Below are 126,340 nucleotides of genomic sequence, written 5' to 3'. Positions count from 1 at the left end.
CATATTCAACGATTGACAATGTTTAATTGTTTATATTTTGCTTGACTGCATCGCACTCCTTTGCTGTATGCCGTTATTTGTATGCTGAGATGCACTAACATCTCTGTACTAATATTTATCTTCACTATAATTGCTTTAAATCTTTAGTTATGTCTTCAGTTATTTCTATTTATGTATGCATTATGTATTTATTCATGTAGCAATTTGATTTCTCTAATAATGGCACATATTTTTATTGTATTCCAACATTTCTTTAGTTTGTCGTTAGTTTTTTGTATGCAACTTACATATACATTTCAAATTTAATTAATAAAAAATAATGCGAGCTTAAATAGAACTAAGTAGTAGATACATACTATATATTATACAAACAAATAAATCTAAATACTCTTCAATGGAATTTATTCGAATTCATCAAGATAAAAGTAGTTATTTCAAATTAGGTTCCTTCGAACCTGGCGCGCTACATACTATACAATCCCACTGCATTACTTCTGACTCTAGGAGAAATGTTATGCTCAAAGCAGTCCGCGGATTTATAGATTAGTCTTACAAATACACAGAAATCAATCTTTTCTCAACTGCCAATCAATATCTACATTTCTGGACAGTGCTTACCGGTTTAGGAATCTGACTAAGGGACAAGGGTAGCTGGATAGAGTAACTTCGGGAATTATGGTATTGGCGGCTATTATGGTACACCTGCTTTTCTCCTAAACTAGGTGCTCTGTGGTAACACCGATTACGACAAAAGCTGTGAAATTTGGAAAGAGTAAAGGAAAGTTGGTGACACTTTCGAAAGTTGTCAAGTTTTCTTTCAATTCCTAAAAACACGGGATTGCTCGTGTTAGTGTTTTATGAGTACACAACATTAAATAATTTTTGTTAGGTTATAACGGATTTTCCTATGAAACTTAGTTATTTAACTGATAAATAACTTATCGCAATTAAATTAAAACAGAAAAGTTTAAAAAAAGTGAGCTTTTGAATAAAAATAACAAAATAAAACAGACAGGACAAAAGCATCTAATATGGTATAGTGGCGGGAGGCCAATTTGGTATAGTGTACTATATTACCAGCCCTATCTTATTTAGGTTAATATTTAAATTTTAGAGTTACATCATACAATAATAATGCCCAAAAAGGATAAAAGAAGGCAATAGAATGTGGAGAATATGATAAAAGCCATAGCAGCGGTGCCAAAAAGTTCATGCACATATAATTTTTTGACTGAGGTATATTGAGTATACTTTTAGTTATCAAGTCAGATTTTCTCTCGATGAACAACTTTATCTCAATATAAGTACATACGCTTACACTCACAAATAGCAAGCGTTGGAATTCAAGATCTATGAAACTGTGTTGGATTCTAACTATAGTTAACCATGGTAGAAGATGATACAAGCCTTTGCATGTGATATTTCTATTTGTCATATCGCGATCTACGGAGGATAAGTAAATTGAATGATACATATATAGGTAACATAGGTTAGGTTGGTCTGGTAGGCCTGCAGGCCACGCATAGACAGACCAGTTGTGGCCCTTAGCGATGAATATTACATAAATAAGAACCAAGTTTATATTTCGAATAATTTCATTTAAATCAGGCCTTTATTTGAACTTGAATTGCAAAATATGTAGAGTGCCGCCTTTAGTGGCCACAGCAAAATTAGTTTCTTTGTGGAGTGTTTTCCATGACATTTTTGAACATCTCTTCGGTGTTTGACAAAAAGTAGTCAGGGAACGTTAAATTTGGAACTCTGTTTGGCTACTCAATTTAATCGGTTTTTCACACGTGATTTTCAGGAAATTTTAGTTACTGAAATTGATATATGAGAGATTTAAAGGAAATACAAGTCGACGTAGTAACTTTTTGGTTATTCAGTAATATTTTCTGAATATAAAATGTGTTTTTCCTGTTCCCCAAATTTGTCTATATCATTTATGAAGTCTGCTGAAGTCGACATGGTTCAACAAAACTACTTGATTCGATAAAAAGTTTTTCAAAATCTAACATACTCAATGGATTACTTAATTTTAAAGTTTCCATATTGTGTATTTTAACACTTCCTGTACAATTGCCGTTATAATTATCGCAATTTGATTATGTTGTTAAAAAATATGAAATTTGAAATGAAATGAAAATATGATTATTGTTTTTAATAAAGGAAATAATATAAAAAAATTTAATGTAATTTGGAAATTATCAAAATTTCTAATTATTTTCTTTTATATCCTTAAATCTACTACATACATACATATTTTATTTCATTTAATACCAATTCTTAATGATTTTTCATATTTTTCAGGTTTCCATTGACATTTGTTGCTGTTATAAACATGTTATTAAACTCTTGTCCAAATTACAATAATTTACATATTTATTTTTGCTTTTATTTTTTCATATAAGTGTTTTAGAATATGTATGCATTCGGTAAAAATTCATCATATTCAACGATTGACAATGTTTAATTGTTTATATTTTGCTTGACTGCATCGCACTCCTTTGCTGTATGCCGTTATTTGTATGCTGAGATGCACTAACATCTCTGTACTAATATTTATCTTCACTATAATTGCTTTAAATCTTTAGTTATGTCTTCAGTTATTTCTATTTATGTATGCATTATGTATTTATTCATGTAGCAATTTGATTTCTCTAATAATGGCACATATTTTTATTGTATTCCAACATTTCTTTAGTTTGTCGTTAGTTTTTTGTATGCAACTTACATATACATTTCAAATTTAATTAATAAAAAATAATGCGAGCTTAAATAGAACTAAGTAGTAGATACATACTATATATTATACAAACAAATAAATCTAAATACTCTTCAATGGAATTTATTCGAATTCATCAAGATAAAAGTAGTTATTTCAAATTAGGTTCCTTCGAACCTGGCGCGCTACATACTATACAATCCCACTGCATTACTTCTGACTCTAGGAGAAATGTTATGCTCAAAGCAGTCCGCGGATTTATAGATTAGTCTTACAAATACACAGAAATCAATCTTTTCTCAACTGCCAATCAATATCTACATTTCTGGACAGTGCTTACCGGTTTAGGAATCTGACTAAGGGACAAGGGTAGCTGGATAGAGTAACTTCGGGAATTATGGTATTGGCGGCTATTATGGTACACCTGCTTTTCTCCTAAACTAGGTGCTCTGTGGTAACACCGATTACGACAAAAGCTGTGAAATTTGGAAAGAGTAAAGGAAAGTTGGTGACACTTTCGAAAGTTGTCAAGTTTTCTTTCAATTCCTAAAAACACGGGATTGCTCGTGTTAGTGTTTTATGAGTACACAACATTAAATAATTTTTGTTAGGTTATAACGGATTTTCCTATGAAACTTAGTTATTTAACTGATAAATAACTTATCGCAATTAAATTAAAACAGAAAAGTTTAAAAAAAGTGAGCTTTTGAATAAAAATAACAAAATAAAACAGACAGGACAAAAGCATCTAATATGGTATAGTGGCGGGAGGCCAATTTGGTATAGTGTACTATATTACCAGCCCTATCTTATTTAGGTTAATATTTAAATTTTAGAGTTACATCATACAATAATAATGCCCAAAAAGGATAAAAGAAGGCAATAGAATGTGGAGAATATGATAAAAGCCATAGCAGCTGTCATAAAAATATACGTAGTTCCACATATCGCAGCGAATGGCTAGAAGCAACGAATCATCAGAGGAGTTGCTTGCAACAACACTTTGTCAGAAATAGAAATAGAGATAGAATTAAAAGGTACCCTTTGAAGAGTCAAATTGACTTAAAAAACAATATTCCTAATAAATTCAAAGTTTTGGCAAAATGTGTGGGTGAAGACTGGTCATACGGATTTTGTAAACAACATCGGGAAATATTGAGCTTGCGTTCACCAACCGGCACTTCTTTCGACCGTGCAAAAGGATTCACTCGTCAAAATGGTTCTTCGTTTTGCAACTTGCTGACAACTCGTATTTGGAACGATGACGAAACAGGGCTGTCAGTAGTGCAGTCCCGGCAACCAAAGTTTATTGCACAAAAAGGAAAAAGACAAATAGGTGCCATGACTTCCGCGGAACGCGCATTGCTTATAACGGTTATAACATATAGGAGTGCTGTCGGATCTTTTGTGCCTCCATATTTGATTTTCCCCAAGAAAAAATTGCAATTCACTCCTTATGAAGGAGGAGTGAAATCGTCGTGCCATCTGTCTAGATGGGTACAAATTCCAATTTTCCCCAATTGGTTTAAACATTTCTTATATTTCACAAAACCATCTAAAGAAGATCCGGTTCTTTTAAACTATAGTCACACGCGAAAATAATTCTAAATCGTTGATATTGTGTTGGAACGATGTATATTATCATTTATTGTACTATACCAACTATACCAGTGATTCATACAATTAATTCAAATTAAGTGAAGCTCTATATCAAACCATGCCGTATCCATATTTGGTTCTGACAATGAACCTGAAAACAATTCAAAGAAATCTGTATGCATAATTCCAACTACAGTAACGAGTTATTGATTCTTGTGGAATAAAAGTGCTAAAAGGGCAAAACAAAACAGCTCTACATATCTCGGCGTTGAATTGAAGTGTATTATCGCAAAATCATTTATAAATATTTAATATTTTGACAATAAGAGGAGAATTATATAGCTTGTAAGGAAACCAATTTAGCATACAATTACCAACTCTCTGTTATCGATGGTGAAATCACGTGATAATAATTACTTCTGTGTAATCGAGTAATCGTATGAAATGTTTTTTTTAAGTAAGATCTTCTTAAAAATTAATAATAAGTCTTGTTAGGTATAAAAAATAATTAATTGTCTAAAATTGTACGTATATCTTTTGCACCACTCCAAATTTATTAGTCAACATTTTTGACTCTATTTTTCAATATATATGTCACTTGCAGCCAACTTAATTACGTAGTAATACTAACTTAAATTAAGAGAAATTCCTACAGTATGTTTAAAATGAAATTAAGAGACCAACTGCACTTATAAAACCCTCCCTGCAACTACATTGATAGTAATACAAAAGACCAAACGAGAATGAAAATTGTTAAATTACAAAAATAAAATGTATAAATTATAGTAGGACAAAGTACTTAAAAGGATAAGAAATAACTTAATGCCGCTCAGTTGAGCTGATCAGCAAATGAAGAGAAAATTAAAATAAGGCGAAGTGTGTAAATTCAAAGCAGTTCTGTAAGGATTAAGTATGTCTTTACAACTACAACAAGTGCAATATAAAAGCGAAATGAATAAGTGCATATCAATTTGAATTAAATGCATTCATACTCCCTTGTCGACTTGAAGACTAAGGTGAAAATGTGTTGACAGCGCATGAAAGTGTGGAGATAGTGAGAAGAGTTGCCATAAGTCGAAAAATGTGAAGTTGACGAATAATAAAAATAATATTATTAATTATTATTTTATCAAGATGTTAATTTTTGTATAGAAAACTTTGTGATTTCTTAAAACATAGATCAGAGGCTACTCTTATCGGAAAAATGTTAAAATTTGGCTATGGTCTCCTTGGGCTTAAAATTAACATTACGTAGACTTAAATAAAATGCAAAATTTGATTCTTAGTAAAGCTGAAAGACACATATTGTACATTTTGTGAAAAAATATGGATTGGTTTAAAATAAGTAAACAAGTTTTATATACTAGATCGAGGATTTGCAGTCTTTTCTCAAAACTAAGATTTTAAGAGAAAGAGTCTTCAATATAGACAAAAGACCAATCGGACTACAATAATTAGTATCGCTCTAATCGGTATATCTCGATTGATAACATGATTTTAATTTCAATGAAATGGCAACCCTACTGCTTACTCCGTTGATTGCTGCATAACTACAACGAACTATTTATTATTGCTTTAATGCTGAAATATGTGTATGCATTTGTAGATCTGTGTACTGCGTTTTGCAATTAAACTTATTATTTGAATACAACATGAAAACGGATACAAGAAATTACGCGACAACAATACTAATGGACGGCCGTTAACGAGAACAGCAACTGCAACAACAACAGCAAGCAATTGGTGAATAGCAGTTTTGTGATTGAAGATAGTTTAAACGATTGCACATTTTGCACACATTTAAATCCAAATACGATCCATTGAATTCTTCTTTGCAAATCCCGGACTGCATAGTGTTGAGCTGAGTTGAAGAAGCAGGATATTTAATTTTGACAGTAGTGTAGCGAGTGAAGCGTGTCTCACTTTATAATTAATTTGTGGCCATTTATGTGGTGATTTAACTTGATTTGATTTACTGTTACATCATTGAATTAGAAACAGTTTAAATAGTAAATTGGATATTTTACATTTCGCAGGTGAGCGACTCAACTCTTCGGCAGAATTGAAATTGCATTATTATTGTCATGACATATGGAAAATGTGACAGAATAATATGTGAATAAAATATAATTGTGGAAATATTGTATATGGAAATCCAAAGATGCAAGAAAATGTCACGAAATTTAATAGACAAATAAATGCCTGTGACATATTGCTAAGGAAAACAGTTGAGCATCTTTAAAAGCCAACTAAAATAATAGATAAAGTTGATGAATGATGTATAATTTAAGTCAAACTTGCAATAATTGGAGATACAATTAAATTCAATTTATTTAAGTTACAGAAATATTATTATTGACTTTATTTATTACTATTATACAGGCGAAGTAAAGTCGAAGTGGGCTAAATTTTTGTAATTTGTTTTAAGAAGTTGTAAGAGATACAGTTGAGGTTATGCGAAAAGCCTGTATATCCAACAACACATATAAAACGTTTTATGGTTAGATCACACTATAAGAAGCACAATGGAGGTGCTAAGCAACTCTGCGATCAACTCAACTTAAGTGAAAAATTGGTTCTGAAGGTAATGGCAATTCGACAATATTTTTTCTATTACTAGTCCTTAACCATAAGACAATTATAAATAGAAAAGAAAGCTTCGTAATTTTGATTTTATGATTTTTCTCGTGTCTACCAAAATTATATCTAATTATAACTCCTCTTGTTATCAAAGCTGACTTTGAACTAAGTACCAGCATTGAAAGAGGCCTCTTAAGATTTCGACAGATCAAAGAAATGGCTTATTCTCAAGCCGAGAGAGGATTTTGGCAGCAGATTAAAGAGAGGATTTCTCGGCAGTGGCAATATTTAATAAATGATTAGAAAATTTCGATGGGAGGTCGTTGCTTCAGGGTAAAGAGAATATTCTTCGGCGTTCATAAGGTCAGAGAACTTACATGGATGTATCAAGTAATAGGATAAAGACAGGATTCGTCGGCATTCACAAGTGAAGCTGTGTGATTCAAAAGGCTATGCAACATGTTTCTTAGATATGATGCTGCACTTTTATTAAAATGTTGAACTAATTATAAAAAATGAGCATTAAACAAATATCTTAGAAGTAAGAAAACTTTAAAAAACAAAAATTCTGTAAATTTAAGTTATCCGACATTTCCGCTTGCCGACTTTTCTCAACACCCAAAAACAACAATTTAAATAACCAATTGAATTCAATTGCCTTGCATAAGTACTGAAGCGCAATTGCCGGCTTGCCTTGTGGCGATAAAGCAAACATGTTGCCACACAACAGCAACACCAACACCAAATTTAAATTGAAACAAGTTTCACCACAGACGTTGGCAAATACTCCGCTTACTTGGAAACATTCGCCACAAACATGCTCAAATACGAGTATCAGCTATTCGCTACAGCCGGGGGACTACTCATACCACGGCTCGAAAAACTTCTTGCGCGCAACATAAAAACCCGACGCATATTTACAGTAACATCAACAGCTGTTGAAAAGTAGGAAGTAGGCTATTCGGCGTCGCAATGAAGAAGTTGAATGTTGCTAAAGAGTGTACTAAGTGGTAGCAGTGTTTCCCAAAGAATATACCTGCGAATGAGGCATGCAACATAATTTCGAAAATAGGCGTTGCGTGGAAAGGCTCAGCAACAACAAATCTGGCTTATTTTTCATTTAATAAATATGTATGCATAATTACTTGCATGCCACTTGTTTAATTTACTTGTTACTCCTTAAGTATGAAACACCGCTCATGCAAATATACATACAGAAAAATAATGGTGTATGTGTGAAATTTACCTCCGGTGGCATGTAATCATACATTTTGTACTTTAAACGGGAAAGTAGCACAAAACAATTACGATGCTAACAACAACCGCAATTATTATGACAACAACAACAACTGCTACAAGTGTAATAACAACAATGCCAATAACAATAACCATAATAATTACAGGATACACAACTGAAATGAGCCGTTAAACGAAACGAATAACGAGTGTCTACTTAAGTGTGTGCACTTACACGTATATACGAGTACACATGAGCATCTGCAGTGTGTTTCAGAAAGTTGCTCATATTTTGGCCTAGGAATTGAGGAGCTTGTACTTATGCTGTGAGGTTCTTCAAGAATATGTATTGTTAACTAATATGTAAAAGAAAAATGTACGATATATGTATATATAGATGTGTATTTTATGATTATGGCATAATCATAAAGATCCGAGGGATGAAAGATTTCCAGACAAAGAGTGTAGTAGGTATAGATGCTACAGAGTTTGCGCAGTTCAGATTTCGATAGTTGATACACTGTATCCTCTATATATCGACAGAGGATTTAAGGATTAGGTTCAGAGGATTTTAAATTTTTTTTTTTAAATATATAAGGTAATGTAAGAAGGAGAGTGCTCTACTTTACAGTTTCCAAAGATTATACGATCGCCAAGCATCGATACAAGCCTTATCACAAATCTTGGCTAGTATCGAACGAATAGTAAGTGAGATCTGAGCGAGGCCACACTTCGGAATTGAGTATCAGAGTTACTTTGATTTTAAAAAATTAAAATATATTATAAACCATTACTGAAATATTTATCATTATAAATAGATTCATTTAAAAATAGAATATTGGAAGTAAAAGATGATGAACAAGTATAGACATACCTTTCAAGATTGTAAATATAAGAATCAGTGCCTGTATTTCATAACTTCCATTGAGGGTTCCAAGTTAGAAATATTCTATTTATAATTGTTTTGACTCGATTTTTTCAAATTAGTTTTAGAAGTAGAGGTAGCAGTCATTAATGAATTGTAGACCGGACGTACAGACGAAGCAATACAGATACTTTCAAAAGAAAGCGCCAATTAAACTTTCAACATTAACTGTGAAAGAAACATTGGTGCCAAGGCTCGGTAAATGAGCTTGATGAGCCTCGCATATTTGAAATCATCCCATCTAGTAGCGAATACTTAATTAGAGTATGAGTATAGTATAGACCAACAGGTATGTATAGTATAGACCCTATGAAACATCATAGGGTCATGTTTTCATGGTGACTAAATCAGCTCTTCAAACATTAGACTAAAACAAATCCCTTTGAGATCACAAAAAAAAAAACACCTTGGAGGCAGAAAAATCAAAATACCCGAGATATCTGAATATCTCAAAACTAAATACATAAATATAATTACCGGATCTAAAAAAAGATATGTCTACTGATATAGTTTTTTTTAAATTATTTACGACACAGGGACCTGTAACTGTAATGTAAATGGCTGATAACAAGTAAAATTACTAAAAAATCAGTTTTTTTCCTCTCGAGAGACGAGTTTTATTAAAATAATATCTACTATCATTCTAAAATTTGCCTTGTCTTTAATTTGAACGCACTATTTTCGGAAACTCCAGCCGAAATTATGCTACCGGAAACTCTCTATTTTTTCCATATTTTTCTAAATTTACTCAAAAAACGAAATAGTTCTTTCACTGGCGCATTACTCTTTGAACAACTCCGGAGTCTTCAAGAAATGGTACTAGAGCAATAAGCAAGGAGGGCTAAAAAAGCGAATAAGAAACACATGCGGCACGTGCTCGCATATCGTGGCAAGGCGTGTTATCGGAGTGATTGTTGGAAATTCGCTTGTTGAAGAGCGTGAGGAATACACTTATAGAAATATGTATATGCACTTGTATGTGTGCGTATGTAAAGTAGCAAAGCATACTTTGCGGCGCATCAATGGCCATGTAGTAATTGAAAACACTTGTGACGTTCTTGTTGTTGTTGTTGTTTTTATGCACTGTGTAATTTTTGTTGTAGTAATTTGTAATTTGTACTTGTTAGCGGTACTAGTTTGAATAAGTAGCCAAATATCCACACACATATAATCACATATGTACGAGTGTATTGGTCTGTATGTATTTTCTGGTAATTTTGTCTATTGTTCAACATATTTCTTCGTTACTTCCTTTTTACACTGCTCCCGTTGAAGTTACATACCCTTCTTCTGCGGCGTACTTCTATTAGTGTTGTATTTTACTGTCAACAGCGTCATTATCAACATTGCCTTTTCATCATCATTATGCGGCAATTTTCGGTTGTTCCTTACATGCCTGGCGTTGTAAGACATTTCTGTGGGCGTGTGTCGTCAATTTGTGCTTTTGGCGAGAAAATGCCACCACATCGTTTATTTGTTTTAAACATATGTATATATACATATGCGTGTACTAGTAGCACGCGTTGTGCAACTATTATAAGTGGAGTTTTTAAAATATTTTTTTATGTTTTTTGCTTGCAGCATATTCATTTTTTTTTCATTTTATTTATATTTCTGCTAGTTGTAAGTTGCAAGGGAAAGTCCGAAATATCTCTCCATAAACAAAAAAAAAAAAATATTTATTCTTCTTTAAGGAATCACAAATTAGATGTTTTTTCGGGTTCTCCAGGTTTCTCCGTAGTAAAAGATTTACTCTTTCACTCAAATGAGGAGGTTAAGTTAAGATGGAGACAAACATCTAGTTTGAAAATATCTAAGCTTCACACGTCTCCGATATGGAAAAGTTGGAGAACCTATACAATAAATGCATTGCTTGTAATATAGATTATTGTCAAATTCTTGGCAAAAATATTAATCATATTATTTCATTTTCTAATCATTGAGCGTTTTCACAATATAAAGACTGAAAACAATACTGACCTGAGATTGGTCGGTTTGAAACTTCACAATGGCTCCTTGTGAAATAGAGCTTAGTACGATATAAAAGTTGAACTAGACAAATTATATGTGATAAGCACCTTTTTGCTCCATTCGTACTAAAAACATCACAAGCTAAAACGGGGATTCTTTGTAAATTATTGCATTTTCGAAAAGCAGCAACGAAGTTGATCAAAAGAATAAAGTTTCGTTTGGGTAGATTCTTCTTCTTCTTAACTGGCGTAGAAACCGCTTACGCGGTTATAGCCGAGTCCACAACAGTGCGCCACGCATCTCTCCTTTGGCGGTTTGGCGCCAATTGGTAATACCAAGTGAAGACAGGTCCTTCTCCACCTGGTCCTTCCACCGGAGTGGAGGTCTCCCTCTTCCTCGGCTTCCACCAGCGGGTACTGCATCGAAAACTTTCAGAGCTGGGGCACTTTCATCCATTCGAACAACATGACCCAGCCAGCGTAGCCGCTATCTTTTTATTCGCTGGACTATGTCTATGTCGTCGAACAACACATACAGCTCATCATTCCATCTTCTGCGGTATTCGCCTGCGGTTTGGGTAGATTAACATGACTTAATTCGTAATTTGAACCGCCAGCATTCCATAGCTAATTCACTTGATGCAAGCTGTAGCTGTTGCTTTGTCATTGTATTAATCATTTAGTTAATAGAATTGGAAAATAATTATCATCATGCTGTGTGACAATATGTATAGACGTTTTAGGGAGAGTTTTAGAATTTTATCTTTGTTATTTTAAATTGAAGAACTCAAATACAATGTTAGTTTCAAACAACCTTTGAGGTTTCTAAGTGGTTTCAACTATAACTAGTTTTTGAAAACCAATACGGAAACGGTTTAGAAAATCTTAGAATGAAATGGGTATTTCTCTCCCTTATAAATGAAAATCTCCGAAGAGACAACTACTAATATTTTACAGCAACAATTAATATTTCTCTAGTATTCCCCTGAACACTTTTTCAACGCGTAAGCTACCGGCTGTGCATCGTTCAGATTGCTTATAAGTGGAGAGCACTGAAGTAAAACTATTAAAAATCACGTTAAGTTTGGAAAAAACATCTTCGATAAAAATTTGTTCATTCTCAAGTTAGAGTTAAGAGGTTAGGGGTAGCAGGATTTTCAAAAAATCATTTTTGTTGCATTTTCCTTAAGTGTAATATCTGAAAAATATACTCTGAAAATTTGAAGTTTATCCGATAATTGCTTTTAGAAAACCGCTAAGTAGATTTTAATGAAATTTCTACAGCTTTTAGAATGCATAATATACTCAAGCCTGAACCAAAGATTTTTTTTTTCAAGAATTTCGATTTTATAAGACCAATCAATCGGATAAAAAAAATAGTTTTATAAATAGATAATCCTGGGCCTTAACCAAACTTTTGTTTTTCAAAAATTAACAAAATGGCGGCCTCAGGAAATTTTTTTCTAGATTTTCGGGAAAAAATTAACTGATTGATTTTAGATGAATCTCCAAGAACTTATGATTGTCTCCGTAAGGACCTTTTTTTGAAACTGGGTCAACACAGACAGCTATAACTTTGGAAATTATAATTTTTTTTTTCAAAATTTCGTAACTTTAAGTCAAAACATTGTATAATAATGCCATATTATTACTTTTGTAAAATAACATGATTTAATAGCAAACAAATTACTGAAAATTCTAATTTTTTCGTGTCTCTGACTACCCCTAACCCCTTAATGAAGCTTGATATTGTTAGATACATTTCTATATATTTAAGCGTGAAATATGACAGATTTCGAAATTTAGAGAACCAAATAACTCTTTACGTATGTATTTAGCATCCTCATAACCTCAAAGATTTAGAAGTAAATAAAAATTCTTCTATCTGGTAATTTTAAAGAAAGTTTCCGACTATTTCATAAAATATATTTTAAGTATTAAAATTAAGATAACCTTCGTCGTTCATTTTCTAAATACCTCCCCATATAATGCTGACCACGGTTGTTCAACTTGTTTATTTGTATTTGTGCTTTTGGCGTTGCCACTGTCGGTGTTGTTGCTGTGTGCCTGTCACTTGCGTAATTCCTTATTGTTGTTGCTGTTGTTGTTTTCGAGCGAATATGATGAAGTGCATCTTTAAGTTTTTAACCTTTTTGCCAGTGCAAGGAGGAAGTTTTATCAGCGCTGCTTGATGTGCCACACGCTTGAGCAAGAACACTCGCAGCGCACAGTCTTATGTAGATCTTACTTACTTAGAGTATTCTTCAACATGTTGTCATGTTGCATGAAAAATGCGCAACTTGAGCGACTGGCAGTCGTGGCATAAGTGATGGGGGGCACATACAAACAATGTTTATGGGTAGAAATGAAATGAAGTTCTGCGGCGGAACAAGTGTGAGTAAGTGTGCATGTAATGCTGCTGTGCATTGAAATGTCAAGTTGAATGACAAGTGTACTCCACATATAAGTAAATATGTATTTATACACGCGAATTAAGCCACATATCAGCAGCCATGTGTTTACATATACATGTGTGTGTTAGCGCACTTGCATGTTATTGTATTAGTGCGCAACATTTAATTTGCATAAATTATAAATTTTTTGACATTTCGTCGTATTTTTGACAGCTGCGCTTACTTACTTTTTGCTGGTGCAAGCGCTGTGGCAACAACTAAGGAGGAGCTTGGCAACAACTGTCGAAAGTAATTTAAATTACTTACTAAAAGTTACTCGCTGTAAATATTTTTTTGTAAAAAAAAACATAAAAAGTTGCTCAATAAAGTTGCAATTGGTGGGCGAAAAATTGACTTTAGTTTTTAATTACAGAAAGGTACACAATAAAAGGATTGCTGGGTGAAAAGAAAACAACCAAAAAAATTTAAATAAATTTCAACGCTGAAAGGTCGATTAAAAGTCATAAAGATAAAAAAAATATAAGAATTATTTGAATTTTTTTTAATTGGCAAAGAATTCAAAACATATTGCCTATCGAATGTTTTTTTCTTTGACGAAGAGAGTGTCAGAGGCACCTCCTGCGAAAAAGGTACAAATTCACCAAACAAATGAAATATTTCTGCTTTCAGGCGTTAATAACAAACGAATGCTCTCATTAACCCATTTCAACGAACACACACACAAAACACCAAAACCGTAGCACGCAAACAAAAACTGATTATTAATCAAAGTTAGCAAAGCAACATTTCATTTCTATTATAGAAAATAAGAAAAAAGCAAAAGTAAAAACAAATTAAAACAACAAAAATTTAGAAACATTTTCCACAGTTGTAAAAAAAGAAATTTCCTGCGTTGTTGTCACCGACTTTCATTAATTTCATTTGAATTAGTTTTGCCCGTCTAACCCCAGCATTCAATAGGAAATGGTGTTCCCTCATCAATTGCCTTTGCAACGTTTGTGTGTTGACACGCCAACAAACGAGTGGGTTTTGTTTTGTTTCGTAACAGTATACCGTTATCCATACAATTTCATATTTTTTATTGTTGAAAAATCAAATTATGTACATAGATATCATAGCAAAGACTTTAGGTCAATAATATAAGGTCGATAAGGCTTTTCATAGGTATGCAGAATAATTAAAAAGCATATTGAAATTATGGATTGGTTATTGGTCCCCATATATGATATACAAGAGTTGTCAGCTAATTAACAACGCTCTCTTTTGATAGGGGATTTTTTTAATAATAATAAATTTCTTAAACCAACCGTTATTTTTTCGATTACATTTTTGGCGGTAGGTTTGTTACTCTATTTACTACTCAGTTTGCCTAATTTTGTAGTTGTGCAGTTAATTAGAAACTTTTTATGAAGATGAATATTTGAGTAATAATATAACCGATATTTAGCAGGTATATACTTTGTATTTACCGCTGAATAAATAATGAATTTTTGTCAGTAGACATTAAACCTACTTCAGAACGGTTGTCAAGATAAAAATCCAATTTTAAAATACTTCAACAGAGCGCTGTCTCATTAAATTTAAGCCAGTTGTGGAATCTTCAACCGAGAAACTACACTTCGGAGAACCAGTAGGCTTCTTTTGAGCTAAAGCTAAAACATTAATTAATAATCCAATCAGTTCCTTAAGTGGATATCTTTTACGATCCTTTGTGCAATATGAAACAAAGGCCTTTGAGTAAGGAACAATAAAAAGTCACAGGATGGCAAAACTTTGCGAATAATGTAGCTGATTAAGACATTTTTTAAATCACTTAGACTCGCACAATTTAACACCCAAACAAATATCAGCAAGCCTTTTCATTTTAATAACACAAATGAGTTATATTCATTTTAATTAAGTTTTCGTATGTTATCGCGTGAAGACAAGACGAAATATTTCAAACAAACAGTGAGCGCACTCGCGTCTTGGCTCCCACATCACTGTTAACAGTCATAACTTTGAAGTCGTAGATACTTTCGTCTACTTGGGAACCAGCGTTAATAACACCAACAATGTTAGCGTTGAAATCCAACGCAAAATCACTCTTGCCAACAGGTGCTACTGTGTAAAGTAAAGTCCTCTCTCGACGAACCAAAATCAAACTCTAAAAGTCGCTCATTATTCCCGTCCGGATGTATGGCGCTGAAGCGTGGACGATGACAACATCCGATGGACGACTCTTGGGGTTTTCGAGAGGAAGGTTTTGCTCAAAATAAACTCTAAACATTGGCAACGGCGAATGCCGCAGACGATGGAACGATGAGCTGTACGACTTATACGACGAAATTGACATAGCACAGCGAATAAAGCGGCTACGCTACCTAGCCGGTCATGTTGTACGGATGGATGAAAACACTCCAGCTCTGAAAGTGTTCGATGCGGTACCCGCTGGAGGAAGACGTAAATTACACTCCCAAGTTCTCAATGACTTAATTATTAAAAAACTAGTTTTATAGTAACCTTCATCTTGTCAACACTTTGCATCTTATAAATGCGATCTAATGACAAAATGTTGTACAAATAGTCAAAGGACCAGCGAGACAATGTTCTGAAAACGAACTTTTTTTTGTAAGATATACAAAGCTAAGCAAAGATATTTTACATTTAAAATTATAGCTACTGCAGCGAGGGCGCAGTACAATTTTTATTAGATATGAGCAACTAATGAAGATTCAGGGCGTTGTTGTCTTTTAGCAGAGAGTTCTATGTACGGGATTACTATCGAGTCAGCGTTTCTTTGATAAAAGCCAAAGTTAGAAGAATGTACATTACGAGGTCATAATAAAATACAATAGGAAAATTATTGAGACTTTATTGGTAAAAGTGTATATATTAAAATTGAAGGAAAAGATTAGAAAATAAATTAACCATGATTTGGTCTTTGTATGAACGACCTACCCAAAAGCCATTGAGTACATTGAATGTATAAATAATTATTACATTTAATTCGTATCTTCCACGTGATATTATATTTTTGTTAAAATAAATAGAACTCAAATTCCGGGGATTAAAGCCAATAGGTCGTATGTATCGTATGCTATAAAAATGCTGGAGAGGCTCGCCAGATCAGCAGGCAAAGAATCGTGTAGGCAAGTGAAGAATCTATTTCTGGGACAACATTATCCCAAATTGAAAATCTCTTCCACTGAAGGTTATTTTATGGACTTTCGGGGAAGCTTTCAAACGTTAATATTATCATAGGAAGGACATGCTGTTATTTCACCAAATTTTACTATTGAAATTAAGAAAATAATAATTAATTGAGTTGTATGACTTTTAATGAGAACTTGTATGCTAAAAGAAAAACTGCTAAGCAAGCACATATTTGGTAATGAATATTATATATATATAAATACTATGCTTATTCTACATTGATACTAATATTTACAAACCAAAAGATTTCCTATATATATTGTTTTCAGAATAGCTTAATCATTAAATGATTGTTGACCTTACATACTGCGCTTAAATATTTAAAGTGAGAGTTATACATATAACTCCAAATATAATCAATGATTATATATATACTTGTATATAAACTACTATGTACAAAATCCTATTTAATAATTATATTATATTTTAATTATATTTTCGCCTTTATAACATTTAACTTTTGCCAACTTCAATTTCTAAATAACTTATTTAACAGCTTAACATTTTGGTGGCTTTTTATATAGCGAATGAAAAATCGGTTATTAACTCTGTCTCTGTTATTTTCTATAAATTTTCATTTTCAATTAGACTAGTATTTTATAGTTTTGTTTTAACTAAACTAATGCGCTTTAGTGGGTTTTTATAAATATATGTATGTATGTATCTCATTATTTGATTTGATTTAATTTTATATTTCTTGTTTTAGATTTTTAGATTTTATATTTTCATACTAACCTGTCTAAATTCAGTTTTAACGCAACACAACGCAACGCAAAATTCAACTGGTAACCGCAACAGGAGACGCCACATCCGACTTCGACATTTTCGACACATTGACAGCATCCGCCGAGCATTGCCGCACTGGTGCGTCGCTTACTATGCGCGCCGCGTTCCCAAACTCGTCTACGCGATTGGCGCTGTTGCGCGATTTGGCTGTTGTTATGGCACGCCGCGCTGGAGCCACGCATTGGCATTTAACGACAACCGCGTATTATAATAAATGCCAGCTGAATGAAGTGATTAAACTGGGAACGAGCAGCATCAGCAGCGCTTGCTGCCAATGGCCACGCCAACGGTAATAGCTGCTGTCCAACTGCTGTTGCCACCACCACCACCACGACCACTGCGCAGCAAGGTGGCCATGTTGTGCGCCCGTCAGCTCCTTATTGTCCAATGCACCGCCAAATGTGTCAGCAACGCCGGTTTGAAATGTAGGCCCACGCGTTACGCCACCAAATAGAGCCACAGCGAAACCACTAGCAATGCTGAGCCCGCCACTGGTGGCGTCCAAGTTACCGAAGTCCAGATTGCCAATGCCACCGACACCGCCACCAATGCCACCACCAACGCCGCCAGCTGTGTTGTGGTGGTGATGGCGTCCATCGGACGCACCACCATTACCACCGTTCGCGGCATGTGCGCCACCATTGCCACCGCCCTGGCCTACGCCATTCATTGCCGGTCTATGTGTCGGCTGTTTCTGGCCATTGGTGTAATAGATGTTCGGCGTTAATGGTGGCAAGGGCAATTCGCTGTCATCGAAATCCTCCGCTGAGCCGTACAGGTCCTCGTCGTCCGGCTGATATGTGACTTTGACCTGTTTCATTTTCAGTACGTCATTGGTGTCTGCGTCGTTGTTGCCGCCACCGCCGTGTTTGCCAGCTGGGTTTTTACGATTCGGACCGGGTATTTCTGTGGTGCACACAAAAACAATAACAAGCGTTAAGCGAATAAAAGTGTAAATAAATGCTGCGACAGCAAATGACGCGCAACAAAACAAAAACAACGCGTTAAAGGAAATGTGAGTAAATCTGCGCGCATGTTAATCAAAGAGTGAGGCCAAGTCCGGCTATAGCGCTTCTTTTTACGGTCATCAGTGTTGGCAGCGTATTGCGCAACGTAATTGAAATAAAGATAAAGACTCAGGCAAAAGAAGTGAAAAGATATGAAAATAAAATAATAAAAAAGAAATAAAGCTACGCTGCATGTTCAGAAACTAACTGTTAATGCTCACAGGCAGCGAGTAAAGAGCAACGAGTAATGACTGAAAATCGCATTTTAAACTTACCATAAAGCCTTATGCTGCTATCCACCTCGCCAAGGGAGTTCTTCGCTATGCAGCGGTAAGAGCCGACGTCGTCTTTTAGGAATTTACGCACAATCATTGTCATCTTCGTTTCGTACATGGATTTAGAGGATTCCTGTACATGATACTTCAGCGAGGACACAATCATTTCACCTGTTGATGAGTAAGGAGCATAAATAATAATTTGTATTCCATATAAAATAACTCTTATAAAATATAAGCCTCCGAATTTAAATACAGTAATTTGCAGGTAATTTGATTATAAAAAGTCTTATGCAAATCTTGGATAAACATTAGCCAGTTGTTCATTAATTTAGAGATTCGGTGATTTGTAAGCCTAATCTGAATATTAATAAGTTGAATTTTATTAGAGCATATTAAGCCTAGAATATTATAGTAAGGCGAATTTATCAATAATTTAATTTATATTAATATGAGAGAAGTATAAGATTTAGTATTTTAATGTTACGATGTAGATTTCAAATCAAGTAGATTTAAACATTTACAATTTGTACGAGAATTGACAAACTTCATTTTCCCTATCCAAAACGTTCAAAACCGAACTTCATACATGGGTAAACCTCTTGGCTACGATTTTCATAGATTAATAAAACATATACGCTTGGGATCAATCAGAGAAGTCACTAATAACCTTAATGTTCTCTTTTTGGGAAATCAAGCACATAACTCTCAGACTATTTCAGTTGTGACATTTTTCACAACAGAAAGCTATTAGAATTGAATTTTGTTTGTTTTGTAGTTACACTTTATCTTTAAAAGACATATCCCTAATTTTAATAGCTCTATGACGTTTGATGTCTAAAATATTGTATGTGTGTGGGACGCAAGTTTTGCTATTATAACTTTTCAATTTCTTGTCTTAAGGGTTACATGGGTTTTGGCGCGTAATTTCTGAAATTTCAAAAAAAAAAAAATTAAAATCTCCATTGCGACGTCATTTCCGGTGACCCCTTGAAAAAAAAGGTGCGTCCGCGTTGTCAGCATAACAGCTGACAGGATCATCCAAAATGAAAAAAAAAAAACAAAAATAAGTGTTTAGGAAAGACATAACACATTTCCCAAAAAAATAAAAATTTCGGTCAAATTTGCTTGACATTTTTGTTCCTTCGTTCAAGCACGAGTAAATTGTATCTCGAACACCTGTGTAAAATTTCATCAAGATCGGTTGAGTAGTTTTCGAAAAAATTTGACAACCGACTTTGAAAACACGGTTCCGAGAAAAACGCGTTTAGAGTTTTGAGTAACAGTAATACCTGACTTAGAACGCACATCTTCCAAAGACTGTATCTCCGAAACTATTATTCGAATCAACTTGAAAATTTAGGAAAATATTCTTGAAATGTTGTAGAAATTAAAAAGTCAAAAAACAAAAAATCAATTTTTAGAATCCACGAAACCCTTGTAACCCCTTAATAAAACACTATTTATTGATGAGAAAATGTTTTTGATAACCGTAAAAATAAGTTCATCGAGGTATCGATAAATCTTTTATCGAAGATTCTCTTCGCTACTGGTTCGCATCGGCAATTTTGTGTCTTCAGAATACAAGAGCATGGTCATTGGAAAAAAGTCCATGAGACTCGGGTCATTTTGGAGCCACAAGACCAATAATACAACAAAAAAGAAAACGCAAAGTTGGAAGGTCTATATGATCAGTATTTCCCCCCTTTGCTGACAACTTCATATATAAGCTATTCAAAGATTATAAATACGGAACGAACTGATTTTTATTTATACTATATATGCGATATATAAGGGTCTTGGATAGAAGCTAATCGTTATACTGGACTGACTTTTACAGAGTGTATTAATTTTTCTGGATTTTCTTTTACTAATTTAAATTCAATGGTAACCCTGTCATGGTTTTACAATTAGGTGATTTTGAGACCCATTGCATGACAGGGACTTTTAATCTAAAATATTCTTTAGCAGAATTTGCAAATATTATTTTTCTTATGACAGCTGACTCTCGCATTTAATGATTTCATTGCAAAGTATTCCTTGAAAGATTCTTAATGGTAGTTAAAAATTTTTAGAATATTCATAATCTATTATCCGATTATCTAACTATGAATATCCTCGTAGACTTAGAACACAACAAATAGAAAATATCGCTCATCAAAATACTAATGAACGATACGAAAAGAAATATTCTTGTTATTATGGTATTAAAAATTGCAAATAACATTTCTTAAGTGCTTACGTTTTGTATAGAACTTAAGCCTGTTCAAAATTTAATTAATTTTCTAACAATAGAACATCACAAATCCTTTTTCAACTCTAGAAATTAGAATATTGTATACTGACTATACATATGTATATTTATATAATAGCTAATGTTTAGCAATACATTGCCAGATAAAATAAATACACACTATTTACCTAAAATAATATGTCACTCTTGTATTATCAACAAAAACAGTTGCAAGTTCTTTGCTTAGAAGACGTCTCAGTGTGTGGAATGAATATATGAATCATTTCATCTGCACTATTTGCTTGTACTCTAACTGTTGCTTTCATTCTATTTAGTTTTCATTTGCAAAGCATTAACATCTACTTATGTATGTGTACATAAGCAATATATTTGCTTAAATACTTATATGTACTCGTGTTATCTGTGAATAAAATGTAAAAAGCTTCTACCGCAATTGCATAACTATTTCGCTCAAGAAATCTATAATCATCGTTAAAATCTTGCGAATAATATTTGATAATCGTGGAAAGGAATTATGCGAAGAGCCGGAGGATTTCGGTATTTAGGAGTAGGCTCAGATAACAATCCAATTATCATTTTGATATGGTAGAGTTAGCCATCCGTGTGACGAAAAATATTCATTTTCCTCATATCGCGTTTCTTTGAATACTTGCGGAAGAGTTACTTCGATATACAACTAATTAGGGTGCGTGGTCTAACCGGAATCGCAAGGAACTGCAAAACTGATCAATTTGCAAGGAAACATATTTAAGAACCACTATGTATTATCAGTCTGCAGTTATGCTGTCTTCTTGAGATTTTCTGCTGGAACGGTCGTCTTAGCAGTCTGCCACTGATGAGAGCTCATAGTCATAGTATCGGACCAATCACAAGAGACAAGGAGCTCTCGCACTCAGCTGATTCCCCTTTTTATTACTAGTTGTAAAGATTCAAACCTGGCTCTGTGAGGGTGTATATTTAACGTCATCATCTTGGTATTTGGTTTTTGGCGTTCTCATTGTATGACTGTCGAATGGACTCTGCAAAGACGGATTCTTCCATTCTCAAATGTCTTCAAATTCTATAACTCACGATCTAATCATTCCAAATATGTTGAATTTATATACTTGTTTGGTAATTCTGTTCAGTAAAATGGGTATCGAACTGAATAACGAACTCAGTATTACATTATAAATACACAACCAAGCATTCTTAACTCCAACCACACTTTAAACTTGCATATATACCTGTAAAGGTAACCCTGGTAGAGTGTTCATACAAATACTATATGCCCAATTGTTCAGCTAACTGCCTATGACCCTTGGGCAGTTCAACTCTCGTTGTGTTGGCTATTTGACCTTAGTTCGGTTCAATAGTTGACTTTATAGCCATTAACTGTTTAATTGGGCCAGTACTAATGTGCGTACATACGCAGACACATTGGCATGCATATGTGGCGGCAGTGTCATTATGTAAGGGCAGCATGTGTACGAAATGTCTATAAAATGCAAAAATAATGACTCACCATTACCCACTGTGTGGCTGCAGCATAGTGGCCATAATACCATACACCACAGCACACTACATCATATCCAGTAGGCCACACTACATACAAACGCACACACTCATACACACATACATTTAGAGTACAGTGTTCTAACAAACTTACCAGTGTCCTTAATCCAGTAGTTAATTGATTTTGGTGAGGCCTCGACGTGACACTCGATCTGCACATCAGTGCCAAGCGGTGCGCCAACTAATTGATTCGGTACTTGAATGACAGGATGAACTGCAAAGACAAAGACCATAAATCAAAAAGAATGCCAACAAAGTGTTAGTCTATGCGGTGGTGGTGGTGGTGATGCTGCGGAACCAGCCGTAGTAAATTACATACAATGTGCATGTAGTTGGTAGATTTTCATGTTGTTGCCGGTGGTGGTGGTGGTGTTGTTAGTGTTGTTGGTACGTGCAACATATGTGGTTTGGTCAATTAAGGGGTACTTGACTGCTGTAATTTGATGGTAATTTTTAAAGTTTGGCGCTCAAGTTTGGCAAATGAATTTATGTGAGCTACTAACATAGAGCTCAGAGTGTGCTCTATCTTTGGGTACAAATTTGTGGGATTAAGAGAAAAAAAGAACGTTGTGAGTAATGACTACCAACGGTCATTTTAAAAGTGTGCCACTTTTGATTACATCGTAAAAATTTATGTGTGTATGTACTCGTATATTTAATATAATTTTTTAAGAAATTTTATTTTTTCTAATACCATGCATTCTTTAATGGAGGCGTAATCTTCCATAATATTGCTACAGTGACACACATTGAGTTAACACGTTCTAGCCGGCTCATTTTTTCTGTTTCTATACATCGTGTGCACAAAAAGATTTCGATGACGATTTTTATGATGATTTCTAGTATGGTGTTTGAATTAAAAGCATAAACATTTGTGGACCACCGGTGGTCCGCGCCGTCAGATAAATTAATTTATCTGTGAACCACCTCTAGTCCACGCTGTCAGTGCCAGTGCGCAGTGCCCGTGGACCAACAGTGGTCCACCCCTACTAATCAAACACCCCTTTCCCTTTGGTCCGACCCCATCGAAGGAAACGAGCTGTTCCTGGTCCTCCCGTTAGATGACTTCGATGACAATTAGGCTAGGCTTGTTGTTTCAAGCATGTCTGGTTAACCGCTTGTTGTTATAATTATTTCAACTCTTTTTAATAATATGATAAACTAGTAAGGAAAGGCTAAGTTCGGGTGCAACCGAACATTTTATACTTTCGCAATTTATTGATATATTTTTATTAATTCGTCATATATTCGTCATAAAGTCCAATAGAATAACGAAAATTATTATACAAGGTTTATGGGGGCTGACGTAATTCCTGAATCAATTTCACTCATTTTCACCACCAACATACATTATATCGAAGATTATATGCTCACTTAATTTGGCTCAGAGATTTCACTTATTAACCGATATTTGCGAAGTAAAGCCCACCGTATTTTTGAAAAACCTATAATTAGGTATATGGGAGCTAGGGGAAGTTATAAACCGATTTTAATAATTTTTGCAATAAAGACAAACTTTTAGAAGAAAAAAAGTCCTCTGAATTACATTAACATATCTGAGGGATTTACCGATATTTTCGGTGAAAAATTCCCTTAGCCAATGAGTTCTTCATGTTCAATATCCGGGGCCTTGAAAAGTTATAGTCCGATTTCGGCAATTTTTTCACCAGTAGTGCCACAGATAATATACAGTATTTGTGCAAAGTTTTCTTAATTGATTCCTTATGCATATATTCTAAAGTGAAGGAATAAGATGGAATTCAAAATTTAGTTAGTAGTCGTGGATGTGAGCCACTCATTTTTGATATGGTGTCAAGAAAATATTATATACCGAATTTCATTGAAATTGGTCGAGTAGTTCCTGAGATATGGTTTTTGGCCCATAAGTGGGCGGAGCCACTCCCACTTAAAATTTTGTATACTAGTTTGGGTGGAGCCCTTCCATCTTTATAATGAAATTTAAGGTTTCTGGTTTTTTCGAAGAATGGCTAGAAACTGGCGTTTAAATGTAAATGAACAAAAGTGCAGGCACGTTACATTTTCCCTAAGACCAAAAATGTGCCCGGCAGTAAAAATGAACAATATTCTAGTGCCTCAAGCGAATGAAGTTACCTATCTTGGTATTCACCTAGATAGAAGGCTTACGTGGAGAAAACATATATCTAGTAAAATAACGTGCATGAAGATAAGAGCTGCAAATTTAAATTGGCTTTTAAATAGAAACTCTAAACTTAGCCTAGACAACAAAGTGCTTTTATACAATGCGGTCATAAAGCCGATTTGGATGTATGACATTCAACTGTGGGGTACGACCTGTGCAACTAATATTGATATAATACAAAGGTTCCAATCGAAAATGCTTAGAACAATCACGTGCTCACCATGGTACATTCGCAATGAAAATATCCATAAAGATCTTGGTATTCTAATGGTAAAGAAAGGAGTAGGGAACAGCAGAAATAAATATTTGTCCAAACTCCGCGATCACCCAAACCCATTGGCTAATGCTTTATTACATTCTTGTAATCAATCACGTCTAAAAAGAAGAGATATGCCAGCACACTGAGGAGCAACGTTTCACCAAAACAACTCAATCACTTGGTTGAGCTTGTCTAGCTTTTAAATAGATTTAAGATTTTGTAACTTGTTGTTAGGCTTAAAAACAAACAGATTCAATAAATAAGGAAATATTGAAAAAAAAGCGTGATCTTATCTTCAAACGGCGTTCCGAATTCATTATTAGATACTACTTGGTTATCATTTTGTACTCGGTGCTTTAGAACCTTTCAAGAAAAAGAAACTGAAGATAATATTTTATTAATCAAATAATATAATAATTTTCCTAATTTCTTCAAAAAAGTGCTGCTCTAAAATTCGTGATTTAACTTTCAAGTGGAATTCACTTTAAGTAGCCCAATCAATCATCTGAAAGTTTCAGTATTTCCAAATTATTTGTACTTTTACTCAGTCAGAAGGTGTAGAAATGAAGCATGCATCGAAGTAAATCAACATTCACATTGGTGAAACATGCAACACCTCTTGATTAGGAAAACTTTACGTGCTTCTAGGCAAATCACGAAGTGACCAGAGACAACATTTAAAGTTCCTAGCTAACTCATATGCAAATAGTCGGTGTAGTGATAGTGCTGCCAGCACTTTTTGTATCCAAATCGATTGCGGCGCTCTGCAACTGCCGCACTACCGAATTGTGTGGTTTTGTTGGACATTTTAGCAATTGCAACAACAACAAAGCTGCGTTGAAAGGGCAAATCAGCAAACGGTCTGATATACTAGTATATTGATATGCTCGTACAAATGGTGAAATCAAGAACAAACAACAACAACAATAAGCAAGAAAAACATTAAAAATCAGTTCATCAATTTGAGCTCGAGTTCGAGTTCAGTTCAAAAGGTATTGAAGTCAATGCAATTTGGAAAATATTTTGTTGTAAAATGTTGAAGTGAAGCAGAAACCACAGAGCAACCGAAGCGAGTGACATTTTGTTATTATTCCAATGAAGAATGGCCATGGCGTGGCATATGTGCCGATGCATTCACCTATGTATATACATCGGAAATGTATATGTGTTTGTACACTGGTTTGTTTCTGGATTTGTTTCCCAGTAATGGGTGGTGAGTAAAGTGGTGTGCTGGTGTGGGCACCTCACTAAGCAATAGCAATCAAATAGCGTTGAGAGTTGCATACGCTTTGCAGCAGAAGAAGCTACAAAGACTATTCAGACAACATAGAAGGCTTATCACTTCAAATATTCATACATGGGCATGTGTAGCTTTTAAGTCTCTCTCCTATTCACATATATCAATTGATGGATTTTGTTGCGTCAAGCACTTTGTAAGACAACTCGCAGTTTTTGCATAAAAGTAATTTCTTAGAAAGTGTCTATATACTTGAGTTTTCTTTGTTGAAATAAAAAATCAGCTTTCAAATTTTTTATGTTGAATAAATGTAAAATACACCAAAATTGTTCCTAAATCAGAACACATTTCTTATTAAAACAAGCCGTGGATGTCAAGGGTCCCACCTAAGAGGTCTCAAAACTTCAAAATTTGAAAAAAAAATATATTAATAAATAGTAAAATATGTTTAAAATATTTTCCAAAAATATCAAATCGACCCGAGTACAATTCTAAGAAATAGACCCTTTAGAAGTTCCGAATCAGTCCACGTCAGTTTGAATATAAAACTTTAAACGCGTTTATCTTAAAACTACATATATTTTTTAAGACACCATATCTCGCGTTTTTGTTCAAACACGTCTTTGGAATGGGAAATAAAATAATTATTTTCTCAACTAACATCGAAAAACTTCGAGAATAATCATTTTATTCCCAATTTCATATATTAATTTTACAAAATGCTAAAAATTTGGTTTCTTCAGAACCTATTGTTAGTAGTCTGTAGAGCGTTTTCTTTAGTATGGTTCCATCAGTGATGGACGATATTGCTATTTTGAAATCACTGTAATTTTATATTGCTATTGCGATCACAACTCGGCGAACCGCTATTGCTGCTGCGATCTAATTAGAATTGCTATTGCTATGGTAATGGAGCTCACAACACCGAACTGGTGTGATCGAACTCAAAGAATCGAACTGCTACGGCGATCGCGATTCATAAAATTAACTGCTATTTACAGAAAAGGATCGCAGTTGCTATATACGATTTTTCAATCACTGTGAAATAATCGCTGGTAGTGAAATATCGCTCATCACTACTATAAGTATACTATATGAAGAACTTTGAGATTTAAGATTACCTAAATATAATAAAAATATTATTATTTGGAAAATTTATATATAATATCATTTAACAGACTAAAAGAGCTATCAATCATGTTTTTTCCAATTCTCAATTTCCTACTTTTGTCACATATAAATTCGACTTTAGGTAAGACTTCAGAATAGAAATGAAATTTGTTTTTATTCCCTCAAAGTACATCCTGTGAATCGCTAAGAACTTTTTTCGAAAACACATATTCGATTCTGGGTCGTATAAACCCTTGTGACGAATTCTTTGACGAATTTCGAAGAGCCAACCAAATTTCAGCAGAGAATTTTTGTGACAGTTCGTCGTACGAGCAGGTGAATGTTGCCCAATCATTCTAAATATCATCATATCATCTACTATAATATTGAAAATAAATATGATCTAACTAAGAACAGCTAGATGAAACTATTATACTTTAGGCAACATGTTGCGTGAGTACAAAACATTTTCAGTTCAAAAAACCAACAAAACAACGAAACAACACCAAGAGCACGAATGAGTAGAGTAGGAGTCGAGATAAAAACTTTGAAAATTGTGGTCAGCCACGTTCACCAGGGCTAAGTCAAAATGACAGTTGATTGCAGACCAACACACATACACACAAATGTGCATATGTTGCTTGCAACATGAGTATACACAATTAATGCAAACCTCTGTGTACTCGTGTGTACAAGTATGCATGTGCACTTCAGCTATTAGTGCTGAGCTTTTGTGTAGATGTCTCAATTTTTGGACAAGCTTTGTTCGTGTATTTGCGTCGGTGTGTGTGTGTGCATTTTCACATTGATTTGCAGATTTTGAGATTTTAATTGATTTTCGCACAAGAATGCGTGCCACTTGCGGCTGAAAAGTGGCAGTTGACGATATTGCAGCTGGCGAAACGTGTCTCCAAAGGTGTACAGATAATACATGCAACAACAACAACATCAAAACATATACATCTTTATGTGTGTGTGTGTATATGCTATTAGGTGATAATCTATTGAAGTCGATTTAATTGAAATTCCAAAGGCAGCAATTCTCAAAAGCTATTTTAAATTTAAAATTGGATTTGCTTCGGTAGTTTTGAGAATATTACAAATAAGTTGACACACACCAATTCATATGAATTTGCATGTGTTTATTGTTGGCAACAAACAAAGCAACAACTATTATTGTCCGATGATTGCAGGCAACATTGTTGCATATTGTGTATGTGTAACTTTCTGCTTAGCAACCTTTGTGTAAAGAAGTCTGCTCTTATTTCAAAAGTGTAAAAATTTTAAATCAAATTAACACATGCATTTAGAAGAAATAGTCGAAATATGCCAAAAGTTTAGTAGGCGTGAAAGCAAAAATATTTGTGGTTAACTTGACACCAAATACAGGGTGAGTCTCACCTGGCAGGCGTCATTTAACAAGTAAAATAAACCAAAAATTAAATACATTTATGATTTTTTAAATGTGCCGAAGGAAGAAGATGCCATACATAGAAATAAAATTCTTCTTTCAAATATGTAACACAACTGCGTGGGCGGCCTATAAATATTTAGTTTATTAAAGAAACACGAGATTTTTGGAAAAAAAGTATCAACATAATTTCCTTTTAACTCGATGACTCGTTGACTCAGTATTGCTCCAACTAATAGGAATTATACGGTTTTCGAGCTTTCACAAAATGGGTCCGCGATTACCTTCTAATTGGTCTCAAATGTCTGTGAAGTCAACATTTTCGACGCAATTGCTCCTAAACCACGTCCAATGCTCTTGCTTCCCGAAGTGAGCAAATGCAACACCATCCTATCCCAATATTTTATGGAGGATACGCATTTTTTGGGGACAAGTAGTAGGTGATTTCACACATCATCAATCGACGGACTGCCAATAGGATATCGTTTCGTTATGGTATTCTCCATGCTTGTCATTACCGGGGCCCTAAAACCGGTTTGCAACAACGTAGAAATGCGTTAAAGTACGAGACCGGCAGATTTACAATATCTAACTTCGATAATGTGCTCCATATGTTGAACATAAATTCCAACTATTTTGTTGACTTTACAATACCTGGTAAACTCTCGGCTTGGCCACTGTTTGGTACGATTCACCGGCCTTCGACCACGACCGTTTTCGCTTGATATTGTCGTATGTGATCCATTTTTCGTCGCCAGTTACCATCCGCTTCAAAAATAGGTCGAGTTCGTTCACTTTCAGGCGTTGATTTGGTCCAGAAGATTTTTTTGCGTCAAATCAAGCGGCACCCAAACATCAAGGTTTTTGTGTATCCAGCCTTCTTCAGATGGTTTAAAATGGTTTGGTGACTAACTCTCATATCCTGGGCGATGTCACGAGTTGCCATATGCCGGTCTAACTCGATGTTTTCCATGATTTGATCAGTATACGTCATCACAGGTCTTCCGTCGGTTGGCTTATCCATGGTGTCGTTTTCATCCACTCTGAATCGTCGAAACCATTCCTCCGCTGTTCGAAGTGATAGAGTACCATCCCCCAAAACACCATTAATCTCACGGAACGTTTCTCTAGCGGATTTGCCTTTAACGAAGGAAAACTTAAAAATATCGCTAATTTCGGCGTTAGTGAACTCCAGGTTTACACGTCTATGACTGTTGAACGCATCCAAACTAATTATGCTTAGCGTCGTTTTGTAGGTTATGTCAAGACTTTTCAAAGATGTATAGTATTGCCAGATACGAGCTCTGTAGCGCTTTATATTATATATTTCATTAGGTTCCAAAAAAATATTTTGGATGCCTAAAGGATGACGTTGATCGAGATAGATAATACTCTAAATATTGGATATATAGTTTATGATAGAAAATTGGGTGACGATAAGAATTCAGTAAAGATTGAAGAACGCAATCGTGGAATTTGGAGTCCCATTCGAGTAAAAAGAAAGCACAGTTGCATAATGCATGAATTGGCCTTCGACTAATTTCCTCAGTACGATGTTTTTCGAATCGGACTTCCTGATTACTTTTAAATCCTCACTTTAAGAGAACGAGAAAAATGGCATGTACTGGTCTTATAATCAGTGAACCGATGAAAACTGTATTGTATAATAAAAAAATTGGAGAATTTTCTAGACAACAATTTAAAGATGATATATAAAACTAGTAGGCTTCTCCATTTGTTGAATAATAACAAGTAGCCAACCAATAATAGCTGGAGTAGCTGGAAGCTCGTCCAAACGACTCAAGGGTTGTAAATTGTTTATCCTTAGAATTGACGAGTCATAAAGGTAAGTTCTTTAAGTGTAATTTTAACCGTTGAGATGTTTCATTATACGATAGAATGTTTTTTAAGAAGATAGGAGATTTTTATATTATTATTAGGTTCGAGAATATAATGAAAATATTGTATGAGTTTGGAAGTGATAATGAAAGGGAATGTGCTAGAGTCTCACAGTTTTATTCCGAATATACTATAACCTCGTATACTATAATTTCAAAACCATAGACCATCAAAATTGTGTGATTGCTGTGTAGTCAATGGATGTAAGAAGCACTTCTCTGTGAATTCTTTTCAAAATATAGTGATAATTTCAAATGTGTCCGCCGGCCAACCGAAAAAGCTTTGCGGTAACACCGTCATTCGTTGTTGAATTCAATGCAAAACTTGGAAATAGAAACATATGCGCCTATGTTAGTGAAAGAACAAGCAAAATTTGGAGAAATTTAAAAGAGCCACAAATTCTATGCCGCAGACTGACACATTTTCATGGTCACTAAAAGTAATGCTGCGAAAATGCGAAATTCAACATTTGCAGTTGACCAACAAGAGCGTATTGAAATATGCCTCGAGGTGAGGTGGGAGCGCTAGGTCAGCCGGTGGCGGTGAGCCCTAACTACAGGGCACACACACAGAAGCATGCACATTAAGGCGATGGTCGTGCCTACCTGCTGGCTAAGTTGATTACAAATAAAAGTCGCGTTAAGTATGTGCATACAAGTATAACCTTGATGACACGCAGAGTGTGAAGAGTGCGAGCGGAGTGGAGTTGGGACGAACGTGAGCGGTGTGCGCAAAAATTAAACTGCAACAAAACCCACAGTCTGCATGTACTCGGATTGGTGTATGTGTGTGAGTGAGTTTGCTGATGGATGCGGGACATTGATGATGCCGCTGCGTCGCTTGTGCCGTTGATGGAGATGATGTGAGGCATGGAAGGCATTTAGATATGTATTAGGCACAGACTGGACCAGTGATTACTGCAATGGCAAACGTTGACAATGTTGAATGCTAGCCAACACAGAGCATTATGTCCAGTCTATAGCGGTATGAGTGCGCGTGTGAATGGCGAAGTGTTTACTGAGTGTAGCTCATTGCAGGTTGGAGTGTTGCAACATTAATCAGGATAGTGAGTGGTATGTAGCTTACACACATACATATGTGTACTTATTCACATGCGTCGGAAAACTTTGTGAGTGCAAAGAAAAATACTTCTTTATATGTATTTGTGAGTGGTTTGGCATATTTCATCGCCACATTTTGCGCGTTGCGTCATTATACTGTTCTATAATTGCTAGATGGACATTGTCCACGAGAATATTTCGTACATTCCGACAGACTTTTCGTCACTAAATAACGCACAGGAAACTCTTCTGAACATTTGACAAATTTTTCAGCCACCAATCTCTCAGAGAGTCAGAATCTATAAGTTTTACGTAACACTGTCTCGAGAATTATTATTATTAGTGGGTCCTAAGTAACAGTGTAAGAAGGACCGTTTATCACGGTTCAACACTGGCAGCCGCTAAGTTAGATATGTGTTTATGAGCTTGGCGATTTTCGTTTTTTGAAAGCTCACAATTCGTTGTTAGTTCGTGAATTCTTGGCTAAAAACAATACTGTAATAACTAGACGCCAGTATCCATATTCGCTAGACATCATTCCGTGTTATTTCCAATAATAAAGAGAACTTTAAAGGGCCGTCGTTTCACAAGCAAACGAGAAATCTCTGAAAGTACCAAGGGCTATATCCGAATAATCGAGTTTGAGAGTTGTTTCGATAATTGTACGAAGCACTGGAATTAGTATATAACATCAAATAGGGACTACTTTAAAGGCTACAATATATTGAATACAATTTTTTCCAAAAATCGAAAATTCCCTTTATTTTTTGAACACATCTCGTTCAGTTAGTGCTAGCATCAGTTTTATGGTGAATATAACTCGTCGACTATTTAACTAGAAATTTTATTTATTTCAAAATCTTAACGAACCCTATCAATCCCCACACTCTAAGCCGAAGAGGTACATTGGAACATTTAAAAATATAAATTTATAACTCCACCAAGAATACCGACTTTTTGATGTTCCAGCACCTTGAGACGTAGTATATCCTAACTCCACTTAGGACTTATATATAAATATATATATTTGGCGTAGGAACCGCTTTAGGTCATTATAGCCCAATCCACCAGAGCGCGCCACTCGTTTCTCCTTTTTGCTTTTTGGCGCCAACTGGAAACACCAAGTGAATCCAGGTCACTTTCCACTTGGTCTTTCCATCGGAGTGGAGGTCGTCCTCTTCCGTGGCTTCCTCCAGCGGGTACTGCATCGAACCTTTCAAAGCTGGAGTGTTTTCATCCATTTATACATGAACAGGACCTAGCTTGCGTAGCCGCTGTTTTTTATTCGCTGAACTATGTCAATGTCGTCGTACAGCTCATCGGACCATAAATCTTGCGCAGAACCTTTCTCTCAAAAACCCCAAGAGTCGTCTAATCTGATGTTGACATCGTCCAAGATTCTGCACCATACAACAGGATGGGAATGATAAGCGACTTGTAGAGTTTGATTTTGGTTCGTGGAGAGAGGAATTTTTTTTCAAATAGCACCTGTTGGCAAGAGTGATTCTGCGTTAGATTTCGAGGCTGACATTGTTGGTGTTGTTAATGCTGGTTCCCAGATAAACGAAATTATCTACAACTTCAAAGTTATGACTGTCAACAGTGACGTGGGATCCAAGACGCGAGTGCGCTGACTGTTTGTTTAATGACAGGAGATATTTCGTCTTGTCCTTATTCACCACCAGACCCATACGCTTCGCTTCCTTATCAAGTCTGGCGTACGCCAGCAGCTGTACACTCTTATAGAAAATTGTACCTTCTCTATTTAGCTCTGCTGCTCGGATTATTTTTTCCAGCAATAGATTGAAGAAGTCGCACGATAGTGAGTCTCCATGTCGGAAGCCTCGTTTGGTATCGCTTAATCTCCCTGTCTGATGCCTCGTTTGGTATCGCTTATGACTTATTAAATAACACATTATACAACACAGCTGATACCATTTTCCACTTCCATTGAATAAAAAATGCGGCTCAAAGTGGCGGTCTGATTATTTCCAACTTGGGATATTTATTTTATTATATTTCTTAATATGGTTAAATTAACGAAACACTATTCTAGAGCAGAAGTTGTAATTCTAAAAATCTTGACGACTATTATTTCATCTAGCGGTGCTTAGAATAAAATTGCTGCTATTCCAGTTTCTAATGCTGTTAGTTCCCAATACAAAGATACGTATGATAACTGTATTTATGATTGTATGTGTGTTTAGGTTTTTGCACATTGAAGTAATGTCAAATAGTAACCGACATAATGAATGTGAAATGTATTTTTACTTCCACTTGCTACGTGATTTTTCATGATTTGCGTGACATTCGCTCACAGTGAGCGTTTACAAATGCACTTACAACTCATATACATCCTTAAGTGTGTGTATGTATAGTGTTGTTGTTATTTACGTTTAGACATCCTGCAAAGCCAATGTCTGTGCTAGTAAATCGGATGTCTAAGCCAAAGCTTTGCGTTGGCATTTATCATTGTAGGGCAGCTTACTTTTAGCACAGCGTGTAGAAGAAGAAGCAGCTTTTCGAAACAAATTTAATGCGACAAATTGCATGTAGCATTGTGGTTTTGCAAGAAAATTCTCTTAATTATTTCCTTCGCAAAATGCCTAGACGGAAATGTGTCTTACACACCTGCGCTCTGGTGGGTTTTTTTCGTAATAAAATAACAATGCCACAAAATGTGGCAACACAGCCTGCCAGCTGGCCGGTTGCAAGTGTGTATATTTAAATTGAGAAAAAAATATTTACATATTTCTTAATTTATATTTCCACTTGTAGGTTGCACACAACTGGTTTACATACGAGTACATGTTATGTTTATATATGTATGTGGGAAGCTCACATGCACTTATGCATTGTACGGGCATACATGGCAGCCGGAAATGCATTACGTTCTTGCATGCGGCAATTAATCAGTCTTATTTGCATGCAAATCTTGGCAGCGTCGTACTGGTGCAAGGGAAAGTCTTTTGCAGCTAGGGCGAAAGCGCAATGAAAAGTGTAACGGTTTCTATAGTATTTTACATTATTTTTATCAGCGCTACTTTGTTGGTGTGTTACTGTTACCGAAAAATTGTGTTAGTAAGTCCAAGAAGTGGAAAAAAGTGAAAATTACTATACTTTTCGAAAACAGAGTGTTAACGTTTTATTTCTACACGTAAACCAAAATTATTAGTATTCGAGAGAACTGTGCTCTGCAAGGACTACCGATGAAGATGGGACCATGCACTGTTGAGCTCAACGGCGACGTGGATATAGTTATGAAATAAAGATCCAACGAATACGCTGGTTGGATCATGTCGTACACCTGGAAGAGGACGCTTAATTTAAAAGCTCTTTCGATTCGAGACTCATGGGTGGACATCGGAATCAAGGGCGCCCACGCATCCAATGGAAGGACCAAGTGCATAGGGACCTATTTGTACTTGGGTGGGAGGTACAACTGGTGTGACTTCGCTACGGAAAAGGCAAATGATTCGTGTTGACCAACGATTGTAGTGTATATTGAATTATATGTAAAAAATAGGAATGAAATAAATAAAATGGATTTTCAAAATGTATGAGTGAAATTAACAGACATGATCTGAAGTCGAAATGATTCGAAGAAAAAAGTTTGATGATGATCGAAAGAAGCCAAATGAATAAAATCAATTCCAAAGCTTCGCGAAAACTATTTTTTAAATATGGTTGCAATTGCGGATACAATCGATGAGATTATGAACCTATGGATTATTGTGTCCCCAACTCTGATGAATTTCAGAATGATACTATGAGTAAGAGAGTCAATGCGCATCTCAATTGGATTTCGAAGTCCCAATATTCTGCTCCTACTCCTGTAAGGTGCTACACATTGCAGTTGTTTGGAAGTTTCAGCCTCCATGTTACTAAAACGGCATGTTTCTGATGAGACTATGCCCATGTATAGATGCTTCCTGAGCGTACAGTGGGCTTGTATAAAGCCCCACTTCCAAGCTTCTTGTAACCTTCTAATGCATTTTGTTTGGCTCTTTAACTCCTTCCGGAACAATTCCCTGAATATTTGGGGCCCACAGCTAAAAAAGCTATTTATTGCCGCTGCCGATGCAGCTAATACGTTTCCTGCTACGCTTTTGTATACCAGAAGACCTTATAACGCTCAGTAACAAAGTGCTCCTCTTAATTCCATTTAAAACAAACATATTTTCAAATAAAACGAGATTTGTATGTATCCATTTAGGAAACATATACGAAATGATCTAGAAGACGCTTTGTTGTTTTCTCAGAAACTATTCATGCTAAACTAGATGAACAATAAGAGTAACTTCCTTAAGTACGCTGCTTCAATCTAAATATAGAGAGGACTCCGATTTAATGGGTATCTTATAAATAGGTACATCGAAAGATCTTTCCCGGAAGGTAAAGTTTAGCAGAATAACTTGCTTAACTTAACTTAATATAAATAATATGAGCACTGAGGAATTGAAGGTCCTCAAAGGGAAATCTTGACATTATCTGCCAGAATTTGATCATTTCAGTTTATGTAAAACACTATTATATTTCTATTATCCAGCCCCCATATAAAGATAAGTTGATTCCTGTGCTAACTTTATAAATATTGGCGGAATCGCTTTACAAATAACACTTATGTATTTCAAATGAAACGTATTACGAAAAATTTTAATATATTCTGAAATCTTTCATGTGTGTTAATTTGTCTATTTCGACAGGTAACTGAGATGCGCAAAACTATGAAAAAAACTAAACTTTATGAATTCGAACAAATGAAGAGCACATATACTCCACACGAAGAAACAAAAAGTGGATCCCCAGTTAAGTGAAGCACGTCGTTTAGTCACATTTGCGCCACATGCCAGCTTTATAGCTGCAGTGATTCGTGTTGTGTCGCAAACTGAGAAATGTTTGTGCAGCCACATAAGATGACGAGGAAATTGTGCTGCCGGTGCATGCCACTTGATTGAGTGAACTGTTGGTGGATGCAGTTGAGCGCACTGAATAGAGCACGTGCTGGCGACATTTTGACAAAAAACTTAAGCCAATGGCCAACAGAAAATGGACTAACAAAAAAGAAATAAGAAAGAATGGAGAAAAGGTGGCCAGGAAGAACGAGGTTACACGAATAACGGGTGAAAGAGTTTGTTGGTTTTATAAAAAGCGCAACCCCTCTATTTGACAATGTGAAGTTTGTAGTGACGTCTAAATACGGGATAATAGGTTTCAAGGAATGCCAAAGAGTCCGAATACATAGAGACAAAATAGTGGTTGCCGAAGTGAAACGAACGAAATTGGCGAGAAAACAGGCTAAAGCCACAGGCGCTTCTCGCGTGCGCCATAATGGAGATTGTGCTGGTCAGTTGGTCGTCGGGCATAGTCTGTTAAGCTGCAGGTAGACCTTTGTATTCACACTTTTGACTGCCACCAAAAGGCAACTTGCCAAAAAGAGCCACTTGTGCTCGGTGGTGATAAGTTGCCGAAGAGCAAAAAAACACAAAACAAAGAGCTCGGCACAATGATGGGTGGTTTGTGCGGTAAACTAGCCCACAGAATACCTTTTTGAAGTCAATGAGCACTGGGAGCCGGTGGTTAAGAAGCTGCTGCAACATGAGACTGCGGTAATTAATGAGCAGCTGCGCTGACAACCGACAATGTGCTCTTTTATTTTAGGCAAACTGTTGTGGCACACACACACCAACAAACACTCACAGGCACCTTTTTATGCAAATTTGCGGTGTATATATGTATGTATGTATGTATAAGCTGTAACACAATTTTTAAATACAACCATGTATGCTGGTCATTATGTACTTACAATGTATGTTGAGCGAGATGCGTTTTGAGACCGACGGCGGCACACCGTTTGATGCAATGCAGAGGTATGAGCCCATTTCGTTGCGTGAGATTTTCGTCAGCTTTAAAACTTCGCCACGAAATGAAGACACTGTGTGGAAGAGAGAGAAGAAATAGGTATAGTTAAGAAGTAGAAACTGTTAGATACTTCTTCATAAAATTTGAGGCAATTGCAGTTAATATTTGCTCACCCATTGTCTTTGTGCCGATATTGTCTTTGAGCACAATTTCGTTGCCGTCTTCTCGTCGCCATGTCACTATAGGTTCAGGATAACCGCGGGCACTGTACGAAAGTAATATTATTTAATTTTTTAGTTAAAAATAAAAGAAAAAAGCTATATCATCTTTATATATAGAATTCCTCTGTACGTGTGCATGTATGTCCTCATAAACGGCGGGACCGATTTTTGAAATGTTTTGTGTGACTTCGGTGGATTCGAGAATGATTTGTTGTCACCATTCGATCCTATTTAAATAGTGCATTTGATTAATATTAAGTTTATAAATTTTTTCGATAATTTATATTTGGAAAAAATTTATGACGCCGTTGTTACTGTATAGAAACCGTCTAAGGGTAAATAAATTTGTTTTTGATTGGGTAATGTTTTATAATTCCAATTATTTTATTATGTGTATTTCATTGTATACTTTGTTTAATATCTTGAATTATCTTGCGGGATACAGTCTGTCGGGTCCGCTAGTTTCTTATATTTTCCTCCTAAATTATTTAGCAAACAAATTTTACAATTCTATAAATTACCGAAGAGACATGGCTTAAAAATTACAAGAAATTGAATGTGATATTCATTACATTTTAAATATTTTTGACTTATTGGCGTTCTAAAGAAAAACTTTAAATTTATTCTAAAATAGTTCTAACGTTCATTCTGAATTCCAGCGCTGTTCAATGTTGTGTAAAAAAATATACAAAGAATTAGTATTGCCTACATCGAGGCGCATAGTTTAATTCATTCATATATAAGACGGGTGAGTACTCCCCACTTTCAGAATTCTTTGAAGTTTACGCTTTATTCTTAGGTTGACTTGACTCGAAGTACATAATTCAATTACCCTGTTTCATACATTGGTAGAACCCTCTCATAAACTGAGGTTTATTTAAGATTGAGTTTCAATTGTTTCCAATTGCGACTCAACATTTGATGAACATTCCTTGCATGTTTATCATCAAAGTATTGATCGCTTAATTATGGAAAAATATTGTTCGAAATCGTTATTTGCGATATATTTTTGGAGTATACATAGTTTTAAGTAGAATAAGTTTATAAAAATCGAATAAGTAAACCTCCTATTGCGAGAGTCGACTGGCAGTAAAATATACTCTAGTCGATTGAGTCGAATATATTTTCATTTGCTATTGTGTAACTTGATCGATAAAATTAAAAAAATGTATACCGACTGAAAAATATCTATCGACAAATGAGCGACCGGTAGTCGATAATAGCTCATTAGTCGATAATCGCTCAGTAGTCGATTATCTACAACCAGTTGACACTCGCAATATGGGGGTAAATCTCAGAGGTCAGGTATAGGTGAGCCAATTTTTATGAAATGTCAACGAAGATATATTTCGAAATTTGAATTTCATATGTCTAATAAAAACAAATGTTTTAGAGCACAAAATTGATGGAATATATTCGTTTATATATTTATTTTTGCTTATTTAATGCCTTAGAAAAAACAATAACATTCCAGACAAAAACACATTTCATTGTCTGAAAGTACTAAGTTTTGACTAGTGTATTTACTATCTCTGGAGTCTCAGTGTGCTTTGCCCAATCCATAAAAAGGGAGATCACACAATCTGCGCAAATTACCATGGGATAAGTGTCCTCAATATCGCATATAAGGTTTTGTCGAGCGTATTGTGTGAAAGACTAAAGTCCACCGTCAACGAACTGGACCTTATCAGTGTGGCTTTAGACCTGGAAAATCGACAATGGACCAGATATTCACCATGCGCCAAATCTTGGAAAAGACCCGAGAGCGAAAAATCGATACTCACCATCTTTTCATCGATTTTAAAGCTGCCTTCGATAGCACGAAAAGGAGCTGCCTTTATGCCACAATGTATGAATTTGGTATCCATGCAAAACTAATACTGCTATGTAAACTAACGTTGAGCAACACCAAAAGCTCCGTCTGGATTGGGAAGGACCTCTCCGAGCCGTTCGATACCAGACGAGGCTTCAGACAACGAAAAGGAGCTGCCTTTATGCCACGATGTATGAATTTGGTATCCCTGCAAAACTAATACGGCTATGTAAACTGACGTTGAGCAACATCAAAAGCTCCGTCTGGATCGGGAAGGACCTCTCCAAGCCGTTCGATACCAGACGAGGCTTCAGACTCGCTATCGTGTGACTTCTTTAACCTGATGCTGGAAAAAATAATACGAGCCGCAGAGCTAAATAGAGAAGGTACAATCTTCTACAAGAGTGTACAGCTGCTCCGATGATATCGATATCATTGGAAATAACATCCGCGCCGTTTGTTCTGATTTGTCCCGCCTGGATAAGGAAGCGAAACGAAAGGGTCTGGTGGTGAATAAGGACAAGACGAAATATCTCCTGTCATCAAACAAACAGTCAGCGCATTCGCGTCTTGGCTCCCACGTCACTGTTGACAGTCATAACTTTGAAGTTGTAGATAATTTCGTCCACCTGGGAACAAAAACCAAACTCTACAAGTCCCTCGTCATTCCCGTCCTACTTTATGGTGCAGAAGCGTGGACGGCGTCAACATCCGATGTGACGGCACTAGGAGTTTTCGAGAGAAAGGTTTTGCGGAAGATTTCTGGACCCTTAAACATTGGCAATGGCGAATACCGTAGAAGATGGAATGATGAGCTGTATGTGTTGTTCTACGACATAGACATAGTCCAGCCAATAAAAAGACAGCGGCTACGCTGGCTGGGTCATGTTGTTCGAATGGACGAAAGTGCCCAGCTCTGAAAGTTTTTGATGCAGTACCCGCTGGTGGAAGCCGAGGAAGAGGGAGACCTCCACTCCGATGAAAGGACCAGGTGGAGAAGGACCTGTCTTCACTTGGTATTACCAATTGGCGCCAAACTGCCAAAAGGAGTTGGAGTTGCATGGCGTGCTGTTGTGGACTCGGCTATAACCGCGTAAGCGGGTTTTACGCCAGTCAAGAAGAAGAAGAAGAGAGTGACTCAAAATACATATGGAGAAAATATCACCGCACATAGTTTAGATCCATTCCTGTGTAGGAAAATTAGTTCAGTTTAAACCAGAGTTCAATACGTACAAGGTCTCAAATTACATGTGGAAGAGAAAAATCTATTTGTATCTAATATTAGAGAATTAGTTTTTCAGTTTAAACCAGAGATGTGCAAGCAATGACAAATTAAAATTTAAAGAATTTTACATTAAATAACATAATGGAACTATCAGCACTATCATTTTTAAATTCCACATACATTTTTATTGTCTCTTATCACACAAAAGCAGATGTCATTGCCAGGGAACTTAAATTTCTTTAGACCCCCAAGCAATAACATACACCAAATGCAATATGTAAATAAAAACTTGTACTCCCAGAAAAATAAGGCAGCAGTATGAGAACGTCTACAACTCTCACCGAGCCACCGAGGCTGTGTACGGCGTGCACCCGTAATGTATGCAACACTTTTGATGATTGCATTACTTGCAGGCAAATGTCTAGCGAACAAAAGCCGGCAGCAGCAGAAGTGTAAACAATAGCGCCGCCTGAACTGCAGCCAACTCGGTTAGGTCCATTTACACAGTGTCAGTGACTGGCTTAGGACTTTCAAAGCATGTTTGCATACTTTTGGGTGTTTAAACATGAGTGTGAACAAGCTGCCGGCTAGTAAGCGAAAACGGAGCAAAACAAAAATAAATAACAAAAAAAAACTGCAGGAGTGTTGAAAACTTTCGACGAAAAGTTCTGCAGTGGCAGCGTCATAAAGTGCAGTGCATTAATTAATTCATTTGTCGGTCGGAAATTATTTAGCATTCCATTTAAGTTCAATGTCTAACAAGACGAGGCGGAGCGTTGCAGAAGGCATATTTTGATAAATTTTTAGATTTCATATCAACAAAGTGCAAATTTAGTAATATACTCAAGTTAAATAGTAAGTGAAATTCGCTGCACTCGCCTCGGAGCTCTCAGCTCCTTTCTTTGATTGTATTTACACATATGTATATATACATATACGAGTATACATATGCGTTTGTGTGTGCCACGGGTCAATAAATCACCAACAAAGTAGTCGTAATATACAAACTGACCAAATACTTAGAACTGCCTCCGCTGCGCTCCTTCGGAAGGAACGCAGGCCCTTTCATATGTCCAGTCTCTTTTGTTGTGTGCTCTCTACTTTGCTTTGCTGCGGCACTCATGCCATTCATTACAGTGGCAAATGTGGTAGAAATTTTGCTACTTTGTGGTACATTTAGTAACTGTATGCTTGCCCCACTGCCACTGATGCTGGCGGACAGGGGCAAGTGTGGCGGCCAGCGAAATGGCAAAGTTCTGTCCACTAAATCAAGAAGAATGAAGTGTCGCTTAATTTGTTGACATTATTACTTAATGGTGGCGGTGGACACATACGCCCTAAATGTTGGGGCAGCAAGATTTTGTTGAGTTATTTGTTGTGGTTTTATTACTGTTGAGTAAAGTAATTTTTTATTGGCCAAAAATTATCACAAATGACTTTGAGCCAGTTTTCGGCGGTGTGTGTGTGCACAGTTTTTGTTGTAACCACTAGTTAGAGGATTTTAGTAGCTTTTAATGAGGGCGGTATGCAAGGACGAACATACAATTACAATCTGCATTTGAATGTGTTTGTATAGGTGTATGTGAGGATGAAGTTTTTAGAGGTATTTAGAGAGTATTTAACACATATTTAAAAATAATTAATTTTCTCAAGGTTTCACAATCCGCTTCTCTTTAAATTTGTGGATGGAACAGTATTCAAGAATATGTAATTCTACCAAGTAATTTTTGGGATATCAACAAATAATAGTTTTTTATTAAAAAACATAAGTTCACCCGAGAAATGTGCCACATATAAAAAATCTGCTAATCTCATGATATTTATAGGACAGTTAGTGAATAGTAACTCCCAAATCAACAAAGCTAAATACTTGTACTTAACATCTACATATATATGGAAGAAGGGTAGACGGATCTATGTGAAAAGCATTTTGTTTTAAATTTTTTAAGATTCGATGCCATTATTATCACACCACGTAACTAAATTGTTAAGTCTATTTGCTACTGGCATTTATCATTAATTGAAGTGAATGACTTAAAAAGTTTTACATCGTCGTCAACTAAGAAAAATTTTGAGTATTTAATTACTGAAGATATATAGTACATATCATTAATGAATAACAAGAACAGAACTACATTGTGGATCGCCTGATATTAATTGAATCTGAAAAAGTACTTTTAAATATCACTTGTTGTATTCTATTGCTAAGGTAAGAATATATCTATTGAAGAAAAGGTTGAACACCAATAGGATCCAGTTTTTTCAAATAAATTGAATGGTCTGTTTTGTAAAATGCTTTACAAAAGCATTTCTCTGTATATACCATCAGTATGCTTATTTTCTCTAAAACTCGCTGATATATGGTTTACAAATTCAAGTAAATTAGTTACAGTCGATTTCCATTCATAAAGTCCATACTGAGAATATGAAATTAATGGCCAAATAGAAAATATTATTTCATCCGTGATAATAAATAATTTCGAAAAGTTTGAGTACTGCGACTATCTTCGAACTGATGAGCTATCATCTCTATCATTAATTTAAATACTTATGATAATAAAATAGAAAACTATCTAATTTTCAGCAGTTTTAAATAAGTGATGTAAATATTCTCCAAATTCTGGTGAAATATCATGACTATTAATATTTATGTATACAGTACTTTTCGCTTAAATCCACATCAAAATTTTCGTTCAATTAACCGGGGAATCAATTAACAGATACTAACTTAATTGAACAGTTTGTTCAATTACAGGAATCACTCTTATTTAGACCACCTGATGAATTAAGGGATTAAGAATTCAAAATTTGAAATTTTTTTGTCTTATTAAATAGTACAATATTAAAATATTATCCAAAATTATGAAATAGATACAATAAAATTTTAAAAGATATAAGGAAAATCCAGTATGAATGTAAAACTTTAAACGGGTTTATCTCAAACTCAAATTTTGAAGTCAGTGGACATAATTTCTTGAAAAGTTATGAAGCGATTATGTTGCAACATTTGCAAACATCTTTATTACAACTATTTTTTTGAGTCAGTACATGGACCACAAAAGTTAGTTTTTTTTGTTCAAAATCAATCAAAAATTCATTTTTTAATATTTTCTTTTTTCCTTCGTTCATTAACAAGAAATATTTTTGGTTTGTTGATTTGGATGAGTCAATAATGATTTATGATGCCCACGGCAAGAACCTTTATTTGGCCACTTTATGAAAGAAGAGGTACCATCGGCTGAGCTTTCGAAATTTGAAAATATAAATTTCACAATATGTATCTTTAATATGCTGATTAAAATATTAGGATGTATCTCCCTGTATAAATATACTCATGTTTCAACATAAGTCTCCAATCTAGTTATAATGGATAATTCCTTTGTTTTCGATATTTTATTTACCAATTTTTATATTTTAAGGCTGAGTTAGGTTGTTAAGAATGCAATAGAATCAAATTACTACTTTTGCTCAAACCAAATCCAAGGATAAAGGCTAAATCGCCGTGTGTAAATACTTTTGACGCAAAAAAATGTGTGTAATGACTACTGCGAGTCTTCAGTTCATTTGCTTATATCTCCGCCATATTTCCAGCAATTCTAGCCAAACTGACTTCATTCGCTCACGAATAGATCAAGGTTTACAACAACATAACATTTTGTTACCCTGCGACAACAACAACAACAAGCGAAAGCTTTTTGTGTGAAACTTGTAAAAAAACGTCCGATGTGTAAATAATTTTGACTACCTCTGAATATTTGTTTTTCAAATTTATTATTAAAAAATTATACAGTGTTGTTTAGAAGATTAGTTTTTTTCAACAATATTATTTGGTGGAATTAACCGGGGAAATTTAAACGAAAAATTATTTTTGATAACATATCTTTTGAACCAACTAAGTGGGAAAGCCAATTAACCGAATCCGAATAGTTGCCGCAGGAGACTTATAGTTTTCGAAATATTTGAATTTTAAGTTGAAAATTTCACAAATTTAATGTGGCGATTTTTCGATTATTAGTTAAGTTTTTATTTCTATAATGCACTTATTAAACACTAACACTTCACTAAATTATTTCCACATATTTATTTTATGCCAATAATGTTAAAATTTGCTTTAAATAAGCTTTTTAATTTTTGAACAATTTTGTTTATATGCACAATAACCAGGTTGACAGATATGAAGTGTTGCCATATATAAATATTGTACAAACGGATAAAAATTAATAAAAAAGGGGATTATACCCTAAATACATGAATCATAATCATTTCATTTCAATTGATAAACAAAGCGCGGCCGAAGGCCGCAATGTAAAAAAGAAGTAATGGGCGAAAGTGCTAAGGTCCACCCTGGTATTGGCTCGGCCAGGGTTATTTTTTTTTGAAGCGCTGCCGAAGGCCCCCAATGCAAAAGGTAGTTCTACGCGGAAAAACTTGTCATTCCACCTCTTTGATAACTCCCGGTGTTGGCTCGGCCAGGGTTATTTTGTTTGAAGCGCGGCCGAAGTCCGCCAATGCAAAAGGTAGTTCTACGCGGAAGAACTTGTCATTCCACCTCTTTGATAATTCCCGGTGTTGGCTCGGCCAGGGTTATTTTTTTTAAGCGCGGCCGAAGGCCGCCAATGCAGAAAGAAATTCTAAAAAAAAAAATGTTATGTTAAAGGGGGTATATTGCTTTCATAAACACCCATTTCTTATAACGGATCTTTTTACAACTAAAATAAGTACCGTTTCGTTTTTTTTCTGTTATGTCATTATATTCTTTTTTGCCAATTCTAATTAAAATATGCAAATGAGCGATTCGGTTAGTGTTCATATTTTGTCATATTTCTTTATTTCAATAAATCGTGGTTAATTATAAAAAATGAGTGCAAATTCTTCAGGTAAGGTATTATAAATTTTAAATTGTTAAAAATATTACTTAGGACTTTTAAATAGATTTCAACGAAGCGTCTACGAGCCGTGGTGTGAAAAGAACTAATGTTCTTAGAGTCTCCGAGTTGAAGAATATGTGGAATTTTTCGAAAATTTTACAAAGTTTCGATACTCGCGAGAAGTGCATAGCATTTGCGGAAGGGGAGGGTCTTATCCCGAAAAGCAAATTATGCCGCATCCATCGGTCCCCAATGGCAGTTAGGATGTCTGAAAACAGCACGGTGGGTGTTTTCCGATGCCGCACACGATCAGCGTATTCAAGATCTAATGGTACGTGGTTCGAAGACGTGAAAATACCATTGCCTTAAGTTTTTTATTTAATGTACGCGTATGCATCCCATTGGTCTCATGCGGAAGTTCGAAAGAACAGTATTATCAGGGAGCCAATTTTATCTAGCGCTACCATATGTGACTGGTATAATTACTGCCGCGAAGCAGTAGTATTATACCAGGTTGACCATCAGGTAGCGGTGGGTAAAATTGGCGGCCCTGGTAAAATTGTTCAAATAGATGAGAGCAAATTTGGGAAGCGTAAATACAACAAAGGTAATAAATAATAAATTTATTATATATATTTATGAATTTAGTTATCATATGTAATTATTTTATATTCATTTACATTAGGGCGGAGAGTGGATGGTCATTGGGTCCTAGGGATGATAGAGGATGGGTGTGATGATCTTCGTCTGGAGGTGTGTCCAGAAAATGTGAGATCTGCTGAGGTGCTCATACCCTTAATACAGCGGCATATATAACAGGGTTCCATAATTTGTACTGACTGTTGGAAGGCATACGACTGCCTATCCAATTACGGGTATGAGCACCGACGCGTGAATCATAGCGACCCGGATAATCCATTTGTCGCAGAGGACGGAACTCACACCCAGCGCATAGAATCACAATGGCGCGTAATTAAACGTTTTTTCATAAAAGACAATTACAATAATAGTGAAGACTTTTCCAATTTGATATAAGAATATATTTGGAGAAAAAATATATCAAATCGGCATTTAGACCCATTTGCAAAATTATTGGAGGCAATAAAACATAGCTATAAGCCTTAAAACACCTTTCTTTTATTAAAATGCTAAATTAATTTCAAAAATTTTCTTTAGAGGTATATTTTCTTTTTTGTTCTCATTCGTTTGGATATGGCAACACTTGATATCTGTCAATCTGTTTATTGTGCATATAAACAAAATTGTGCAAAAATTAAAAAGCTTATTTAAACGAAATTTTAACTTTATTGCCATAAAATAAATATGTGGAAACAATTTAGTGAAGTGTTAGTGTATAATAAGTGCATTATATAAATAAAAACTTAACTAATAATCGAAAAATCGCCACATTAAATTTGTGAAATTTTCAACTTAAAATTCAAATATCTCGAAAACTATAAGTCTCCTGCGGCAACTATTATATATATTCGTAATCTGGAGATCGTCCTCTTTCCAACCATATCCATCTCAACCCTGAAATCGGGGGATACTATACTAAAGTTTCCCCCCGAATCCAATTATCCGAGAAAATTTACGTGTGTCATATGTTATATTTTTTGTCCGATAACACCGTTCAATTATACGGGGAAACCAATTAACTATAGGGTCAATTAAACGAAAAGTACTGTACATTAAAACGACCCACATAGCCCTCGCCCACTTTACAAAAATGTTTAACTTACAAATGCCCACGCCTTTGGAAACCAATTGTAATTTTGCAACTCAATTTATAATAGACTAGCAGACCCGGCCACACGTTTTTGTGGCTAAGGTATACATTAAATTAAGTTGGTCCAATATTGGCTTCGGCGACGATATTGATTACTCGAGGTTGATTTATGTTACGCAGCATGATTACAACTCACACTACTTTTAATTGCAAAGTACAGGCAATTTGAAATAGTTTGCGATAATTGGCTACGTCATCCTGGTTTGTAGCTGTGTCAACTCTCTTGGACCGAAATTCGAAATTGTCGAATTAAGATCATCGATATCTTTTTTTTTCCACCAATATAGGTCATTCAATCAGTCATTTATGGTTATCATATTGAGGTTTCATGTCAGGAAAACTTCTCTTTTGAGTCAATGAAGTGACAGAAATCTTTTGGAAATGCTATTAATCCATCGAGGTGTCAACTGCCAACTACTTCTACAATCGCAATTTGATATTGTTGCAAAAACACTCATATGTTAGTTGTTAATTGGCGATTCTTTATGTGTCGCCACAAATTAAATGATTTTAGGCATGCGATTAGCCCGTCAGTAACAGTTGATCCAGGAATAATTGGAAGAGTCTGGCGTAAATCACTACTAACACAATCCTGGCTCCACCAAAAACTTTCATCGACAATCAAGATCTTTTAAAGTTCGTTATAGTGCTATTTTTGACGAATTTGCCTACTGGTGTTTCGTTCATTTGCAATTGCCGTATGTTTGCCTACTAACAGGTGCCAAGTTGCCCCTATTCCCGTTAACCTTGGTGGTGAAAATGGGTGAAATTGGTTCTGGAATTACATCAGCCCACATATACTATATATGATGATTTTCTATTGGACTTTATGCCGAATATATAGGTCAAATTGTGTGTTATCTTAATAAAATTACATCAATAAATTGCGAGTATGAAATATTCCGTTGGACCCGACCTTAACCTTTCCTTATTAGTTACAAACTGTTTTGGGCTATCGACACAACCTCATACAATTGAACAATAACAAAAATATTTTAACAAAGCACAAATGATAACTGTGGAGGTCTGTACCTGTAAGAGAGAGTGACAATACACTTTCATAATTCAGCAATAATGAATATTATATGTAACGTGCCTGAATTCAGATTAGATGTGTAGTTGACGCCGACCGTGCCGGACGGGGAATTGAATAATTATTAATATTTAATTAACAATTATATTAGTTTAACATTTGTACTGATATATCTGTGAATTATACGAACTATAATAAATTTGGAAATTGAAGGTTATTGTAATACCTTCAAAATATTATTTTTTTGTTTTCTCTTTTTATATTTTTCTTGTCAACTCGAATAAAATTCGCTTATTATTATATTCCTCGCAATTTTTTCATATTTACTCACTTTCTAATCTTTTTCTGGCCTTCCACGAATATTTCAAGACTAAAATTAGCCAGATCGGTTTGGCCGTTCTTGTTTTTTTGCGGCACAAACGAATAGCAATTCATTTTTATATTATATTATTATCAAGCGACAATTTTTTTTAATTCCGCACGGTACCATTCAGTAGGGAATCGACCGCGCGAGTGATCTTAACCGCCCTCCCGTACCTCCGTGCCTGAGTGGCGCCTACAACTCTACAGCGCATAGTTAGCCGCCGAAAAATTTCAAAATTTTTAACTCGTGATATCTTTTGAATGGAATGTCAGAATCTAATAATTCGAAAAGTTATATAAAGGTTTTGAAGCGATCTTAAATAATAAATCATTTATTTCGATAAGGATTAATACTAAGGTATAAATAAAGAGCCTTTTCAAGTAGTGGTATTTTTATTAATTTTTTTATATAAAATCGCTTATTGTGACAAAATTATAATAGTTAGAGGTATGATGTCGCGACGTTTTTTGTAGATAATGATAAGTTCTACAAAATTGTAGTACATCACTTTGTTATATCTTCAACCGTTTTCGATTAAAGAAAGTTTTTTGGTATTTTTTTACATTATCGGATTTTTGGTAAGGAACCCTATTTTTTTTTAAACTAAATATAGCCTATGCCACTCAGGGATAGTATAGCTTTCCAACGGTGAAAGAATTTTTCAAATCGGTTCAGTAGTTTCGGAGCCTATTCGACACAAACAAACAAAAAAACAAACATTTCCTCTTTATAATATTAGTATAGAAGTATAGATATGGCACTTTATAGTTTTTTACTAATAGGCAATTTATACGAGAGACAATTGTACAGTCTTTTCTCAATTATTTCCTATGCTTCTACAACAACAACCTCATTGAAGTATGGACGACTGCGCGAATCAATATTTATAAAACAATAATTTATTCAAGTTAGTGGACGGATGAGCGCACAAGTATTCGTCATTGAAAGATCTCATCATTTGATATATTTAACTAGACCCATTCTATGAGTTACAGACAGCGTTTGGGTACACAAATATACTTTTATGCCAAATGTTGCGAGAAACAATCAAACATTCTTTTATATACATATTTGTATTCCATTTTCCAACTATCACCGTAAATCAATACTATAGTACTATACACTTCTACTTTATAAGTTTACTTTTGATAAAAATGCTGAAGAAACTCACCGACATGTTAATTTGACCGAACTGCCTTCTGGCACAATCACATCAGAAGAGGTATCCTCCGCAACAAAGTCTGGTGGTATTACGACATCCAGAAAGCCAATCTGTTAAGAGAGAAAATAAACAGGATATTTTAATTTTTGTTTTATAAATATGCGAATAGAATCTTAATGTTAGAATGTTACAAAATATGTGATTTCTTGACCGTCGTTTGCCAAGTATCAGTTAGAGCTTCCGTCTTCAGATGCCAATTGAAAGAAAAATCCAAAATTTTTGCGAAATGATCAAATTATTTACCAGAGCTTTCTCTTTCTAAATACATATGTGATAAACGAATATAAAAAACGATAAAACATATGCGGAAAATATAAAATTAAGACTTCAAATTTAACCTAGGTAAAAATCACTGAAATACACTCAACAGTCACAATCTCGCACGGACACTTAAACATCCATTTAGTGTTCCTACATGTGTGTGCTTTAATCTCAATTAACTAGATTGCGCTAAGTGAATTCCGTGCCATTTGTAGTTTTATTATAATCAAAGCTGTCAACAACTCCGCCACATCCGACTTGGTGTGTCTGGACGCTAACTTCCTGTCCGAACTGTCAAAGTACCCAAGCAATGGTTATAAAAAATCTCACACGCCGAACACCTTGATGTGCGCATAAAAATCACCTTTTAATAAACAGCAACGACAGCCAACAACAACAACAACAAGTTATGACCACATAAATAAGCAGCAACAAATGAGCAAAGAGCAGAACACATAAACGGGAATGTAGAACAGGAATTTACGAGCTTACGAGCGACGCAAGGTAAATGGGCAGCAATGTTGACAGCTGGCCAAAAAAGAAAGGGGCCTTCACGCGGTTACTTTATTGCGGCGCACAGTCTCTATATATTGACAGAGATTTTTGTATATTTGCACAGCGCATACAGTTATTTATTTATATATGAAACCATGAGCAACTATTCTTGTGTATTTGTTGTAGCAATATTTTACAATAGTTTGTGGGAATTTTTACTGGCAAGAACGTCAGATACTTTACTAGCAAATATTTGTTTGTTTGTATGCACAAAAGCATTAAAAAATACAAAAAGAAAAAAAAAAAGAAAATACAAACACCTAAAGGAATCCAGTCAGTCGTGCATTTTCGCCTCATGTCCAGCCGCAAAAATGTGAAAATACGAAATTTCATGCCATTACATTTCAAGGCAGCTACGGAGCGAGCGAGCCAGTGAGGTGAAAGCGCAGACGAAGAAGTGAAATAAAAATTAAGGAAGCATGAAATACATTTTATTGGCGCCATAAACTTCACTTGGTTGGACATTGAAGTGTGCGCTGCCCGGTTGGGCAGGCTGTGGTTGGAGTGGGCTGGTGTGGAGTGCGCTTGCGGCTTGTCTTTCCTCGCAAACAATATTCCTACTTAACCCCAAACGAAGAACCACAAGCTCTATAATACTCATTGTTTTAGTATTTGTTTGCTTATGCGTCTTGAGTGTGTATGTGTGTGTGTGTTTACTGCGAGCTCAGTCGTGTGTGCACACACTATAGTGTGTTCGTCTGTTAAGTTGGTCTTTCTTATGCATTTAAAGGTTTTTAGTTCGATGCCACCGCAATATTCAGCTGAATGACAATATTGGTTTAATGTGTTTGTGTTTGTGGTGTGTACACACAGCATTCGACACTTTGCAAATTGCTTTCGCATAAAATCAAACTTTTTCCGTGTTGTTAGAAAACAAAAATGTTTAAAATATGAGTTTCTAAGTGGCGAATGAGCGATATTTTATTGGTTTTATGGGAACAGAATATTACTCATACGCCACGTATAATATTGGGTGTACATTTGAAAATGTATGAATTAAATTAAAAAAATATTGAAACGATATTCAAATAAATGACCAATAAACAAATTAAGCCCAAAACTCAAATCGATATAGTCATTCATCATTAATGCCAAATTTCGTATCAAATTACGTCACTTGACGAGCTGTTGTGAGAACTTTCTAGATTATGAGATTCTGGTTAATTGATTAGGATACAAAAGTACTCACTTTATAATAATTCAAATTAATATGAACCTCTTAGAATGTGGATTTTTATAGCAAAGTACAATCAGGTGGTCCTTTTTGGGAAGATTTATATTGAATAAAGACTTATTGAGTTCATCGAGGCTAATATGGCTAATATAGTAAATAGAAATTTTGTCTTTTAATTTTTTATGTAAATATATATGAAGAATATATTAATTCATCTATGCAGCAAAAATTTTTGTTCTATTAGATTAAAGACAACTAGCTAATAAATTGTCCATTTCTAGTTAAGGTTAATATTAAACTTTAAAATCCCCAACCATTCGAATCGTTTCTAACAAAATTTAATTGCATTTGATTCCATTTCAACTTTAGCACTCTGAAGTACTCACCTGACTTTTCATTGGATCCGTATTCAGCTGACACATATAACCGCCGCGATCCTCTTCCGACACTGCTTTTATATGTAAATTCCATGTATTCTGATCCAAGTGACTAACGCTGACACGTGGATTGTGTGTGATGACATTCTCGTGTATCGCCTGAATGGCTTTTGTATCCGCTTTTAGCCAGCCAACCTGATAGCGGTGTCGCAGCGACAAGTACCGTCAGTTAGCGCCGCCAACAGCGTTCATAGTCGAAATGACAGCGAGAATAGCGGCAAAGTGGGCAATATTAGCAGTCGACAGCAATTGTAGTTGTTTAATAACGGTTGTGATGGCCACAGGTTGATCAAAAGTGATGCAACGGTGGTGAGTAGGTGGTCATGTGGAGAAAAGTAGAGAGAATAAAGGAACATGAAACAATGCACACGTTGATTTGGTATTTAGATTTATGTGGGGGTTATATGGTCGATTATCGAAAGTTCATACTATTAGATTCCTAGTATTACTTAGAATCAAAATAAATTGAAATAAATATTATAGATGAATTACTCACTCTATAACCACCCAAATGCCGCACGTGACATGTGAATGTAGCATCTCGACCCACAGCAACTGACACATTCGATATGCTTTCCACAAATTCCGGTTGAAAAGTGAGAGTTTCTGTAAATGGAAATAAATATGTTTTTTTATTATTAATTGCAAATAAACAGAAAGACGTAAAATGAAATTGCTATTTACATTTTAAATTTTCGATCGTAGCAATAGTATAACAAGTAAGGAAAGGCTAAGTTCGGGTGCAACCGAACATTTTATACTCTCGCAATTTATTGAAGAAATTTTAATAAGATAACACCCAAATTTACCTATAAATTCGGTACAAAGTTTAATAGAATAACGAAAATCGTCCTATATAGTGTATGAGGACTGAGATAATTCCTGAACCGATTTCATTTATTTTCACCAGCTAGGTACACTATATCCAAAACTATACACGCACTTAATTTCGTAAAGATATAGTATCTCACATATTAACCAATACATATATGTAGATTAAAGACCACCGTATTTTTGAAAAACCTATAATTATGTACATGGGAGCGAGGAGATGTTATTATTTTATGATTTTAACCCTTTATAGCATCATGTGACAGATATGTTACAAACCCTTTTAGAGGGCACAAAACATAGGAAAATTAATTTTTCTTTTTTAAGTATGATATACCAGCACTGTCACACTCCGTATTTTTCAATTTTAAAATTCTCTGGTTTTTTATGTATTGGCATCATTTATAAAACGGTACTTTCTTTTTCGCTATGGTAAAGTTAGTGAATGCACGTGCTTGCAATTACCGAAAAGATAAAAATAAGAAAATTTTCAGTGTTTTAATAAAATATTTAGTGGAAAAGTTCAGGTACGTTCACTATTATGTTTAATTTCTATAAGATAATTCGAAAAATGTTCACTAATACAATATATAGTGAAGTTTAGGTTTGTACCATTTCTGTAACATTGAGTAATAAGGTAATAAGCAAGCGATGGCACGTTCGTCTATTTTATCACTTTTTAGACCTTGCAGTGTCTAATGCTTGGCTCTTATACAAAAGAGCTCATAAAGAAAAAAAATTAGAGGGCAGTCAGTTGTCATCTGCTGATTTTCGTTTAGAAGTTGCCACGGTGTTGTGCAAATTGGGTACAAAGTCCCTATGAAACGAAATTCAATTCCTCTTCGTTTCAAGATACAATCTAAAAAGCATAAGGGCCCAGCCCAACATGTTCCAACTATGGCAGTTTGGCAAGATCAAATTGGACACTGGCCGGTATGGGCAGAAAAACGAATTCGTTGCAAGCATCCAGGATGTGTTGGAGTATCACAAACGGTATGTGAAAAATGTGTTGTGACTTTATGCTACAACAAGCAAAACAACTGCTTCAAAGAATTTCACACTTCTTAAAAACATGTAAATATTCACAAAATACAAATATTATTATTGAGCTTAGAGACGTTGTTACATAACGTGACATATCTGTCACATACCCTTTTTTGTTGTTTTTCACCCAAAAAAAAAAAAAAATTGTTTAAACTATAAAACACGTATTTCATTTCTATCCGAAATCTATTAGAAACGATACAGTTTTTCCGTTTTTACTTAGTTGAGTTATAAAGGGTTAATAATTTTTGGAACAGAGACACACTATTAGAAGAAAACAATTTCCTCTGAATTACATTAAATTATCTAAGAGATTTACCAATATTTTCGGTTAAAATTTATCCTTAGGCGTTGAGTTCAACATGTCCGATATATGGGGTCTTGAAAAGTTATAGTTTCGTTTTCGACAATTTTTTCTCAAGTGAAGCCAGAGATGATATGTACTATTTGTGTAAAGTTTTATTCCGCTATCTTCATTGGTTCCTTATGTATAGATTATAAAGTGAAGGAATCAGATGGAATTCAAAATTGAGTTATATGGGAAGTTGTCGTGGTTATGAACTGATTTCATTTCGATACCATTTTTCACATGTGTCATCAGGGTGTCAAGAAAGTATTATATACCGAATTTCATTGAAATCGGTCGAGTAGTTCCCGAGATATGGTTTTTGACCCATAAGTGGGAGATGCCACGCCCATTTTTCATTTTGTAAAAAATCTGAGTGCAGCTTCCTTCTGCTATTTCTTATGTAAAATTTAGTGTTTCTGACGATTCTCGTTAGTAAGTTAACCCACTTTTAGTCATTTTCAACCTAACCTTTGTATGGGAGGTGGGCGTGGTTATTATCCGATTTCTTTCATTTTTGGACTGTATATATATCGTAAATAAATGTTTTCCAACACTATACAAATTCAACTTTGTTTTCAAAACAAATAATTTCACGCAGTGCAATGACGACGGAGTCAACTAGTATATATACATACATATATTAAAAAATACTAAAGCTATCCCAGATAATCTGGTAGAGTATCTCCGCTTTAAAACTATTTTTAGAGATATGTTAAACATATCCTAAATACAATCAGTACATATAAGCAACCAACCTGCCAACCAGCGAATAAAGAGCATTCCATGTTAGTCTTCATTCAGTTAGGTTCAAAGTGGATATATAATATTATACATACATATATTGACCGCGATCACATAAGGAAACTAATTCTTAATTCGCACAAGGCATTAAAACAATATTCTCAATATTAATGCGCTGCATTTGAAAAACCGGGAAAGTATTTTGTAAATTAGTGCTGACTAATTCTAAAGTTTACTATGGAGGTTTGTACATCGATATTCAATCTGTTTTTGTAAAAAAGCTCAGTGATATTCTTGCATGGGAAATTAGTTAATGTTAGAACATTCTAATTTATAATATACCCTTCTATTGCGAGTGTCGAATGGTTTGCTATTGTGTAACTTGTCCGACAAAATTCAAAAGCTTCTAACGATTAAAAAAATATTTTAGACACATGAGCGATTGAAAAGCATTTACAATCGATGATTGTGCGATTAATCGACACTCACAATAGCACCGATGGTCTACAATCGACCAGTAGTCGTTTATCTACAGGCAGTCACAACGCACTATAGGGGTAATAGTTTGCAATACCGAATCTTCTTGATATACTGGACGCGAATGCTCTTCGATCACTTCTACTTTTTGTTTTTCGTATAAGATGTTTGTTTTTAAATGAAGATCATTGTAAGAGATTGTAAGAAAGAGGGTTTATTCCATAAATATTTTCCTATCTAACTAATAGAACACAATGATACATATACAACTGGAACCGATTTTCCAAAAACCCAGTTATGACCTATATGTATTTTAATATGTATGTATGTGATTGGCGTTGCAACCGTTTAGCCGGTTATAACTGAATCGATGATAGTGCGCCACTTCTCTCTGTCCTTCGCAGTTCGGCGCCAGTTGAGGATCCCAAGTGTAACCAGGTCGCTCTCCATTTGGTCCCTCCAACGGAGTTGAGGCCTTTTTATTCGCTGAACTATGTCAATGATGTCGTATAAATCCATCCATCTATGGTATTCACCGTAGCCAATGTTCTGAGGACCATAAATCCTGCGCAAAATCTTCCTCTCGAAAACTCCTAGTGTCGTCTCATCTGATGTTGACATCGTCCAAGTTTCTGCACCATAAAGCAGGACAGGAATGATAAGCAACTTGTAGAGTTTGATTTTGGTACTTCGAGAGAGGACTTTACTTTTCAATTGCCTACTCAATCCAAAGTAGCACTTGTTGGCAAGAGTTATTCTGCGTTGGATTTCGAGGTTGACATTGTTGGTGTTGATGATACTGGTTCCCAGGTATACGAAATTATCTATGACTTCAAAGTTATGACTGTAATCAGTGACGGGGGATGACAGGAGATATTTCGTCTTGTCCTCATTCACTTCCAGATCCATTCGCATCGCTTCCTTATCGAACGGCTCGGAGAGGTCCTTCCCAATCATATCGGAGCTTTTAGTGTTGCTCAACGTCAACTTACACAGCCGTATTAGTTTTGCAGGGATACCAAATTCAGACACCGCGGCGTAAAGGCAACTTCTTTTCTTTTTTCACGGGTCTTCTCCAAGATTTGGCGCATGGTGAATATCTGGTCTGATGTGGATTTTCCAGGTCTAAAGCCACACTGATAAGGTCCAATCAGTTTGTTGACGGTGGGTTTTAGTCTTTCAAACAGTACGCTCGATATTGTATTTTATATACGCGATATTGTATTTTAATATAGAATCAAATTCAAATAATAATTAAATTCATTGTAATAAGGTAGAGTCCATTCCAAAGAATATTTACTTTTAGAGCATTTTCAATGAAATTCTAGGACATTTTTTCAGTCGAAGATAATATCCTTACTTAACTGAATGTATAAATTTAAAGATATTTCTTTTGAACTTTAACTTTAACTTTAAGTTTAAGTATCGAAGAGTTTATTGCGCGTTATAAAGCAAATGTAATCAAACTCAGATTTTTAGTATACAAAAAGCAGTTTCAGATTCTACTTGTGAATAAAATTACAAAGAACTGGGCTTTTAAACATTATTCTAAATCGCGAGCTGCAAATTATTGCACTCCTCGGGCTGGTTGGGTGAAAGGATGGCAATGTTTTGATTTATTATTATTATTATAAAAAGATATGTAAAATAAGATAAAATTAAACTATGAACACAATTTGGACAAAGTAAAATAAGATAGTAACCACAGTAAGAGTAAGCGAATTTTACTTTATCCCTAAATTACCCCGTCCTATCTTCTGCACTTGCCACTCCTTCTTACAGCCGACAACTGCTAAGTAAATAAACAGTAGCTAGCAATAAAATGGCACAAATTGCTCGAGCTCAGCAACGGAGAAAGCAATGCCTGAGCGATGTTGCAACAGCTCGTGTCAGCAGCGACGACCTCACATCATTTACTCAGCTGCAACACAGAGACCGCAAAGCAACGCGCACATTCGCATGCAATTTCTGTACTACTTCTGTATATATGTATGTATGAATGTAGGAATATATGCATTTAAGTTTGTTGCAAGTTATGCTGCGGCAGACGTTGCATGTGGCAATTGCGACTACAACTCCTGGCGAAAATGCCACAAGTGTTGAGCTACGGATTATGGCAAGTGGATAAACAGATTGACAAACAAGTCTTAACCTCAGTTCGGATAAAAAGCATGAGAGGTCAGTTGGCAGGGCGGCGACTGGAGCAGTGCGACAGGCGAGGCAGCCATAACAAGCAAACTAAACAATGGAGTGCAAAATAGCAATAACAAGAAACATACCTCAAGTAATTCAGTAGCGGAAGCGTGTGGCAAAGGAAGTGTGTTTGAATGATGCGAAGCGAACAGGAACAGTGTCGACGAATGACGTCAGCAGGCCAAACAATGCAAACATGGCCACAAACAACAAATATACAAGTGTTGGTGTTAGCACATGCTTTATGCATGCATGTTTACATAGTTCAAATAGAGTTAGATTAATTGCGAAAAAAAATTTAATTTTGCATCTTAAATGATTTTCTCTGCATTTTATTTTCTGCATTTAAAATTGGCCTACAGAGCGTACGAGTTAACTAAACAAAATAATTGCCTCTGGTCTGGAGAGAAAAATTCTACAAATTAATAAGTTCCGAACTACGAACGGGTTTTTTATAGTAGGGGGAAGCATCGAAAGCCGAAGTGCAGAACTTTAATACGCTAAACCTAACCTACACCCAACACAAAACACTCCCACGGAACCACCGGAATAAGTATTACTTCATGGGAGTGTCAAGACAATTTAAGTTTCCTCTATAGCGCGGACTCACTGTCGCCCAGTCTGTTGTAGATGCCTTAGTTCTGTCATTATTATGGCTGCCGCTTTGCTAACAGCTTTCCAATTATAGGAGGACTGACTGACATTTTCAAATTACGGAATTTGTATAGGTAACTTCTAAAGGACCCGTGACCACTTAATATTTGGGTCAGGCGGAAATCAACGTCCCCATGCTTTCTATGTATCCACGAATGGATGTCCGGTATTAGTCTGTGAGTCCACCGTACTTTAGTTCAGGTTTCCCATCGATGCTGCCACTTCTTGATGCTCGTTTTCCTCTCGTCTAACTTTATATTCTCTGAAGGGAGCGATGCTAACCTATGCAGCCGCGCCAATCTCCCTGGATGTCAATAGGCAGAATGCTGGCCAGCACTGCAGCGCCATCGATAAATATGGTTCGGAAAGCACTTATTACTCTTATTGCCGACAGTGTAATATGTATTGCTTTTATTGGTCTGGCAGACGCTTTAATATCTAACGCCTGGTTCCATATTGGCGCTGCATACAAAATTAAAGAGCTCATAGCCTTTGCAATTAAAAATCTTCGGCTGGAGTTCACGCAGCCTTTATTCGCCATCATTCTTAATAAGGCGTTATATTTGCTTTGTTTGTTTGCTTTGTTTGACGAGTACGCCAAGTGCTCCTTGATCTTTAATCTTGAGTCTAATATTACCCCCAGGTACTTCAGCTGTGGCTGTGAATTATTCTCACACTTTCCAATAGTGAGAGTTAATATTTCCTCAAGTTTCTTGTGCTTATCAGTAACACTTCAGTTTTATGCTCTGCTAGTTCCAAACTCATGGAATGCATCAATGGTCTACACCAATGGGCATTCATTGCATCAACGGGCCAGTCGACACTCTACTGTATCCAAACAACTTCTTGCAATGTTAGGTCTACTAACTCCTAGCAACTACTAAAGACATCCGCTATCTTTTGGCAGAACACACTAATACTACTTCCGAAACGCTAAATATCAGTAAACAAAGGAACAATTCCGTCATTCGCCTAATTACAAAAACTCGAGTATAAACTAACTTGTTAAAGTGGTTCCTACAATAGATGACCAATGACACAATACTATGCAGTACAACTGAGTAAGTCCACTTTACAGCAGAGTTTGTTGTTATTTATGTGCAATCCAAAGAAATTTCAGCGTCGTTTCGTGACTGTTGATGAATCATCGATACATTGTTACACACTTCGTCTAATGAATATGCTTGGAAGGAAGCGAAGGCTGCCCTACTTGTTGGAAAGATGATGGCTGCAGTTGTCTTTTTTAAGTACATTGAGTACCAGGAAAATGGTAAAAACTACTATGCCGAATTATTGGGCCAATCGGACTTCGAATTGAAAAAAAATTCGTTCACTTTACAATTACAAATCAACAACCAGTGAAGATATCAAAATAAAACTTTGCACAAATGCTGCATTAGATCTTTGACTGGGCTCATTTAAAAATTGTTGAATTCGAATTATGCTGAACATATGTCTTCTTGACCCATCTTAATCTTATCTTAACAAAATTGGTGCTAACAGGTTCTTAAGTTTAACCATTTTCCTAGAAAATATATTCAATATATCGGTCTATATCTTTGTATAGTAATCATTCAACTATTTTAATTAAATGAATATCTGTTTCTTTACCTATGAACCTTGGAAACTGTGAGAGTATAAAATGTTCGGTTACAATCGAATATAACTCTGCCGTCGCAAATATTAAATTTTATGGCACATATTTTATCAATTGATTAAATAATTTATGCATAACAAAAAAATTTAAAACTCATTCTCTTCGTGAAATTTGGACATCTTAAACAAAATGAAAGTGCCAAAAAACGCCAACGGTCAATTGTGTATACAAAACTAAAGACTACATATGTACTTATGCATAAATATGAACTGTATATGAATGTAAAATGTGTAAGTAAGATAGTGTTGATACAGACATGAGCAACATGAAAAACATGCCGACAATATTAATTGTAGCCACAAACATTCACGGATATTTGCAAAAAAGATTCGCACATCTGACCACATTAATTTTAATATTCACTTTCCCACTCACATACACACACAGACAAGCTATTTCTGTTTGGAATAAAATAAATATATACATTTGCGTACAGTTTTGCTGCATTTCGCTATTCGTTGCGGGCTCCGATACTACAGCTGCTACTGCAATATGGCCTTCACGGCCTCCAATCCGCTTGCAACTTCTCCCCATACACATGACAGTGGTCGCAACGACCAGTTCCTTGAAATGCTATGGCCATTCATGAACTTGTTGACGGTCATTTACGCACATCAGCTCACGCTGATCATAGCATGAGTACAAATATACAAATACATATACATGTATATTTTCGTATGTGCATATCCATGTTTGTGAACGCTTAAAGTCATTAATAATTTCCGTAAATTCGTTGAGCAATTCTTACAACTGCAATGTGATAAATGCGCAAGAAAAATTTAATTCCAGTTTCGTTATTTTCAACCCACTTGTCCCTTAGTAAGAAAGCGGTATCATGTTTATTCGAAGGAAGTTCGATTAAATTTAAGCCAGAAGATCGTAAGTATTACCTCTGTATTGCCTTCAGTACTTAGATAGGATTACGGTTTAAGAGTCGAAATCCTTCTCCACATTTTCTAACATTCACATCCATCAAAAGTACATAGATTGTTTGAAGGAATATTAATAGATATTATTAATTACGCCCTTCTCAGGATAGTATTTGATTTGGGGTTGGATCTCGGCTGAATTAATGTACCTTCAAATTTTTTGTTCTTGTTCTTCAATTTAATTATAATCATATCCAAAAATTTGTATTTTCTATCCTATTTAACTAAACCGATTGTTTGTGGCGCCCATTAAGTTTTGAAACTTCCACCAACCACATCAAAGTGTTACTCAAACACTGCAAAAGTACAGTAGCAGTAGTCTGCTACTTTGTCTACTTCCTCTACTATGTCGGCGTCTGCACTTAAGGTGCACAAAAATTTACAATAAATCATATTTTCGGTCAATTGTGTCGATTCAGCGGGTTTTTGCACTATTTCACCTCTTTACGCTCGCCTCTCTGCACTTACGCACATTTACATGTGTGTACGTGCGTGTATTTCTCATAACAATTTCTTATAAACGCCGACAGTTTTAAACACTCTACTATGCTCCTTTCGGCATTCTTAACTTTTTGCGCCATCAGCTGCATATTTGCGCAGAACATTTGCTTACAGAAGAAGTGATTTTGTTTTTTTTTTTCGGTTTTCTGGTTACAGCGCTTTCCAGTTTTGTCGAATATAAACTTGCATGAAGTTGTATAAATATTTAAATATTGAACTTCGTGCACCAGGCGAGCGGCAGTCGGTGGAAGCGCTAGCGAAAGTTGTCTGCGCATATATTTTATTCATGCGTTGCCAATGAAATCGATTCGCATATCTTCACTGCGTTTTGTTCGTTTTTATATTATTTTTTGCTATGTTTTTTTCACTTTTTTCTACAATTTTTTTTTACAAGTTTTTTTAGTTGCTGCTCGAATTTGTATAATTCTTTGCTATTTCTCACTCTGGTTTTGCACTCCTCTCCGCCGTGGCAATGAAAACCATTTCAGCAAAAAAGTGCTGAAATATATGGTTTCGACTCTATTTTCTATCGGAGTTTTTGCTCCGTTCTCTGGCAGCATTTGCAAATGAAGTGCCGCCTCGTTGATTGTGTTGATTTCGTTGATTCACTCAATTATTTATGTCTTCGAGTTAACACATGTGCGCCTGTAGGTTTCGTTGTGTTTCGGGTATGCGAAGTATTTGTATACGTACGACTGCCAACTTTTTGCCATAAATACTACCCGACATCAACTTTTTTTTATTTCGGCGCATTCTAAACTTCTGGCAATGACCCGCAGGGTTTTTGGTGTAATAATCGGAATTTACATAAAAGTGGTGAGAGTGGGCAATTCACTATTGGAATTCACATTATTATTAAAGATAATATTGTTCTAATATTTAATCGTTGCTGGAGCGGAAAAGTTTACATAGTCGAAGCTTTAGACATTGAAGTTTAGTAGGCTCGATTCCACTTTTTAAAATTGGTAGTAAACGAGTGATTATGACATATAGAAAATGATAACTGTTAATAGTTAGAAACAATTAAATTTGTTAAAAATTAAATACAGTTGAGATTCTCTAACTCGAATCATCATAATACACAAAAAACTTCTAGTTAGAGAGACTTATATAGACTTATATAAGTTTTCATTAGAACTTCGACAACTTGACTTGAGTTATGGATGGAAATTTGTATGAAATTTGACTTATAAAGCGAACTCAATCGTTCGAGTTATGGAAGTTTAACGGTATCATACAAATAAATTGTTTATGAAGTCAGCCATCATCTCAATCCTTATTAATCTTACAATGAACAACTATTGTACAATATAAATAGTATGAATGACTCAGCTTCCGAAAAAAATTGAAAATGTTACTACAACTCCGCATATGTCTTACTATCGAGTATAATAATATCCACTGCGATTCGCCACTTCTGCTTGCTACATGTGTTCGAGTTTTGCTCTCATATTGAACAATTTAGTTACGAAAACAAAAGACAATTACAAGTTTGAGCTCAATACATGAGAGTATACTGATTCGTCATAGAAGTGATTTATAAGGTGTGTTCAAAAAATAAATATCGTTTTCGGTTTTTGAAATATTTATTATTTCGCCTACCATAATGTTGTCGCGTTCAAAATAGTCCCCATTCGATAATATGCACTAATGCCAGCGCTTCTTCCAATCGTCGAAACAATTCTCAAACACCCTTTTTGGGTTTTGGACTTTTATCCTCCCTCAGCGATTTAATCTTTGCTTGTAAAATGTCGGCCCTTTAAGATTCTCTTTATTTTTGGACCATGGAAAAAGTCACACGCAATCGTGTCTGGCTAGCTTCGTTATAGCTGGCTTCGTTATAGTACTGTTTTTAGTCAGGAATTAATCAAAGACTAATTTCGTTAAGTTTATAGACTGAAATCACAGGACATCCTTGAAATCCTTGGACAGTTGACACCTCGGTTCATTGTGATGACAAATTGTCTTAGTTCAGTGAAGTGTACTCGACAGTCGAGGAAGAATAATCGATAAACTAAACCTACAACTGAGAGAACCTCTTAATACTTGATGGTTATAGGTGTAACAAAATTCAGTGGTAATTATAAAGGTATGATACACAAAAATTTAGTTGGCTGTTTAAAATGTTGGTTTCTTCGGAGTTGACAAGAGTGCTAAATACTTCTAAATATAGAAATTTGTTGTACAAAAACTAACCAGTAAACCTGTATACGAAGGCTGCTATATATATTTCTGGCCTAGGCAACACTAAGTGTTGCCAGGAGTAATCTGACATTTCCATTGGAAAGTTTGACATTTTTACACTTTCGCAACCAGTTGCACAGATTATTATAGTTTTGTTCACATAACGGTTGTTTGTGTCACCAAGAAATATAAGAGTTAGACATGGGGTTATATATACATAAATGACGAGTGGATTTGAAATCCGGATGTCTGTCCGTCCGTCTGTCCGTGCAAGCGATAACTTGAGTAAAAATTAAGATATCTTAATGAAACTTGGAACACATGTTCCTTGGCACCCTGAGGAGGTTGCTTTCGAAATGGGCAAAATCGGTCCACTGCCACGCCCACAAAATGGCGGAAACCGAAAACCTATACAGTGTCATAACTAAGCCATAAATAAAGTTATGAAAATGAAATTTGGAACATAAGATCTCATTAGGGAGGGGCACATTTGGATGTATTTTTTTTGGGGAGGTGGGTGCGGTCCCGCCCTCAAATTGGTTTTTTGTACATATCTCGGAAACCAATACAGCTATATAAATCAAACTTTCTGCAGTCGTTTTATTTAGCCACTTCTTAGTACAGTCCAAAAATGAAATCGGATTATAACCACGCCCACCTCCCATACAAAGGTTAGGTTGAAAATTACTAAAAGTGGGTTATCTCACTAACGAAAAACGTCAGAAACACTAAATTTCACATAAGAAATGGCAGATGGAAGCTGCACTCAGATTTTTTACAAAATGGAAAATGGGCGTGACGTCGCCCACTTATGGGTCAAAAACCATATCTCAGGAACTACTCGACCGATTTCAATGAAACTTGGTTTGTAATAGTTTCCTTACATCTCAATGATATGTTGTGAAAATAGGCCAAGTCGGTTCACAACCACGCCTACTTCCTATATACCAGAACTTTGAAGTGAATCTGAATCGTTTACATTACAATATATAGAGTAAGCACTAGTGAAGATATCGGTGCAGAACTTTGCACAAATACTATGTTAATGGTGTGGCAGTCCCATTCTAAAAATCGCCGAAATCGGACCATAGGTTTTTAAGGCCCCATATATCGAACACGAGGACCTCGGTGCTTCTATCCTAGTATTATGGTTTCCAACTTTCAATGGACTTTATACAATATATATGACGAATATGTGGGCCAAATTATGTATTACATAATATAAATAAAGTCAAATAAATAAATTGCGAGAGTAAAAAATGTTCGGTTACACCCGAACTTAGCCCTTCCTTACCTGTTTAGCATAACATCACTCATCATGGTATTTTTGTCATTTAATCGTGAATTGTTTTATTTACAGGGAATTAAAAAATTCATCTCGGCCAAAAAATGGAATTAACTCGTGAACATTTTCGTGCGATCATTTTTCACAACTTTCGACGTGGATTATCGCGACAAGAGTGCATCGATGAACTAAAATCTTTGTATGGCTATGAAGCACCATCCTATAGCACTGTGAAAAACTGGTACAACGAATTCAATCGTGGCCGACGCTCACTCAAAGACGAATTCCGTGAAGGTCGTCCAAAAACAGCCATTGTGCCAGAAAACATCGATGCCGTACGTGAACTGATAATGCAAGACTGTCATGTAACATACCTTCAGATAGAGGCATGCTTATGCATTTCTCCCACCAGCATACATTCGATATTGCATGAACACCTGGCCGTAAAAAAGGTTTGTTCTCATTGGATCCCGCACAATTTGACAATCGCTCAAAAAAGTGCTTCGAAAATTGGTTTGAGCGCATGCAAAAGTGTATAAATCTTGATGGAGAATATTTTGAAAAACAATAAAACCATTTTCGGTAATAAATATTCCTATTTTCATTATTAGGCCAGAAATATATATAGCGGCCCTCGTATAAGTTCAGTTTACATATTTATTAATAAGTAGATTATGGATATCTACATACTTTTATATGCAGCAGTGATAAATTTTTTGAATCTTCTTTTGATATTGTATTTATATTTCTGTTCAACATTTATGTAGGGTAATCGTAAAAAAGTAAACATAGGAGACACTTTGTACCTGGTTATATTATGTATATCTTATTTACTGATGGGGATATCACTGCTCGAAAAGATATTTTTTATTTTTGGGTTTTGGATTCAACACACTACCTTCTAATTAATCTTAAATTAAATTGAGATCAAAAAAGTATTTGTAGTCAATTAGGAATTAAATTCAATATGTCTTTATTATATTAATAATGAATAAGCCTTCCAATCGAACACGCTGAGTTCATTCGATTGGAAGATCAATTTTTTTGGCATGTACATATTATTTTCCTTTATCATCAATATTATCAAAAGGTCTAAAGATGAATATTTACTGTCACTAAAGAGTCAAAAAATTCAAGATTTCGAGATTTCAAGGAGCGTTCAAATAAGTAGGGTAATTGTAGAAACGGCGCCTATTTACCAAAGTGAATGAAGTAAACAAATATTACAAGTAAACTTTGATGAAAATTTAAATAAAATATACATATATATTTGGTTTTTTGATTTCCATAAGCCTTGGCTTTGTGCTTATTCTTATGTTATGTGTATCACCTTAAAAATATTAAGCGATGCTAATGTAATGTTAAATGAATATCTTTCAATTTTCTCACTAAATTCCAACACACATTTCAAGAATTTCAAATCTTGAGCACATTTAGGCTTTTTATTTGCTGCTTAAGGCCAATGTCAATTTCTTGGCAAAATGTAAAATGTCGAAGGGCAAAGCACCGATGCGAAGTCAAACTCTAAATACTACAAGTAAAACAACATAACAAGCCGTATACAAATACGAACAACAAAAGCAATGCAGTTTGTAGTAGAAGAGCGGATCAAACTTTAAATCACACAATGACAAGTGGGATTTGGAAAATGAAATTTATCTGCGGGTGAGAAAATGGGCAGTAAATGTCGAGGTTAAAACAAGACATTGCACCGGTAGCTAATAAAAAAGCGAAATAAGAGACGGCGGTAGAATGGTGCTTCAGTAAGAAGATATGAAGTGTGCTGTGTGGGAGTTGGTGGTGGTTTATTTGGTAAGGTCATAAGTAAGCTGAAGATACAAATCTGCATGACACCTTTTTATGGCGATAAATATCAGATGAGGTGAAATTTGTAGCACCAGCGTGGTGCGGACATAAGAAGGCACGCGGTGACGAGCTGTAGTTTAGAGGTTGGGTGTCACAGCAGCTGGAGTGGGTGCGCTGTGCAAATCCTCAATGATATGTGATAATGGAAAAATTGGCAAACGAGAGTGTGGGAGCGCGACCAGCAGCGCTACTAAGAGCTTATAGCAAGAAAGTCTCGCGAAAGACGCTAAATTTGATACAAGATGAGCTGCTCCACGAAGAGTCCATAAGTACAATAGTAGGTATCTTCAAGACTACCATAAATACTACGTGAAAATGCTTGACGGCAATAATTTGCGCAAATGAGTGGAATGCAGACTGAACTTGATTTCAGTTTTTCATTCCAAGCAACATCATGGCATTAAGATAGCGAAACTGTGGAGTCATTTGTAGATTGCGGCAGCAGACAGCAACTGTGGGAAATTACTTTCGGCTCGGACAAAAATCTACACAAATGTAGATACGGCAGCAAGAGTTAGAGAATTGTAAGACAATATAATTTAAATTTCGACACACAAACACCGATGCATTTACACAAAGAGAGAAAGAGAGAGCGAGAGCGTGTATTTCTGCACATTACTATTGACTGTCGTCCGCGTTGGAACGCCGGAAGGCATCAAGCGCAGCTGCTGCCGCCCCTCGGTACAAATTATTCGCGCCTGAAATCCTTATGGTAATGCTCGCTTGCAGCCGTTAGACAGTCGTGCAACATTTGCTTTACACAATTCGCCATTTGGCGTTCGCAGTTAGCCATTTGTGGCGCGCATACAAATTTCATTCAATTTTACATTTCTTTTTTTCCTCTAACAAACGACACACAATTAATTTCTGTGTTATTTTCAATTTGCTTTTTTTGTTGTTGTTTGCTTTATATTTTCTTTCGCTAAGCACTTCCTTTTTGGGTGACTTTAGAATCCTGTTTATTGTAGGAAATTGTGAAATAGTTGCAGTTGGTCGCTTTTTAAGAAGTTTCGACATTTTACAAATTTTCAAAAATGTTTGAATTTCCTAATTGTCATGCACGAGTGAAGTGGTCAGTTTTTAGGTTACGCTGTTAAACTTCTTCGAATCGTTAATCTTTTCTTAATCTTTCGCATTAGTAAGTCGGCTTATAGTACTGGAGCATGAGATCAGCTAAACTCTGCACCACTACTAACATGATATAATGCTAGATCTTGTCAAAGAACTTGGGTTATATTGATTTTGCGGCCGGGAAAATGTGTCCGCTGGGGAGATAAACGCAACGTTTTTTTGGTACCAATGGTGATATTATGTATTCATCGACTAATCGAAAGATGAAACAGGTACATGAGCAGAATTCTTTTGTAATAACCCAGAAATATAAAGTAGTTTCAAACTAAAAGACTGCAATTTGGTATTTCACGCCGAAATTGTCGACCTAACAGAATGCGCACTTCAGGCTTACCCCCTAACTAATAGATCCATAAATTTTCTTGTGAATAGATAAGCGAGAATTAAGACTAGATCGGACTCGATTCATATATCTTGATATGTAGTCATATATCTATACTACTATTATAAGGAGGAAATATTTGTATGTATGTTTGTATTCGCATCGCAATCGCGTGGCGGAGAGTCGAGTAACGAGTGCTCGCAGCTGCTTGCTGAACAAAATATCAAAATCTGTCAAGTACGCGCTTGAGAGTCGAGTACGGAGCGAATGTAGGGCATGCGTGGAGGTTGATGAGACGTTAGAACATTATCTTTGTGATTACCCAGTTTTCAGTATGTTGAGAAAGTATACCTTCTCGGGCTCCAAAAAAAAACTGATCTTCGTCTTCACTTTAAAATCAATGTTTTTTCTATTCACTCAGTTAAATATGTAGTTGGAGACTACCGAAAAAATTTAAAAATTGGTTCAAACAATATAAATACTTTATTTTTAAAGATCGATATATATTTTCTTATTTCAACATTTAAATTTCGTCGGATCATAACGTCGGATGAGAAATATTATATTAACTATCATGATGAAATTAAACGAATCGAAAATCTCCTGGTACTCGTACGAGGACAAGCAGTTGCGTGATATACGCGTCATGGTAAGAGACCTTCATCACTCTTGTGAGCCGGAAAGTATCGTCACAGATCTTCATAAACAAGGCTTCAAAGTTACGAAGGCCATTAACAAACTTCGATATAAAACAAAAAATCGTTTAAATATGTTTATGCTTTGAACCTACAGAGAACATTAAGAAAATTTATGAAATTAAACATATGTATTCTAAATTCTGTCGTCAAACTTGAGCCCATCAAGACATCGAAACTTGTGCCGCAGTGCAAATCTTGACAGGTGTTCGGTCACACTAGAAACTATTGCTGCAAACCATCAAGGTGTGTGAAGTGTGCCGGAAACCATACGACTCTAAGCTGTACAAAACCTGCCGATCTACCGCTGAAATGCTGTAACTGCAATAAAAACCACCCTGCGAACTATAGGGGATGTGAAGTGGCAAAACAAATACAAAAAATTAAAAACGCGGCTGTGAAACTTAAAGAGCCTCAACAACCAAAAAACATAAACACAAGAGTATCTACTGCCCCACAGAAGGAAGTTACGAATACAATCCAGGAATCTGGTGAACCATCATTTGCCAGCATAGTAAAAGATGGCAACAAATTGCAACAACAAATGTCTGAAAATCAAATACATCCGAAAGTAGTTGATGATGTTACCGACAATCTTTCGTTGATTCTCAACAAGCTAAATAAGTTAGAAGAGCAAAATAAGCTTATTCACGAACGTCTTAAGCAACTAGAGCGACTGCTAAATGGAAATAGGCAGCAAAAATGAAACCTCTAAAAATTATGACCTGGAATGCTAATGGCTTACTCAAACATAGGGACGAATTAGAGACATTGCTCCATCTTGAAAAGATTGATATATGTCTTATATCTGAAACTCATTTCACAAATCAGACTTTTGTTAAGTTTAAAAACTACAGGACGTATTGCTCTAATCACCCAAATAATAACGCTAGAGAGGGGAGTGCAATAATTGTTCGAGACAACATTCAACACTTCGAAGAAATGAATGTAAGCATTCCCGAATTCCAAATTACGACTATATCGGTCGACTCTGGGATTGGAAAAATACATATTACTGCAATATATAGCCCACCTAGGCATAATATTAAATATGATTTATATGTATGTGATTGGCGTTGCAACCGTTTAGCCGGTTATAGCCGAATCGACGATAGTGCGCCACGTCTCTCTCTCCTTCGCAGTTCGGCGCCAAGTGTAACCAGGTTGCTCTCCACCTGGTCCCTCCAACGGAGTGGAGGCCTTCCTCTTCCTCGGCTTCCTCCGGCGGGTACTGCATCGAACACTTTCAGGGCTGGAGTGTTTTCGTCCATTCGGACAACATGACCTAGCCAGCGTAGCCGCTGTCTTTTTATTCGCTGAACTATGTCAATGTCGTCTGCGGTATTCGCCGTTGCCAATGTTCTGAGGACCATAAATCTTGCGCAAAATGTTCCTCTCGAAAACTCCTAGCCAAGACGCGAATGCGCCGACTGTTTGCTTGATGACAGGAGATATTTCGTCTTGTCCTCATTCACCTCCAGACCCATTCGCTTCGCCTCCTTATCCATGCGGGAAAAAGCAGAACAAACGGCGCGGTTGTTGCTTCCGATGATATCAATATCATCGGCATACGCCAGGAGCTGTACACTCTTGTAGAAGATTGTACCTTCTCTATTTAGCTCTGCAGCTCTTATAATTTTTTCCAGCATCAGGTTAAAGAAGTCGCACGATAGTGAGTCACCTTGTCTGAAACCTCGTTTGGTATCGAACGGCTCGGAGAGGTCCCTCCCAATCATGACGGAGCTTTTGGTGTTGCTCAACGTCAATTTACGCAGCCGTATTAGTTTTGCGGGGATACCAAATTCAGACATCGCGGCGTAAAGGCAGCTCCTTTTCGTGCTGTCGAAAGCAGCTTTAAAATCGACAAAAAGGCGGTGTGTGTCGATCCTCTTTTCACGGGTCTTCCCCAAGATTTGGCGCATGGTGAATATCTGGTCAGTTGTCGATTTTCCAGGTCTAAAGCCACACTGATAAGGTCCAATCAGTTTGTTGACGGTGGGCTTTAGTCTTTCACACAGTACGCTCGATAGAACCTTGTATGCGATATTTAGGAGGCTGATCCCACGGTAATTGGCGCAGATTGTGGGATCTCCCTTTTTATGGATTGGGCAGAGCACACTGAGATTCCAATCGTCAGGCATGCTTTCTTCCGACCATATTCTGCAAAGAAGCTGATGCATGCACCTTATCAGTTCTTCGCCGCGGTATTTGAATAGTTCTGCCGGTAATCTATCGGCCCCCGCTGCTTTGTTGTTCTTCAAGCGGGTAATTGCTATTCGGATTTCTTCATGGTCGGGTAATGGAACATCTGTTCCATCGTCATCGATTGTGGGATCGGGTTCGCCATCTACTTCGTTAAGTCGCTTCATTTTTTCATAAAATTTTCGAGCATTACTTCTGTCTGCCAGCTTTTCAAGCTCTTCGTACTCACGCATTTCGGCCTCTTTCTTTTTTTGTCTGCAGATGCGTCTCGCTTCCCTCTTCAGCTCTCGGTATCTATCCCATCCCGCACGTGTTGTGGTCGTTGCGAGGTAGGCAGTCTGTTTTCTCTCCGCTGCGAGACGGCAATCCTCATCGTACCAGCTTGTTTTTTGTCGTTGCCGAAAACCAATTGTTTCGGCTGCAGCGGTACGCAGTGAGTTTGAGATGCCGTTCCACAGTTCCCTTATACCGAGATGCTGATGAGTGCTCTCAGAGAGCAGGACGCCAAGCACGACTTTAACATCGTGGCGGGGGCAGCGCTCATAGGCGCGTTCTAGGCGCTCATAGAAAGCATCTTTGGTCACATCGTCTTCTCTTCCGTTGGGGCGTGGGCGCAAATCAGCGATATGTTGAAGAACCTCGCTTTGATGCGGATTGTGGCTAGACGTTCATCCACCGGGATGAATGCCAGTACTCTGCGACGAAGTCTCTCTCCCACCACAAATCCAACACCAAATTTGCGGTCCTTTATATGGCCGCTGTAGTAGATGTCACAAGGACCCACCTTCTTCCGTCCTTGTCCCGTCCATCGCACTTCTTGGACGGCGGTGATGTCAGCCTTTAGTTGTATGAGGGCATCAACCAGCTGGGCAGAGGCACTTTCCCAATTAAGGGTCCGGACATTCCAAGTGCATGCCCTTAAATCATAGTCCTTTAAACGTTTGCAGGGGTCGTCATCAAAAGGGGGGTGTCTCATCTGAGGCTTTCGTCGATTTTTCATTGGTACTTCGTTTTTATGTGGTGGGTCCCAAGCCCTACGCACAACCGCATAAGCGGGCTTCGCCTTCTCACTTTACCTCGCCTTCAAACGGATGTCTGTTGGCTACCCAGAGGATACTTGGTCTAAAACCGGAAGTCGTGAGCTGCTTGAATCATGTGGAGAAGAATCGTTTCTGGCCACGCCCAAGTGAATGACTATCAAAAACTTTCCTCACTTGCGTGAACTTCTACATATGATCCCATCCTCCGATCAGCACCATGGAAAATTCATTATGGGTGGTGACTTTAACGCAAAACACTCGCAATGGGGTTCAAGAATTACGACAGCAAAGGGTAGAGAGCTATTTAAAGCCGCTATGACCACTGGATGTGACTTCGTGTCTACAGGTAAACCGACCTACTGGCCTACCGATACAAGAAAATTACCTGACTTGATCGACTTTTTTTATCATTCGTCAAATATCGAAGGACTTCATTACCGTAGACACTGGCTTAGACTTATATACAATTTGAAATTTTATTCATTAACACACAAAGTAGCACTTAAAAAATATTAATACAGAGTGAAAACACTTAAATACTGAGCCGCTATTTAAATTAATTAAAAATGCTAAGCAAATATATTTTAATAGCGAATTCGCCAACGTTTTAAAGGCTCATTAAATCTAGCGGCGCACTAATTTCGCACATTCACTGGCCAATAACCGTACGCCACAATGAAAACCGCCACCACATCATAAAATAAACTGGGCTCATTAAAATTTTAACTACCCTATGCGGAAAACGGGATTTTTTTCCACCATTTTTGTTCTTATTTGGATTTTTCCATGCGGAATAGGTATGGTAAGCAGGAACACGTGAACTACGTATGGGTAGCAATCTATATATGAGTGTATGTGTTAATATTTAATTCCAAAGCAGCAATATGCTGTGAAGCGCAATTATATATACCTAGAATAGAGTTAATAAAAAATTAAATCTTTGCTTCGATTGAAACATAGGAAACAACGAGCTTAATATTAATATCAACCCATATATGCACAACTGAGGACATGCTTCCATCTATACTAGCGGACAAAAGTCACGTATTTTTAATTTGTATACTCTCGCAACATGTTGCACAAGAGTATAATAGTTTTGTTCCCATAACGGTTGTTTGTATCACCCAGAAATAAAAGAGTTAGATATAGCTTAACTTGAGTAAAAATTAAGATATCTTAATGAAATTTGGAACACATATTCCTTGGCTACCTGAGGAGGTTGCTTTCGCTCCAAAATGGCGAAAACCAAAAACACATAAAGTCTCATAACTAAGCCAAAAATAATGTTATGAAAGTAAAATTTGGTACAAAGTATCGCATTAGGGAGGGGCACATTTGGAAGTAATTTTTTTAAGTGTGCGTGGCCCCGCCTCCAAATAGGTGTCGCAGATGCTGGAGTGGATGCACTGTGCAAATCCGCAATGATATGTGATAATGGTTTTTGTATATATCTCGCAAACCAATAAAGCTATATAAACAAATTCTGCAGTCGTGTCTTTCAGCCGTTTACTTATACAGTCCAAAAATGATAGAAATCGGATAATAACCACGCCCACCTCCCATACAAAGGTTATGTTGAAATTACTAAAAGTGAGTTAACTCACTGACAAAACCAGTTGGAAGCTGCACTCGGATCAGGAACTACTCGACCGATTTCAATGAAATTCGGTGAGTAATATTTTCTTGACACCCTGACAACACGGATGAAAAATGGGCGAAATCGGTTCACAAGCACGCCAACTTCCCATATAATTCAATTTTGAATTCCATCTGATTCCTTCACTTTATAAGATATACATAGAAACCAATGCAGATAAAAGTTTACTGTATATGATCCGTGGCATCACTTATGAAAAAATTGTCAAAACTTTTCTTGCCCCTGATATCGAATATGAAGAACTCAGTACCTTATGGTAATTTTTCACTGAAAATATCGGTAAATCTCTCAGATAAATCGTTTTCTTCTAATAGTGTGTCTCTGTATCAGAAATGGTTAAAATCATTTCATAATTTCTCCTAGCTCTCATGTAGCTAATTATAGGATTTTGAAAAATACGATGGGCTTAATAGCTTATAAATCGGTTAATATGTGAAATATATTATCCAAATTAAATGAGAATGATGAAAATGAGTTTAATCGGTTCAGGAATTACCTCAGCCCTTATATACCATATATGATGATTTTCGTTTCTCTATCGGACTTTATACTGAATATATGGGTCAAATTGTGTGATATGTTAATAAAACTATAGCAATAAATTGCGAGAGTATAAACTGTTCGGTTCCACCCGAACTTAGCCTTTCCTTACTTGTTTATAAATAACTTTGAGGAGCACAAAACATAATGGTAAAAGATTAGTTAATATTCTATATATAAGAACCAAGCACATTTCTTTATCGGCTACTGTATGTATATTCTTGTTCCAGGTATTCAATCAAGGTCCAAAAAATGTTAAAGCGGCTTTCGGCCAAACTCTAAAATGCGCAAATGTCATCATTTGGCTATGGTTACGTCAGCCAAGCCGTTTAATGGTTAGCAACAGACCAGCATTGCATCCTTTTGTGCGCAATGCGGGGTTGACAAATACACATTCTCATACATATGTACATATATAGCTCTGTTGTAGGCATATTTGCATTTTTTTATCAAAAGGTAACCCAACGACAAAGTGCATATCCCTCATGTGGTTGCTAAATCTGCACAATCCGCTAACAACGGTTAACAGCCAACAGCGTTACGTACAATTATATGTATGAATAAATCCACACAGCAATTATAAATGCGCAAATATTTTCATGTGAAAAGCTTTTAATAGCGCCCTTAAACTTGTAAATAAATACAGCTAAATTGACCGCTATTACATAATGCTTATGCTTAGCACCGTTATGTATGCAAAATTTATTTTCTATTTAATTTTGAAAAAACTCACACATATATAAATACATATTTATACAAACAGAGTCACAAACGATTAATCATTTAATCGAATTGCCAACAAAAGTGCCAAATTAACGCTTCATTATACAAACTATGTAACTATTTTGTCATAATTCAAATGTTTTTATATTTTACTTCACACACACACACACAATCACGCATAAATACAAACAAATTTGTTTGGAATTATCACAGCATAATTATTAGTGATAATATTTGTCATAATTGAAAATTATTACATTTCAAACACTTTTCACACAAACACACACACTCATCTGCCGAATTTCTGTTTGATGTGTAATTATGTGTCCAAATTTATTTTAAATTGTTGAATTCTCTGCTAAACATGCATTTGTGCAAATTCCCATTTGAATGCTTGCCTAATGAATGTTGCGCCAATGCAAACGCGACGGCATTTATTCGACCGCTTAATTTATCTGGTCGCGCTTTTGTTGCTGCTTTTCTATATCGTACATATATGCATTTCAATGCATTTGCTACTTTTAATCACTTTGATCAAATATTTAGTGTTTTTCTAAATAATAAAGTTTTCCCAAGTGTAGCGACGTACTATTAAATAATGCAAACGAAAAATATAATTTCACAAAATAATTTGTTTGCATTGCAATTACGACGTTGTTTTTTGTAAATACCCGATAGTCCCTTCTAGTGATTATAAACTACTGTACAACTAGTACCTTATTAAGAGAGTCAACTAGTTAATTCAATCATACAAAGCAACTGACTACGGTCAGAAATCTGATCAATTTTATATCGGTTCAATATAATGGTTGGAAAATGTGATAATTTCTTACTGGTCAAACATACACTGGTGTAGTACAGACTATATTTCCAGAGATATAGACTTTTGAGTAACACAAATTTGAGTATTCTAAAGAAAACTTAACGAAATGCAAATAATACTAAAAATTATCTGATACATACGGTACATGTTTTCGAAAGAAAAAGTTTAAGGGAATTTTAAGAAAAAATTCTTGTTTTAGCTTAACGGCATAACTTAAGATCAGCCTCCTCCAGGAGTATTAACGACGACTTTCGATTAAAAAACCTTCTGTAGTTTTAAGTCGTTTTTAATTTGCTTACATTTAAATAACAGTCGCCTGGTCATTAGCGTACTTCTTCCTGCCAGTGCAGGGGTTTCACCTAAGAGTCCCGATTTAATAATGTTTTAAAAAGTCTCCGATAGAATATTTATCAAAACTAAATATTGCTTAATCACGGGGCTCAGTCGTTTCAGTGGTGGTCTCCAAAGTTCCGTACAGGATATGTATGAGTACTGAAGACAGTAATCAACCACCAAAAGAAGCAATTGCGATTAGCAACGAAAATACAATAACAATTAAAGCTATGAATATCGTGAAATAAGGTTTATCGATACTAGTTTAAAGTTATTAAGAGAATATGTTGAAAATATTGTTTATGAATATTTGGGTAAGCTACTACGTAGCTACGTATAAATGCCTATTAAGCTAGCTTACAATCGATCGAATCATGCAATCACCTTATTCTACTGATCTGGCCCCAACTGTTCTCAGATATCGAGAGATTTGTTGCTAGAAAGAAACTGTCGTATATTTTAAAACGAATGAGATTTTAAAAAGCTGATTGGCACCTATTTTGAGTAATTAATGCTCCTCTTTCAAAAAAAAGGCAAGTGAGATAGGCTAACGAATCATATTATTAAGCAAAGGAAATACAATTGAACTTCCATAACTCGAAACTCTATAACTCAAAGACTCACATATAACTCACACAAATATCTTTCCATAAATCGAACTTATCGACCTATGGAGGTGATATTGCAAACTGGGTATAAACCTATATTTTACAGCTATTTACAAGATTGTATACTTTAATGAAAACTTTTATAACTCAAAGTCTCTCTACTCGATGTTTTTTTTTTTGTGGATTATGGTGGTTGGAGTTAAGGAAGTTCAACTGTATTTATTATCCTTCCCATATGTTAATGACAGTTAATGACACATTTATTTCACTGCCTACCAAATAAACTTGTACCTGTATTGAACAAAATAATTTTTAAGAATATATAGACGCATTACAAGAAGGTTTTTGGAACATGTATAAACACTAAGGATGGTTTGTTACTCAAGCAATTGTAATTATATGTTTATTCAATATTTCCAGATGTCTTACAATTGACAATATTTTTTTCAATCCTTGTGGACAGAACAAATTTGTCTTTACAAGACATACTTTAAGCCTAGATTTTTCTTCTTTGTAGTAGTAATTGAATTCTATTGCATTCATAACAACCTAACTCAGCCTTAAAATATAAAAAATGGTAAATAAAATGCAGAAAACAAAGGAATTATCGATTATAACTAGATCGGAGACTGTTACTAAGTTTAAGACTGGGGTTTCGGTTTCGGACTTAGTTAAAATTTACAGAATTTGTTGAGAAATTAAACTCACTTTTAATTTACAAGAAAAGTGTCTCAATCTGTTCGGCTTTATTATACAGAGGTAGTCAAAATTATTTACACTTCGTACGTGTTTTACAAATTCTATTATAAAAAAAAGAAAAAAACTTTTCATTGCTGTTGTTGTTGCGGCAGTGCCAGTGGTATGTTGTTGTAAACCGTGATCTATTCCCAAGCGAACGATGCTAGTTTGGTGAAAATAGCTGGATATATGACAGAGAAATGGACAAAAGAAGTGATGACTCGCAGTAGTCAAACGTATTTACACATATTTTTTTTGCGTCAAAAGTACACATCATATCACATCACATCAACAACAACAAGAAAAAACTTTTACTGTGGAAATTGTAAAAAACGTTCAATGTGCAAAAAATTTTGATTACCTCTGTATGTAAATATTCTTTTGGAATTGTATTGAGAAATTATGGATCAAATAGGAGTATTTAAACAATTTTGATAATCAAATCTAATTCGAGAAATACAATATTGCATTACATTATGTGGACTATTGCCAAATAAAATCTGTAAGTTTTGACAATATGTATTAGGAAAAACGAAGATACGCGCTAATATCTAGTTTGGTATTGCTTGACCTCACTACCAATGGTGTCAAACTATTTCCTGATAAGATTCAGATGAGGTCAGGTTAATGTGGAATCGCCAAAAATTGCACAGTTGATGAGCTTAATCAGAAGAGTAGCCTCATTTCGTTTTTACTTTTGAACTGTTGAGTTGCACGTAATTGAGATGGACACAAGTTTTTTAAGCGTTACAAAATTATTCTGATTCGGTATGAATTTAAAGAATTGAACTTACAAAAGATCTGCTTTAAACTGTGCAAGTGAAATCCTCAAAGAGGGCTCAGCTCATACACCATGGCATAGCTTAGACTTCTTCCTTTCAACCATTAAATAAATAATATATGAATATCATATTCTCAGGTTTTGGATATTTTTTTAAAGAAATATTCATGTATTGTATTTTCAGCAGATATGAGTATTAAAAAAATAATTCAGCAATTACTGATAAGTGCATGATTACTAAAGCAGCAATTATTTGTTTCATATTTGTTTCCCTGATGGGAGAATTTAAACTCCAAATTTTTAAACCGAGTAATTAACGATAACAATTTGTCAATTATTTGTTTGAAAATTTAAATATTTAATCGCTGTTTAAGTTACCGCATATTGTACTTCAAAAAGGCGACAACAACAAATAAACGCAATAAATACACGCCAATGTAAATACCGTTAGCTATGAAATCGTATACGCGTGCGTCTGTATGGCTTGTAAACTTTTCATAATTTATAAAAAAAGCCAGCAAAAAAAAATTATAAATAATCGGCATAATTAAATATCAAATTTATTGCAATGAAAAATCACTATAATCAAATACTCGGTTTTTATAAACAATTATCGTTGCGAAAAAAACGCAACTACAATAAAAACAATGTGTTAACACCGGACATGCCAATTGTTTTGGCGACGACCGAAAAGCCACAAAAATACGTTCACCGATTTGCATGTGCGTGTGTGCATGTGTGCGCGCGCGCGTGTAAACGCTTGACTTCAATAAATAAACAAAAGTATTAAAATTTTAAATGACAGTCAATTAAGCCGCAATAAAATAATTTGCGTCATTAATACGTGCGATTGCGAGTGTGCATACGATTGCCTGCACAAGCACGCATACACGCATATTATTTATTTGCCCACACACCTACAAATAAATAGCTGTACATACCCCGATGTGTGTTTTTGTGTGTGAAGAAGGGGGAATATGAATATATTTCAAGTGCATGTCAATTTGCAACTTGCCACGTGCAAACTGCGGCGTCGCCACAGCGTGTGCAGCCGTCAAACCGCAACCGCCATGGCACACAACCGATCGGCGATAATCAACTCACACTCACAGACACACACACTCATCCTTTTGCATGCGCAAGTGCAAATCCACAGGCAGATAATCGAGTATTTATTTATTGGCAATACATGTGAAATATGCTCCAGCCTTTGCATATCAATTTCACAAATTTTAACAATTTAACAACAACAGCAACAACAATATGCTCCTGCTTTAATATCACAGCAATCGTTTGTGATTTTTTAAATAAGTTATTTAATGTAAACACTTTAATGGTGTTTATTTTGCATGGCATACCTTTGTGAACATATTTTAGCTGCCTATTATACTCTTTATTTATTGTTATGGAATTTAAAGCAAATAACTGCGTGCGCACTTTCGCAGAATTTAAATACAATAGTTGAAGTGTATTAATATCTTTGTGGTTTTTAAGTGTAAATTGTTTTAAGCACAATTATGATTTTGTTGAGTACTGCTAGCTGTAACGATGTTTTTTTGAAGCTAAATCCTTAGTTGCACATATAAACAACTTTATTTTTATTTCAATCAAAGTTATCAAACGATAACTTACATACATGAAATATGATCTATTCTAATTATACGGTGAAAATATTCCTTTTACGAAGTATTTATGGGCGAGGAAAGTATAAGCTGAAACAATTTAATACGTATCTGTACAAATATTTTCACTAGAAGAAAATGAATATATTTAATAGATTTCAGCGTCTTCATTAAAATTCTGCTGTATTTAACACTAACCTAGTATATAGTAACACATAGCAATAGCTAAATTATATGAGGTCTTTTTAAAAAATAAAATGAATTTTCAGATATAAAACACTTGTACCAGCGTTTTTTTAATCATCTAAACAGTTTAATATGGCTTTAAGCTCTACCGACAAATTTTCTATTGCATTTTTCGGACTTGGCTTCCATTGGAACGCCATAGCATATACCAATGATTTGCACCAGTTATGACGACCCTTTTAAGCAAATTGGGATATTTTTGTTAAAATTCAGCGATTTTGGAACGAACTGACGATGTTGATGTCCAGGACACATCTCATCGTCATTCACATCTCCTCGAACTTCTTTGAAAAGCTTGCACCACTTGTAAACACTTTTTTGACTCAGAATACACTCACCGTATGCCAGTGTCCACACATAATTGAAAGCAAATTCTTTGATCAATTTTTTCGACAGCACGAAGTCGACGAAATCGACGAAATCGACGAACACGCAAAACACTTCTAACTCTTATGCCTCTAACAAATAAAACAAGAAAAAACGTTAACTTCGGCTGTACCGAAGCCCGAAGCGAATATGCTCTTCACAGGAGCATTTCTTTTAGTAACTATGTGTTTAAGCAAATCTAAAGACGTAAGAAAAAGTAAGTAAAACAAAAAAGAAAACATTTTACTAATTCTTTTTAGCCGGCTTGTTTGCTAGAAACATTAAGGTTATATAGTTAACCGATCTGAACAAGTTCTTCGGAGATTATATTATTACCTTAAATTTTTTACGTGTTTATCATTGCTTTAGTATTAACATAGATAGGTCCACTCAAAAGCCATATTGTTATTCACTCAATTCTCCTTAAAATTTGTAAAAAAAAATTTCGTTTACTTTTCTGGAAACATTAAAATTTGGTATGAAATGCCAGGTAAATGCGTTGTAGCGTGCGTAGCGGAAAATCAGGTTTTTTTATATTGTGAGTAGACATTTTTTTTTTTTGCAATTCATCTATAATTTTAATTTAAATAAATATTCTTCTTTTAAGAAAAAAAATTTTTCATTCTACAATTAAAAACCAAAAAATTACAGCATATTCATTTCTGTGGCGTGCGTAACTATTTGAGTTCTCACAAAAATTACAAGAAACCTTTGCAATTTTTATTCTGTTTTCTTATCACTTCGCTTCTTAAATCTATTATTCGCCTACTATTCTTAGCCTACTATAATCGTACCGATTAGCGATTATTTTTTTAAACGGTAAATTTCACGTTGTCTCGCCTTTGGTTTCGTTTCAATCATTTGCAATTATCTTTCAGTGTCACTTTAAATTATCGGCATATTGGTACCAAAGAAAATTGTTTGTTTACAGTTTAATATTTAATAATAACAGTTGAAAAAATGAAAACGGGTGCAGAGCGTATTCGAAAATATCGCAAAAAAATACAATCCAGTGAAAACTTAACACAAATAGAACGTTTAAAAAATGCGAAAATGATGAAAATTTATAGAAAAAATATTAAAGAAAAACTTAAAAAAACGCCCATGATTTTTTTAAATTGGCAAAAATTAATATAAATGGTATTTCTACTTTGTTTGTAAGCAGTACATATATAAAAAATACAACTGCATTTCTTTCGGAGAGATGGGCTAACGTTAAGAGCATTCCCGGAATAAAAAGCAACCATTATTTTTCATTTCTTAATGAAAATGAGCTCGAAATAGCACTAATGGCAGATTCAGCAAAACATAAAATTTATTTATAAACATGTATACGTTAATAAATCAATTTATAAATATAAAATATGAATTTAATAATCTTATTAAAAAAGAGTATAAATTGTTTTGTTAAAATAAATACAATTGTTTTTATTTATATACTACTGGAAAAAATTTAGCGTGCGTAACGTAGCGTGCGTAACGATAGGTTCACTGCCATTGATAAAAAACTACAAAATTTTTTGGCTGCAAGTAAGTTATTTTAGAATTCTCTTATATTCATCTTTCTTTAAGGTATTTCATTTGGTATGCTTTATTATACAAAATTTTCTCAAAATTACGAAAACATACCTCAACCTTCAAAGCTACTTCCATTTTTTGTAGCGTGCGTAACAATACTTTGAGATCAATTTTTTCGCAGCTTAAACCTGTTACAAAAAATATTTTGATGACATTCGAAAGTACACTCAAATCCCACTAAACACTGTGTATAACTTGAAGGTATCTCTTTTGAAAGACCAAAAAAATTGTTATATTTCAATCCGAAAACGCGTACGAATGTGGCGTTCGTAACGCAGGTTTTGCCCATATATACTTTATAGGGCCTCCGACGCTTCCTTCTGGACTTCCTTACAAACTTTGTGACAAGCTTAATATAACCTGTCAGGGTATAATAAATATGCTATAGAGCTGAAACTGTGAACATATGTTCCAGACGAGTGTACTAGCATTTGAAAATTCATCTTATTTTTTGAACACTTGAAGTGAACTAGATGGATCTGAGAGATTGATGCAACTGACTGGCAGATATGTCTGATATAAACGTCAAATAAGATATTAAATATTAGACAGATCATTCATTATGATAATTTTATTAAATTATTTATATTAAAGCTTATTATTATAGGGCGTTCAGTATTGTTTGAACGGCATTTCTTCCATCTACAAACCATGACAACAGTTACACTGATTTTCTATCAAATTTACCATTTCAATAATTTTTCAATAAAAAAAGTTAATTTAATTTTGTTTGTATGTTGTATTGAAAATAAGACAAAATTAAATTTAAAAAATTGAAGACTTTCCATATCATTTCAATATTTGCACTACTAATCGTTATGTACGATTTAAATCAAACAGATTTCATTATTTTGTGTATACATTGTATTGGATGTTGTCTGGAAAAGTTGCCCACATCACTTCACTTTACTTTAATGTTGTTGAAAAGGAAATATTCTTTATCTGCAAATTAGATATAATTAACATTATAAATTATCTCGCACCGACCGGCATGTTATATAGTCCCCATTGTGTTTTTTAAACTTCTTTCGTCTATTAAGTTTGAAAATTGTTTGCTTTACCAAGATTTTGTCTTTATCAAACTAACAAATAATATTTTAATAGGTTTTAGTGAGCAGTAAGTGACACATTCTAAAGTAAGAAATATCACTTTTTGCATCGGTAGATATTTTAAAATATTATTAATATGTCTGTATGTGCTAATACCATAACAAACGAAATTCCATAAAAACATTATTCGACTACATTATCAACTTCCATAACCAATTGACTAAGTAATTGAATCCATATTTGATTAACAAGTAGAATTCTAGACATATCTCGTGTATCCAAGAAGTTAATATTCAGGTAATTTTTTGATAACAATGATTTTCAAGTTATATTTTTCAGCAAATAATTACAAAACATAATTACTTGACTTATATTTTATAGCCTTTTTATAGGTTAATCTTTATATATAAAATTCTTCTGTACATTTGTATGTCACTGAACTCCTCCTAAACGGCTGGACCGATTTTAATGCAAATTTTAATTATCCTTCAGTTGGATTCGAGACTAGTTTGTAGTCACCATACAATCAAATTTAGATAGTTCATAAAATTAATTAATTTAATAAATAAATAGTTTTTATTTTGGAAATATTTTCTAATTGGTTGTCGCTACTGTCGGTGTACCAAATCGACAATCCAATTATATATATTTTTTTCAATTATTTTCTTATATGTGTTGCATTTCATACAACATTCATTTAATATCCTAATAACTTGAAATATCAGAAAAAGCATGGCAACGTCTGTCGGGTCTCCTAGTATTCTAGATATGTAGGAATTATTTCATATTTCACTAGCACTGTAGTTTGTTAAATATTTAAAATAAATTTTCAAATTCGGGCTTTTAAGTTTATTTATATTTATAGTCTCCATAAACAAAAAATAACTTAAACTTTGCATCACACATGTTTCAGATTTCACCTGAGTGAAGTTATTTTAAAATATTAAGAATGTCTTAAACTACTTGGAATGCTTCAAAGTAAAGTATTTACCTCTGATGAGCGTAATGATCAGCAGTAAAACGATCGCCATCTTCTCATTATGGTAGATCAGGCGCGTATAACAATAGAATATATTTGATTTCAAAATTAGTTTCATTGCGTCACTTTTGTTTTTGAATTTCCGATTTTATTTCACTGTTATCTGTAACGTCATTGAACACTTCAACCAACACTTATTATACAAAATTACTTTATTTTGTTTAATATTTATTTCAACACAATATTTTACATGATTTTTCAACACTGCTCTTGCTCAGCACTGTTTGAGATTCGCTTTCAAAAACTATAATAATTGAATTGAGCAAGTCACTTTTTAGTGAAACTGGCATTTTAAGTATTTGTTTTTCTTTTAACTACTAATAAATAATAACTATTTATTTATTTAATTAAATTTTTTTATTACTAATATTTTGCACACTAGTGTTAATAACTTTTTAAATATTTTTTTCACAAATATTGTTATTAGTAATCTCACAAATTGCCACTAAGCTTTGACACTCGCGCCCGTATTGGTTTTCCACGCGTCCAAGTTACAGCAGCGTTGCACAGAAACTAAAGTCACAGCTTCCTAATCCGTTTCGCATTGGCCCAACAGCAATGACTGGACCAATTCAAATGCCGCACGAAGAGTTGTTAAGCACTTCGGCATGCCGTTCGGCTCATGCACCGTTTCTGACGAGAGTAAAAATACGCGACTTGGAGCGCCGAATGCACAAACCTCGTTGGCGCAACTAATACTTTTCGAAGTTCGAAATTTTCGAACATGCTGTGGGAGTCCGTGTTTTTGGCGGCTCAACACATTCCACCACGTGTTGCATGGCAAGCAGCTTACTGCACATGGTGGACTGTATTTTTTCTGCTAATTTGCAATAGGGCAGCAAAAATGTAATTTTAAATGCCAACAGCAGAGCAGCACATGCGCAGTGTCACAATGAAGGAGGAGTATAAGCGGCTGTTTTGACAAATGGTATGACAACTGCTACAAGCTGTGGTGGCATTTGGTGGCTTATGCTTTTGGATTCTGACAATTCGGGCGGTGTGACACGGAGTGGGAACTTAGTCGGTGTATCAGGCAAATGTATGGTAGATATGTATATGTATTGCTGCTGTGGTTGTGGCTGTAATGCTGCTGATGTGACAAGTGTGGGTGGTAACATGACATATCTTCTATATGCATGGATGTTGGTTTGTGTATACGATTGTAGATTTGTGTGCAGCAAATATTCTAGCTTGCTGACGGGTCTGTTAACATCAAACGCTTGATCATGGCTTTAGTGGTTGAAAAATGGCTACGAAAGTAGGTCCCTATACTATGGTAGGTACTGGTGATATTTATCTCACCAAAAAACTATGGTAAGAAATAGATTTTAAATTATACACGAAAGTCTAAAGCTAAACTTAACTTATTGGTATTACATATAATATTTTCAATACATAAAGAAGGAGTAATACGGTGCGTATACGCAACCGCATAATTTTGCAGAAAATCAAAATTTGCCACAACACACAAGCAAATCCTTTCAAACTATATATACAAGTATAAGAAAGTTCCGTTTTTACTTAATATCACAAATTATATTAAAATATACAGGGACGAATTTGAGTGGCTTCGCATACCCACATTTATCGAACCAGTGACCTCGAAGCGCACAAACCTAAACGATTTAAAATTAAAGCTAAATAATATGTCTTTAACTTGTCACAAGAGACACACCGTTTTGTTGTTGAAAAGTGCACCTTCGTTTCCGAATATTGGTCGTTTTCGATACAACTACAATGTCAATTGTCTAGTCGCTGATTACAACTGTCCACAAATTGGCAAATAACAAAGTGTTGCTGATAGTCGGTCGCGAGCTAAATGCTAATCGTTAACAATGTTAATTGTCCATGCCGTGTAATTAACAGCTTATACGTTCTTATAGGTACTTCTACTTACCTTTTTATACTCTCACAACGAAGCTGCTAAGAGAGTATAATAGTTTTGTTCACATAATGTTTGATTGTAAGTCATAAAACTAAACGAGTTAGATATAGGGTTATATATGTATATCGAAATGATCAGGATTACGAGACGAGTTAAGAAACTGCTATACATGTGCTTGGACATATGGGAGGGTTGCAATATATATTTGGATAACTTTTTTGGAGAAGTGGCCACGGCCCCAAATAAGTTTATTGTATATATCGCAAACCAATACAGCTATATAAACCGATATTTATCTTTTTCAAAAATACGATAGGCTTAATCTATACTATTATTATAAAAAAAGGAAAGATTTGTATGTCTGTTTGTATTGAATAAACTCAAAAACTCCTTTGCCGATTTCAAAAATTCTTTCACAATTGGAAATCTACATCCACCCTGAGTAACATAGGCTATATTTATTGCTAGAATCTCAACTTTCTGGAAATAGTTCCTAGATGAGAGTACCAAAAAGATTCCGTGATGAAGAATCTTAATCTGAAACTGAAAATCGTCTTGCAAGTCATTCCCTTCGCATCGCAATAATATAATTTCATGTGCGAATTTTCCTCATTTTACTTTTTTAAAATAGACCCACGCAAGAAACGGCAAAATACATCCATATGTATGGGAGAGTGTGTATAAGTGTGTAAAAACGTATAACTTTTGAAATGTTTGTTTAAGCCCGTGCGAAGCCAGAGTGGTCTGCTGCTACCCTATATAATTGGTTATTGGCCAAATTTAGACAGCATATAGACAGAGTGAAATCGGTTTAGGAATTACCTCAGTTATTCTATTGGACTTAATGCCGAATATTTAGGTCAAATTGTTTGTTAGCTTAATAAAACTAAGTAAATCAAGTGTGAGAGTATAAAATGTTCGATTATACCCTAACTTCGCCCTTCCTTATTCGTTATTTTAATATTTAGAGACGTTCTACTAAATGCACAAACATTTCTCCTTATTTAAAAAAAAACATAATTGATATTTCCCAGTTAAAAAATTGTCTATAAAACAACGGTTATAGTTATCATATAACAAGCTAATTTATTTGCGGAGGAGATATGCTTCAAATCCCCTTTACAGGCAATCTTAATAGTATAATATCCTGTATCCACACATCAGTACAAGCCGCATCATAAATTCGTCGTCTTTATAATGCATACTTGAACCAATAGATCTATTTTTGGTACCAAATTAATACCATCCAGTACTTGCCCATTTACATTCATTAAGAAATCTTGCATAATAAATATGTTCATATGCACTTTAATGAAGTTATTGTATTAAAATCTTATTCAGGCGTTATCATTTTTTAAAACAAAAAAATAAAGTGGCCTGTATATGAGGGTTAAGGGACTGATGAAGTCTTCATTATATATTGTAAAGAGAAGTAAACCATTGGTATTAAAAATAGTTGTATATAGTGGGCGTGGTTGTGGGATGTCGTGGTGCCCATTTTGTGGACATGGAAGTAGTTTTATCTTGTCTATTACGAAAAATTTGATTGAAATTTCCCGTTTCAATAAGCTTTCATATATGTTCATATTTATCTTCATGTTTTAATAGACTTTGACGTGTATCGCGTCATCGCATTAAAATTGCAACTTTATAAATTGTAGAGGATTAGTTTTGTAATACGCTTTTAATTGAATATTAACTAAGCTTAGGCTCAGTCATACCGCAAATGAATATTTGTCATATGTAAATAAGAGTACGACAGTAGACAGTTATATAGATTATAAAAGCGCTAAGTAGTGAAATGTAATTTATGCGCGTGCTAAATAGAAAGTGTTAAACTGATTAAGAGCTAGCTATTTGAGAAGTACAGAGGCGAAAGATAGTGAAGAAGAGGCAAGACAGTAGAAGGGGAAGCTATCATCAAGAATAAAATTGGTGTTAAGTAAAAGTTTGGCAAACTCAAGGATGCAATTAGCATATGACGACTAAAGGAGAGCACACTCCGATGTGCAGTTGTACTTTCTTAGTCGCATATGTGAGTATTGATACCAAAGAACGCGGATGTTTTAGGTAGTATTAACCCTATAGAGAAACTAAGTATCACTCGATATAAATTGGGGAATCTAGTTAGTATTCCATATATTGAGGGAAGTGAGTGTATTCTTAGAGTATTGAAGATTTATCAAAATTACAACAAAACTACATTAAGTTGGGTAGCTGAAACTAATGCTCCTATAAGCTGGAGGATCAGATCTTTTGTAGTCACGAAAGAAAGTGAACTACTCCGTGTACTACTACTTCTTCTTCTATTACTGCTTCTGCGAACACTTTCCATCATCTGCAGTACCAACTGTTTCTCACTCATGCATTTATATTTACAACAACAAAGCAATTGTAACCACAGCTGCTAAAGAACATCGCGGAAGTTGAAGAACAAAATCGAGCAGGCGGCAAAGGAACAGACAAACAATGGAAAGGAAGTAAGCATTGTACGAGTGGAACTTTAGGTGGTACGCAAGGGTGTGAATGGAAGTGTTGAGCGCTAACGATGAAGTTTGTTTCTAAACTCATGTTCAATTTACATGTGCACACATACCCCACTCAAACAACTTGTCTCCATGTAAACATGTGTATATGATATGCATTTCCAACTGCTACGAGGCGCTTAATTCACATGAAATTTAAAGAAAAAAGCAGAGTAAAAAAATTAATTGCTGACAACGTAAAATAACAACAAATAAAATAACAAATAAAATATTTCTGAAAAAAAACAAACAATTGGTAACCCTTCTAAAAATAATGGTTAAAAATATTTAACGAATTGTTATATTGATAGACAATTATTTTTTAAGCAGGTGGCAACTCTGCATATAGATTTTTTTTTTCAATTATAATTTCAAGTTCAACAATCACATAACGGTTGGTTGTAAGTCCTAAAACTTAACGAGTTAGATAGAGCGTTATATATATCAAAATGATCAGCGTGACGAATAAAAGTTTAAATCCGGATGTCTGTCTGCTCGTGCAAGCTGAAACTTGACTAAAAATTTAGAGATCTTGATGAAACTTGGAAGACATATTTCTTAGCACCAAAGAAGGCTAAGTTCGAAGATGGGCGTAATCGGACTACTGCCACGCCAACAAAATGGCGATAACCGAAAACATATAAAGAGCTGTAACTAATAAACTGTAATTTTTTGGGGAATGGGGCGTGGCCCCGCGACTTACTAAGTTTTTTGTACAAATCTCGTAAATTACCAAAGCTATATCAAGGAAACTTTCAAGAGTCTTTTCTTTTAGGTACTATCTTATACAGTCCAAATCGGATAATAACCACGCCCACCTCCCATACAAAGAACCACCAAAACGAAACCGCCTTAAATTTCGTTATAAAGATTACAGAAGAGCTGCACTCAAAATGGTATACAAAATATTAAATGGGCGTGGTTCCGCTCACATATGGGTCAAAAACCATATCTCCGAAACTTCTCGACCAATTTCAATGAAATTTGGTTCATGACATCTTCCTAGCTTCCCAATGATATGTTGTGAAAATAGTCCAAACCGGTTCACAATCACGCCTACCTCCCATATACCAGAACTTTGAAGTCGATCTGAATCGTTTACCTTACTATACATGTATATAGTAAGCATGTATAAGTAAGATATCGGAATAGAACTTTACAAAAATACTGCATTTAAAGAGTGGCATCTCCTTCGGTCTATAAGTTTTCAAGACCCTATATATCGAATATGAGGACCTCAGTGCTTCTAACGAAAATATAGGATATTTTGAAGAAATTCGGAGGGAATATGTTTTTTCTAATAATATGTCTTCGTGGCAAAAATCATTGAAATCGGGTCATAACTTCCCCTATCTCCCATATACTTAATATTAGGGTTTTCAAACTTTCAATACCACATATATGCCGAATATGTGAGTCAAATTTATTGTTTTATTAATAAAATTAAATAAATAAAATGCGAGAGTTCGGTGACACTCGAACTTAGCCCTTCATTACTTATTCCTACCAATTTGAAAGTAGCCGGCAATCCTACTTTTGATATTTTGAAATAATTTTACTCTTAAGTCACTTCGGATCCAATTCAAATTTTAATAATGTAGTTATTTCTTGATGTTTATTGAATAAGTATTTTTAAACAGGTGGCAACCCAGCTTAACAAGAAATTGGAATACGAGTTTTTAATAATAAATGGGAGATTAAAGTTGGTTTTTTCTTTCAATATACGTATATTTCATAAATTTGGAGGTTTTATAGTCGCCGTAAAAGAGCTTTGGGGATAAAAACCACTTCCAAGCCCTTTGCTGTAAAAACTCACTGTTACTTGCGGTTCACTAGAAAATTCATATTCCAGTTCGTGTTTAATTGGCAGTGGCATTGAAAAGCAATGCAATTTGTGTTGACAGCGATACACACTTGCACAAATTGCACAGACGAGAATGAAACGAGCATCCTCTAAAACAACGCTCTTACCTCGGTGCATTTGCCGGGTATATGGGTGATTTGATTTTCATCTGTCAACGAGAAGTGTTTTCATAGATTGCTAAAAACACCAAAAGCAACAACTCCAATTGTGCGTAGAAAGGGATATGGGTAACTTTAAATTGTCTACAACAGTGTACAAGCATATGTGTATTTCAATAAATGGAACCTCGCGCAATATTTTCCAAGGACATTGGGCTATTATTCCACACGCAGCCTCCTGAAATCGGCTGCGCCTGGGAATTTTACGTGCTTTCAAACGAAGTTTCACTATTCGTAGTGGGAGTTGTTGTTACAACATGTGTATTGCGTAGGTGAACTTACACTGCTGGATGATTTTAATTTTCAAACGTGCCACAAACTTTCAAATACAACGAATTATGGATAGTGGCCATTGTGGACCATGAACCCCACATGCAAAATTTGCAATTGTTGCCTTGCCATTAACAAATGTTTTATTGCACGTCTACGTGCGATTTTCGTGTTCAATTAATTACAGTTGGTGCGATTGTTTCTAATTTTGGTAAATATTATTTTAATTAATTAATTATTAGCAATCCTTTGTTTGGATAATATAGTTTAACTTTCATAACTCGAACTCTTGAATTGGTAATAGAAGTCTAATTTCATACAAATTAGCTTCCATGGATTCCAGGATTATGGATTGAATTAACAAAGTTTAAATATTCGAAATTGTTGCAGATAGTCTTGCCCAGTTATATTCATTCATCCTCCGTAGAACATTAAGCAAAGATATACAAACTTATAATTCGAATTCGCCAAAAATATCCAAACTGACACGTCTTTACGTGAAACCTTAAGCGCGACACTGTACTAGCATAACCGCCAAATTTTAAATTGTAATATTTAAAAAAAATTCGTAATGTTAAAAAATGGTACAAAAAAATTATTTTGTTTAAGCAGTCACCAATTTGTGAAAAAATGATTCAGCTTTTCCGCAGCTTCTATTTTTTTATTTTGTAATGTTAATCAATAAGTTATAAAGACTGATACTAAAAATGTTAGTTATTTTTTGTACGACACTCCTAAAGGTTAGGATAGGTTAGATTATGTGCTAAGATAGGTATCGAGAAATCAGGTTTCATTATTAGTTCTAATATTAGTTATCAGATACGTTATATGAGGCATTCTCTGGAAAAAAGTCACTTGAAAAAAAAGTTCCTTATTTTCTTTGGCTATGATATATCTTATAGTATATGTAAAGCCTAAAATAAAACATATGGTGTTAGGTCTGTGTAACGCGGGGTTGCCAAACTGTGAGGGACCAAAGTTTTTTGTAAAAAAAATATGACTATGAAGCATATATCTAATAGAAGGACTTACCAGTAGTAATTTAGAATTTATATTTAACATTTATAGTTACTACTTAATATACTTTGTCCTACTATACATAATGTCCACGTAACCTTTTTTCCTTACATTTATCACACAAATATTGGCAAGTGCAACACCAGCATCTGGCTGCATATTTTTTCCGGTGTATCAACAAGAAATCTGTGTTAAGTTTTGCGAAATATCTTTAGCACAAAATCACTGTCAATAACACAAAAACGCGCATTTAGAACACACAGATTGAGTCATTCGCTCCGCCATTCAGATCAACAAGAAAAATGTTTAAATATTTCCGCTCCATTATTGTGTGACACACACATGCCCACACACTCCATCGCAGGTAGCAGCAATAAAAAGCAACAATATTTTCGCACACACACAGTTGATTTCGAAAAAAAATGTGACAGCAAAAAACGGTACAACGGCAAGAAAAATCACAACACTTTCACCCGACAACCTGTTGTAGTTATATAGCAACAGCCATTGTTCCGCATACGCCACGCCGTACGCCGTTATTTGGCAAAAAAATATGAAGTGGGGAAAAAGCGAAGCGGAAGTGGCTGTGGCTGGGATATGCGTTAATATGTGAGTGTGCTTAGTGTGAAAATATGAAAACTTTCAACAGGAAATGCTGATAAGACCACATCACTGCCTCAGCGCTCCTCCATCGCACACCCCTGCCCGCCCACATAGTAAGGTGTTGTTTTTTGTCATTGTCGTGTATTTTTAGTTTGCAGCATTATCCTTTCAAGTCGCCGCTACGGACGCGCACGTCGTTTTATTCATTCATCTTTGCATCCCTATTGCCATACACTACTTTTATTGTTAGTTTTTGTTATTGCCGTTATTGTCAACAAACGACATTTTCCGCTATGTCTCTACCTCTCCTCTCTCTCCTAACTTTCTGGCTTCCTCAGCTTTTGCAACAGCCGCTTAGTTTAGGTATTGTATAGCCTCGTTTTTTGTTGTTGTTGCACGTCAAGTGGCTACACAGTATGCCAAATGGCAGGTGGTTGACACCTTGCCACAAATAATTTCTGCTGCAAATTTTTTTAATGTTTCCACTTTTCTGTGCGTTTGTACTCGTACCTGCTTGCCGTTACATCAGTCGTGATTGTGCCGTGTCTTGCTTGCCGCACAACAATGTGTTCTGTAGGTTACCCTTCAGGGAATTTCATATATTCGTAGCATGCCACAGCAATTTTAAAGTTTTTATGCATATACCAGTATACTACTATCCCGCGCATTTTAATGCATTCGTGTGCGTGGCTGTCACTGTACACTCAGATGTTTTGCTGTAGTGCAGTGAATGTGTGTTCTTCCAACATGTGCTCCATGCTTCGTTTCAACAATTTGTTGCTTCACTCAACGATCGCAGTTATTCTTATGACGGATTGCAGTTTGAGCTAGTAAAATAGCGGCGCTTAAACTTAAGTGATGCGGTGATGTGGTCTGGAAGAGTAGGTGAGACAGCTTGTGGATGACTTTGTAAAGCTTAGTAATAAAGATTTATTTAACTTTTTGTATATTAGATTTAAAAAAAAAACTTTAAATTTTATAAAAAATATCTTTATATATTGATATTTGAGTCACTACTGACGGGCTCTCCTTAAATGTATTTATTTGTTAATTTTTATACTTCTAATAAAATAAGTTGACAGACTCAGTTACTAATGAATCCTCTCTGTCAAGTTGATCAGTCTGAAATCTAATTGCACTCAAAGCATTGGTTCATATATTAATTGCCCCCTTACATCGGAATAGTGTCTTCTAAACGCGGTATAATGCTTTTTCGCAAATTAAAAAAATCTACCACATAATCTTAAGTACGTCAAGATCTAGTGTCCGACCGATACCAAATTTTTAGCCGATGCCGATTAATCGGCCAGTTGTCAATGAATCGGCCGATGCCGATGCCGATTCTTTCATCAATAACTTTATTTAGTAAATTAGTTTAGTAACAAAAGAAAAACAAAGACAAATAACATGACAAAATAAGTAAACAACTCAGTTCATATGTAAATATGAAGTTAATTAATATAATTAATATTCAAAACGTAATAAATTATTATTATAAGATATATGTTGATAGAAAAAATTAGTTATTCACGTTTTTCAAAGCGAATCAGCAATATAGCTTTTTTCCTTTAAGGGGTTACATGGGTTTCGTGAATTCAAAAATTCTTTTGTTTTTTGTTTTATTCTACAATATCGCAAGAATGTTATCCTAAATTTTCAAGTCGATCCGAATAATAGTTTCGGAGTTATAGACTTTGGAAGGTGTGCTCGCAAAACTTTAAACGCGTTTTTTCTCGGAAGTCGGTTGTCAAATGTTCGCGAAAACTACTCAATCGATCTTGATGAAATTTTGCATAATGTGTTCGAGATACAATTTACTCGTGCTTGAACGAAGGATTTTTTCTTTTTTCAATTACAACTATTTAAAAAAAAAAAACAAAATGTCAAACAAATTTGACCAAAATTTTTATTTTTTGGAAAAATTTCTGCCAAAATTCCAATTTTTAGTTTTTTGTCTTTCCTTCGTTCAAGCACGAGTTTATGGTCTTACCTAGAACACTTTTTTATTTTGGGTGATCCTGTCAGGAGTTATGCTGACAACGCGGACGCACCTTTTTTCCGAGGGGTCACCGGAAATGATGTCTCAATGGAGGCGTTTTAATTTTTTTTTTAATTTCAGAAATTATTATTTAAATATGTGTCCATAAAACAGAAAAAAGTTTGAATTATATAAATAATTGTTTACATAGAAAAAAATTATTGAAAACAACCATTTAATCCCTTACGGACAAATATGAGCATTAAGGCCAATATTCGAAAATAGTAGGTATAGTAAAAATAATCCGTTATTTTCAAAGAGATGACTTTTGTCATTTATATCTCGCATTGTGAAAGGCGTCACTTAGTAATGACTCGATAGAAACTTTGGAAGCTTGTTTAGCAGGTTCTTTTGCATGGACCTTATAGTCCAGGACAGCATCAAGTGATCCGGTCTATGGCGAACTTTTAAAAATAGACTCTCCTAGTTACGAATGCTTCTATAATAGTGGCTTTATGACATTATCTTCAAAATCTCAACAAGTTGTTAAACAAAACTGTGAATATTTAACATAAATCGAATCTTTCTAGCAGTGCTAAATAAAACCTTCAATTTAATGCAAACTTATTGAATTTCTTTATACTAGACTTAAATTATCATCGTGGTGATTTATTAGTTTAGTCAAATGTGAATCACTGTATTTTATATGGTAAACAGAAGAATTCAAATTTAATGCTTTAAAGAAATCAAAAAAGTAAAAAAAGTGTATTTTGGTGTAATCCGAAAGAAATCGAAAGAATCGGCCAAATATGGTCGATGCCGACACCTAGGCCGATTAATCGGTCGGTCTCTATCAAGATCCTTACTTCTGGATCTCAACATTTACCAATTTCGTTTATCTGGGAACCAGCATTAACAACACCAACAATGTCAGCCTCGAAATCCAACGCAGAATCACTCTTGTCAACAGGTGCTACTATGGACTGAATAGGCAATTGAAAAGTAAAGTCCTCTCTCGACGAACAAAAACTAAACTCTACAAGTCCCTCATCATTCCCGTCCTGATGTATGGCGCTGAAGCGTGGACGATGACAACATCCGATGAGACGACACTATGAGTTTACGAGAGAAAGGTTTTGCGCAAGATTTATGGTCCTCTAAACATTGGCAACGGCGAATACCGCAGACGATAGAACGATGAGCTGTACGATTTATACGACGACATTGACACAGTTCAGCGAATAAAAAGACAGCGGCTACGCTGGCTAGGTCATGTTGTCTGAATGGACGAAAACACTCCAACTCTGAAAATGTTCGATGCAGTACCCGCTGGAGGATGCCGCGGAAGAGGACGACCTCCACTCCGATGGAAGGATCAAGTGGAAAGTGACCTGGCTTCACTTGGTGTTTCCAGTTGGCGCCAAAAAGCAAAAAGGAGGAATGAGTGGCGCGCTCTGGTGGATTCGGCTATAATCGCTTAAAGCGGTCCCTACGCCAAATATATATATATATTTGGTGGTGATGCGGTACTAGTTGTTGTTGTAGTTGTCGTTGGCGATAGCGAATTAAAGAACGCGTGCGATTGGTTTGCTATCCTCTGACGAACTGTGCTTTATTTCAATGCTTATGCTCTTACATCCTTACATTGTTACTTTCGTTAAGTTTTAGGAGAAAATACATGTAATGGGGAACTTAAGAAGTAAAGTGTGTGTGTGATTGGCGTTGCAACCGTTTAGCCGGTTATAGCCGAATCGACGATAGTGCGCCACCTCTCTCTCTCCTTCGCAGTTCGCTCTCCACCTGGTCCCTCCAACGGAGTGGAGGCCTTCCCCTTCCTCGGCTTCCTCCGGCGGGTACTGCATCGAACACTTTCAGGGCTGGAGTGTTTTCGTCCATTCGGACAACATGACCTAGCCAGCGTAGCCGCTGTCTTTTTATTCGCTGAACTATGTCAATGTCGTCGTATAACTCGTACAGCTCATCGTTCCATCGTCTGCGGTATTCGCCGTTGCCAATGTTCTGAGGACCATAAATCTTGCGCAAAATTTTCCTCTCGAAAACTCCTAGTGTCGTCTCATCTGATGTTGACATCGTCCACGCTTCTGCAAAGTAAAGCAGGACGGGAATGATAAGCGACTTGTAGAGCTTGATTTTGGTTCGTCGAGAGAGGACTTTACTGTTCAATTGCCTACTCAGTCCAAAGTAGCACCTGTTGGCAAGAGTTATTCTGCGCTGGATTTCGAGGCTGACATTGTTCGTGTTGTTGATGCTGGTTCCCAGGTATACGAAATTATCTACGACCTCGAAGTTATGACTGTCAACAGTGACGTGGGAGCCAAGACGCGAATGCGCCGACTGTTTGTTTGATGACAGGAGATATTTCGTCTTGTCCTCATTCACCTCCAGACCCATTCGCTTCGCCTCCTTATCCATGCGGGAAAAAGCAGAACAAACGGCGCGGTTGTTGCTTCCGATGATATCAATATCATCGGCGTACGCCAGGAGCTGTACACTCTTGTAGAAGATTGTACCTTCTCGGTTTAGTTCTGCAGCTCTTATAATTTTCTCCAGCATCAGGTTAAAGAAGTCGCACGATAGGGAGTCACCTTGTCTGAAACCTCGTTTGGTATCGAACGGCTCGGAGAGGTCCTTCCCAATCATGTCGGAGCTTTTGGTGTTGCTCAACGTCAGCTTACACAGCCGTATTAGTTTTGTGGGGCTACCAAATTCAGACATCGCGGCATAAAGGCAGCTCCTTTTCGTGCTGTCGAAAGCAGCTTTAAAATCGATAAAAAGGTGGTGTGTGTCGATCCTCTTTTCACGGGTCTTCTCCAAGATTTGGCGCATGGTGAATATCTGGTCAGTTGTCGATTTTCCAGGTCTAAAGCCACACTGATAAGGTCCAATCAGTTTGTTGACGGTGGGCTTTAGTCTTTCACACAGTACGCTCGATAGAACCTTGTATGCGATATTTAGAAGGCTGATCCCACGGTAATTGGCGCAGATTGTGGGATCTCCCTTTTTATGGATTGGGCAGAGCACACTGAGATTCCAATCGTCAGGCATGCTTTCTTCCGACCATATTCTGCAAAGAAGCTGATGCATGCACCTTATCAGTTCTTCGCCGCCGTATTTGAATAGTTCTGCCGGTAATCTATCGGCCCCCGCTGCTTTGTTGTTCTTCAAGCGGGTAATTGCTATTCGAATTTCTTCATGGTCGGGTAATGGAACATCTGTTCCATCGTCATCGATTTGGGGATCGGGTTCGCCATCTCCTGGTGTTGTACTCTCACTGCCATTCAGCAGGTCGGAGAAGTGTTCCCTCCATAATCCCAGTATGCCCTGGACATCGGTTACCAGATTACCACCTTGGTCTCTACATGAGGATGCTCCGGTCTTGAAACCTTCGTTAAGTCGCTTCATTTTTTCATAAAATTTTCGAGCATTCCCTCTGTCTGCCAGCTTCTCAAGCTCTTCGTACTCACGCATTTCGACCTCTTTCTTTTTTTGTCTGCAGATGCGTCTCGCTTCCCTCTTCAGCTCTCGGTATCTATCCCATCCCGCACGTGTTGTGGTCGTTTGCAACGTTGCGAGGTAGGCAGTCTGTTTTCTCTCCGCTGCGAGACGGCACTCCTCATCGTACCAGCTTGTTTTTTGTCGTTGCCGAAAACCAATTGTTTCGGCTGCAGCGGTACGCAGTGAGTTTGAGATGCCGTTCCACAGTTCCCTTATACCGAGATGCTGATGAGTGCTCTCAGAGAGCAGGAGTGCAAGTCGAGTAGAGTATTTCGTGGCTGTCTGTTGCGATTGCAGCTTTTCGACGTCGAACCTTCCTTGTGTTTGTAGACGGGCGTTCTTTGCTGCACAGAGGCGGGTGCGTATCTTCGGTGCGACCAGATAATGGTCCGAGTCTATATTTGGTCCTCGGAGGGTACGCACGTCTAAAACACAGGAGACATGTCTTCCGTCTATCACAACGTGATCGATTTGGTTCCGCGTGTTTCGATCAGGAGACAGCCAAGTAGCTTGATGTATTTTCTTATGCTGGAATCTGGTACTACAGACGACCATATTTCGGGCCCCAGCGAAGTCGATCAGCCTCAGGCCGTTTGGCGATGTTTCGTCATGGAGGCTGAATTTTCCGACTGTTGTGCCAAAGACACCTTCTTTACCCACCCTGGCGTTAAAATCACCAAGCACGACTTTTACATCGTGGCGGGGGCAGCGCTCATAGGTGCGTTCTAGGCGCTCATAGAAAGCATCTTTGGTCACATCGTCTTCTCTTCCGTTGGGGCGTGGGCGCAAATCAGCGATATGTTGAAGAACCTCGCTTTGATGCGGATTGTGGCTAGACGTTCATCCACCGGGATGAATGCCAGTACTCTGCGACGGAGTCTCTCTCCCACCACAAATCCAACACCAAATTTGCGCTCCTTTATATGGCCGCTGTAGTAGATGTCACAAGGACCCACCTTCTTCCGTCCTTGTCCCGTCCATCGCACTTCTTGGACGGCGGTGATGTCAGCCTTTAGTTGTATGAGGACATCAACCAGCTGGGCAGAGGCACTTTCCCAATTAAGGGTCCGGACATTCCAAGTGCATGCCCTTAAATCATAGTCCTTTAAACGTTTGCAGGGGTCGTCATCAAAAGGGGGGTGTCTCATCCGAGGCTTTCGTCGATTTTTCATTGGTACTTCGTTTTTATGTGGTGGGTCCCAGGCCTACGCACAACCGCATAAGCGGGCTTCGCCTTCTCACTTTACCTCGCCTTCAAACGGATGTCTGTTGGCTACCCAGAGGATACTTGGTCTAAAACCGGAAGTAGTGAGCTGCTTGAATCATGTGGAGAAGAATCGTTTCTGGCCACTCCCAAGTGAATGACAATCAAAAACTTTCCTCACTTGCGTGAACTTCTACACATGATCCCATCCTCCGAACGAATAAATAATTATGTACAGTACAAATAAATTATTATGATAAATTATTATAATTAGTGTGGAGTGGTGATCTCCACATATATATCTATATATATATATTTACCAAATGACTAGTATAATTGGAATTTATTGAAATTTCTTTCTAAAGGCTAATATTCTTTTTTTAATAGCTTTTATGTAAAATGTCTATATTTTTGGAAGAAGAGACGAGCTAACGTTTGGGTTCTTAACTCGAGTTGCATTAGAAGAGCAAATGAAATATTTCTCACCTATAAAAGAGCTTACTTTTTTCAAATCAACATATAAATAGTGAAATACGGCGTGAAAATCTGATCGATGATCGATTTACCAGAACGAAATGTTTAAATAGCCGAGGACTAAAAGTCTACGAACCTGATCGGTTTAACTCGACAATAATCGATTTTTTCACGATTATTTAGACATTGTGGCGACTGAGTGAGAATGCTGCTGGACTCTCCACTAAGAAATTGGGGAAGTTATTATACCCTGAACAGGGTATATTAAGTTTGTCACGAAGTTTGTAACACCCAGAAGGAAGCGTCGGAGGCCCTATAAAGTATATATATAAATGATCAGTATGTTGAACTGAGTCGATTTATCCATGTCCGTCCGTCCGTCTGTCTGTATATATACGAACTGGCCCTTCAGTTTTTAAGATATCGTTTTGAAATTTTGCAGAAATTTGACATGGATTACGGCTTAAGGTAATAATATAATCTCCGAAGAAATTGTTCAGATCGGTTAGCTATATAACCTTAATGTTTCCAGCAAACAATCCGGCTAAAAAGAATTAGTAAAATGTTTTCTTTTTTTACTTACTTTTTCTTACGTCTTTAGATTTGCTTAAACACATAGTTACTAAAAAAATGCACCTGTGAAGGGTGTATTAGCTTCGTTACAGCCGAAGTTAACGTTTTTTCTTGTTTTTCCTGAAAATTAAGTATAATCTGACATTACGCTTTACCATTTTCATGAAATATGTTCGGACCTGACCTTTGCAGCCGCTATTTAGTAAACCTTTTTTTCGTAGGGCAATATATGATGCTATGATCCTGAAAAAAATTTTGGGTTCCCGCACACCCGCTTGTCGAAACGAAATCCTCTAAAATTACAAGTATAGAAAGTTATATCAATATAATATATTCAGAGACCCTGCTCCATTGTTCACAAGTTTTAACACTCGACTGCTAGTTTTGAGTGAGCGAAGAATATATTGTAAAATATTTACTGAACTACTTGATCTACTTTGTTTTGCGATGAGCTAGCCGACGCCTTGACAGAAATTGATATTAGTCACCTCAATTGATTAGTGATAGGCAGCAAGCGGTTTATCAATTTATCATGATTTCGATTAGTCTTTAGCAATTTACTTGTAACAATTTACTTGTAAAGAAATGGTCTACATACAACTGTACAAGTGTGATCACTGTAATTTGATCCCTATAAATACTAAATCTTACCTAAAATAACTGCAAATTCTATGAATAATAATTAAATATTTAAGAAGTCAATTAATGGGTCAAAAGCTAAACAATTGTATTGTAGAATATTTATAATTCAAAGTATGTGTAAATGCGCCTAAGTACATATATAATTAACTGTAAGCGCGAAAATCACATCAACTACGCCAGAACAATTTCATTAGCTTCAACTTTCGCTTATTTAGCGCTACTTAGCGGTGAAAGCTGACTGAAAAGCTGTAAGCTCCAACGTAAGCATAGCGTTTTGCACAAGAAAAACAATATACAACAGTAAGCAAGTAAGCCAGTACAGTAAAGAGTAAGCACAGTGCTTAATGCCGCACTTCCGCACAGCGGTTCGCTGAACTGGATTAACCAAAATTATTTACTAAACCCTCGAGTGTAAGCGTGAAAGTGCGGCAAAGCTCGGGGAGATTTTTTCACACTTTACCCTAATGTAGCCACTTAGCGTCGGAGAATTCTCACGCATTAAATGACTGCGGAAATTTTCATTTTAAAAGCGAAAGACAAAAGTGTGGGTGATAAAGTTGGAGACGGATAAAGAGCAAACAAATAGCCACCACGAATTACCGTTGAAACATGACCACAGCACCGAACGGCGCACACGGCAGAGTGCTTGTGAAACGAAGGTGTAAGAAGGAAACACACAAACAAAACAAACAACCGAATTACACGGAGTGAATTAACAAAAAGGCAGAAATAAAGTGAATGGAACGAGTAGTAAACAATAACACGAGCATATTTCAAAGCGGGTGGAGAGCTGTCGACGGAATGGGCAGGTAGGGGAGAGGAAATCGTTGAAATGCCTGTTGTGCGAAATCATTTAATTTATACAACAAAAACAATGGCAACGTACACACAGAGTGAAAATAGCCATCACAACAACTACAACTCTTGGAAGAACGCTGCATCGGTACACTCGATTATTTAATAGACTTCATCCGACACTGCAGTTTTTATCCATTGATTTTGTCGAACCCTATACTGGTGTGGCAACTACGGCAAAGTACAATACTCCCAGTACACCGGTAAACGGCGAAAGCTGAACGTGTTAACAATAAAGTTGTAAAATATCAAGTTCGAGTGAAATCGAACTTTTTACACCCAACACAACATCGGGTATCGGCAAATACGTTCCAAGAAATAATATACCTATTTGATAGTGTAATAAAATATTAATCAAACGGTTTGCAAAGGTTTAATTCAAAATATCCGTCTTGTTATTTTGATCCCGCGTGTAAGCGGATTTTAGAAATACTGAGAAAATAATGCAGCTTGGTCATTTAATTCTTAACAGTCGCACAAAAAATTAACCTGGGCTTGACTTTTGTATGTCAGGTGTTCCTTCGATGGCGATGGCCAAAAATTATGTAACAAGTTTCCACGAGGTCTCATGTACTACACACTACTACCAAAACGGCTCACAGGGGCAACAACTTGAGAAAGGTACACGACCTCGTATTAGCGAGATGATATCGAGAAACAGCTGAGACAATAGACATATATGAGGATAGATAAGAGTAATTTCATGCATGAATTATTATCCATAAGAAATCCATTGACGACGGTACTGCGTTTGCTCATTCCAGAGTTCAGTATTTGGCACTGTTTAAGCATAATCCCAAATAGTTTCTGGATTATTCATTCATAACCATCAACGAAGCATAGTTCAACTCGTAAACACCTAGAAATCAGACCAAGGAAAGTCGAATTAGTGGACTTTACATGGCGAACAGACTTCGGAGAAGGCAAAGCCCCCGTTTTCTGGAATTCACAAGATGTGATCTACATCGAATTCATAGAGAAGAGCTTTATGATCACAGGGCTCCACTAAGCCATATTATTGGGTCGATTTGCCACTGGATTGTAGAATAAATGGTTCAAGTTGACGAGTGAAGAAGTGTTCTTTAACACGAAATTCAATCGCTCGACAATATCGCCAACATTGCAGACCTATATTGTAGTATTACTGGGTCTAGTGTATTGCGTTAAGAGGAGATAATGTCTTACCTAAAATTGAAAAAGCACTACTCCGGAGATCCGGAGTTTTTGTTGGATATCTTCATTGTCATTAAGCTCAAATAACATTCAGTTGCTTTCGAAGACCGGATTTGGTAAGTCGGTTTAGTTATTATATATCAGTAGGCATCTTTTACAACATAAGAATACCCTAAACTTTTTATGGGTTGTGTACAAAAACCATTGAATAAAGAAGCGAGAAAATCGGACAACCCAAAGCCAAAAAAACTTAAATGGCCAATAAGCAAAGGAGAAAAAATTAAAACAATGGCAGCAGTTAAAGGAGCCTGGGTCATTCAGCAGTGTGTTGCATTTAATTTACTTTATCAGCGCCATTCGGTGTGGCTGCCAACAGCGGCAGCAGTGGCAACACGACGACACACATTCACATAATATAAGTATGGTAAGGCTCGGCGCCAAGAGAGCTGCTCCACCGGTAGCGTTGCCACCGTCAAAATGGGTGAATTATCGTCACGGCACACTGGTTGGCCACATTGCCGCTGTGGCATGTTAACAACACACATACACATACACTTGGCTGGATATTTATCAACAACGTGCACAGGTAGCAGCTGTTATTTAATTGTTCAATGTGCCACACAGACACTTACACTATACGTATATAAGTACAGTTACGTGTACGTAGCGGCATTGTGGCAAGGCGAACAGCTCAATCGGTTGGTGCAACACTGCACTCACACTCCCACTGAGTTCCAAAAATCTGCACAACACTTCGGCGAAAACAAGCTGCCTACTGCTGCGCGTTCATGGCCTTGCAACATTTACACTTTCATACATCCATACATACAAACCTGCAACGTAAGTATGTATCGTTGAAACAACTGTTGTTTCTGGTCATGTATTTTTACTGCTGTCGCTGTTGTTCTGTTGCCGGTGCTGTTGGTGTTGCTGCTGCCACTGCTTTCACTGCTGTTTAATATTTTGGTGGCACTCCAGCTAAATACTAGCTTCTCTGGGTCACAATTCGTGCATTTACCAAATGCGCGTTGCATGCCACAAATGTGTACCTCCTGCACACTTAGGTATATACACCTATATATTGTATTTACGGTAAGGCCTAACTGCTCCGGCAGCAGGGTTGTGTATGTACGCGTATTGTAATAACAACATGACGCGCCATGTTGTTGCAACATTGACCGTTGCGGTGTAGTATGCAGTTTAAGTGCAGCATTCGTGTTTACATGTCTATTAGAGATCGGAATTGCATTCGGCTTTCGCTTGTCAATATTGGCGCAAATGTTGATATTATTGACCCAGGGTAGGTACGTAGTTTTGAGTGTGTTAAATTTAAGTTTAAAGCCTGCAGTGCATTTCTATGCTATGACACTCGGTAGTGTAAATAAAAAGAAATACATTGTTTCGGTAGAAAACAGTTGTGATATATAATATTCAGAGAGTGATGAGTTTATTTTGCTGTTACAATTAAAACTGCTGTATAAACAAATGCGAAAGATATCTGGGCAACATTTTGAAAACTCTTAAGTCTCCTTCCAATTTTCGGATATACTATTATTGTCAAGCAACATTATCTTCTCTTGTCCTCCTTATTGATAGCATTAAATTTTCCCATTATAAGACTCGTATGGGTGCGGAATTGGTGGGAACTACAAAGGAACTACAAACTTCGCAAAAAAGGCCACCCGTGTATCTGTTTCTTCATGTTAAATAAACCTCTGGGTTGACAACTAACACTTACATGGTTGCCAGTTCGTTTTAGCCTAGCGTGAAATGCCGAAATTCCACTGAACTACTTGCTATTAAAAAGGTTCATCCAAATGCAATACAATAGAAATTCATGCGCAAATTATTGTATACACTTTGGAAGTTCCATCCATCTGGTCTGTTATAATATAAAACATCAAATGCGTTCATCTTAAAACTCAATTTTTTGGGTTGGTGGACATGATATCTTAAAATTGATGAAGCCAATTTGAACAAATTTTGCAAATATTTTTGAAATTATATTATTTTATCTAGTTAATGAACAAAGTTTTTTTTATATTACTATTTTTTCGAATATATGGCGAACATTTTACCAAAAAAGTGAGTTTTTTGGTTAAAAATTTGCTATAAATAAAATTTTAATATTTTCTCTTTTCTTTCGTTCATTAACTAGATTTATCCATCGAAATATTTTTGGTTTATTGATTTTAGATCGACCAATAATGAGTTATGATTTCCATGCCAGAGGCTTTTCTGGACACTTCATCGAAGAAGAGGTACCAAAGGAATTTTTTGGAATTTGTAAATAAAAGTTTCACATAATGTATGTATGTATTCGGACAATATGACCTAGCCAGCATAGCTGCTGTTGTTTGTAAGTCCTAAAACTAAACGACTGACATATTGGGTTATACATACCAAAGTCATCAGGGTGACCAGTATATTTGAATTTCAGGATGACTGTCCGTCCGTCCGTCTGTGCAAGCTGTAACTTGATTACAAATTAAGATATCTTAATGAAATTTAGTATACGTGTTTCTTGGCACCATAGGAAGATTGCATTCAATTATGGGCGAAATCGGACTGCCACGCCCATACAAATGGCGAAAACCGAAAGACATAAAGTGCCATAACTAAGCCATAAATAAAGCTACGGAAGTAAATATTGGTACACATGATCGCACTATCAAGGGGCATATTTGGATGTAATCTTTTTGGAGAAGTGGGCGTGGCCTACCCCTACTAAGTTTTTTGTACATATCTTGTAAATTACTATAGCTATATCAACCAAACTCTATAGAGTAGTTTCATTTAGGTACTATGTTATACAGTTCTAAAATGGTGGAAATCAGATAATAACCACGCCTACCTCCCATACGAAGGTTATGTTGAAAACTACTAAAAATCCTTTAATTCAGTAAGAAAAAACACCAGAAACATAAATTTCATTATAAAGGTGGTACAGAAGGCTTCACTCAAATTGGTATACCCACTTATGGGTAAACAAAAAATTCTCAGAAACTAATTGACCAATTTCAATGAAATTCTATTCGTACCAGAACTTTGAAGCCCATCTGAATCGTTTACTTTACAATATATAAAGTTAGCATTGAACAAATACTGCATTTATAGTGTGGCATCGCCATTCTAAATATCACCAAAATCGGACCATAAGTCTTTAATGCCCCATGTATCGAACATGGGGACCTCAGTGCTTCTAATAAATTTTTGACCGAAAATATAGGTAAGTCTCTCAGATATTTTGAAAAAATTCAGAGTGAATATTTTACTACTAATAATATGCCTCCGTGCTAAAAATAAGTGAGCAAGAGTCGGAAAGGGAAATAAATAAAATGTAAACATTGGATAAATACTTATTTTAGTTCATTCTCAACATTTTAAAAATGCTCAACATATTTGTCAATTCAATTTAGAACCAACTGCAAACATTATTTTCGCAACAGTTTGAATTTAAACTTTAATTCGTTTGGAGCTTATATACGAATTTGTTAGCTTCAATAGCAGTCTAAGCTCAAAAAAGACTTATGCTTGTGCTTAGCGCCAAGAATAACACCTCTGAAATACTTTTTATCAGCAACGATTGCACTCGTAATGCGAAAACTGACACATTTTGTCATGTAACAAACGCACAAATTCCGCAACAAAAAGAAAAACAAAACGAGAGAAAATGCAAAAGGTGTAGAATTTCCAAGCAAAAAAAGAGCACACAGCTGCCAGAGGAAAACTTTGACAGGACACAACCTTGCCACTTAAAAGTTGCTGCACCGTGAGCTATGCGAAATATGCGAGCAACTGCCAAAAACTATATTCAAGTTTGCCGGAGTTTGGCGAATTGATGATTCTTCTTCGCGCATTTGCACTCCCCCACAAATCACCGCGCGAACTTTAAAATGCGTGCGTAATTATTTACAAATTAAAGCCAACGAGAGCAATGGACTTTGCGTGGGTGGAATTATTTCATTAGGACGAGCCAACAAGACATCGAAATGGTGAGGGGAGCGTAGTGAGGAAGCAGAAGCGCCTTTTATTGCCGAGTAAGACAAATGAGTGCGTATGAGAACGCAAAACGGAAAATGAGCACAGCACATATGGCCTATAACGGTAATGGTGTAACGGGCCTCCACAATAACAACAGCAGAAAAATAAAGATAACACAGCAACAACTACAACAATAACAACAATCGTGGCTAATGTTAGCAGTTGGCAATTGACAGCTGTGCTGTGTGGGTTCTTGGGCCAAGGAGCTGTGGCGCCTGTGCGTACCTCATAAGAACATAAGCAATAAATACAAGTAAATTATTAGAAGCTTACGAGCGGCAACAAAAAATAAATCCCTTTTTAAACATTACAAACTCATCGACAGGCGCGCAGACAAGCCCCTCCATATATACATACAACATACATACAAGCACCCATTCAAGCTGCTGCCGTCTTCCAGTGGTACAACCTCTCTTCACGTTCTGATGTTTGTGCTGAAGTCGACGCATTCGCGTTTATTACATTTGTTACTTCACTGCAAGCAGTGCTTGGGTGCAGTGGGTGGGTAAAGGCGCTCATAATGTTTCACTCTAATGAGTCTAAAATGAGGCAAGCAACAGGGGCAATCAATTGCGGTGCAAGTGAATATGATTGGAGTGGCACAATTACGTAGACAGGGGTGTATTCAACTGTCGATGGTTGTTTTGGGTATGGAGAAGGGCGCAAGGGGCGCAGGGTATAAGATTACTACATGACACAGCGGCCTTAGGATTCTAGCTATGGACAAGTAAAGTAGGAAATTCTTGTCATTTGTGTTACCCAAAACTAATAGGTTATTCTAAACCGTCATTCAAGTATATCATAAAAGAGATTTGAAAGCGAAAAAAGCCAGTGAAGTTGATTAATTTCGATTCCAATGAGTTCGACTGGGTGACAGAAGTTATGAGATCCAAGAATTTTAAGCTTAAGTTTTGTGAAAGCTAGGTAAAAGAGTTACAGATCAGAAAAAAATATTGAGGTTTTACGTCGCCTTTTTCCAAAAATTTTATGGCAGAATATGTTCAACTGGAACATGACGAGCCTTACTGAAAGCAAATAATTTAATGGACCATTTGCAATCTAACTTGGCTCAAAAGTGTAACCCCGGTAGTGCTGGTGGTTTTCTGAGAACTCACCGAATTCATGCAAAGTCCAGTCGTCTAGAATGAAACCACATAAAGACGGAATGGAGTAAGCTCATGAGCTAAATTGTGAAAATAATTGGTTGGATCCACTCGACAGCAATTTTCCAGTTACTAGTAAAGGTATTAAAAGTCTTATCAGGAACGGAAGGCTCAAAAAAACTCCTGGGTTTGATTTAATAACCGGAGAAATATTACGCAATCTACCAAAGAATTGTATAAAAATTGTAAACATTGGAAACAATGCATTATACTTAAGATACGTTCCATCGCTTTGGAAAGTATCTGAAGTTATAAGCCGGGCCAATATCGCTGCTGCCAGCTCTATCGAAAGCCTTCGAGAATGTTCTCATAAGGAGGCTCAAATTAATAATAGATCGAAAACACCTTATACCAGTACATCAGTTCGGCCTTCTTAGACGTGTCTCAGGCTTCTGATAGGGTTTGGCATTCAGGTCTACTGCTGAAATTGAAATGCATGTTACTCAAACAATATTGCGAAATAATTGCTTCCTACCTAAAAGATAGATACTTTCGCATAAATCAAGAAGATGCATACTCAAACTTGCAACCGATAGAAGCGGGTTTTCCCCAGGGAAGCGTGTTGGGACCAATGCTTTACTTGCTTTTTACAAGTGATATCCCCACTCACTCTAGTTATATGACAGCGACATTTGCGGATGACACAGCCCTGTTAGCAGCAGGAAAGTCTATCTCAGTTTCTACCCTTCAAATGCAAACAGCAGTCAATGCAATTATTAAATGGGCTTCCAAGTGGCGCATTAAATTAAAAGATTCCAAATCTGTGCACGTTTACTTTACCTTAAAAAAACATCATACCATACCATTTATATAAATGGTACTCCTATACCACATCAAAATAATGCTAAGTGCCTAGGAATCACCCTAGGTGCTAAGCTTCGGTGGAAAGAGCATGTCAAGAAAAAAATGGGTGAGCTTGTTTTAAAATGTGTTAAGTTTTACCATCTAGTCGGTAAGAGATCCACGCTTTCAATCGAAAACAAGCTGTTTATATATAATCAAGTACTAAAACCAATTTGGGCCTATGGAGCTCAAGGGGTTGCTCAAGTCAAAACTGTATTGCCTGCATTCAGCGCTTCCAAAATAAGGTACTAAGAAATATAGTTAATGCTCATTGGTATATTAGATCTGCTGGCCTTCACCGTGATCAATTGTAAAAAAAGTAAGCTGAACAACTTTATAGCAAGGAATAAATGTTTTTATGTTGCAATGTTTATTAAGGTTCTTGAAACGCTCCTGTAATCAACGAGCCCTCAGCATAAGTTGCGTTATTGTTTTTGTGTTTTTTTGTTTTGTTAGCAGCGACTCAAATAGCTTATGAGGATTCTGTCTCTATGAGGGTTTGCTTGCTTCCTTACAATTACGTCAGTAATGATTTCTTGTGCATATTGACAACACAATGGTGACCAGCCATAACAGCGGCGCATACATACAAACACATAACCTCTGGTAAATGAAATTTTAGTGTTTTTTCATTGCCATAATATTGTTATTGCACTAGCATAGTTATTATTGTTGTTGTTGGAAGCTTCAGCATAGTTGCAACTGTGGCAACAACATTCGTTTTGCCCCAAATTATTTGCGCATTCGAGCAGCTGTAAACGATTACTCAATACCCTAAAATACGATGATGGTAACAAGCGGAGGGAAGGGTTCCAATAGAGGCGAGGTTGCGCGAGAGCTGAGGTGGAGAAAGCAAAGGGTGAAGAGCGGCAAATAGAATTTGCAATAACAACGTTGAGTTTTGTTTTCTCTAGCGTGTATGCTGGCTTGGTGAATCGTGGGAAACACAGTAAAAATATTTTATCATCAACAGCAGTGGCAGTGGCAGCAGTGACATCTGCGGCAACATTGAGGCAGTGGCAGCAGCACCTTGCAGACTGTAAGTTGGCATGCTAGCTAATTTTACTGGCACTCATACAGACACACATATGTTGATACCCGTTTTTCAGAAAATTCGCTACACTCGTGCAACATTTGTCTGCAACGTGTATATGCCACATTTGTGTGGGCGCTTATGTATGTGTGTGTGTGCTTGCAACCCATATCCGACAACTCAATAAAATTTGCTTTATGAACGTAGGGAAAGGCAAAACAATGTTACTTGAGTAGAAACAATAGCAACAAATTACAACAAAAACAACAACAGCAAATAAGAAACTTAAAGTGGCAAAAAATGAAGATGAAACGTGTCAGTAACTGGCAAGGCCTTGCCACTAGACCACACCATTCCGATTCAACAAACATTCAATATGAACAACAAGCCTCAAGAAAATTTTTGCATTGCTCATAGACGCACACCACCTCGGCGCAAAATTGCTTGTTGCCACTTCGGTTGTGTGTTTCACTGTGGCAGGCGATAAAAACGGCGCAAAACAAAAAGTAGTCCAATGAGAGAAAAAGTTAGGCTCGTCGTAAAAATCAAAACAGATGCTACACTTATTGTTGTAAAGGGTCGTTTGCCTAACTGCTTCAAACTCCTAACTGCTCCACTTTACAATTGTTGTACATTGCCGTTACTTTCCAGTACGTGCAATTGATTTGCGATAATTTAGCACGCCGCTGTACTTTTTCCATTTGTTTACTCACTTTTTGCCTCGATCTAGAAAGCTTACAACGTCTGCCCCTTATATTTGTGTACGTTTTTTTGGTGCAAGTACGCAAATCATTTAAAGATAATGTCGGCACTACGAAGGTATCCGAAAGAAAAGAAATTCGGAGGAAAGTGTTTGTATGGAGTGTTGCCAACTTGCAAAAATTATATTTGCAACATATTTCACTACTTATAATATCGAATAATTCAGTATATAAGCCTTAGAGAGTTGAACACATTGGGCCTAATAATTGAATCCGCAGCGAATTCGGTTTCGATACGATAAAGATTTTCTATCGAAAATGTTCATGCAATCATTGATTCCGTCGATAAACCACAAAGTGAGAACGTAAAACTGTTTAATCGACCGTTATCGACAAATGTGTGCTCCTTGCTTTGTTAAAAAAAATTAGAATTGACCTTTAATTATTCTGAAATTTCTTCCAAAATCAAAAAATATTTAATTCGCCTGAATCTATTTGAGACAATTCTTTCGCTTTTTCCAGGCGGCAACTTTATATCGCTCTTAAACATCTTTAATTTACTTTTGTTAGTCTGTTTTTATCTCTTGTCTCTAAAATACTCATTTACAACATAATTTAGTCCGTCATCAGTAATTATTTACATTAAATCTTCCAAATGGTTTATTTATATTTCCGCAACTCATTCACCAACGGATAGATTTAGACCAAAATTTTCGAGTTTGCGGATTCAATGATTTCGTAATTAGCGACATCTATTAGCCACGGAATGTATTTTTTCGACTCTGTAAGTGAGGTCAATGTAATCGAAAATTTTATTTTCGATACGGTTTCAATGATTCCGACGTAATTTTTTTTTATCGAATTGAACCATTTTTCGATCGAAATGGATTCAACGATTAGGCCCATTATAACATCTGTTCAAACAAATTGTAAGCATTTCCGTTGCAACCTTGCAGAAAATGTCTTCAGCTGCTTGCACAGTTGTGATGTGCTTCTTTCCGCAATAAAATTAAAGTTAAACCCTTTTTACGGCCTAAGCATGTGATGATCTTGAATTTGTGTTTCTGAGTGATTTACAGAAAACGACGTGTTTAATTGAGATACGATCATCATTTTTATCTTTACTAAAATCCAATCCAACGATATTTCGTTCAAAGTCTAAAGCTCTTTTAATCCATCAAAAATACGTTTCAGGTCGGAGGGCTATTCATTATAACAATAGAGGTTTGCCATTTCTTGCGAAAGACAGAAATATTAGTAAAATGTTATTATTGTTTGAAATATCAATACCAAATATCTGAATATTTTAATAGAATATGATATTGTGTCCTTCTCTAAATGTTTTCAATACTATATATTAATATAACTGGAACAAATACTAAGGATATACATACATATGTATATATGCACTACGAATTTTATATAAATTTTATCTATTTTAATATAATATTTTTTTTTAATATTTTAATATAATGTGGCAACTCTATTTCATAGCTAAAGGAACTAAAATTATTATGTTCAAAAGTCTAGATGAGTTTACTTGAATTTCTTTTTTGATTTTAAATGTTTGTGTACACCGATTGCTTCGACCTTGATCGACCTAATGCTTTATTGCAGCAGCTGTTTTATTTGCTTCCTTTTTAATACATCCGCCACCACTCTGGTAACAAATGGAAATTATGTTGTGCTTGGCTATTTTAAAGTAACTTTAAGACTAAATATTGAGAAATGGTAATGATTTAAATTATATCGAATGCATGCCTTTGTGTTGTTGTATTTAAAAATAAACTAGTTCTGTGGCTAAATATTTAGAAGGGAAGATTCATATAATATACATACATATATATAAAGTAATAAAACTTCAAATTAGCAATCTAAAGAGTTTTGATGATAAATATAATTACAGCGTACGTTCGAAAACGTGAACTAATTAAAGCCAGGACAGTTCACATTTGTGAAATCATTCATGTTTTCGAATAACCAAAAAGAATAACACATTCACATTTTATTGTGGTATATGTAAACAAATATATATTTTTTATTAAAAGGATGTGATAGAAAATGTAAGAGAAGAATTCATTCCCACCGTCTCATAACTAGCCTACTGAACTGTTTGGTTGAAAATTTCAACGGTTTCATTTGGTTTGATTTTTTGTTTTTCTTTTTCCAGTTCCAAAAAATTTAGAATTTTTGAGTTTTAAAATTCCTTGTCTTGTCGTTTTAATGCCAGAAAACGTGGATTTAGCAACATTTTATTTTTTCCCTAAAAACGTTAAACTCGATCCTTTTTGTGAATTACAAAGAATTTAAGCATCGAAAAATAGAGTAATGTATTATTAGGGGATTCCTCATGTTTTAGAGTTTTCGTGACTTTATCAACGAAATTCAAAAATTAGGAGAACTACTTCTATAGTACTAACTAAACACGCTTCATTAATTCAACAAGATCAACTACCATATTATGCTAATCAAAAGATAGCGCCAATGGACGTTTTTGCTCAGGGTTACCAAAAATGGGACCATTTTGTCTATTAACTAATTAACTTGTTGTAGAGTTGTGGGAACGGCTTTTTTTACCAGTTCAAAATTCAGACTTACTCTGAAACAACGTTTATTGTTGACATACGGCTCCAATTACTACAAAATGTGTTCGAAAATTCGGCCTCTCGGCTGGAATATATTCGAGCCATCCGATAAGGATTTGTTTGATGATTTTTTTTTTGTATTTACCCAGCCATAAAAAATGTGTAAATAATTAACAGAATGCCTCTATATTTTATATTACAATTGGATTGCTTTAATCATTAGCTTATACCTCATTTCCACAACATCCGACTTACATAAGTTCTTCACTCACAACCCTTTAACGCAAAGTGTTTAAAATAGTTCCGTTACATCATGAATCATTATCATTCTAGGATAAAACCCTATTATATTATTAGTAAAAAAGTGTTTGTGTTGGATTTGTGTGTTAAGTAATTCATAGAGTAATTCGAAAATAAAATAGCTAAGAGAGTTTATTAGAAAAGTTACATATGTTTACGGTTCGTGTGAACGATGTATAATTAATCCGTCAATATGAAAAAATTCATTATAATACTTCAAATAATTCATTATTAGTTCAAATTAAGAATTGATCATAATATCGGAAACCCACTACACATTATACATATAGTCATAGATATTTCTTCAAGCTACGATAATAATCGGTAACAGACATTTTTCAAGGGAATGATTTCAAATTTCTAGTCAAAACCATGAATATGAAAAATGTCACCTTATCACCTGACTGACGCCACCAACACCACTTCGGTGAGCGCTGCGTAGTTGTCCAAACATGTTGACACCAGTAAAAAGATGAATTGTCACAATGCATTCAACGCAGAGTCAACATTAAGGCTAGAACTAGTAGCTAGTGCGCTCGCCCAGCGTGAGGAGTGTTAAGGCACACGCGTTGAGCAAACATTTGCACAGTGACATTGCGCGCGATGTCACACGCCATTCTCCACGGCTAATAGATTCGAACACGAAATGGCAAACGGCAAACAAAAATCGTCTGTCAACGACAGACAACCAACGAAATTGAGCGAAAGACGCGATTGCACAGGCACAGGCGAAGGCGAAGGAAGGCGGCCGAACGAAGTAAATGAAAAAAGTGCGAAAAAACAGCTGTCACGGATTCAATAAACACTTCAAATAAACTCGACGATTTATTGTTGAATCGTACGCGGCATTTGACAGTTTTTGACACTAGTGGCGATGCCATTTCTCCACAAACTATTTGCGCTGCTGCCACTGCTACTGAAAATCATTAAAAAAACTACAACCAACGGTGTGTGAGGAGGGCGGTGGGAAAGTCGAATGGCGTTGCGAATGCGAGTAATTGGTGTTTGAAGTGTGCGCACGTCTGCCAGGCAGACAATTCAGTGATTGAGTGAACCGACGAATACCAATGACATGTGACGGTGTGCGTGTGCTTGTTGCCGCTGGCACCGTAGGCACCGTGCAATGAATTATTAATTTCGTGCTCCGGCTGTTGGGGCGAACGCAATCGTTTAACTGCTGACAAAATGATAAATTTATTATTTGCAGTTATTCACATGCAGCTTCCAATGGAACATATGCACACTGGCGAATTGTTGAGATTATAACTACGAGAAGGTACCACTAAATACTCAAAATGGCGATTTACTTCTGAACATAGTCTACTTTTAGTTTGATACACTTGACTTGGTACAAATTCTTGAACTCGTCAGAAAAATACTGGAGGTCTTCGAAGTAGACCTTCTTGATAATCTCTACTAGGCTCTATAGCTGTACCCCACAAGAGGGAAATACACTTAGACTATAAAGTAAGGGCACCCTTAATGAGATTTTAGGGCTCGAAAAAGCGATAAGAACCAATACAAAAAGATGAATTCCAAGAAATTTTCGTCTAGATCACGTAAAGGTGGGATGTTTCAGAAGGCAGTATTAGAATAATTCCTTCTTATCCTCCTCTAAACATCATGTGTAGCTGGCATCCGATAGGATTTTAGTCTGACCGCATCAATCCCAATGAAACAATTGCCTCCTCGTTCTACTCAAAGGGTTTCACTGGCGATCGACCTTTTAAAAATTGGAAGGAAAATAATCAGACAGAAATAAATCTGGAGAAGACCATGATCCGATCCAACAGTTCGTGGTATAATTCAAACAATTTGAACTCAGCAATAACAGAGGTTGGAGTCGGTTCTAATGGTGGAAGAGTTCTACATGTCAGTATGGAATTGGACCAATAATTTGATATAACAGTGTCCTCTCCTGTAACCTTTTTTGCTATTCTAGTTAGTCAAACTTCGAGGAATTCTAGAAATGAGAAAAGCCACAGATAGGACGGACTTTGCCTCCTTCGAAGGCTGTTCATTAGTCTCAGATGTGTACTAGTAGTTTAGTAAATCTCTCTTACGACTGTGCGCTATCGAGCGGAGAGGCTAAGTACTTATCGGATGGACCTCATTTATACAAGTACATATAAAGTGTATTTATTGTTATGTAAGTGTATTCACGCCGCCATATAAATTGATGATCGCATAAACATCCTCGTATAAGCGTCAACAGAAAGAGGTTCAGACCACCCACCTCACAGTTGCTTTTACAGTTTCACCTACCGAATGGTTTAGATTATGTTGACTTTACTTGATTTTGTCGATTAAAATGATCCACATAACTATTTGCTGCAAGCACACATTCGTCACTCGCGCTACGCTATATCCACTGGTATTTCTTTACCACTTTAACTCCTCTTTCATACTCGTATCTTACGTTGCTACCGCTCAACCGCCAACGTGTCACTTACGTGTGATAATCACGCGTACGCTCTCTCAGGTGCATGATTAATCACTTCCCAACAGGATAATCATTACAAGCACGTTCAATAGCGTCTTCGTCTTCCTCAAAGTCGCACATTCACACTGGCTCACACAACTTTATATATCCTTGCATAGTATCAACCAAACCTTGACGCTCCTTTTACTTCCGGTTGCTTTCTCTTTCTCTCGCACGGTCTACTAAATTAGAAAGTCCAACAGCGCTAAGCAGAAACTTAACCAAGATAATAGCAAATAACTACACAGAAGTGCGCTTAAGTGTCAGCTGCAAGTGCGTTAAGTAAACGATATCCTTTTCATGTTGCTCCACAGTTTTGCTTATCATTTAGTGCGAAGACAAAACTCAGTCTAACGACAAGGCTAAAGCCAAAGTTTTACAGTTTTGTTGTTTTAGCTAAGCTGGCAAAGTGGTGAAAGTGTTTACTTAAGCTTTGTGTTTGTATTTTTGTTCACACCAAACTAACTTTTCACTCTTAGTTTTGCACCTTTGTGAAAATATCAAGCAGAGAATATATTTTGTTGTAGTTTTAATTTGCGAAAATTTATCATCAGAAAATATTATTTAATTTTCTGGTTTTCAAATGTATCTAATAAATACAATCATGATGTGACTAAAGCCAAAAATTAATGAAACTAGATCCCAGCATTACCAAGACCAACAATGTCAGCCTCGAAATCCAACGCAGAATCACTTTTGCCAACAGGTGCTACTTTGGACTGAGGAGGCAATTGAAAAGTAAAGTCCTCTCTCGACGAACTAATATCAAACTCTATAAGTCGCTCATTATTCCCGTCCTACTTTACGGTGCAGAAGCGTGGACGATGACAACATCTGATGAGACGACTCTTGGGGTTTTCGAGAGAAAGGTTTTGTGCAAGATTTATGGTCCTCTAAACATTGGCAACGGCGAATACCGCAGACGATGGAACGATCAGCTATAAGATTTATACGACGACATTAATATAGTTCTGCGAATAAAAAGACAGCGGCTACACTGGCTATGTCATGTTGTACGGATGGATGAAAACACTCCAGCTCTGAAAGTGTTCGATGCAGTACCCACAGGAGGAAGCCGCGGAAGAGGACTTGGGAAAGTGACCTGGCTTCACTTGGTGTTTCCAGTTGGCACCAAAAAGCAAAAAGGCGAGTGGCGCGCTCTGGTGGATTCGGCTATAATCGATTAAAGCGGTTCCTACTCCAAATATATATATTAGGGTGGGTCAATTTGTATGGAGCAAAAAAAATGCACCAAGCGGTTATCAAAATCGTAAACTACGATGAATTCTAAGAAAATTTGCCCAAGAAACTATGGGTCTAAAATCAAAATGGAGCTTCCGGTTTTTAACGAGAAACTTTTCATTTTGTTTTTTTTATATTTTACCTATCCACCCATAAAAATTAAAATAATAATAAATAAAATTTCAAACTTTAATAGCTTTAATCTTCCGCGAAATCGTATTGCAGTTAACAATTTCATTTCATATCTATATATAAAGCAAAAACTTAACTGTTAAGGGCCAAACAAAATATAATATTCTTCTAAAGTTCACAATTAATTATTTTGAACAACGTGGCGTGGTTTTTGTCCGCTTTTGATAATTTTTCAAATATCGCTTACATAGGCATAATGTAATACGTATACAGTATTTGAAAAAAATCGGTGAGGTGGTTCCAGAGATATACATATGAACTCATAAGTGGGCAGCGCCACGCCCCCTATACAAAATTTCTGTACTGTCGAATTTTCTGCTTAAATACAACATCACATACCAAATTTGAGCAAATTAGCTTCGATATCTACAAAACATGCAAAAAATCGACAGTGGAATATGAATTGGATTTTTTTTTTTACAAAATACAATATACGAAAGTTTCTCGTTAAAAACCGGAAGCTCGATTTTCATTTTAGACCCATGATTTCTTGGGCAAATTTTCATAGAATTCATCGTAGTTTACGATTTTGATAACCGCTTTGTCAAGAAAAAAATTGACCCACTCTAATATATATATATACATATATATATAGATCCCAACTTTGCTCGGCATCATATGCCGAATATAATGGTTTCCACCGCTATTGTTTACTTTTACCACATATATCCGTTAGTCAAACTATAGTTTTCATTTGCGCCCGAATTCCACAACAACATTGATTATGAATATACATACATACGAATACTAGAAACCCATTTCCCACCCTGAATAAATCATGCTTCTTCAGAAATAAGAAGAATTTGGAAAACACCCGAGCGACGAAAATTTATGTAAACGACTGTCTGCCGTTTTTTGCCAATTGGGACAAGGGTTTCAATGTGAGTGACATTATAATAATGGCGATATTATTAGATATAAAAAAAAAACGTTGCATATTTGATATAAATCAAATAATTGTAACCATGCTAAATACAAACCTTAAAACCTTCATTATTTTCCTCAATTCCGGTTCAAAGAACCTAATGGAACTCAAAATCATTTCCCTTCCATTTTATTCATTCTCTATCTATACAAAGGGTACGATTTCGGAAAGAAGAATTTTCTGATTCTGGGGTCATATGTAGAAGTTCACGCAAGTGAGGAAAGTTTCTGATTGCCATTCACTTGGGAGTGGCCAGGAACGATTCTTTTGCATATGACTCAAGCAGCTCACGACTTCCGGTTTTAGACCAAGTATCCCCTGGGTAGCTAACAGACATCCGTTTGGAGGCGAGCTAAAGTGAGAAGGCGAAGCCCGCTTCTGCGGTTGTGCGTAGGGCTTGGGACCCACCACATAAAAAAATCTCCCCAATGAAAACAAACACAGAGCCTCGGATGAGAACCGCCCTTTTGATGACGACCCCTGCAAACGTTTTAAGAATAATGATATAAGGGAATGTCCGGACCCTTGATTGAGAAGGTGCCTCAGCTGGTTGATGTCCTCATACAACTAAAGGCTGACATCACCGCCGTCCAAGAAGTGCGATGGACGGGACAAGGACGGAAGAAGGTGGGTTCTTGTGACATCTACTACAGCGGCCATATAAAGGAGCGCAAATTTGGTGTTGGATTTGTGGTGGGAGAGAGACTACTTCGCCGAGTCCTGGCATTCACCCCGGTGGATGAGCGTCTTGCCACAACCCTCATCAAAGCGAGGTTCTTCAACATATCGCTGATTTGCGCCCACGCCCCAACGGAAGAGAAGGACGATGTGACCAAAGATGCTTTCTATGAGCGCCTAGAATGCACCTATGAGCGCTGCCCCCGCCACGATGTCAAAATCGTGCTTGGCGATTTTAACGCCAGGGTGGGTAAAGAAGGTGCCTTTGGCACAACAGTCGGAAAATTCAGCCTCCATGACGAAACATCGCCAAACGGCCTGAGGCTGATCGACTTCGCTGGGACCCGAAATATGGTTGTCTGTAGTACCAGATTCCAGCATAAAAAAATTCATCAAGCAACGTGGCTGTCCCCTGATCGAAACACGCGCAATCAAATCGATCACGTTGTGATAGACGGAAGACATGTCTCCAGTGTTTTAGACGTGCGTACGCTCCGAGGACCAAACATTGACTCGGACCATTATCTAGTAGCAGCAAAGATACGCACTCGCCTCTGTGCAGCAAAGAACGCCCGTCAACAAACACAAGGAAGGTTCGACGTCGAAAAGCTGCAATCACAACCGACAACCGAACGATTTTCTACTCGACTTGCACTCCTGCTCTCTGAGAGCACTCATCAGCATCTCGATATAAGGGAGCTGTGGAACGGCATCTCAAACTCATTGCACACCGCTGCAGCCGAAACAATTGGTCTCCGGCAACGCCAAAAAACCAGCTGGTACGATGAGAATTGTCGTTCCGCAGTGGAGAGAAAACAGACTGCCTACCTCGCAACGTTGCGATCGACCACAACACGTTCGGGATGGGATAGGTATCGAGAACTGAAGAGGGAAGCGAGACGCATTTGCAGACCGAAATGCGTGAGTATGAAAAGCTTGAAAAGCTGGCCGACATGGGTAATGCTCGAAAATTTTATGAAAAGATGAGGCGATTTACAGAAGGTTTCAAGACCGGAGCATTATCATGTAGAGACCGAGGAGGTAATCTGGTAACGGATGTCCAGAGCATACTGGGATTATGGAGGGAACACTTCTCCGACCTGCTCAATGGCAGTGAAAGTACAACACCAGGAGATGGCGAACCCGATCCCCCCATCGATGACGATGGAATAGATGTTCCATTACCCGACCATGAAGAAATACGAATAGCAATTACCCGCTTGAAGAACAACAAAGCGGCGGGGGCCGATGGACTACCGACCGAGCTATTCAAATACGGCGGCGAAGAACTGATAAGGTGCATGCATCAGCTTCTTTGTAGAATATGGTCGGAAGAAAGCATGCCTGACGATTGGAACCTTAGTGTGCTCTGCCCAATCCATAAGAAGGGAAACCCCACAATCAGCGCCAACTACCGCGGTATAAGTCTCCTCAATATCGCATATAAGGTTTTGTCGAGCGTATTGTGTGAAAGACTAAAGCCCACCGTCAACGAACTGATTGGACCTTATCAGTGTGGCTTTAGACCTGGAAAATCTACAATGGACCAGATATTCACCATGCGCCAAATCTTGGAAAAGACCCGAGAGAGAAGAATCGATACTCACCATCTATTTGTCGACTTTAAAGCTGCTTTCGACAGCACGAAAAAGAGGTGCCTTTATGTTGAGCAACACCAAAAGCTCCGTCAGGATCGGGAAGGACCTCTCCGAGCCGTTCGATACCAAACGAGGCTTCAGACAGGGTGACTCACTATCGTGCGACTTCTTCAATCTATTGCTGGAAAAAATAATACGAGCTGCAGAACTAAATAGAGAGGGTACAATCATCTACAAGAGTGTACAGCTCCTGGCGTATGCCGATGATATTGATATCATCGGAAGCAACAACCGCGCCGTTTGTTCTGCTTTTTCTCGCATGGATAAGGAGGCGAAGCGAATGGGTCTGGAGGTGAATGAGGACAAGACGAAATATCTCCTGTCATCAAGCAAACAGTCGGCGCATTCGCGTCTTGAGCCCCACGTCTCTGTTGACAGTCATAACTTCGAGGTCGTAGATAATTTCGTTTACCTGGGAACCAGCATCAACAACACGAACAATGTCAGCCTCGAAATCCAGCGCAGAATCACTCTTGCCAACAGGTGCTACTTTGGACTGAGTAGGCAATTGAAAAGTAAAGTCCTCTCTTGACGAACCAAAATCAAACTCTATAAGTCGCTCATTATTCCGGTCCTGATGTATGGCGCTGAAGCGTGGACGATGACAACATCCGATGAGACGTTTCTTGGGGTTTTCGAGAGAAAGGTTTTGCGCAAGATTTATGGTCCTCTAAACATTGGCAACGGCGAATACCGCAGACGATGGAACGATGAGCTGTACGATTTATACGACGACATTGACATAGTTCAGCGAATAAAAAGACAGCGGCTACGCTGGCTATGTCATGTTGTACGGATGGAAGAAAACACTCCAGCTCTGAAAGTATTCGAAGCAGTACCCGCTGGAGGAAGCCGCGGAAGAGGACGACCTCCACTCCGGTGGAAAGACCAAGTGCAAAGTGACCTGGCTTCACTTGGTGTTTCCAGTTGGCGCCAAAAAGCAAAAAGGAGGAACGAGTGGCGCGCTCTGGTGGATTCGGCTATAATCGCTTAAAGCGGTTCCTACGCCAAATATATATATATATATAATTTACCATTAGGTAAACATACTTAAATAGTGAACGTGTTGACTAGTATACTAATAGTCAAATTAGTTTTGAAGAAAAAAAATTCAAATACTTTACAAAGCCAAAACCTAAATTTTAATCCAAATTCAATTATACCCAAAATAAGATTGAAACTATAATGTTGAATTTTTATTTTAATTTATTAATTTAATTTAATTTAATTTATTTTTTAATCGGAATCGGCCCCATCCGTCGACATAAACCTATGGGATTGAATAAATCTCATATTCGCATATATTTGGATATTTACGGACGCACCCTTGACAGTATAATTAAAGCTGTACTTCTTATCTCGGAAGCATAATCCCACAAAAAAAAATCCAAAAAAATATAGAATCACCTCAGTAGCTTTGAAACTAAAAAAAAGTATATTGAAATACACAAGTGACACCATTACAATGCATATACGGTTTTGTTTACAGCATAAGCACACTTTTTATCAACATGTTGCTTGTAGTAAGCACACGTCAGTGTTGCACAACCACTTAAATGGAAAAGTTGCAAGTGTACACTTGTGAACTCAACAGCGGCCACTTCAACTTCAACTTGTTGGCACTTCACTTTCTGGCACTCGAACACACCACTCCTTATTTTACTTACGTATGTATTTGTGTACATGTATTTGAATTGCTTGTTGCACATTGCACTTAGTCACTTGGCGGCGTGCTGTGGCATGCCGCGCCTGCACAACAGAAAAACAACTAATCTGCAACGAGACGGAACGCCTTTTAAATCTGCACCGAGTTAATGAAGTAAAAAGCAAAGAAAGGCTTTAAAAAAATACCGTAACCGAAAACAAGAAAATCGGAAGGATTGGTTGAAGCAACAAGCGTACAAAAAGCCGCGATGTTGCAAGAATGGAAAGACAACAATTTCGACAATGCAACACTAATTGCATGGCAATGGTATAAAAAGCCGTAAAGCTGAGGCAGGCAAAAAGCGCCGTAAAGGATAACAACGACAAAAAAGAAGGACAAATCAACGGAAGTGCTTAAGCGCTGACTTTAAGCTTGTGGGGAGGTAATAAAAAAAGACACAACAAAAAGCGCTGGCGACACATTGGCACCACTCGCATTTAACTAATAAAGCCAGAGGGGCATGCTGGGCGCTTTTGGTACTGAAGGAATCTAGCAGAAAGGCGAAGAAGTGCAGACAATTATTTAAATGTCTTTGCTCTCCCCATTCTTAAACGCAACCGACACAATTTTGAAGCCGTTAAATAAACAACAAGGAAGTGCTGGCGAACATGAATATACGGACCAAGGCGAGTGTAGTATGAAGTACTAGGAAGTAAATGGTGTAACGCGAAAGCATCATAAGGCTCTAAGTTTACTTAAACGCATCTTAAATTTGATATTTCATGCACGTATCAAAAATTGAAATTCTTACAACTCGAATTAGTTTCTCCACCACTAAGCAGTTCGACTACTTCCGGTTTCATGTTGCAAGGACTTCTGCTTTGCAGGCATCAACATATTCAAATGCCATTTAATAAAACTGTTCATATCTCAAGTTGACAATTGTCATGCTTTGTATGCAACAAAAATACACAACCTCTCTATAATATCCACCAATAAAGTGTTTCGACAATTGGCAGCTTAAATGGCGGTTTCTATAGTGGTTATTATCGTTTTTATGGAGAAGGACATTTGCGCCGTCTCAGAGCATGAATTGACCACAGCGGCAGGCATAAAGTCTCCCCATGGTGCCAAGAGTATTTGGAAGGGGTGGGTAGTCAACACCAACAAAGCGCTTTGGATTTAATAACGGTCATCTTGGTGGCAAAGCCAAAGATGTTCTTTCAAGAATGCACAAAATTACAAATAGAAGTAAGGAGGCCAAAGCTCTTGCAATAATATTTTCAACTCATCACGAGTGCGAATGTAAATTGCGACTCGTTGTTTAGCTTATCAGCCACCCGAATCCCTTGTGAGCCACAGCCGTGCTAAGCCACTGGCAACATCAATATTCGCGTCCCAAACTGCGTTGGCACGTCTTCAACACAGACGACAAATGAAAAATAGTTATAAAACGATTGATGAATACCAAAAGCAAGTTGCCAATTGAATTGCGTGTAAACTTTTCAAATTACGAACGAAGTGCCGCTGGTCGCAAGCAATCCATAGCAATCCATTTGGGAGCCGCTGGAAGGGGTAGGAATCTGACCACTGTGTTGTGCACTGAGTGGGCGTGTGGTGGCGCCAGCAGCTCGTCGTGGCACAATGTGATGGCATCTCAGCACCTTTCTGAGATTTGCTTTGGTTTTGACAATTTCATTTAAGTCAAAAATAAACTAGCTCGTTTGCACTTAATTTCGTTTGTAACGATTTCAGGCAACTGGCCGCGGTTGAGGTGTGCGTTGTATCACCAGTGCTCTTGCTGTACTTGTTTTATGACTCGATAAAGTATTTTAATCGCTTAATTGTGACTTGCGTTTTCTTCTAAAGCTTTTATTTAGTCAACAGATATAATGAAATGTTTAAGTATTTATCTACAGCATTTAATGAGGCTTTAGCGGTTCCTATAAAATCTCTAAGGTGTGTTTAGAGTTTAACGTAGAATCGTGACGGAATTTACTACTTTAGATGAATGAATTTCCAAAATAATTTGAAATTACATAAGATGTAGCCTTAGGTGTGCGTACGTTACTTATCACTATTAAACACCGCTTTGAATAAGAAAATTTTTATCATAAACTGATTCTTTCTAATTCTGCATAGTTTAAACTATTATTTATTGTGTATTACAGTTGAATAATGTTCTTGATCTATGTTTTCTTGAGTTTCTCAACTATTGTGGCAAAACCATATCGTATAGTTGTTGATTGCGGCTCTAATGCCATTCGTTAAAACGAAACAAACAAAAGACAATTGCTTCGATAAGTGAACAGTTAATTTATACTTTTTTTTTGGTCTCTGAGACTCTTATTTTGCATCTACACGTGTATTGCCTTCCTAAACACTGAGTTGATCCAATTGAGGAGTGTCTTTTCAAAAAAGAGAATATCCGCAACTTAACATTTTTTCACAAAAAAAAAAAATAAAAGTTCTAAGGGAAATATTCACAGGCCTGCTTTCTTTTAGCCACTTCTTAATACAGTCCAAAAATGAAAGAAATCGGATAATAACAACGCCCACCTTCCATACAAAGGTTATGTTGAAAATTACTAAAAATACTTAAATTCAGTAAGGAAAAACGTCAGCAACACTAAATTTCACATAAGAAATGGCAGATGGAAGCTGCACTCAGATTTTTTTTTCCAAAATGGAAAATGGGCGTGGCGTCGCCCACTTATGGGCCAAAAACCATATCTCAGGAACTACTCGACCGATTTCAATGAAACTTGGTTTGCAATAGTTTCCTTACCTCCCAATAATATGTTGTGAAAATTGGCCAAATCGCTTCACAACCTCGCCTACTTCCTATATACCAGAACTATGAAAACAATCTGAATCGTTTACTTTACAATATATAAAGTAAGCACTAGTGAAGATATCGGCGCAGAACTATGCACAAATACTATGTTTATAGTCTCAGCAGCCTCATTCTAAAAATCGCCGAAATCGGACCATAGGTTTTTAAGGCCCCATATATCGAACACGAGGACCTCGGTGCTTCTAACCTAATATTATGGTTTCCAACTTTCAATGGACTTTAAACCATATATCGAACGAATATGTGGGTAAAATTGTGCATTATATAATATAAATAAAGTTAAATAAATAAATTGCGAGAGTATAAAATGTTCGGTTACACCCGAACTTAGCCCTTTCTTACTTGTTTTTATTGACAATGTAAATATATTAATTCGATATTTTTCTAAGAAATTTATATTGAGATAAGTGTAAATTTTTATAATTTCAATAGGATTCAACATTGGGAAGTGATGCAACAGAGAGATATGGCGCTTTGCTGTAGAAACGGAAATGTCCTGGTTTGAGATTAAACATCATTTAATTCTTAATGTCACTAGAAACGTGTCCACCAATTTTTAGTTCAGAAT

The 126,340-nt window shown here is 36.2% G+C and overlaps 1 protein-coding gene and 1 pseudogene across 1 annotated transcript; one reads left to right on the top strand and one right to left on the bottom strand.

The window, feature by feature from the left end:
* Positions 1-11,255: 11,255 nt before the first annotated feature.
* LOC105213946 (lachesin) lies at positions 11,256-85,183 on the bottom strand. Its single transcript, XM_054231587.1, has 9 exons — positions 84,640-85,183; positions 52,979-53,088; positions 52,432-52,617; positions 50,005-50,105; positions 37,694-37,785; positions 37,465-37,593; positions 22,615-22,734; positions 18,713-18,883; positions 11,256-18,336 (listed from the first exon to the last, which is right to left on the bottom strand). The coding sequence occupies exons 1-9, from the start codon at positions 84,743-84,745 to the stop codon at positions 17,636-17,638; spliced, it is 1,716 nt and encodes a 571-aa protein (XP_054087562.1). The 5' UTR covers positions 84,746-85,183; the 3' UTR covers positions 11,256-17,635.
* LOC128922096 (uncharacterized) lies at positions 45,783-46,836 on the top strand (annotated as a pseudogene).
* Positions 85,184-126,340: the final 41,157 nt, after the last annotated feature.

The sequence above is a fragment of the Zeugodacus cucurbitae genome, chromosome 5 (genome assembly GCF_028554725.1).
Source record: "Zeugodacus cucurbitae isolate PBARC_wt_2022May chromosome 5, idZeuCucr1.2, whole genome shotgun sequence".
Classification (NCBI taxonomy): Eukaryota; Metazoa; Arthropoda; class Insecta; order Diptera; family Tephritidae; genus Zeugodacus; species Zeugodacus cucurbitae.
Note: the sequence above shows the minus strand (reverse complement) of the source record. Positions and strands in the feature narration are given on the sequence as shown.

Excerpts from the sequence above, each read along its gene's own strand:
- LOC105213946 (XM_054231587.1), bottom strand. The coding sequence starts at position 84,745 with ATGAAACTAATTTTGAAATCAAATATATTCTATTGTTATACGCGCCTG. Across the intron at positions 50,106-52,431 it reads CGGATCCAATGAAAAGTCAG|ATTGGCTTTCTGGATGTCGT; the intron begins GTGAGTACTTCA and ends CTCTCTTAACAG. Across the intron at positions 37,594-37,693 it reads TATCGGCACAAAGACAATGG|TGTCTTCATTTCGTGGCGAA; the intron begins GTGAGCAAATAT and ends TCTTCCACACAG.